The sequence below is a fragment of the Calonectris borealis genome, chromosome 32, assembly GCF_964195595.1.
Source record: "Calonectris borealis chromosome 32, bCalBor7.hap1.2, whole genome shotgun sequence".
In the NCBI taxonomy this organism is placed as follows: Eukaryota; Metazoa; Chordata; class Aves; order Procellariiformes; family Procellariidae; genus Calonectris; species Calonectris borealis.
Window position 1 is genome coordinate 185804 of NC_134343.1, and position 134305 is coordinate 320108.

A 134305-nucleotide genomic window follows, 5' to 3' on the forward strand; every position below is an offset into this window, starting at 1 on the left:
TGTCACCCTGTCCCCATGCCAGCGTGTCCCCATGGCGGTGTCCCCCCATACCCCCCTGTCCTCCATGTCCCCCCACATCCCCTTGTCCCCATGTCGGTGTCCCCCGTGTCCCCACACCCCCATGTCCCCCCGTCCCCATGTCGGTGTCCCCTCCTGTCCTCCCATGTCCCCGTGTCCCCCGTGTCCCTGTCCCCCTCTATGTCCCCATTTCCCAGCACCCCAACATCCCCATGTCCCCGTGTCCCCCTGCCCCCGTGTCGGTGTCCCCCTACGTCCCCCTGTCCCCACCTCCCCCTGTCCCCATGTCAGTGTCCCCCCCATGTCCCCACGTCCCCCTGTCCCAATGGCCCCCGTGTCGCCCCCTGTCCCCCCCCCGTGTCCCCCCTGTCCCCGTGCCCCCCCCATCCCCCTGTCCCCACGTCGGTGTCCCCCCTGTCCCCCCCCCGTGTCCCCGTGTCCCCATGTCCCCCTTTCCCCCTGTCCCCCTGTCCCCCTGTCCCCGTGTCCCCCTGTCCCCGTGTCCCCGTGTCCCCCATGTCCCCCTGTCCCCCTGTCCCCGTGTCCCCGTGTCCCCCATGTCCCCCTGTCCCCACGTCTGTGTCACCCCTGTCCCCATGTCCTCGTGTCCCCCTGTCCCCAGGTCGGTGTCCCCCCTCTCCCCCCCGTGTCCCCATGTCCCTGGGTCCCCCCCGTCCCCCTCTCCCCACGTCGGTGTCCCCCCTGTCCCCCCCCCGTGTCCCCGTGTCCCCATGTCCCCCTTTCCCCGTGTCCCCCTGTCCCCCTGTCCCCGTGTCCCCCTGTCCCCGTGTCCCCGTGTCCCCCATGTCCCCCTGTCCCCCTGTCCCCGTGTCCCCGTGTCCCCCATGTCCCCCTGTCCCCACGTCTGTGTCACCCCTGTCCCCATGTCCTCGTGTCCCCCTGTCCCCAGGTCGGTGTCCCCCCTCTCCCCCCCGTGTCCCCATGTCCCTGGGTCTACCCCGTCCCCCTCTCCCCACGTCGGTGTCCCCCCTGTCCCCTCCCCAGTGTCCCCCTGTCCCCCGTCCCCGTGTCCCCCCGTCCCGCTGTCGCTGTCCCCCTCCTCCCCGCGCTCCCCCCTCCCCTGAGGTGGGCGTGGCTCCCCGCATCCCCCCCCGCCCTGCCCCTCCCGCGGTGGGCGGGACTGGAGGCGCGGCGTGGGCGTGGCTCTCCCTCCGCCCCGCCCCCCGGCTGTCTCCATGGCAGCTGCGGCTCTGGCCGCGGCGGCGCGCGGCGATTGGCTGGGCCGGGCCGGGCGCGCGGCGCCGGGGGGCGGGGCCGGGGGATGGGGGGGGCTCGGCCCTGGGCCGGGACCTATACCGGGACCTATAGCGGGACCTATAGCCGGGCTCATAGCCGGGCCTATAGCGGGATGCACCTGCCGCCGCACCTAGGGATGGAGCTACAGCCGTGCCCGTAGAGGGACCTATAGCCAGACCTATAGCAGTACCTATAGCCAGACCTATAGCCATACCTATAGAGGCACCCAGAGCGGTACCTATGGAGTTACCCACAGCGGCACCCATAGCAGTACCTGTAGCGGTTTCTATGGACGCACCCATAGCGGTACCTATAGCAGTACCCATATTGGTACCCACAGTGGTACCTATAGCTGTACCCATAGTGGTACCGAAAGCGGTACCTATAGCCGTAGCTATAGCCGTACGTATAGAGGTACCCATGAATGTACCTGCAGTGGTACCTGAAGCGGTACCTATGGATGTACCCATAGCCGTTACCCATAGCTGTACGAATGTACCCTATCTATAGCCGTACTTATGGAAGTACCCATAGTGGTACCTATGGATATACCAATAGTGCTACCTATAGCCGTACCTACAGTGGTAACTATAGCTGTACCCATAGCAGTGCCTATAGCTGTACCCATGGGTGTACCTATAGTGGTACCTATGAAGGTACCTATAGCCAGTACCTATAGCCGCACCCATAGCAGAACCTATGTATACACCTACAGCGGTACCCATAGTCATTACCTATGGCCATACCCATAGCGGTACTCATAGCCAGTATCTATAGCCGGTACCTATAGCTGTTACCTATAGCAGTACCCATAGCCGGTACCTGTGGATGTACCCACAGCATTACCTATAGCAGTACCTATAGCTGGTACCTATAGCCATTACCTATAGATGCACCCATAGCCGGTACCCATAGCCGGTACCTATGGAGGTACCCATAGTGTTTACCTATAGCAGTACCCATAGCTGGTACCCATAGCCGGCACCTATAGCAGGTACCTATAGCAGTACCTATGGCCAGTATCCACAGCAATACCTATAGCAAGCACCCATAGCAGTACCTATGGCCGGCACCCATGGCTGGTACCTATAGCTGGTACCCATGGCTGGTACCCACAGCCAGTACCTATAGCGGTACCTATGGCTGGTACCTATAGTCGTTACCCATGGCTGGTACCCATAGCCGGTACCTATGGCCAGTAGCCATAGCCAGTACTTATAGCCAGCATCCATGGCTGGTACCTATAGCTGGTACCCATGGTCGGCACCCACGGCCGGTACCCAGGGCCAGTACCCACAGCCAGTACCTATGGCCGGTACCTATAGCCAGTACCTATAGCCGGTACCTATAGCGGTACCTATAGCCAGTACCTATACATGTACCTATAGCCAGTACCTATGGCTGGTATGCATAGCTGATATCTACAGTGGTACCCATGGCTGGTAGTTATAGCCAGTACCTATACATGTACCTATAGCTGGTACCTATGGCCGGCACCCTTGGCTGGTACCTATAGCTGGTACCTATAGCTGGTACCTCTGGCTGGTACCTACAGATGTACCTCTAGCCGGTACCCATAGATGTACGCATAGCCAGTTTCTATAGCCGGCACTCATAGCCGGTTCCTATAGCTGGTTCCTATAGCCGGCGCCCATAGTCGGCACCCATAGCCGGTTCCTATAGATGGTTCCTACAGCCACTTCCTACAGAGGTACCTATAGCCAGTTCCTGTAGCCGGTTCCTATAGATGTACCTATAGCCGGTTCCTATAGAGGTACCTATAGAGGTACCTATAGAGGTACCTATAGCCGGTTCCTACAGCCGGTTCCTGTAGAGGTACCTACAGCCGGTTCCTATAGATGTACCTATAGCCGGTTCCTATAGAGGTACCTATAGAGGTACCTATAGCCGGTTCCTACAGCCGGTTCCTGTAGAGGTACCTATAGCCGGTTCCTACAGCTGGCTCCTATAGATGTACCTATAGATGTACCTATAGCCGGTTCCTATAGATGTACCTATAGCCGGTTCCTACAGCCGGTTCCTGTAGAGGTACCTACAGCCGGTTCCTATAGATGTATCTATAGATGTACCTATAGCCGGTTCCTACAGCCGGTTCCTATAGATGTACCTATAGATGTACCTATAGCCGGTTCCTACAGCCGGTTCCTATAGATGTACCTATAGATGTACCTATAGCCGGTTCCTACAGCCGGTTCCTATAGATGTACCTATAGATGTACCTATAGCCGGTTCCTACAGCCGGTTCCTATAGATGTACCTATAGATGTACCTATAGCCGGTTCCTATACTCGCACCCTCGGCCCCGCCGGTTCCCGCACAGTCGCGCGCTCCGCTGGATACAGCGCCGCCGCGGGCTCTGATTGGCTGCGGCGGAGGCGGCTCCGTCCAATGGGAGCGCGCCGGCGGCGGCGGGCGGGCGGGCAGGGGAAGGGAGGGGGGGCGGCCGGAGGGCCCTGCCGGGGGGCGGGGCCAGGGGTGACCGGCGGGGCAGGGGGCGGGGGCAAAGGTCAGGGGTCAAGGGTCGGGGCGGGGGCCGGGGCTGTCACCGGGCAGAGGCACCGGGGGGGGGGGGAGGGGTGCGTGGGGGGGGTCCCCGGGGGCGGCGTGGATCCGCCGCGGCGCCTGGTTGGCCCCTTCCCGCTGTTACCGGGGCGGCGGCGGCGGCTGAATGGCTGCGGCCTCCCCGGGACCCGCCCCGGCCGTGGGAGGGGGGGACACGCGTGGGGGGACACCCACCCGCGGGGGTGCACACATACACACCCCCCCCGTGCCATGGGGAGCACCCCACGGAGCGTGACACGGGGGGGGTCGGGGTGACACCCCCCCCAGCCCCCACGATCCCGAGTGGGGGTCAGACCCCACGCACCCCCCCCCCCTGCACCCCCACACCCCCGGGGGGGGGGGGGGATCCCCAACCGCCACCGCACAAGCCCGAACTTGTCCGGGGCGGGGGGGAGGGGCGTGGCGGTGACGTCACGCGTGGGGGCGGGGCCCTGCCCAGAGCGCGCTGCCAGACCGAGCCGGTGCCGATCGCAACGCTTCGTCCCCGCACGGTTCATGCAGCTGCAGTGAGTGGGGGGGGGGGGGACATCCACGCGTGAAGGGGACACACGGCGTGGGGTCAGGCACTTGGGAGGAGGGTGGGTGCACGCGTGGGGGTCGTGGACCCCCAGGGGTGCGCGGGGTGGGGGGTACGGGGAGTGCGCGGCGTGGGATGGGGAGGGGGGGCAAAGCGGGGTGCCGTGGCGTGGGGGGTCACTCGTGGCGGGGGCGGGGGGGGGAGGCGCGGCGTGGGACGGCGGGGGGCAGCGGGTGGGTGGGGGAAGAGGAGCCCGTGGGGGTGTCCGCCGTGGGGTGCCCTCCGTGGGTTCTAGCAGAGGGCTGCGTGGGGCGGCGGGACCCCGTGGGGTGCCCGCCGTGGGTCCGAGCAGTGGTCTGCGTGGGGTGTCTGCCGTGGGAAACGGGGGGGGGGGGGGCAACGTGTGGTGGTCCGGGCAGAGCCCCCCCCCCCCCCCCAACACACACCGTGGGCAGGAGGAGGAGGAAAAAAGGGGCGCAACGCTGGGATATAGGTGAAGGGGGGGGGGGTCCCACGCGTGTCCGTGGGGCTGGGCGGCGTGTCGGGTCGCTGCCCGGTTTGTTTACAAACACCGCCCGCTCCCGAGAGCGCCCCCTGGCGGGCGCGGGAAAAGGGCGCAGCGGCGTGGGGAGGGTGTCCCACGAGGCGCGGGTGTCCTCCGCCTCCCCCACCCCCGACCCCACCCGTGTCCCGTCTCCCACGCAGAGCCCCCCGGGTGCGATGGCCAGACCGCTGCGGGAAGGGAGCCTCGCCGAGCCTCCAGCCCCCCCGCTGCCCGCGCACCCTGCCTGCGTGGGGGGGCGGGGGGGGGGGACCCTGCCCGCGCACCCTGCCTGCGTGGGGGGGGGGGGGGCGGCGCTGGTCCTGCGTGTCCCCCCCCCACGCCGCCACCCCCGCTTGAGCTGCGCCTGTCGTGGGGTTCCCCCCCCTCCCCACTCCCCCGCTTTCGTCCTCTATCGTTGCGGGACGCGGGGACCCCCCGCAGCCGGCGCCGCCCACGGTGAGTTTCATCCACGCACCCGGGGGGGGGGCCCACGCACCCGGGGGGGGGGTCCCCATACCCGTGGGGGGGTCCTCATACCCGTGGGGGGGTCCCTATACCCGTGGGGAGGGGGTCCGCACTCCCCAAGTCCCCACGGAGCCGGTTTGCTGCCTGGCAGGCAGCGAGTCAGGGCATGTGCCCCCCCCCCCAACTCCCACTCGTGTTTTGGGGGGGCCGCGTGGGGTGGGTGGCCCCCCCCACCCCCAAAGCGCTGGGGCTTGTTCTGGGTTTTCCTGTATCCCGCTGCTTTGCGGGGTGGGGGGGGGGGACACACACACACACACACGACGACACCCTGACCTTTCCCCACTCCCACTCCAGGTGAGTTTCACCCCACGGAGGACGGGGTCCACGAGGGACCCCCCCAAAGTGGGGGGAGTCGGGAGGGGGCTCTTCCCAACGGCCACCTCCCCGGGGAAGCCCCCGGCCCGGAGCAGGAGTTGGGCGCCCGTTTGCGCCGCTTGGGCGACGCCTTCCAGCGGACCTACGAGCAGCAGGTAAATGGGGGGGGGGCACCCCAAAATTTTGGGGGGTGGGGGCTCCCCTGGGGACACTTTGGGGGGGGACCCCAAAATCCCACACCTCCCCCCCCGCCCCAATCCCAGTGTTATTCCCTCCGTTCCCGGTGTTACTCCCTGTAGCTTTGGTTGTTATTTGGGGGGGGGGCACCTCCAAATTGGGAGGGGGCACTGCCTAATTGGGAGGGGGCACCCCTAAATTGGAGGCGGGGCACCCCCAAATTGGAGGGGGGTTCCCCTAGGGACACTTTTGGAAAGGGGGGGCACCCTAAAATCCCACATCTGCCCCCCCATTCCTGGTGGAGTTTTTTGCTCGCTGCAGGGAAAGGGGAGGGGGGCTGTTATTTGGGGGGGGCACCCCCAAATTGGGAGGAGGCACCCCTAAATTGGAGGGGGGGCACCCCAAATTGGAGAAAGGTTCCTCTAGGGACACTTTTGGAACGGGGGGGCACCCCAAAATCCCACATCTCCCCCCCCATTCCCAGTGTTATCCCCCCTGCTTTATGCTCGCTGCAGGGAAGGGGAGGAGAGGGGGCTGTTATTTGGGGGGGGCACCCCTAAATTGGGCGGGGGTACCCTAAATGGGAGGGGGGCACCCCTAAATTGGAGAGGGGGGCTCCTAGGGACACTTTTGAAAGGGAGGGGCACCCCAAAATCCCACATCTCCCCCCCATTCCTGGTGTTATCCCCCCTGCTTTTTGCTCGCTGCAGGGAAGGGGGGGGGGGGGCTGTTATTTTGGGGGGGGCACCCCCAAATTACACAGCCCCCCCCCCCAAAAAAAAGGCGCCGCCGGCTTGTTTGCACGCGCGCGTGCGAGCCAGCCGCTGACTCACAACCTATAAATAGCAGCGGGTCTATAAGGCAAGGAGCCAGCGGCGGCGCGAGGGCGGGGGGGGGACACCCCCTTAAAAACCACCCCCCCTCTCTAATTAACACCCCCCCCCAATTAACGCACTAATTAAGACCCCTCGCCAGCAGCGGGAGCAGCGGGGCGGCGTCGGCGGCGTTTTTTGGGGTCACCTCTACCGCCTGGTTTCGCAGTTGCTGGGAGCCGTCTACAACCTGCAGGCAGCCGCCTTGCCCGCGCGGGAAGACAACTAGCCCTGCCCGCACCCCCTGCCTGCACCCCCTGCCCGCACCCCTGCCCGCACCCCTGCCCGCACCCCCTGCCCGCACCCCCTGCCCGCACCCCAACCCGCGAGGACCAGAGCGGGGGTGCTGTGTGCGTCCCCCCCCCCTCCGCCATCGCTGCACACCTCCCCCCCCCCCCAATTTCTATTTATTTAATTTATTGGGGTGTTTTTTTCGGGGGGGGGGGAGGGGCGTGGGGAGCCCACGGGGGGAGGGGGGACACGCGGGGGGGGGGGCACCCCCAGCCCCCCCATACGGTGCTCCCGCGGTTGCAGCCCCCCCCCCCAAGCCGGGCTTTCCCACAGCACAGGCGGCCGCAGCGCTCTGTACATACTGTATGTTGGAGCTGTATATAGGGGAGGGGGGGGCTGTACATTATATATAGGGGAGGCAGTGTATATAGGGGGCGGGGGGGGGACTGTACATAGGGGAAGACAGCGGCTGTATATGATCAGTTACTTTTTTTGTACGTTTCTTTCCAATAAAATGAATTTAAGGAGAAGGGCGTGCAGCGGCGGTGCTGGGGGGGGGCGGGTTTGGGGGTCCATATAGTTTTAGGGGTGCAGGGTTTAGGGGTCCATGTGGTTTGGGGTGCAGGGTTTGGGGGGGTCTAGGGGGGTTGGGGGTCCATACGGCTTGGGGGTGCAGGGTTTGGGGGGGTCTAGGGGGTCCATACGGCTTGGGGGTGCAGGGTTTGGGGGGTCTAGGGGGTTTGGGGGTGCAGGGTTTGGGCGTTCATGGGGTTTGGGGGTGCAGGGTTTGGGGGGTCTATGGGGCTTGGGGGTCCATACAGTTTTAGGGGTGCAGGGTTTGGGGATCCATATGGCTTAGGGGTGCAGGGTTTGGGGAGGGTCTATGGGGTTTGGGGGTCCATATGGTTTGGGGGTGCAGGGTTTGGGGGGTCTATGGGGTTTGAGGGTCCATACAGTATTAGGGGTGCAGGGTTTGGGGGGGTCTAGGAGTCCATATGGTTTGGGGTGCAGGGTTTGGGGGGTCTATGGGGTTTGAGGGTCCATACAGTATTAGGGGTGCAGGGTTTGGGGGGGTCTAGGAGTCCATATGGTTTGGGGTGCAGGGTTTGGGGGGATCTAGGGGGTTCCATAGGGTTTGGGGGTGCAGGGTTTGGGGGGGTCTAGGGGATTTGGGAGTCCATAGGGTTTGGGGGTGCAGGGTTTGGGGGGTCTATGGGGTTTCAGGGTCCATACAGTATTAGGGGTGCAGGGTTTGGGGGGTCTAGGAGTCCATATGGTTTGGGGTGCAGGGTTTGGGGGGTCTAGGGGATTTGGGAGTCCATAGTGTTTGGGGGTGCAGGGTTTGGGGGGTCTAGGGGGTCCATATGGCTTGGGGGTGCAGGGTTTAGGGGTCCATGGGGTTTGGGGGTCCATACAGTTTGGGGGGGGTCTAGGGGGATTGGGGGTGCAGGGTTTGGGGGTCCATACAGTTTTGGGGTGCAGGGTTTAGTGGTCCATGGGGTTTGGGAGTTTGTGGGGTTTGGGGCTGCAGGGGTGGGGGTCCATGGGGTTTGGGGGGGCTGTCCATAGGATTTGAGGGGGGGGGTCTGCAGGGTTTGGGGCTGCAGCATTTGGGGGTCTGGGGGGCTGTGGAGTCCATGGGGCTGCAGGGTTTGGGGGGGAGGGGCCGTGGGGTTTGGGGGTGCAGGGTTTGGGGCTGCAGTGTTGGGGGTCCAGGGGGTTTGGGGGTGCAGGGTTTGGGGCTGCAGTGTTGGGGGTCCAGGGGGTTTGGGGGTGCAGGTCCAGCGTTAGCCCGGACCTCCCCCCCCCCCACGTTACAGCCAGCGCCAGCTCGGCCCCAGCCCCCAAATAAACCACTTTTTAGAAATCAGACTTTATTAACCCCAAAAAACCACCCCCCACAGACCCAGGGGGTGCCGGCCGCACCCCAAATTTAGCCCATTACCACTTTGGGGGGGGTTCACCATCCCAGCCAACCCCCCAAAACCCAAAGTGGGGGGGCTCGACGCCCCCTCGGCCCCCCCAGCTCAGCTGGGGCCCAGGCGCTCCACGATGCCGTTGCCTTTGATGCCGTCGAAGAAGAAGAAGTTGTTGTGGGGGGGGTCCCGCTGGGACAGGGCCTGGGGGCGAGGGGGGGGGACACACGAGAAAAAGTGGGTTACCGGTGAATTGGGGTTCACCCCATCACCAAAAAAAGAAAGCCGGGGGACGCGGATCTGCAGGATCCCCACCCCAAATATCACAACCCCCCCCGCCCTCCACCAGCTACAAAATGGCCGCTACCTTGACCACCTCCTGGCCCAGGACGCCTCCGACCACGGCGCAGACGGGAGCCATTTCGGAAAAGCAGTAGCTGGAAGGAAGGAAGAGAAATTTTAACGGCAAAGCCCAGGAACGCGGCGGTTTCCCCCCCAAAAAAATCACTTTTCTGTCTTGCTAAAACACCGAGGTTTCCCCCCAAAAAGGGTGATGACACCGGCGCATCCCCCCTCGCGCGCTTCGTGCCATCCGGCTAAAAATAAGCCCCTCAAAATGCCGGCCCTGTGTCCCGTCCCCCCCCCCCTCCCCGGCACATTCCCGCCATTCCCGGTGGGCAGCGTGTGGCAACATGCAGGCAGGGATGGGGAGTTCCCGGGAAAGGCGCCGGGGGCGAGCGGGACCCTCCCGGGGTTCGGCGTCACCGCGAGGGCGATGGGGACAAGGGGGGGGGGATTTCTCTACATCGCTGCGATCCCAAGGTTCCGGTTGGGATTGCTTGGGATTCCCGCCAGCGGAGCGAGCCGGAATCTGGCCCGGCACCAAGCCCAAGGCACCGAAGGCCTTGGGGAAGGCGGTGAACCTCCTCCACCGAGCCGTTAATCCCCGGTGAGGATGACCCAGACGCACGGCTCAGGTCACCGCCGTCGTCCTCCCGGTGAGATTCATGGATGTCGGGAGCTGCCGGAGCTTCTCCGGCACCCGGTGATCCAGCGGGAAAGGAGCAATGATGGCTAACGAGGCGCTCGGCTCCCCGCCGCACCTGACGAATTCATCCGGCAGCAGGTCGGTGCCGACCCCCAGCCCCTCCAGGACGTCGTGGCGGATCTGGAGCAGCAGCTTCGAGTCCTCGGCGTAATTTTGGGGTGAAGGATCCCGGCCGTTATCCGTGCGAAACTTCAACAGCACTGGGAGAGGGAGAGTCACCCCGTTGCCGGCACGCAGCCGAGGGGCTGCCGGGAGCTTTGCCACGCGGCTCTGCCGGCAATTCGGGAGAAGCCGAGGGGAGCAGCAGCTCCCCGTCTCTCTTTCGGTCGAGCTTTCAACCCGCCGGCGTCCCGAAGCGACTGCAAAGCGGGTTTGGGAAAGGTGGCGTGGCCGGCCAGCGCTCCCAGCTCTTCCCAAGGGAAAAGCCGGGCTCCAGGGTGGCTCGGCGTTCCCCGGATACCTTGGCAGGAGCCGCCACCGGAGCCGAAAGCTCACGGCAAGGGAGAGGGACGAGTAAAGAAAGGGGGCCCGAGCCGCGCGGCGGGGCTCTTCCGTACCAGGGAGAAGGCCGTTTCCAGTCGCCCAGGTATTTTTAGCTCCCCGCTGTTACAGTAAAACTCGCAAAAAAAAAGAAAAAACCCCTCAAAGCCAACAACAAAAATAATCAAAAGCTCGTTTTCACCACAGGAAGCGACTCACGCTCGCTCGGGAAGCGCATGCTCGGTTGGGTGACCAAACGAAGCCGAATTTCCCGATGCCGGCAGGGAAAAGCAGCGGGAATTACCTTGAAGGAGAAAATAATCCGGGGTGGTGCGTTTCAGCGCCGTTTTCGCCTTCTCCCCGCTCCAGTCGACGGCCAGGGCTTCCTTCAGCTGGCAGAAAACCACTCGCTGCGAGGGGAGAGAAGGCGTTGGGTGAGCTGGGGGTCCTTCGTTAGGAGCGCAGAGCGAAGCCCCCCTCCCCCCAAGCCGGGCGGTGTGTCCCCCCCCTCCCCTGGGCAAGGCAACCCACCACGTCGGGCGGGAGGGAAGAGCAGGATCGCCCCAATCTTCACGCCAAGGAACTTGGCGTCCAGGCGCGAAACCTTCGGGATGGCGTCTCCGCAAAGCTTAACCCAACGGGAGAACGTCCGAGCGACCCGCTCGCCTAATTAAAACGTTTTAAGGTAACGTTAATAGCCCTCAGGGTTTAGGACGGGTTTACTGAGCATAAACTCCGGAGTCTTTGGAAAAACCGGCTCTGAACCTCGGAGGTATCCAACAAGGGAGTTTGAAACTCTCCCCGACGTGAAGCCCGCCCGCTCCCGCGCGGATACGGGGAAAGGCTTGGCAGAGCCCCGGCCCTCTCTCGGCACGCGGGTTCTGGCATCTCAGAAACGGATCCGGAGGAATTTGCCGTATCCGAACCCGTCGCGCTCGGAATCGCCATCCCCTCCGCCCCACAAATCGCAGGAGGGCGACAGCTGGTTCGATCGGCATCCGGGGAATATTCCCAGACCTTCCGAGGGGAAGCTGCACCCTCAAAGCGATGGCGGGGAGGGGGGGCGGGCAGTGAAAGGGACACAAAAGGGCGTTAATCTGCTGGCTCAGCTCGCATTCTCCTCATAGCCAGATAAAGTCGAGGGGATTTCCACTCCTCCGTTAAATTTCCAGCTGGGAGAACAAAACAATGCCCAGGCCGGAGGTATTTAAATGTGAAAAGGTTTTGCTTTGGAGCAGATTTCACCCCCCTTTCTAAGAAATGGAAAACCTTCCCACCCCGGAGCCGGGAGTCCCACTTAAAGGGAGCTCCCCAGCAACAATGCAGCTTTTACAGCCTCGCTGACACACAAAAAACCGGAGCTCCCCCAATTAAGGCTGTTTCAACTCCCCTTCCCCCACCAAAACCAGTATAAAAGTGCTTTATACCAGTACAGCCATGGAGGAAAGAAAAAAGCAGCAGGCAGTTATGGGGGGGGGGTGTATCCCCCCCAAAAAAAAACCCTCTCTGGGATGATCCGGCTGAAAGGAAGCACCGCGAGCGTCTCGCTTCTGAGCGATGAGGGAAAAGCAGCGCTGGGTGGTGAAGATCCAGCCAAAAACTCACCCGGGAAGCCGGCAGAAACCCACCCCGCTGCGGCTAAAGCACAGCTGAGCTGCCCGGATAACCCCTCTGGCTTCTCCCTCGGCCAAACCGACACGGGCTTTGGGTCTCGGAGGTCTCTGCAGGGGTTTTTCCACCCACCTTTTTCACCATGGTGGTCTCCGAAGAGTCAAGTTTGGCTTTTTTGGTGTCCGGCCCATCTTCCACACCCGGGCTGACTTTGGCGACTTTGGTTTTCTCTCTACGGAGAGGAAAAAAAAAATTGAGCTCGCTTTGAGAAAACCGCAATCCTCGTTTGTGCTGCTCAGCGTCAAACGGTCTTTTATGACTCTTGAAAGATTTTAAATCTCCAGGGTTCCGAAAGTAGGCAGCCTCCCCGCGTGGGTGAAGGCAGCCGAAACGCTGATGCCCTTCTTGCATGGGGTTCTCCTCTCCCCACCCGCTCCCCGAGACCCCCGACTCACTCCACAAATTCGTGTTCCCCAAGGTCGGCAAACATATAACCGTGGTAGCCGAAAACATCGCCGGTGAAGAACTTGACGCTGTTCTTGTGGCAAATCTGGTCGATCTTCACCATAACGTCCCGGGAACAGCAGGTCAGGCAGACCTGCAGGCAGAGAGGGGTTGTTCTCAGCCAAAATTGAACGTTTACCCCCCTCCTTCCCTCCTCCTGGTATTATTAGGGGGTGCGAAATCCTCCTGGGGCAGCGGGGAAGGTTCCAGGTAGATTTGCCGTTTCATTCACAGCAGGGCGTTACGCTCGGGATAATTATTGATTTTCCCCTCCCGCCACACGGGCTAATTCCAACAGCCTTCGCTCCAGGGATAATTAGGAGGTTAGGGGGATACGGCATCCCGTTTCCGGATAATTTTGGTGGGAATTGGGGGACGAAGGGATATTTTTAAAGCTCAGGGCTTATCCTGGGAGCGGAGGAGGATACGTACCCTGGGGTAGCTCCCCGCAGGGCCACGTTATTATAATCCATGTTATTATAATCCACGCTTTACATTTCCCTCAACGGCTTCTGCCGCCCTGCAGTCGGGCAGGGAAGGGAGCGACAAGACCTGGATGCATTGTTGTTCCTCCTCCTCCCCTCGCTTTCAGAGCCGCTGCCGGATTTTTTCACCATCCGGCAAGGACGGTGAATTGGGAAGCCGCGTTGGCTGCGGTTTCTACAAACTATCAGCCCCATCACACCCAAAAAAAAAAGAAAAAAAAGCAGGCAGCCGCTGCCTGACGCGACCTAGGGAGGAGAGCAGAAGGGGAACAGATGCCGTTCGCCAACAGTCAGGCAGCTCAACCTATAACCGCGGCGCAAACACTCGCGCCGACAACCGGCAGGCAGCTGCCCGCGGCTCAAGGATAGAGGCTTTCAGCGCTAACGTAATCAGAATAAAAGAGCAATTAGCGAGGAGACTTAATAATGAGTCAGCAAGCCCCTTCTCCTCCGACCTTTCTCTCCCCCCGCCGCACGTACTGCGTCGAACTGGGTGAAGAACTCTTCGGGCTTGCTCTCCACGCTCTCGGGGTCAGCCTTCACGTCCACCATGGGATTGAGGTTCTGCGCCCGCTCCAGCGAGGCTTCGGCTCTGTTGCGGCCCAAGGAACCCACGGGGATGAGGAACTGAGCTCGCGTGTCCTCTTGGGAAACCTGAAACGGGAGAAAAGGGAGAGATGAGTCTTCCCGTGGAGTCGGGCAGGGTGGGAAAAGACCCCGGGGAGGATTATAGCGGGTGCTTCGCAAGCGGGAACTCACGCCTGGAAAGGAACAGCTAAGCGGTGCCATCCTGGCCGCAGGAAAACTCATCGCGAGATAACCGGAGGGGGAAAAAAAAAAAAATCTCTGGTTATTTTGCGCTATTCTTCAATCCCCCGCAGCTTTGTAGCTCACTTCTCCCCGCTCCCGAGCTCGCAGCTCCCTCTTGCGCCCGAGGAGACGCCGCGCCGTGACCTAGAGACCACGTTCGCATGAGAAACATGTTCAGCCGGCGCCGGCGACGTTTGCCGCAGGGCACAAAGCTCCGGATGGGGAATTAAAACCCACCGCAGAGTCTGTTTAGGGGTTCCGGGGTCCGGGAGACTCGTGGCAGGAGCTTTGAGCCCCACATCTGCTTTGCACGTGTCTGCCAGCCCCAGATAAACATGGGAAGGGGCCGTCCCGACAGAGATAGACGGGAGAGGACTGGGTGGAGAGCTGCTAACGCCAAAGCCACGCGTCCCCAGAAACAAGCTGGCTTCTCAGAGCGGGGCGCAGCACCCGAGGATGTCCCGAAAGCAAGAGGGGAGGCTGCGGTTCAGCCCCTCAGCTCGAGAGCGGGCGGAGGAATGCAGCCTGGCATTTAGCTGCCAGGCGAACGACAGGAAACGCAAACTCTATGTGCCCCAAAATGGAAAAATTCCACTCCCAAGAGGAATATTTATCCCAAAAAGCAGCGAGACCTCCAAGGCTGGCACCGTACTGCACCAGGGAGGGCTCTGGGAGCTTCGCTAACCCCCAGCGCCGCAGCCGAGAGAAGCTGCGAGCTCCTCACCTGCTGATGGTCCAGCATGGTCAAGCCTTTGACTCCTGCCAAGATGAGATTCTTCGCCACTTCTGCTCCGAGACCCTTCATCCCCACCAGCAGCACCCGGGAAGCTCGTAACCTGCGGCAGAAACACCCGGTCAGCCTTAACGGCTCGGCTGGAGCGTCCCCCGAGGGGTTGGGGCGAAGGGGAATCGGCGCTCGGAGGGAAAACACGGGGGATAAATACGGCTGGGCAGAAAAGCCACGCTCCTCGGCATCCCTGCCTGGGGAAAAGCAGGTTTAACACGATTTGGAAGCAAAGAGAGAAACACGCAGGCTGTCAGGGAAATTCACAGGAAAAAAGAGCGTTTGCAGCTTCGGAAGAGGGAATAACACCGAAGCCTTGCGCCGCTTTTCAGCAAACACAGTGGGGGGAGTTGTGGGTTCACTACAATGCGCACTTTGGGGTTCTTAATAGCCCCCCAAAAAAGGGGCTGGAGCTCCTCCTTAAGCTGCACTGGGATGCAGATAAACTATAATTAATGGGAAATGAATAAGTTTTTGCGTATTTATTCCAGCACAAAACTGCGCGTGCAAGTTTTACGTTTTCCGAATAACTGACCAATGTGTTTTCCTCGCCTTGTATCATTTAGGTATTTCCCCCCCGCCTTGGAAGTCTGTTATTGATAAGTCTGTATCGGTTTTCCGACAAAATCAAGTTTACTCAACACCGAGCAACAATCCGGGCTGTTAAACAGAGAGACTCCTGCTTTTTTGGCCTATTTTTACGCTCGTTTTTATCTGTGTCCAGCAACGTCAATATGTTCGTCTTCATATTTTGGGGTTATTCCACCTTCTCCTGAACGAACCCCATCGGCTGCTTCCCGGGGAACACCTAAGAAATTGGAAATGAGCAGAAATCTGGACAGGCTGCAGAAAAGGACCACAAAAAGTAACTTGGAAGCTGGGGGGGGGGGGGGAAAGCCCTTATAGAGAAAATAAGGGCTGAGCAAGAGAGTTTCTAGCAGGGAAAAAACCAGGAACTGGCAGGTGGGAGCAGATGCTTTGCAATTCCAGCTGGGAATGAATCAGAAGCCGTTTATTTTTATTTTTCCCCCCCAGCTTCAACTCCAGGAAGCACAAATTTCACCCAAATGTGGACTACAGCGAGTTTGGCTAAGCTCGAGTTTTGCAGGAGGTCAGGCAGAGACCCCACTGACCCCCATGAGCCCCTATAGATCCTATATGCTTATGTACCCACTGCCGACGCCTCTCTGAAGCCCCTACAAAGCTCCTGAGGACCCCCCGCAGCGGCTACAGTTGCCGCAGAAGCCCCTATAGGGCCCTCCCACATGCTGTAGGGTCCCCATAGGCCCCTGCAAGTTCCTATACAGCCTCCACAAGCTTCTATAGGGCCCCCCCCACATGGCAGGGCCACTCCAGGGCCCTCCTCAAGCCCCTCCAGGCTATATACCCGTCCCACAAGCCCTCTAGGCCTCTATAGGCCCCCCACAAGCTCCCTTCACATTGCAGGGCCCCCCCACAGGCCCCTATAGGGCCCGCCACAAGCTCCTATACACCCCCATAAGGCCCTCCCAGGCCCTCCTCACATTGCAGGACTCCTCCAGGCCCCCCCTGAAGTTCCTACAGGGTCCCTCACAGGCTGTAGGGCCCCCATAAGCCCCTCCAGGCCCCTACAGGACCCCCCACAAGCTCCTCCAAAGCCCCCCTCATATTGCAAGGCCCCTCCAGGCCCCTCACAAGCTCCTACAGGGTCCCCAGAAGCCCCTCCAGGCCTCTATAGGGCCTCCCAGAAGCCCCTCCTCATAGTCCAGGGCCTCTCCAAGCCCCTATAGGGCCCTCCACAAGCTTCTACAAGGTCCCCCTGCTATTGCAGGGCCCCTCCAGGCCCCTCACAAGTTCCTACAGGGTCCCTCACAGGCTGGGTGGCCCCCAGAAACCCCTCCAGGCCCCTATAGGGCCCCCCAGAAGCCCCTCCTCACAGTGCGGGGCCCCTCCTCACAGTGCAGGGCCCCTCCAAGCCCCTATAGGGCCCCCCACAAGATCCTACACGGCCCCCTTCATATTGCAGGGCCCCTCCAGACCCCTCACAAGCTCCTACAGGGTCCCTCACAGGCCGCAGCGCTCCCAGAAGCCCCCCCTCGGCCCCTCTAGGGCCCCCCTCCGGTTCCCCCCGCGGACCCCAGCCCCACTGACCGCTTCTGGGCCTCGAGGCCCCAGAGCCGGATCTGTCGGTCATACTGTGCCGCCTCCTCCTCGCTGATGCCGCCGGGGCCGCCCTCCTCCTTCTCCACCATCCCGCCGCCGCCGCCTCACGGGCGGGGCAGCGCCCCCTGGCGGCCCGCGCGAACGCCGCGCGGCACCCGGCACCGCTCCACGTCCACCGAGGGGGGAGGATCCACCCCACGGCCCGGAGCGCTCCCGCAGCCCCACGCCCGCTGCCCCACGGGAGAACCATCTCGAGTGGCTTCTTCCGCCGTTGCCTCCCCGCATGAGGGCGTGCGGCCGCGTGGCTCGGCTAGGGGCCTCCCCGTGCGCGCTCAGTTGCACAGCTCCCCCCTCCCGCTCAGATGGACTCGTCCTCGCCTCACCTCCTCGGCACTTTTCGGGCGTTCCCGCCAGCTCCCGTTCACTTTCGGCAACCTCCGGCGCCGTTCGCTGAGGAAGGCGGGGAGGGCGCTCGTATTTTTCCGTCACCGCTCGTTTTTTTCCGGCACCGCTCGTTTTTTTCCGGCCTCCGTGCGGGGCGCTGCCTCGGCGCGGCTGCGTGCCGGCGGGCGCCATTTTGTGTGCCTGCCCGTGGAGCGCGGGGCGGGCGGGCGGATAAGCCGGGCCGGGCCGGGCCGTGCCGAGCCGACCCCCGCGCTGTACAGTGACTGTGCCCCCCTGTTCGCCCCCCCGCCCCCCTTGCCCATGGCCGTGGAGAGCCCGAGTGTCCCCCCTGCCGCCGCCGCTTCCCCCCCCAGCCCGCACTCCACCCCCCCTTCTCCGTCCTGCCACCACCACGACAGCGGCAGCTGCAGCCTCCCCCGGCCGCCGCCGCCGCTCCAACACCACCACGGCCCGGACGAAAGGTCCAGTAACCGCCTCTCCCGAGAGCCTCTCTGTCTGTCTGTGTCTGTCTGTCCGGCTCGCCGGACCAGGTTTGGGGGGGGGGTGGGGGACGCGGGGCGACCGGTGGTGGGGGGCCGGGGGGTGGGGGGGGACAGGGCCTGAGGTGAGCGGGGGAGCCAGGGCGCAGGCCTGAGGCGGGCGGGGGGGGGTAGGCCCGGCTTTGGGGGGGGGGGGGGAAGCGGGGCCCGGAGGGGGGGGGCTGCGAGGAGGAGGAGGAGGAGGAAGCGGGGCTAGAGGCAGGGACAGCGGGGGATATTTGGGGGGGGGGGGTGTCCTGGGTAGAGCAGGAGGCCGAGGGAGGAGGAGGAGGGGGCCGCGGCCTGGGTAGGGCCGGGCCCTGAGGGCCAGCGCAGGGCCTGGGGTACCATGGCGGGGGGGGTGGGTGGGTGTTGTGGGGGGGATTAGACGTGGTTATGAGAGGAGCGAGGGTCTGGAGGAGGCCAGGGAGAGGGGTGGGGGGCTCCTAGCTGCTTGGGGGGGTTGCTAGCTGCTGGGGGGGGGCTCCTAGCTGCTTTTTTTTTTTTTTTTTTGTGAGAGGGGGGTCCTTAATGAGGTCTTTAATGACGTTATTTCTCCTGGGCAGCGCTGGCCTCATTAACGTCCCCTTTGTCTTCCTGCCGCTTCTTAAAAATATTCCTTGGCTCAAACAGGGAGTGCAGGCGGGGGCAGGAAGGTACCGAGGGTTGGGGGTACGGGGGGGGGGGAGTGTTGGGGTGCAATAGCCTCCATCATCCCCCCCTCCTTGATAGAGAAAGGCTCACCTCCAGTGCTCCCAGGTATTAAAAAGTTTAGAAGAATATATATATATATCTCCCCCAGGAACCCCCTCTTCCTCTGAGATGTATGTAAAGCACCTTCTTCCCCTTCCCCAACATAACTTTAGCCGTTTCCTTTATTAGCACTTCTTTATTTTTTTCTTAGTTAAAACCATATAGCCAGAAAGTATCAGCAAAAATAAACAGTTTAAGCATGTATGTCTGGAAAAAAGAGAAAAAAGAGGGAGGTTTGCTGCCTGCCCACTCCCCGGGAGGGCAGGTGTGCAGTGCAGGGAGCTGCTTTTATGCATTAGCATGCCTTTGTCTCTGAGGAGGTTTGTTTTCCATGTGATGCAGGGTTGGGTTGGTAAGTAAGCTCTTTTATTGAATAATTAAATTATACCTTTTCCTGCCTTTCCCCCCCCCACCCCTCCCCGCCACCAAATAAGTCCTGAGATCATCTGCAGGGTACGTTTCGTGTAAGCAGTGAGTTGATACCGTGTGTCTACAAACCAAGCAGAATTCTCCCCCTTTGTAATGACCGATAGAGTTGTGCACCCCGCCGATGTGAATGTTTAAAAGACAAAAAAAGTCACAAAAGCACACAATTTACTCCCAAATATGTCTGTTGTGACGTTTCCAGGTGAAGTAGCACTGAGATGCCTCGGTAAAACTCATACCACTGACCCTTGATGCCATCTAGACGTAGGATGTGGATCCATTGCTTTGTCTGCAAATTCCATCCTCATTCCATTACGTTGACTGTAAACCGGCTGCCCCTGGGTGCGGGTCTGCCCGTAAAGCAGAAAAAGATGTTAAAAAATTTTGTTAAACAACTCCAAAGTGTGTCAAAAAGAAAAAAAAAAAAAAGGTGGCAAAGAAAGCACCGTTCCCCAAATGTCATCACACATTTTTCCCCCATCCCCATGTACAGCCTCATGTCGGATAATTAGAGAAGTTGAAGTAGCGACGTACAGTGCAAGCACCCAGTTTGTAACAACTCTCGTTAGCGTCCTCGATTTTCCTTCTCCCTTTCTTTTCCTTTGTCGATCAGGTGCGTTAACGACAAGCTCAAGTTTGTTCCTCACGCTACTTCACACGATTCAAGTTCGAAGTAAGAACACCATGCACAGCGTTGGGTATTTCTCCCCCTCCCCGTCCAATTAATTTAATTTCTTGGGTTAGTTTTTCCTGGAGACCAAAACCACACACTTTTGCCCCTTTTCATCCAGCTTACATTGTTCTCAGGAAAAAAAACCCAGTGTTTCCTCTAAGCACACCGATACAGTTGTGTGAAATTGTGGTGGTTTGTTTCCCTCTTGTCTTTATTCCCTAAAAAAAAAAAAAAGAAAGAAAAAGGTGTATACATCTGCTTAAACTGTAAAATAATGCAAGCACTTGTTATAGCAAATTAGAGGGCTTTCCGTTACAGATTTAATTGCATTCCAGAAAGGGATTTTCACATAAAACAATATCCAGTGATGTCTTTTATGCCTTTTTGTCGCTGTTTTTAAATGTTTATGATGGGACCCTTATGGTCCTCGCACCTTCTGCGGCTTAACTTGCCCACGAAATCACAAAGCTGGGATATATTTTTTCCCCCTTCGATCAAAGGTCCACTATCAGAGCTTGAAAATGTTACTGGTCTGGCCAAAATGGTTTTGGTTCAGAGAGAGTGGGACCTCATAGCATCGATTTTCTCCCCCAATATATTCAATTAGTAAACTTTGTTCTGTTATTTTACTAAATGTACGTACATGTTAAGCTTTATACTTCCACTCTTGATCCCGGAAAAATCCACACTGGTTTTTGATTGTCCGCTGCTAACGGCATAAGCCATTTTTTATCCATACCAAGATGAGTCGGAAAGGACAGATGTGGTAGAAAAGAAAGAAAATAAGCTGCCGGGAAACTTTAGGTTAATTTTCTCCCTTTTGAGGGATGGAAGAACCAGGAATTGTTCGAATGTCAGGAGTTTTCAGGGATTGTACTGCCAAGTTTACAGGAGTTGTTGACTGGTTCCATAAATCCATAAAGCGAGTAGTATTTTTTTTTATATAGTTAAATATTGGCAGTAGGAGTCAAACTTCTTGTCTGGGGCTTTTCCTTGTGCCTTCCTTCCCCCGACCCATTTTTAATTGGGCTTAACCTCCTCCTAGTGCTCACGGTTTGCTAGACTTTACCTTTTTAATTGTGCAAACACGCAGGCAGGCATTTAACATCGGTACCGTGAGTAGCTCCCTGGAAAATCGGAGCAAATTCTGATAGCGAAGCAAAGCACCCGCCAGGAATTTTTTTTTGCAGGGACGGGGTTTTTTTTTTTCCTAAGAGCGTAATTGTTCGGCTGAGGCTCCTTGGGTCGAGCGAGGCTTTGTTGTACCGGGTTAAAGGAAGGGCTAAAGCAAATCCTAGACCCCAGCAGCTTTTTTTTTTTCAGGGCCTGGGACGTATCCCGTTGCTGTGGCATCAGCCGTGCTGTGGCAGCGAGGACGTCAGCGCTCAGCGTTAGGATTTCACTGAAGGATTCGGATAGGAGGAGCGGGAAGGAGCTAACCTGGGAGCAGAGAGGACGTTCAGAATTAGCAGCTGAGTCGAGCACGTTCCCCGAGAAACCTTGAGTTGTGACCAAATAGCGCCTGAAAGTTTCCATTAGTACAAACGTCGCTTAAAAACACAGGTTTTAGGGATGTCAGGAGGAGGATTTGCCCCGATTACAGCCAGGAGCGGGCTAAAGGGATCTCTCTCCAAGCCTCTTATACATTGGTACAACATATTTGTTACCATAATGAAAAAAACCCACCCCAAAACCCAACTATATCGAAGATAGAAAAAGCTGATAAATTTTAATGACTTCTGCCCCAGTCCACGCAGTTTGAATGAGGCAGCGTGGCCCCGCTGCCTTCAAAGCGGTGCTTCTTTTATTTCTTGATTGATGTATTTCCCCTGGTTTCCACTTGGAATAAAATGGAAGGCGGCCGCACTGGCGGGCCGGAGGAGAGCTTAGTTCCTTTGGGATTATTCTGGAATAATCAATGTTTTGGTGAAAGAATAGAGATCTCGCTGAATAATTTTCTCCGGTGCGGAACGTGCAGGTGTGATGCTGGGGTAGGATACGTTTCCTCCGAGCAAGTTGTTGGCGAGGCAGTAAACTTCTGCTGAAGCGTTAAATGTGTGATTAATAACCTTTAGCTGGATGTAGCTGTCACTCTGAAAAGCCCGGCTTTGTGTTTTCACTAGAAAACCTTAAAATGCAGAGAATGAGCAAAAACTGCGTGTCTGTCCTAAAAAGAGCTAAATTCCACTTAAAAGCAGCGTGGTATCCTTGCCCTGTTGTACACGCGGAGGGGTCTGGTTTTAAATCCTGCTCTGAAATAGCTTGTGGAGAGTTGCTTTCAGCCGGGGTGATCCGCTCTCGCCAAAAAAAACACTCCCCCTCGAGTTCAGCCAGTTGGTTTATGGTTAATTTTCAGTTTTTACTTGGTTTTATTGAGCTTACGATTTTAATTTGCCATCTGATCATTTCCCACCCCACCCCCCCCACGGAGTACGCTGTCAAATACATCAGATTGTTAAAAATCAACTTTAAACTCTCATGGGCGCTCAGCTTGAGGCAGGAGGTGTTTATCCTAAAGATACGCACGTATGTGCACAGCTTAAGTCCCCATCAAGCATTTTACTTAAAATCACATAAAATTAGAAGCGAACGTTTGCTTATCGTGAGATTAAATTGTGGGGATTTGCAAGCCGGTGACTTCCAGAGCATTATTTTCAAAGCCTTCTGGCTGCATCGCTCGGAAGGAAAAAAAAAAAGCATTTTCCCCCCCCTCCCCGTCCTTTGCATTCCTCGAAGTTAAACTGAGATCTACCTTTGTACACAAACCCCCTCCCTGCTCTCGGCACCCGTGGATCCGCTCCGGCAAAACCAGATCACGCACCGGCCGGCCGATTTCACGGTCAGCTGCACCTCTTGTGCAAAAAGCCGCCGCGTAAAGGAAGGTTTCTTCCAGCAGGTCGGCTGTTAAATCGGGTTTTTTTATAGGGGTATCGTATAGAAGTTACTCTGAGGTACGCGTCTGTCGCACCTATGTCTGTAGAGCAGGTGAGAGCACACAAAGCTCTTTCTTTTCTTAAAAACAGTAAAAAACACTTGTGTTTTCCCAAGGATGGGAGCCAAGAGGCTTATTTTCGACAGGGTTTCTTTCGGGTGTAACGAGCAAGGAGCAATAATATCTTTAATAGGGTTAGGAGGGTATATCAGCTATAACTGACAGTAAATCTGCCGTCTAGGCCACTCATTTGTCACTTCGTTACGCTCATTTCCAAATTTAACAAAGCCTCAGCTGTATAAAGTGACGTTATTTATTTTAAGATAATGATTTAATTCTTGCGCTGCTCTTCAGTGGCCGGAATTGCAAAAAACCACTGAATTTTCTCGTAACACGTTCATTCCTACTATTTTTCCTGTAGCAAAGCGCTCACGCTCTCGGTATGGCAGGATAACGATTGGAAAGGGCTTTTGTTTTTTTTCCAGGCGTCGTCACCGCTGTGTTACGTCATTGCCGTGGCGCTGAGGTCACATACGCCGCGCGGCAGCCGGCGTGGGTCCTTCCGTGAGGATGCGTGCTGCGCCGGCGACCGTCCCCTATAGATCAGGCGGGCAGGAGCGATAGGAAAGCCCGAGATGAGCGTGGATTCAGGGAAGAATTTTCCCCCAGTCAGTGTTTTCTGCAATACCAATAGTTGCTTAACAGACATGGCTTCTTCACCGCGTACCCGCAGCGACTCTCCACGGTGAGCCGTCCCCCGAAAATGCACAACGTTGCTTTAATTGCTTTAATTTTTTTTTTTTTTTTTTTTCCGTCCAGCCTTAGAAATCGTTGGGTTGCTTTCAAACACCCTTACTCACCGGTTGCCGTATTTCAAATGACTCCGTTTCGTTGTGTTTAAAACCAGTAGGCAAACTCAATGCTTCGATAACACTTGCCTAAAACTTTTCAGAGCGCTTTCCCAAGCACTAAACAGTCCCTCTGAGAGGTTGGTGTATCGTTTCTGGCCCAAACCTACTCAAATCCGGCAGAACTGGAGTTAAAAAAACGGCAGGAGATGATATTGCCCGTCTTAAGATGTGGTTTGGTATCTAAGCGTCTGTATAAACATGATTTCTCAGACTTTGCTTCTTCAGGAGAGGTGTGTTGATTAAATAATTAATATTCATCTGCTAAACAGCTCAGCGATCGTTCTGGTGGTTCGGCCTCGTCCCGTCTCTTGGCGCTTTTCAAATAATCCTTGCGGTGGCCGCAAAATTTTTACGCTTTGTTCTCAGGAGCCTTTTTGGTCTTCGTTTCTGTAACCACGGCGAATTTAATTATGCTGTTGTCAATTGGGACACGGCTCCAGGGGCGTAGTCTCCTCTAAACCTTGATATCGGAGCATAGCAACTCAAGGCAGGGTAAAAGCACCTGTACTATCCAAAACGAAGGGTAATTATCGCTCCTGAAAATTGCAATTAAGGTGTTAGCGACACGCGTTCGTTCCTCTCTGAAGGCAGCGAGGAAGGCAGGGAGCGATCGCGATCCCCAGCCGGCGAGGACTTCTGGGAGAGGGTAAATGATGCTGATTTCAACGGAGCGATGCTGAAGGGAATAGCCAGACGTATGGCCTGAGGGCATTTATCGGGCCGCAGCGGGCTTTGTAGCAGCTCCTTATTTCCTACGAGCCTGTCCCGTGCCCGGGCTGAGCTGCGTCGATGTTTCGCTTCGCTCTTCTCGCTAGTCCTCTGCTAGTAGGATCCGGAAACCTGGTGGCATTTCTAGTTTGAAATCCATTTATTGATGAACCTGTCCCTCTAAGGAAAGGAGAGAGGCTTTGGCAGGACTTTTATTTAAGAATTTAAATACACGGGTATTTAAATTCCTTTCCGTAAGCTGGTTTTGTTTCTGTTCTTACTTCTGCTCGGCTTTGCGCGGAGCCTGAGTTTCTCAGGTCTTGTTCCAAGACCGATCTCACTGAACACAAACACCTGAAGGATGCTGCGTTCCTGCGACGGAAGTAATTTCCACTGATACTTGCTTTTAAAACTAGGAATTACGTGTCAGATTTAAAAGCTTCATGAGTAATACTTAAGTGAGCTTGATTTTGCAGCCAGCCTGTTATTAAAATGCTGCAAGTGCAAACAAAAACAAGAGGGGAGCTTTGCTTCGGAGTCGGACCGGGCGGCTGGATCTGAGCGTTTGCTCTCCGCGATGCCGAAACCTCCCCAGGATGCTTCCTGGGGATTGTTAACGCTGTTTTTTGTAGTTTTTTAAATGTTTTTGGGGAAATAATTCCGTTTTTCTTGCGTTTTTTTAATGTAACTTGAGGTTATCAATAGGTCGGCTCGTTCGTGCAGCACAGCTTTTTCCGAATGCCGTTCATAAACCCCATTTCAGCATCCAGGCCTCCCTGAGAGCTACCGAGCGGCGGCAGCTCCTTCTTCCAGCCGAGCCGCCTTCACCGCAGCCGGCGGCACGGCACGGCACGCCGCCGCGGCTGCCGTTCCCATTGTAGTGCTAAAGAGCAGCCAAAGAAGCCGGTCTTTCCATAGCCCCCGCCAAAAAAAAACCCCAACCAGAGGGGTGCGTGTCAAAGATCCACCTCCTATACGCTCCTAAATTGTTGTTTGTGAACGACCGTGACATATATAAACAAGCCGGCATTTATGTTTTTAATTATAGCTTACCTTAAGTGAAAAGGGAGGAGGAGACCCCACTCTTGTTTTAAATCACGCAGCGACAAACTCGGGACCTGTCGGGAGAGAAGGAAGACACAAGGGAGCTGATTGAACTCGTGCCGTATTACACATTTAATCTGTTACGAGGTTGTAAAAAGTTTCTCGTAACCCGTATCTGAGTAATTTTTAATTGAATTTAATTGAGCGAGGCTTGGGGAATCCTCTCGAGGAAGTTTCAGATTTGCTTTCTCACCTCGGCTAACCACAGTTGTGGGTGAACGGTAGCACGAGGTAGAGAGAGTGGAAGTAACTGGGCACATGTCTCTAGAGTTGGCAAACCAACACGGTATTTACTTATTCTTGTCTTCTAGAGGGCCGATGATTTTATCAAAACGGCAATTTCCGCTCTTGGAGTGGACCGAATCTTTTATTAAAGCACCAATTTCCATTCTTGGAGTTCATTTGCAATAATTTCATATGAAAGTTGAGCGCCGTAACGTCGTGGCTTCCGTTTGTTGTTTGCGAGATGCTTCTTCGCCGTGTTTAACTCCAGGCTGAGCGAGAGCTCGAGCAGATTTCGGTGGCAGAGATGAACAGAATCGGTATTTGCGGTCAGATGTTTAAAACCACCGTAACTAGGAATTTGTGAGCACTTTGGGAGCCGAGCGCCTGGCTGGCTGGTGAGCGGAATAAGCAGGTTTTATTTTCTTGTTTTGAATAAGGGGAATTAAACGCGCCTGTCTGCTTTACAGGGAGGATGGAGAACTGGAAGAAGGGGAGCTGGAGGATGACGGAGGGGAGGAGGCGCAGGATCCCTCCGAATCTCAAGAGAGGGGTCGGAAGGAGAAAGGGGAGAAGCATCACAGCGATTCAGATGATGAGAAAGCCCATCGACGGATGAAGCGCAAGCGTCGGAAAGAGAGAGAGAAAGAGAAGAGGAGATCCAAGAAAAAAAGGAAATCCAAACACAAGGTGAGCCAGGCGCTGCTTTTGCCGCCCGGGTCCTCCGGGATCCCAGCTCCGGTCTGCCTTCCTCTGCCATCGGGCGTCTCCAGGGAATTCCTCCTCTAACGTTATTATGGGTAGTTTGAGGCTCTTCCCCTAACGATAATTGTGAGGTGGGAGCGCTCGCAAGGATTCTTGGGGTTCAGCTCCTTAACACCTTCCTCTGAGGAATAGCAAGTGCAGCAGCGGGGCACCGAGGTCTGCAGGTAGGAGAAAAATGCTACAGCAGTCTTTTGTCCATCTGAGGACGCAGAGCGGAAATAAAACAGTTTTTGAGTTAAGGAATTACTTTGGAGTTAGGTATTGACCTGAAAGAGGATTGCAGACTGTCATATTTGCAAAATCAAGGATGTTGTTACTTCAGTTCCAAGGATTTCTGGAGCGCAAGAAGGCATATCGTGTTTGTCTTCGTTATCGTTAGCAGATAACCTGCTGACAGGCTTCCAGTTTGTAATTCAGTGAACACTGTGAAGATTTTGTTAAACAAAAATTGAGTTCCCTGAAAAAAAAAAAAAGACAAAAGGGAGACTTAGTTGTGTTGTATCGCAAGGCCAGAGGCCCGGCAGCGGTGTCAGAGTCAGAGCTGGCCTGTAATAAAATTGCACCGCGTGTTTTCCTTGCCTTGCAGCGCCACGCTTCTTCCAGCGATGACTTCTCCGATTACAGCGAGGACTCGGACTTCAGTCCTGCTGAAAAGGGACACAGAAAATACAGGGAATACAGCCCGCCCTACTCTTCCGTAAGTACCTGCCAGCGGACGGGGAAGGGAAAGCTGCTCTCTGGTTCAGAGCCGCGGCAAGATTTGAGCGCAGGTGCCCGTCTAGCTCCATCTACGGGCCACACGCTTTGGCTCTGGTCCTTTAGCCTCTTTAGTTTTCACCTAGCTGTTATTTGGGTTGGTTTTTTTAATGATTTTTTATAATTAAGTCATGGTATTAGGCTTTCCTTTCCTTCACGACTAACCTCTCTGCCTTTCCCAAAGTCCCACCAGCAGTATCCGTCCTCTCACAGCGCTCCCATGCAAAAGAAGAGCTACTCTAAAATGGAGAGCAAGAATTACGGCATGTATGAGGACTACGAGAATGAGGAGTACGGTCAGTACGAGGGGGAAGAGGATGAAGATATAGGGAAGGAAGATTACGATGACTTTGCAAAAGAGCTGAATCAATACCGGAGAGCGAAGGAAGGCTCTCACCGGGGGCGAGGTACGTCTAAAGATTCCTTTTTTCACCGTATCTCTGACACACTCGTTACCTGCAACTCGTTTAGCTGATCTGCGGCCAAATGAGGCCCGACACATGCGGGAAGCTTCATGAAGGTGAACTGCCCTGCCTGCATGAAGCCCTGCCTGGGAAGAGCCGGCTGCAACGGCCTGAACCGCTCTTCGGTGTTAGTTTGTGACGGGGGAAAGTGTTTTTTCCTGTTTTACGCTCCGAGGGGAGAGTTCAAATCCCTGTGGATAATTTAACGTTTTAAATAAGCATTTTTCTTGCTAGCGCACATCGTTTTAAAAGCACGTAAGTGGTTGAAAATGGATAAAATTAAACAAAACCTTTATTTGAAAGGAAAATGAAGGTAATTGGTAGCGTAATGAGTCTGATATCATCACATCTGCAGTACACAGATTTACGTTACCAGTCTAACGTACCTGGGCAGCAGCTGACGTGATCACACAGCATTGTTTTTTTTTAAAAAAGGTTATCATTTGGCTTCTTCAAAATCCATTCTTTTAGCATATTAAAAACCGATTGACTTAGAAACGAGTTTTTAAGATGCCGGTAATCCCGTACTGAAAGGTTATTATTTATTTTTCCTTGTCTGGGATATTGTTGTGCTTTTTGAACCCACCTGAGGGGCGAAACGCAGCACAAAGCTGACCCCATCCCTTTGCTTCGCCAGGCGGCCGTGGCCGAGGCAGAGGGTACCGAGGGCGAGGTGGCAGAGGGGGAATGAGAGGAGGCCGAGGCATGGGCCGAGGGAACCGAGGGCGAGGCAGGGGCGACCACCCCGAGGAAGAGGAGGAAATGTATGACGAAGAGATGGAAGTAAGTGCCGAGTCTCTGACCTGCTCTCGGGGAAGCACGGAGGCGAGAGAATATTCTTTTTCACGATGGGGACGCCTGTGTTTGAGGGGGCTGCGCTTCATCCCAGCTCACTAAAGGCACCGATCTTTCTCGTTCGCAGTACTGCGATAATGAGGAGCCCATCGGCGATGACGAGTACGACGACTACTCGAAAGAGCTGAATCAGTACCGCAGGAGTAAGGAGAATCGTGGACGGGGTGAGTGGGGTAACGAGGTGTGCTGGGACGGTCCCTGCTTTCTGCTCTCTCTCCCTGCTTTCTGCTCTCTCCCACGTTTTACGGAAAGAGAGAAATTAGAAACGAGGGGGTGTATTTCAGGTTTAAATCGAGGACGTGGTCGTGGCCCCAGAGGAAGAGGAAATAAAGGAATGGGCAGAGGACGAGGCAGAGGTGGAAACAGAAGTGGAATGGGGAAAGGTGGTGGAATGAATGAAGACGACGATTACTACGATGAGGACATGGGAGTAAGTAGCTCTTTGTTTTCTAATGGCTTGCTGCAGTGCTGGCTGCCCCCCTCTCCCCCATCCCCCCCTCTAAATCCAGTCAGGCTTCCAAGAAAGCCTTCGCAGGAGCGAAAAAACCGAACGGATCTTCCCCAGAATCCACAAAAGTTATCCCGTCTCTGAAGGGGATGGATGTTTTGGATTCCGATCCTCCGATAGGTGACTCGAGCCGTGCTCAGGAGCCTGCTAGGCTCAGCGCACTCGTCTTCGCCTCCCTTTTTCATCCCAAATCTCAGCGTTTTTCCCTCTCAGAAGTGGCTGCGTAGGAAGTTTTAATTTCTCTTGTGTCATCTGTTGCTTCCTATTTCACATTCTCTGTCAACTGATACAATCTGCTTCCGATAGGACGGAGGAGGTGGTGGAAATTACCGGCGGAACGACCACGACAAACCCCACCAGCAGTCGGATAAGAAAGGGAAAGTGATCTGCAAATACTTTGTGGAAGGCAGATGTACCTGGGTAAGGGAATAATTCGAGGATATCGCTGTAGATCTCTTCATACACACACGGGACCCCCACTGAAGCGTCAAGTCCAGGTTTTAACCGATTTCCGGGAGGGATCCATGCCTACGAGGAGCGTTTTGTAAAAGTACACGTCTCCCTGCCTGTCCTAGGTGTGTTCTGGGCTGCTGACGAACGCGTTCGCGCTTCCACCTGCTAACACGCTGTCGTCTTGTTTCCCAACAGGGCGACCACTGCAATTTCAGTCATGACATTGAACTACCAAAGAAACGGGAACTGTGCAAGTTCTACATCACCGGCTACTGCGCCAGGGCTGAAAACTGCCCTTACATGCATGATATCCTTTTGGTTTTTAACTTGTTTCGTTAAGCCAGCCTTAAATCAGTCTCGTTAACTCTTTATAGCTGCATGTGGGGGATAAGGGGGGGGAAAAAAAGACCAATTCTGGGTAACACATCCTCCGCTGAGAGGCTGAACGAGGGGGGCTGCAGGGAGCCCTCCCGGTTCCTTCTTAGCCTCACCTTTCCTGTTGAAGAAATGAGGTTTGTGGCCGTTGCGCCTACAGGAAAACACGGCAGAAAGGAAAGCGGGGTGTTTCTGGTAGCGGTAGTTTAATATCAGTGTCGCGACCGCGAAAATCCTACGCGTCGAGAGCCACGTTTCAAAGTGAAAAGCACCTGTAGCCTCTCTGGCTGTAGGAGTAACTCCCTGTTGGGGTTTATCCTCCTTAATAAACGATACGGGACTTCCCTTGCAAGCTGTTCCACACCACGGGCAACTGCATCAACGGGGATGACTGCATGTTTTCTCACGATCCGCTCACAGAGGAGACGCGGGAGCTTCTGGACAAGGTACAGGGGAGTGTTAACGCGGTGTTCAGTGTCTTTTTTTCTTCCGTGGAAGTAGATCCTGCAGGTGGAAAGGGAGGGAGAGCTTTTTTGGAGCGGGTCGGTCGGCAGGACGGCTCCGCGGATCTGCTCTTACTCCTTTATCTTCGCAGATGCTGGCGGATGATGCAGAAGCAGGCGCAGAGGACGAGAAAGAAGTCGAAGAGCTAAAGAAACAGGGCATCAATCCTCTCCCCAAACCACCCCCTGGGGTCGGCTTGCTGCCTACGCCTCCTCGCCCTCCCGGACCACCGGCTCCGACGTCTCCGAACGGGAGACCGATCCCCGGAGGCCCTCCTCCCCCTCCGCCGCCACCGCTTCCCCCGCCGGGGCCGCAGATGCCGCCGCCGATGCACGAGCCTCTGTCGCCGCAGCAGCTGCAGCAACAACAGGACATGTACAAAAAAATCCCTTCGCTGTTTGAGATCGTCGTGCGGCCCACCGGGCAGCTGGCGGAGAAGCTGGGCGTGAGGTGGGTGTCACCATCTCCAGGTAACGGGGAGAGGGACGAGGGCGGCGGATTTTTGCGTCCAACGAGGAGCTCTGTCCTGACGCAGCCGCCGACGGTGGGCGCGAGCGCGTAGAAAAGAGGTTTCTCTCCGTTTTTGGGTCCGGCGCAGGTGCTGCTGCTGGCAGAGCCCTGGCTCCGTCCCTCCAGAAGCGGAGAAGCGCGTGTTAAAGCGGATTTTCTTCCGATTTCTCTTTCAGGCACCCAGGTCCGCCTCCCCCCAGGTTCCCCGGGCCAGGAGGACCCCCAGGACCGATGCCTGGACCCATGCACCCCGACATGCACCCCGATATGCACCCTGACATGCATCCCGACATGCACCCGGACATGCACCCCGACATGCACCCGGATATGCACCCGGACATGCACCCGGACATGCCGATGGGCCCGGGAATGAATCCCGGCCCTCCGATGGGCCCCGGACCCCCCATGATGCCCTACGGACCGGACGATTCCCCCCACTCCGGCATGATGCCGCCCGTCCCGCCGGCGCAAGGCTTCTATGATAATTTCTACCAGCAGCAAGAAGGTCTGGAGATGGATCGTGGCATGATGGGAGACCCAGGTACGTCCCGAGGATCCGCCGGGATCGGCTCTTAGGTGCTTTGCTGGAGATGCCGGCTCGGAGATGGGTTGTTCCCCGGATGCCCGGGCACAGCGGCAGGTCGAGAGAGGGAAAAATCGGGTTGTTTTTCACAGCTTTGAGGTTTTCTTTTAACACGGGATGATCTTTCCTCGGCAGAAGACTACGGTGGTTACGAGGACATGGAAGGGCCTCCCGGAGAGCACATGTTCCCTGATCCCTCCTTGGATCACGATGCCTTGTGCGAAGGAGGCCCGCCCGGCTTACCGAAACCGCCGGGCAGCATCCCCGATTTCATGCCGTCGGCGCAAAGAGCGCTTTACTTGAGAATCCAGCAGAAGCAGCAGGAGGAAGAGGAGAGAGCTCGGAGACTGGCCGAGAGCAATAAGCAAGAACGCGAAAATGAGGAAGGCAAGTAGCAAAATACAACGTTTTCCATTCAAAGCCACGCGCGGGGGGGGGGATAACGTGGATCTGCTTCCGTTTCTACCCACCCAGAGGTGCGATCTCCGAAAAAGAGGGGGCCATCGGAGAAATGGGGGTGTCAGGGAGGAATTCTTTAGGGAACAAGGGGTGCTGAGTCCTCAAAGAAAATCCCCAGCGTGGAAAGAGCGCGTTGCTGGTGAAGGAAGAGGAGCAGGTCTGCCGAAGAAGTGGGAACAGCGGGCCAGGAGGCGAAGGAGATAGGGTTGCTGGCTTAAATTGTGGTGAAACTGGAGCCTGCTGCAGACAGGAGGAAGAGGAAGAGAGGGATGCTTACGGCTCTCCGCTAATTTGGGGTGTGAAAACGAGACCAGGGAGGCCGAGGCTGTCACGCGTGGTCCCCCGTTGCGGCGAAACGCAAGGGACGGTTGGGAATTTGAGCAGCGTTGAGTTGAGAGGGGAGAGGGGACGCGTTTTGGGGACCCTCTCATCGGCGTTACGGCTTTTAATTGCCTTTTATCAGCTGCTTTCTCTTCTCCTTCCTCCCAGGAGATACCGGTAACTGGTATTCCAGTGACGAAGATGACGGTGGAAGTAGCGTCACCTCCATATTGAAAACCCTAAGGCAACAAAGCTCCGGCAGACCTCACGTCCCGCCCTCCCACGGAGAAATCGGGCCACCCTCCGGCGTGAGCGACCCTCGCCTGCAAAAAGCCCAAGCAGGAGGGAGCGGTCGGCCTGCCGATCCGCGTTTACGAGATCCCAGGCTTTCCCGAAACGCAGACCTTTCCGTCCCGTCTCTCCCCGGGGATTCGGGACCCACCGATCCCAGGCTCGCGCGACACATTCCCTCCTCCGTCCCCAAACCAGAAACTCCTCATTCCAGCGTCGTCGGAGGTCAGAAACCCCCCCTGCTCCCCGACGAGGAGGAAGGGGAAAGGGCTCTACGGGATAAACCGGTCAACATCCCCCTGGACGCTCTCCCGGGTCATTCCCTGCGGGATCCCCGCTCCCAGCTGCAGCAGTTCAGTCACATCAAGAAAGACGTCGTCCTCAACAAACCCAACTTTGCCCGGATGATCCTATGGAGCCCGGAGGATCTGATTCCGCTACCGATCCCAAAGCAAGAGTTTATTCCCGTCCCGGCTGCCCTTCAATCCATGCCTACCCTCGATCCGCGTCTTAACAGACCCCAAACGGGTCTTTCCGATCCCAGGCAGAGGGGGGGAAGCGCGCCGGGGGACGCCGCTTCCTCTTCGGGCACGGGTCTCCCCGATTTCGAGCTCCTGTCGAGGATATTAAAGACTGTGAACGCGGCCGGCAGCCCGTCTTCCAGCCAGAGCGACAAACCCAGCGACCCTCGGATGCGGAAAGCCCCCGCCGATCCCAGGTTACAAAAATCGGCAGAAACGGGGGTTTCTAGAGTCCCTAAAACCGCGGAGCCAACGTCCGCCGGCGACGCCGCCCCGGCCATCGCTCCCTACGACCCTCGGCTGCTGACGGCCGGCGGGCTGAGCAAAGGCAGCGGGCAAAGCAGCGTGCTGAGCGCCATCAGCTTGTACGATCCCAGGACTCCGAGCTCGGGCAGCAAAGCCTCCGAGTCTCCCAACGAAGGCAACTCATCCTCGAAATCCTCCGATTCCGTCAAAACCACCGGCAAAACCAAGGAACCCCTTTTTGTCCGACGATCGGCGTTAGATCAACCCGAAGCGGAGAAGGCGAACGCCGAATCCGCTACGGACAGGTACAACAGCTATAACCGGCCTCGTCCCAAATCCGCCGCCGCTCCCCCTTCCCAAGAAACGGCCCCCCAACCCGGGGTGCACAACCTCCCGGTCCCCTCGGTGTACGGGATGGTGAAACAAAGCGCCAAATCCGGATCGGGAAGCCCGTTTGCGGGGAACAGCCCGGCTCAGGACGGCGAGCAACAAGACGCCGCTTCCCTTAAAGACGTCTTTAAGGGTTTCGATCCCACGGCTTCCCCTTTTTGCCAGTAGTATTAAAAAACAAACAAACAAACAAACAAACAAAAAACACCCCCCCCCCCAGCCGAACCCTGACTCTGCTCCGTGCATCGAATTAAGCAGCGCAAAGTGTCGGTAATTTGATTGATTTTGGGGGGGTTTTTTGGGGGGGGTATTTTTTGGGGGGGGGTTTTAATTCCATTAGCGCTCACTTTAGCCATATAACGTGTATATAAATCCTGCTGTAACTAAAGAGAATTTCCCAAAGCCGCGTTTTAAAAGAAGAATCAAAGTCTCCCTCTGCGATAACGACCAGCGTTTTTCTTTATTTTAGCGCTTTTTTTCCCGCCCCCCCCCCCCAAAAAAATAAACAAACCCCGATCGAAATCATCAGGGGTGGGGGGGGGGGAAGAAATACTTCAAATCTCCGCGTTTCAAACCCGACTTCTCCGGCTCCGCTCGGGGGAGGCCAAATTACCCCCATTCTTCATTTCTTGCTTTAAAAAGAGGGGTCGCGGGGTTCGTTTTTACACCGGAATTAACTAAAAATCTTTGTATTATAGCCTTTTTCTAAAATTCTGCTGTGGCGAACGGGAGTAACCATGAAAAAAAAGACACACCCCCCCCCCAAAAAAAAAAAAACAAAGAAACAAAAACCAAACCATGTGAAATTGCTTTTGTAATTGCGGGGAGGGGGCGTTTCTGGTTTCTTTGGATTTTGGGTTTTTTTTTTTTAGTGGAAGTAAATATTTTTATGCCGTTTCTTGACGATTTTTCAAAATAACCGGGGGGGGGGTATGGTTTCGAATCCCCGAGAAGGCGACGAAATATTTACAGCCCTAAAAATTCCGCAGTCTACCAAAAAAAAAAAAAAACAAAAAAAAAAGAATTTAAAAAAAAAAAAAATTTGTATTCTTGAAATTAAATTATTAATCTCAACTTTCGCTCCTATTTTGCAACCCGAAAAGGGGATTTTTCCCCCTTCCCCCCCCAAAAAAAAGGGCAGGTCTGCGCCCGGAGCCTCTCGGTGCCTTTTTTTTTTTTCCCCATCACGGAAAATCGTCCTTCCCGGCGCGGGATGGGATCGGAAAAGGGAGATAAAACCCCATTCCCGGCTGAAAAAATGCACCGGAGGAGTTAAAAAAAAAAAACCCCACGCGTGAAAAACCCACCGCCACCTTTTTTTTGGGGGGAAAAAACCCACATCTGGGAGCAGCGTGCGAAAAACTCCCCAAATGCTGCTTTTTGAGGGCTAAGAGCGCGCGGTTTTTATCGCTCCTTGCAAATTTACGATGGGTTTGGGGGGGTTTTTGGGTTTTCTGGTTTTTTTTTCCCCTCGAAATATTTTCCCTCGGCGTTCCCGGCGGGGGGAAGGAACCTGAAACTTTTTGTAAAATGATTTCTTATTTTATTTTATTTTATAGGGATTTCCGAAAAACAAACAAACAAAAAAAAGGCGGGGGGCGGGGGGGTTGGTTTTTTTTCCCCCGCCTGCCGGAGGTTTCGAAGAGCGATTGTAATAAATGTGTAAATAATTGTTTCGGAGTCGAGGTCGTTGACAGAAATACCTGGATTTTGCCCCAAAATTTGGCTTTGGGGGTGGGCGGGGGTTCCCCCCCCCCCGCCCCCTTTTCTTCCCTTTTTTTTCGGGGGTGTCTTCGAAATTCTGTTGAGGAGCCGATGGTTGAGGTGCGGCATCCCGGGGTTTGGGGGGCGGCTGGGGGGGTTGGGGGTGCAAGGGGGGGTTTGGGGGGGTTTGGGGGTGCAGGTGGGGGTTTGGAGGGTGCAGGTGGGGGGGTTGGGGGGCGGCTGGGGGCTTTTAGGGAGTGCGGGGGGGGGTTGGGGGGTGGCTGGGGAAGTTTAGGGGGTGCAGGGGGGGGTTGGGGGTGCAGGGGGGGGTTTGGGGGTGCAGGGGGGGGGTTTGGAGGGTGCAGGTGGGGGGGTTGGGGGGCGGCTGGGGGCGTTTAGGGAGTGCAGGGCGGGGTTGGGGGGTGGCTGGGGGGGTTGGGGGTGCAGGTGGGGGTTTGGGGGTGCAGGTGGGGGTTTGGAGGGCGGCTGGGGAAGTTTAGGGGGTGCAGGGGGGGGTGGGGGGTGGCTGGGGGAGTTTGGGGGGTGCAGGTAGGGGGGGTTTGGGGGGGTTTGGGGGTGCAGGTGGGGGGGTTGGGGGGTGGCTGGGAGGTTTGGGGGTGCAGGTGGGGGGGTTGGGGGGATTTGGGGGTGCAGGTGGGGGTTTGGGGGCCGGCTGGGGGGGTTTAGGGGGTGCAGGGGGGGTTTGGGGATGCAGGTGGGGGTTTGGGGGGCGGCTGGGGGAGTTTGGGGGGTGCAGGGGGGGTTTGGGAGGCAGCTGGGGGGGTTTGGGGGTGCGGGAGGGGTTTGGAGGGCGGCTGGGGGGGGTTGGGGGTGCAGGTGGGGGTTTGGGGGGTGGCTGGGGGGGGTTGGGGGTGCAGGTGGGGGTTTGGGGGGCAGCTGGGAGGTTTGGGGGTTGCAGGTGGGAGGGTTGGGGGATTTGGGGGTGCAGGTGGGGGGTTGGGGGGCGGCTGGGGGGCTTGGGGGTGCAGGTGGGGGGGTTGGGGGGGTTTGGGGTGCAGGTGGGGGTTTGGGGGGCGGCTGGGGGGTTGGGGGGATTTGGGGGTGCAGGTGGGGGTTTGGGGGTGACTGAGGGAGTTGGGGGGTGCAGGTGTGGGGTTTGGGGGTGCTTCTGGGGGGGTTTAAGGGTGCAGGTGTGGGGGTTGGGATTTGGGGGTTTTGGGGGTGCATGTGTGGGGTTTGGGGGTGCTTCTGTGGGGCTTGGGGGTGCAGGTGGGGGGCTTGAGGGGGTGTCTGGGGGGTTTGGGGGTGTCTGGGGGGTTTCAGGGGTACAGGTGTGGGGTTTGGGGGTGCTTCTGTGGCGTTTGAGGGTGCAGGTGGGGGGCTTGGGGGTGTCTGTGGGTTTTGGGGGTGCAGGTGTGGGTTTTAGGGGTGCAGGTGTGGGGTTCGGGGGTGCAGGTGGGATTTGGGGGTGAATCTGTGGGGTTGCAGGGGTGCGTCTGGGGTTTTGGGGTGAATGTGTGGGGTTTTGGGGTGTCTGTGGGGTTTTGGGGTGAATGTGTGGGGTTTTGGGGTGTCTGTGGGGTTCGGGGGGGTGCGTATTATGGGGTTCCCAGGGGTGCATGTGGGGTTTTCGGGGTCCCCCTGCAACGGGGTGCAGGCAGGGGGGTTGCAGGGTTTCCCGTCCCACTGGGCACCCCAAAACCCTCCCGAGGGGAGCGGGGTGCGGGCAGGGGGACCCCCCAGATGTTGGGGGGTCTTTGGGGGGGGGAGGAGTCTTGTGTGCAGTGGGTTTGGGGTACAGGGGGTCTTACGAGATTGGGGGTACGGGGGGTGTCTCTCGGGCAGGGCGTTTGGGGTACCGGGGGTTTGGGGTACCCCCAGCGTCTTTTGGGGTACCGGTTGTGTCCCCCCAGTCCCCCCCAGTACTCCCAGTTCGTCCCCCCCAGTATTGCCCCCCCCCCCCCCAATTTTGGCCCATTCCCACTCAGTAAAAGTGGGGTTTGGGGGGGTCCAAGCGTGGGGGTTTGGGGGGGGGGGGCCGCACCCCACTTTTGGGGGGGGCGTCAGGATCCCTGCGGGGCCCCCCATGGGAACGGGGGGGGCGGGGCACTTCCTGCCCAGATGTTCCCAACATCTGGATTCTTCCATAAACAGCTGGGGGGGGGGGGGGGCTGAGAACGGGGCAGCTCATCACCGCAGTGACACAAAGAGGGGAGGGGGAGGGATGTCGTGTGTGTCCCCCCCACTCGTGTCCCCCCCACCCGTGTCCCCCTCCCCCCCCCCCGGGGGCGGAGCGATGCTCGGCTCGTGCCTAAATATGGAGCTGGTGGAGGGAAGGCAATGCTGGGGGGGGGGGGGGGGGGGGATGTGTTTTGGGGGGCCCTGCTACTTTGGGGGGGGTCCCCAAATTTTTGCGTGGGTCCCCACTACACGCCACCCCCACCCGTGTGGCGCAGCGAGGTTTTATTCCGGGGGGGTCGAAGGATTTACATGGGGGGGGGGGGTGTTTAAATACTGTACAGCTGGAGGGGGGATGGTGGGGGGACGGACCCCTTATGGGTGCTGGAAGTGGGTGACGCACCCCCCACCCCCCACCCCACGGTCACGAGTGGGTGTGGGGGGGGTGTCACGGGGGGGGTGGGTTGGGGTCCTCCGGGCTGGGTCGCTGGAGGACTTGTTGTTTCGGTAGCCCCTTGAGTTGGGCGAGGAGCTCCCGTATGAAGTCCTGCTTGGGGAGGGGGGGTATAAAAAGAAGGGGGGGGAAAAGGCTAATTAGGGACTAATTAGGGGGCTAATTAGGGACTAATTAGCGCTCCCCCCCCCCCCCAAAGCTGCTGCTGGAGATAAGCGGGGAGGAAAAGGCCCCCCCGGAGGAAGCCGGAGCCGAATACTTTTGCCTTTTAAAGCCCGGTTGGAGCAGCCGGAGCTGGGAGAATGCTGCGGGGGGGGGGGGGGTTGGCAGCGTGTCCCCCCCCCCACTCGTGTCACCACCCCACGCGTGCCCCCCCTCCCCACGGGGGACACCCCCCCCGCCCCGTGGGTGCGTACCTCCGTGTCGGCGGTGCACGACTGCAGGATGCCCTGGATGGATGGGGAGGGAGGTGAGTGGGGGGGTGTCACGCGTGTCCCCCCCACTCAAAACTCGCGTGGGGTGCCCCCCCCCAAAAAAAATAAACCCCACCTGCAGCTTCTGGGCTCGCTCCTCGTCCGTCTCCAGCTCCAGGAGGTCGTCGATGTTCACCTCGTCCGGCATCTCCCCCTCCTGCCACGGGGGGGGGACCCCTGGGTGTCCCCAGGGCCAGCGGGAGCCCCGCGTGTCCCCCCCCCCCCGCGCGTGGGGGGGTGTTCCCGAGCCCTCGCTGCACACTGAGTGTCCCCAACCCCTCCCCACGCGGGTCCTGGGTGTCCCCGAGTCTCTACACGCACCCCCCCTGCCGTGTGTCCCCAACCCCTCCCACGTGTCCTGCGTGTCCCCCCACGTGTCCCGCGTGTCCCCAACCCCCCCAAGTGTCCCGCGTGTCCCCAACCCCCTCCATACACCCGGCGTGCCCCCAACCCCCCCCGCGTGTCCCAGGTATCCCCAACCCTCCCGCGTGTCCCAGGTATCCCCGACCCCCCCCCGCGTGTCCCCGACCCCCCCCACGCGTGTTCCCCCCCCGTGTCCCCCCGCCGAGGCCAGCGGGACAACGGGACATCTGCCGCCTCCCATCTGTCCGCCATCCCCCACCCCCCCGGGGTCCCTCCGTGTCGCTCCCACGGGGGACCGGGTCCGGCACGGGGTGGGGGGACGACACCCGAGACCCCGGACCGGTGCCGGTGCGAACATCCCGGGTGGGATCTCCACTCGGGACCGGCGCCCTGCGATCCCGGTGCTGCTCCCGGTCCCGGTTCTCGGTGCCGAGCATCCCGGGTGGGATCTCCACTCGGGACCGGCGTCGTGCGGTGCCGGTCCCGTCCCCGGCGCCACCCCTGGGTGCTCTCCAGCCGGTCCCGGTCCCGGTCCGGGTTCCGTTCCCGTTCCCGGTGCCACCCCTGGGTCCTACCCAACCGGTCCCAGTCCCGGTCCCGGTCCCGAGCATCCCGGGCGCGCTCTCCAACCGGGACCCGCGCCCTGCGGTCCCGTTCCCGCTCCCGTTCCCGGTCCCGGTCCCGAGCATCCCTGTGCTCTTCAACCGGGACCAGCGCCCTGCGGTCCCGGTCCCGGTCCCGGACCCGAGCATCCCGGGCGCGCTCTCCAACCGGGACCAGCGCCTTGCAGTCCCGTTCCCGTTCCCTTTCCCGGTCCCGGTTCCGAGCATCCCGGGTGCTCTTCAACCGGGACCAGCGCCCTGCGGTCCCGTTCCCGTTCCCGTTCCCGGTGCCGTTCCTACCCGCCCCCGGTAGAGCTCCTCCAGCCGCCCGTCGATCCACTGCTCGGTGTCCAGCCGCCGCTGCAGCTCCCGCCGGTTGTACTTGACCGTCACCCTGGCCGGTCGCCGCTGGAGCCCGGGGCTGCGGGCGGGGGGCTGGGGGCGCCGGGCAGCGGGGGAGCGGCCCGGGGAACCCCCCCGCCCCTGCCGCCGCCCCACGCGGTTCGCCGCCATCGCTCGGGACGCGGCGCCGGGGGGAACCGGTGGCTATAGGGGGCGGGGGGGGGGAGGGGAGGAGGGAGGGGCCAAGGGATGGCGGGGGGAGGGGCTGTGCCGGGGGAGGGGGGGGGGCGAGGGGCGCGGTGTACCGGGGAGCTCCCCTCCGCCCCCCTCAGAGACCTATAGCGCCCTATAGCATCCAAGGCTCCCCTAGCCGTATAGCCTCCTATAGCGCCCTATAGCACCCCTGGCTTCCCTAGCCCTACAGCCCCCTATAGCGCCGACGGCTCCGCTAACCCTATAGACCCTATAGTGCCCTATAGCGCCCACAGCTCACATGAACCTTATAGACCCTATAGCGCCCTATAGCGCCCACAGCTCACATGAACCTTATAGACCCTATAGCGCCCTACAGCACCTACAGCTTCCCTAACCTTATAGCCCCCTATAGCGCCCTATAGCACGCACAGCTCCTGTGAACCCTATACATCCTATAGCGCCCTAGCGCACCCACAGCTCCCCTAACCCTATAGCCCCAATGGCACCTACAGCTGCCCTAGCCCTATAGTCCCCTGTAGCCCCCACCACTCTGCTAACCCCATAGCCGGCCACAGGGCCCACAGCTCCCCTAACCCTATAGACCCTATAGCGCCCACAGCTCCCCTAACCCTATAGCCCTCTATAGCCCCAACCACTCCATTAACCCTATAGCCCGCCATAGCGCCTACAGCTCCTCTAACCCTATAGCCCCTATAGAGCCCTATGGTACCCACAGCTCCCCTAACCCTATAGCCCCTATATCGCCCTCTAGCTCCGGCTCCGCAACGGGCGTGGTGCAGCGCTTTTTCCCGCGCCGCATGCAAACGAAGGGGCGGAGCTTGGCGGCAGGGCCCGGGCGGGCGGGGCCTGCGCCCGAGGGGCGGAGCTTGGCGGCGGGGCGGAGCTTGGCGGCGGGGCGGAGCTTGGTAGCGGGGCGGGGCTTGCCGGCGGGGCGGGGCTTGGCGACGGGGCGGGGCTTGGCGACGGGGCGGGGCTTGGCGACGGGGCAAGGCGCACCTGTGTACCGGGGACGGGAGGGGCGGAGCTTAGCGGCGTGGCGTGGCGCACCTGTGTGACGTAGGCGGGCGGGGCGCACCTCTGTGACGCAGCGGCGGCGGCGGCGGCCATGGCGCCTGGGCGGTTCCTCCCGCTCCTGCTGCTCCTCCTGGCCCCGGCCGCCGCCATCGACGCCCGGCCCGGTCCCAACGGGCTCCCCCTGCTCGGTAACGGCCGCCTCCAGGCCCCGGGGGGGGCGGCGGCCTTCGGGGGCCTCTTGGGGGGAGGCCGCGGCCTCCGGAGGGCCTTTGAGGGGGGGGGCCCCAGCTCGGGCGGTGGATCCTGAGGGGGGGCTCGAGGCCTTTGAGGGCCCTGAGGGGGTCCTGACCTTCGGGGGGACCCTGGCAGGGTTTGAGGGGGGTCCCTGCCTTGAGGAGGGGGCTCTGAAGGTTACTGGGGGGCGGGTTGTGGTTTTGGGGAGGCTCTGGGGCCCTCTCCAAGGGCCCTGAGGGGGTCCTGACCTTCGAGGGGGTCCCTGGGAGGGTTTGAGGGGGGTCCCCACCTTGAGGGGGGGTTCTGAAGGCTCCTGGGGGGGGTCTGTGGCTTTATGGGGGCCTCTGGGGGCCTCTATAAGGGCCCTGAGGGGGTCCTGACCTTCGAGGGGGTCCCTGGGAGGGTTTGAGGGGGGTCCCCACCTTGAGGGGGGGGTTCTGAAGCCCTTTGAGGGTTCCTGTGGGGCGGGTTGTGGTTTTGGGGGGGCTCAGGGGGCCTCTGTAACGGTCTTGGAGGGGTCCCCGCCTTGAGGAGGGGGCTCTGAAGGTTCCTGGGAGGCGGGTTGTGGTTTTGGGGGGGCTTTGGGGCCCTCTCTAAGGGCCCTGAGGGGGTCCTGACCTTCGGGGGGACCCTGGGAGGGTTTCAGGGGGGTCCCCATCTTGAGGGGGGAAGCTCTAAAGGCTCCTGGGGGGCAGGTTGTGGTTTTGGGGGGGGCTCTGGGGCCCTCTCTAAGGGCCCTGAGGGGGTCCTGACCTTCGGGGGTGTCTCTGGGAGGGTTTGAGGGGGGTCCTCGCCTGGAGGGGGTCTCTGAAGTCCTTTGAGGGTTCCTGGGGGGTGGGTCGTGGCTTTGGGGGGGCTCTGGGGGTCTTTATAAGGGCCCTGAGGGGGTCCTGACCTTCGGGGGGGTCCCCCCCTTGAGGGGAGGGAGGCTCTGAAGGCTCCTGGGGGGCAGGTTGTGGTTTTGGGGGGACTCTGGGGGCCTCTGTAAGGGCTTTGGGGGGATCCCTGGGAGGATTTGAGGGGGGTCCTTGCTTTGAGGGGGGGCTCTGAAGGCTCCTGGGGGGTGAGTTGTGGCTTTGGGGGGGCTCTGGGGGCCTCTGTAAAGGCCCTGAGGGGGTCCCGACCTTTGGGGGGACCCGGGGAGGGTTTGAGGAGGGTCCCCACCTTAAGCTGGGGGGCTCCGAAGGCTCCTGGGGGGCAGATTGTGGTTTGGGGGGGGCTCTGGGGGCCTCTGTAAGGGCCCTGAGGGGGTCCTGACCTTCGGGGGGGTTCCTGGGAGGGTTTCAGGGGGCTCCACACCTTGAGGGGGGGGCTCTGAAGGCTCCTGGCAGGGGGGGGCTGTGGCTTTAAGGGGGGCTCTGGGGGCCTCCATAAGGACCCTGAGGGGGTCCTGACCTTCAGGGGGGTCCCTGTGAGGGCTTGAGGGGGGTCCTCACCTGGAGGGGGGGGCTCTGAAGCCCTTTGAGGGTTCCTGGGGGGTGGGTCGTGGCATTGGGGGGGCTCTGGGGGCCTCTGTAAGGGCCCTGAGGGGGTCCTGACCTTTGAGGGGGGGTCCCCGCCTTGAGGGGGGGGGCTCTGAAGGCTCCAGTGGGGCGAGTTGTGGCTTTGGGGGGGCTCTGGGGGCCTCTATAAGGGCCCTGACCCTTTGAACCACCCCAAAACCAACCCCAGGAGCCTTCAGAGCCCCCCCCCTCCCCAAGGTGGGGACCCCCCAGGGGGGTCCTGACCTTCGGGGGGCCCCTGGGAGCGTTTGTTCCTTTTTTTGTTGTTGCTGTCATTTTTAAACCCAAAAATAGCTCCCGGGGTTGGTTTTGGGGGGGTTTTCTGGGGGTTCAGAGCACCCCCAGCCCTTGGGGGAGGGCAGATTCAGCCCCCCCCCATCCCCCTCGGGATGAAGCAGTGGCTTTTCGCCCCCCCCCCGGCAAAAATCCAGCTCCCGATTATCCCGACGGATCCGTTCGCCCGGTCGCTGCCCTCAAATCTCCGTAAACAGGAAACTTGCACTTTTAAACCCAGCTCGTTACCTCGGCGGCTTAACGAGGAAAAAATTTGGCTCCCCCCCCCCCCGGCTGCTGGAGTCCGATCCCGCTGGGATTTTCTCTTCCTGAGCCAAAAATGTGGTTTTTTGGGTTTGTTTTTTTTTTAACATATTTCCTCACTTTCAGCTGGAAATGGGCTGGATAATTTTCGCGGCACCTGGAGTATCCGTGGCCACTGGCCCGGCAAATCGGGGTGCCGCCCGCTCCGCCACCCCCCAGACCTCACCGGCACCCCAGGAGGGCTATTGATTTGGGGGGGGAGGGGGCAGCACACAGAGCCCCCCCAAAACCTCCCCATGGCCTTCAGGGCTGTACCCCCCCCCGGTTTGGGGTCCCCCCCCCTATTTCCTGACCCAGAAGTCGGTTTTGTGATGGAGAATTTTGGTAAAGCCCGAATTTAGGGATTTAGGCTCGGTTTTGTCTAAAACTGGAAGTTTCTGGCTCTTTGGATTATTATCATTATTATTATTATTATTATTCAGTTTATTATTTGGGTTATTATTGTCAGCTTATTATTATTATTTAGCTTATTCTTATTATTTGGTTTATTATTGTCAGTTTATTATTCAGTTTATCCTTATTATTTGGTTATTATTGTCGGTTTATTATTATTAGTCAGTTTATTCTTATTATTTGGGTTATTATTGTCAGTTTATTATTCAGTTTATTCTTATTATTGGCTTTATTATTGTCGGTTTATCCTTATTATTCAGTTTATCCTTATTATTTGGTTTATTATTGTCAGTTTATTACTAATATTCAGTTAATTATTTATTATCCTGGCGGATTCACCTCCGCTCTGGCCCCGGAGCACGACGGGGGGGCTGCTGGCTATTTTTGGGGGGACAATTTGCCTCCCAGGCTCTGCCTCGTGCCGGGAATCGGCACAGAGCCGGGTCACCGAGCCGGTAAATCCCTTCCCAGCCGGTAAATCCCAAAATTTAGGGAAAACGGGGGTTGGGTCGTGGGGATTAATGTCTTTTTTTTAATTTTTTTTATTTTTATTATTATTTTTAATTTGTTTCCTGCCGGCAGAGCTCTGCTCGCTGCCCAAGGCGGTGGGACGGTGCCGGGCCTCGATGCCGCGCTGGTGGTTCAACGTCACCGGCGGCGCGTGCCAAAGCTTCGTCTTCGGCGGCTGCGACGGGAACGCCAACAACTTCCCGACGGAGCGGGAATGTCGGGAGAGCTGCGTCCTCGGAGGGGGTGAGGTCACCGCGGGGATGGGGCGGGGGGGGGTGGGGGAATCCGGGGATCGTCCTGGCGTTTGCCGCGGCTGAGGGGGGGAATCCCCCGGGAACCATCTCAGGAGGCTTTAACGCGGAATTTGGGGTCAAACAGCCCAAAATAAATAATTTGGTGGGGTGTTTTGGGGTGTTGTATTGTCTCGGTGTCAAACACCCCCAAATAACCCACCAAAATGGGTCATTTTGGGGTTTCTTTTACTGTTTTGGCATGAAACACCCCAAAAGAACCCACCAAATCGAGTTATTTTATTGTTTTGGTGCCCAAACCCCCAAAATAACCCACCAAATTGGGTTATTTGGGGTTTTTTTTACTGTTTTGGTGTGAAACGCCCCAAAATAACCCATCAAATTGGGTTATTTTATTATTTTGGTGCCAAAAACGGCAAAATAACTCACCAAATTGGATTATTTGAGGGTTTTTTTCATTGTTTTGGTGTCAAACAACTGGAAATAACCCACCGAATTGGGTCATTTTGGGGTTTCTTTTACTGTTTTGGCGTGAAACACCCCAAAATAACCAATCAAATTGGGTTATTTTTGGTTTTTTTATTGTTTTGGCATCAAACACCTGGAAATAACCCACCAAATTGGCTTATTTTGGGGGTTTTTTTTAATTGTTTGGGTGCCAAAACCCCCAAATAACCCACCAAATTGGGTTATTTGGTTTTTTTTTATTGTTTTGGTGTCAAACACCTGTAAATAACCCGCTGAATTGGGTTATTTTATTGTTTTGGTGCCCCAAACCCCCAAAATAACCCACCAAATCGGGTTATTTTGGGGTTTCTTTTACTGTTTTGGCATCAAACACCCCCAAATAACCCACCAAATTGGGTTATTTTGGGGTTTCTTTTACTGTTTTGGCATCAAACACCCCCAAATAACCCACCAAATTGGGTTATTTTGGGGTTTCTTTTACTGTTTTGGCATCAAACACCCCCAAATAACCGACCAAATCGGGTTATGTTGAGGTTTTTTTTATTGTTTGGGTGCCCAAACCCCCAAAATAACTCACCAAATTGGGTTATTTTGGAGTTTTACCGTTTTGGCATCAAACACCCCAAAAGAACCCACCAAAGCGGGTTATTTTATTGTTTGGGTGCCCAAACCCCCAAAATAATTCACCAAATCGGGGCCTTTTGCTTTCTTTTTTTGAAAATCATTTCCCCCAGCTTCGAAGAAACCCGAGCATCGCGCCGAACAGACCGACGCCGACACCACCTACGACGGTAAAACCTCACCGCGCCGCCGCCCAATCCCTTTCCACCCCGGAGAATTTAGGGGGGGTGGTTTTGCACCCAACGTACCCCCCCCCCTTGCTTTTAATCCCCCCCGCAGAGTTCTGCGCCGTCCCCCGGGTGACCGGCCCGTGCCGCGCCTCCTTCCTCCGCTGGTACTACAGCCCGGCAAACCGAACCTGCCGGCAATTCATCTACGGCGGCTGCCGGGGAAATAAAAACAACTACCAGAACGAAGAGGAATGTTTGAGCCGCTGCGGCCCCAAACCGGGTGAGGGACATGGGGGGGGCGACCTTGGGGACACCCCCGCGCGTCCCCCTCCCCGCCATCTCACTCCAGTTTCCCTCCCCGCAGAAGATACCGGTGCCGATTTCGGCGGCGATTTCCTCTCTACCAAAGGTAAGCGCCGGGGAGGGGGGGGGGGGGGTTCCCCTCCCCCCGTCACCCTGGGGGACATCGGTGACCTCATTTTGGGGTGTTTTGTTTTGGGGGTGTCCCCCTTTACACACGCAGCGCTGGCGCTGGGGGTGCTCCTGGCCGTCCTGGCAGCTATTTTGTTGGGTTACGTGACGGACGTCACCCTCAAGACGTGCCGGAGAAAACCGGAGCTGCCGGGAATGGGATGGAGCCCCGGAGACGACAAGGAATATCTGATGAGCAACGCCTACACCCTCTGAGGGGGGGTGGGGGGGGGCACCCCCTCTTTGTGGACCACCCCCCAAAATGACTTCTTTGGTGCATTTTGGGCACCTCGCTTGGTCTTTATAATAATTCGCCTTTTTTTCGGGGTTTTTTTTTTTTTTTTTTTTTAAATTCTTTTGTAGAAAAAGAGGGTGGAGGTGGGGGGGAAGGCATCCCCGTTCCCCCCACCCCCGAGCACCCACCCTGCTCGTGGAGGGGGGGGGGTTATTCCCCCCCCCCGACACCTTCCCTGGCTTTTCCCACACAGATTCAGTGGCCGGCTGGACGCAAGTGGGCCAGGACCTTCTCCCAGTGATTTTTTGGGGGGGGTCCCAGTGATTTTTTGGGGGGGGTCCCAGTGATTTTTTGGGGGGGGACCCCAGTGATTTTTTGGGGGGGGACCCCAGTGATTTTTGGGGGGGGATTCCAGTGATTTTGGGGGGTCCTAGTGATTTTTTTGGGGGGGATTCCAGTGATTTTTGGAGGGGATTCCAGTGATTTTGGGGGGTCCTAGTGATTTTTTTTGGGGGGGGGGGGTGTTTGTTGTGTCGAATCAACCAGATTTAGTGTTTAATTATTAATTTTGGGGGTGGGGTTGGTGTTTGTTGGGGTTTTTTTTATACATTTGAGGGATTTTTTTTTTTTTTTTTGGAATAAAGGGAAATGTGAACCACCCTCAGGGGGGGCTCGGGATTCTTGGGGTGGGTGGGGGGCACCCCAAAAGCACCTGGGAGGGTGGGGGAAGTGCTGAGGAGCTCAAACTTAGGGGAGGGCCCTTTTGGGGGGGGGTGGGGTGGACAAAATGGGGTGCCCAGGCCCCTGTAGGTGTTGGGGGGGGGCACTAGCACCCCCTCCTCTGTGTCATGTCCCCCCCCCCAGCACCCCAAATCTGCCAGCTCAGCGAGGACAAACCCTGCGGCCCCACCCTGGCGCCGGATCCGGGACACGCCCTGGGGCTGGGGGGGGGGAGCTCGGGATCCACCCCCCCCAACCTGCTGGGGAAAATTGGGGTCAGACCCCCCAATTTTGGGGGGGGGATAAGGGCTAGAACTGTCCCTATTTTAGGTGTGTGTGGGGGGGTCCTGAACCTTATTGTCCCCCTGCAACATGCGAACATCCCCCCCCCCCCCAAAAAACCTCTGGGACCCCGCCCCTGTGGGGAGGCACCGCCCAGGGCAAGGTCCCCCCTGCCCCGCCCTGCCCCGCCCCGCGCACCCATAAAAGCCGGGGGGGGCCGGGGCTGCGCCGCAGCCGCTGGCAGCTCCCCCCGCCATGGACAAGCAGCAGCACAAGGAGCCGGGCAAGAAGCACAAGGTGAGGGGCTGCGGGGACCCCCCCCCACCCGGGCACCCCCCATGGCACTGGGACCCTGCACCCCACAGTCCTGGGAACCCCAGGACCCCCCACACCCCTGGGACCCCAAACTCTGGCACCCCATAGCCCTGGGACCCCCTTCCACCAGCCTGGGGACCCCCATAGCTCTGGGACCCCCCCAAACTGCCCCCACCTATGCCCCAGGACCCCCACATCCCTGGGACCCCAAACTCTGGCACACACACCCCCCCCCGCCCCAACCCTGGGGACCTCCACACGCCTGGGACCCCAAACCCTGGTACCCCATAGCCCCAGGACCCCCCTGCACTGGCCTGGGGACCCCCAAACTCTGGGACCCCCCACACCCCAGGACCCCCTGAACCTGGGGACCCCAAATTCTGGGATCCCCACACCCTGGCACCCCACAGCTTGGGGGCACCCCAAACTCCCAGGACACCCCCCCCATCCAAAGACATCCCCAAGCTGGGGACCCCCTCTCCCCGTGGCATTGGGACCAGCACCCCCACGGCCCTGGGGACCCCCACACCCTGGCACCCCAGGGCCCGGGGTCCCCAAGGGACACCCCTTGGCTGGGTGGGGGGCACCCCAGGGCCCCCCCCAACTTCTCCCCCCCCCCCCCCCCAGGACGACGGCCACTCCTCCGACTCCTCCAGTTCCAGCTCCAGCTCCGACAATGAGGGGAAGGTAAGGACAGAGCCCCCCCACCCCCCCTGCACCCCAAAACCCCCCCAGGCTGTCCCCTGCACCCCACGGGGGGGGGACACCCCATTAAACCCCCCGTGCCCCCCCCACAGCACCACGAGCACAAGAAAAAGGACAAATTGCACAAGAAACCCAAGGAGAAGAAGAAGGAGAAGAAAAGTCACTGAGGGGGGGGGACAGGAGGTGACAGGGGGGTGACAAAGGGGTGACAACACCCCCCCCCCAACAATGGGGTGTCACCTGCCCCCCCTCCCCGCTAATAAAGTGTTTTGAAGGCGTCACCAGAGCAAAGTCCTCGGGCGTCACACCCTGGTGTCGCTGGGTGGGTGGGGACACAGGGGGCAAAGCCCCCCCAAAATCCTCGGCGGGGGCGGGGGGGGATGACACAGCAGCTCCCCAAGGAGGGGGGGCTGGAAGGAGGAGACCCCAAAACCTGGTGGCATTAGCTGGGGGGTGGGGGGGGTGACACCCCACAGCCGCTTGTTCCCACACCCCTAAAAGCAAGACCTGTGACATTGAGGGGGGGGCTCCCCAATATCCAAAGCGCCCTTTAAAAGCAGGGTAGCACCCCCAAAAGCAGGGTAACACCCCCAAAAGCAGGGTAACACCCCCAAAAGCAGGGTAACCCCCTCCAAAAGCAGGGTAACCCCCTCCAAAAGCAGGGTAACCCCCTCCAAAAGCAGGGTGCACCCCCAAAAAACCCCCAGGGTACCGACACCACAGACCGCCCTGCCCGGGCAGCGTTTATTGAAGCAGCCGAGGGCAAAGCGGGGGTCGGGGGGGGGGTAAAGCGGGGTTCGGGGGGGTAAAGCGGGGTTCGGGGGGGCCCCCCTCACCTGAGGAGGTGGTAGGTGAGCCAGTACATGAAGAGGGGCTGGGCGGCGGCGATGGCCATGGTCAGGTACATCCGCAGCTGGTTCTTGGCCCCCCGCACCAGCACCCCCTCGGCCGCCGCCTCCGACAGCAGCTTCAGCCGCAGCGTCCTGATCTGGGGGGGGGGTTTAAAAAAAAAAGGAGGGGTGAAGCCCCCCCCTAAAACCCCCCCCGCACCCCCTCTTTACCATGAAGACGAAGATGCTGAGGCAGCACCAGCTCAGCACCACGTAGTAACCGGTGCGGCCGAAGAGGAGCCCGGAGATGAGGCCGATGATCATCCTGCCGCAAAGGGGGTTATCGGGGTGTACAGACCCCCCCCCCAAAACCCTTCCCCAACCCCCCCGCCCAAAAAAACCCCTCTCACCCCACGTATTTGTAGCCGGCGAAGGCGAGGAGGTCGATGGTGGTGAGGTCGGTGTTGACGGTGACGAGGTAGAGGCTGAGGAGGACGGCCAGGACCTCCACGATCAGCCAGGCCAGCGCCGAGCTCGCCTGCAAGCCCAGGCTGTCGGGGAGAATCTGGGGGGGGGGGTGGGGGCCACAGCTTTGCCTGCACCCTCTTTTTTCAGGGTACCCCCCCTTTTTCAGGGGGGGGCTGGGATCCTCCCCATCCCAACCCTGCGTGGGGACGGCGTCCTCACCTGTTTTGGGTGCCCAGGGCCAAGCCGGCGACGAGGATGTAGGTGATGAAGGCCATCACTGGGGGGGGGGGGGGGACATGTCAATGGGGGGGGGCCCAGGAGTCAGAGGGAGGGGCCTGGGGGACAGCGGGGGCCCAGGGGGGCCCTTGGGGACAGAGGGAGGGGCCCGGGGGACCAGGGGGGGTCTGGGGGACACCAGGGGCCCGGGGGGGGTCCCCAGGGGACCGAGGGAGGGGCCTGGGGGACACCAGGGATCTGTGGAGGTCCCCAGGGGACCGAGGGAGGGGTCTGGGGGACACCAGGGATCTGTGGAGGTCCCCAGGGGACCGAGGGAGGGGTCTGGGGGACACCAGGGCCCCGGGGGGGGTCCCCAGGGGACCGAGGGAGGGGCCTGGGGACACCAGGGGCCTGTGGGGGCCCTTGGGGACACAGGGAGGGGCCTGGGCGACGCTGGGGGGGGCCAGGGGACCGAGGAAGGGGCCTGGGGGCCACCAGGGCCCGGGGGGGCCCTGGGGGACAGAGGGAGGGGCCTGGGGGACACCAGGGCCTGGGGGGGCCCTGGGGGACAGAGGGAGGGGCCTGGGGGACACCAGGGGGGCCCAGGGGACCGAGGAAGGGGCCTGGGGGACACCAGGGGCCTGGGGGGGCCCTGGGGGACAGAGGGAGGGGCCTGGGGGACACCAGGGGCCTGGGGGGGCCCTGGGGGACAGAGGGAGGGGCCTGGGGGACACCAGGGGTCTGTGGGGGCCCTGGGAGACACTGGGGGGGGGCAGGGGCCCAAGGGAGGGGCCTGGGGACACTGGGGGCCTGAGGGGGTCCCCGGGGGACAGAGGGAGAGGCCTGGGGGACACTGTGGGGGGCCAGGGGACCAAGGGAGGGGTCTGGGGGACACCGGGGGTCTGTGGGGGCCCTGGGGGACAGAGGGAGGGGCCTGGGGGACACTGGGGGGGGGGGGGGGAAGGGGACCGAGGAAGGGGCCTGGGGGCACCAGGGGCCTGTGGGGGCCCTGGGGGACAGAGGGAGGGGGCCTGGGGGACACCGGGGGCCCGGGTGGGGGGTCCCCCAGGGGACAGAAGGAGGGGCCTGGGGGACACCAGGGGTCTGTGGGGGGGTCCCCCAGGGGACAGAAGGAGGGGCCTGGGGGACACCGGGGGGGGGCCCGGGGGACAGAGGGAGGGGCCCCCCAGGGGATGGAGGGGGGGCCCTGGGGGACCCCGGGGGGGGGGTCCCCAGGGGATGGAGGGGGGGGGCCCGGGGAGCATCCCGGGGCCGGGGGGCCCCCGTACCCGGTATGTAGAGATCAGGGGCGTTGACGTCCGAAGCGGGGGGCGACCGGGGCGTCCTGCTGGTACCTCACCTGCCAGTCCTGGGGTGGGGGGGACACACGACACCGTTAGGACCCCCCCGGGGCTCCGGTAATGTCCCCCCCGCCCCCGGTACCAGCCCCCTCACCTGATGCACGAAGGGGAAGACGAGGAGCCCCAGTTTCCTGCCCACGTAGACGGTATCCACGGCGAAGTAATACTTCAGCCGCCCCACCGGGATGAACCGGTCGAGCTGCGGGGGGGTTAAAAAGCCGTGAGGGGTCCCGGTAACCGCCCACGCAGCTCCCACCCCCCGGTGTCACTCACGTTGCGGTCCACGATGTCGCGGCCCTGGCTGGCCAGGCTGCTGCCGTAGGCCACGGCCAGGCTGGACACCGGCTCGCCCAGGAAGGAAGCGGGAGGTGGGTACGGGGAAGAGGAGGCGGAGGCGGGCGGCGGGGCCCCGTAGCCCCGGCCCGGGTGGGCCCCGCCGCCTCCCGCCGCGCTGGTATCATCGAAGAGGAGGGTGAGGATCCGCCATACGCGGAGCCGCCGCCGGTACCCGGCGTTTGGGGGCTGCGGGGAGAGGAGGGGTGAGGCCGGGGGGGTTCGGAACCGGGGCCGGGCCCAACCGCCCCCCCCCCGCCGCGCTCACGGTGCCGCGTCGCCCCGTCCAGCTCCATCCCGCTGCCGCCTCTCCTTCTTCCGCTTCCGCCAGCCGACGCGTCACGTGGCTCCCCCTCCGCCCCGCGGCGATTGGCCGCCCCACCGGAAGTCGTTGGCGAACGGTGCCACCGCCCCGCCTGGCTGCCCGCCCGAGAGCTGGCAGGTGACCGGAAACGAGGGAGGAGGGGGAGAGCCGGGACGCCGTGCCCGGTCTCAAGATGGCGGCGTCTGCCCGGCTTGCTGTCGCCATGGTGATGGAGTAGGTCCGGGCGGGGCCTGGTGGCCCCAGGGCCTGGTGGCCCCCACGCTGTCCCCAGGGCCACGGTGTCGTGGCCACGGGGCTGGCCGTGGTAGCCACGCTGTCCCAGGGCCACGGTGTCGTGGCCACGGGGCTGGCCGTGGTAGCCACGCTGTCCCCAGGGCTACGGTGTCGTGGCCACGGGGCTGGCCGTGGTAGCCGTGGTGTCCCCAGGGCCACGGTGTCGTGGCCACGGGGCTGGCCCTGGTAGCCATGGTGTCCCCAGGGCTACGGTGTCGTGGCCACGGGGCTGGCTGTGGTAGCCATGGTGTCCCCAGGGCCACAGTGTTGTGGCCATGGGGCTGGCCGTGGTAGCCATGGTGTCCCCAGGGCCATGGTGTCCCCATGGTGTCCCCAGGGCCACAGTGTCACGGTCATGGAGCTGGTCGTGGTGGCCATGGTGTCCCCAGGGCTGCTGTGTGATGGCCACAGGGCTGGCCATGGTGGCCATGGTGTCCCCATGGCCATGGTGTCCCCATGGCCGTGGTGTCCCCAGGACCATGGTGTCGTGGCCACAGGGCTGGCTGTGGTGGCCACAGTATCCCCAGGGCCATGGTGTCCCCAGGGATGTCCCTAGGCTGCTGTGTGGTGGCCACAGGGCTGGCTGTGGTGGCCATGGTGTCCCCAGCACCATGGTGTCCCATGGCCATGGTGTCCCCATGGCCGTGGTGTCCCCAGGACCATGGTGTCCCCATGGCCGTGGTGTCCCCAGGACCATGGTGTCGTGGCCACAGGGCTGGTTGTGGTGGCCACAGTATCCCAGGGCCATGGTGTCCCCAGGGATGTTCCTAGGCTGCTGTGTGGTGGCCACAGGGCTGGCTGTGGTGGCCATGGTGTCCCCAGGGCCATGGTGTCCCCAGGGATGTCCCCAAGGCCATGGTGTCATGGCCACAGGGCTGGCCATGGTGACCACGATGTCCCAGGACCATGATGTCCCCAGAGCCATGGGCTGGCTGTGGTGGCCATGGTGTCCCCAGCACCATGGTGTCCCCATGGCCATGGTGTCCCCATGGCTGTGGTGTCCCGGGACCATGGTGTCATGGCCACAGGGCTGGTTTTGGTGGCCATGGTGTCCCCAGGGCCATGGTGTCCCCAGGGATGTCCCTAGGCTGCTGTGTGGTGGCCACAGGGCTCGCTATAGTGGCCATGGTGTCCCCATGACCGTGGTGTCCCCATGACCGCGGTGTCCCCAGAGCCATCCCCAGGGCCATGTGGTGGCCACGGTGTCCCCAGGGCTGCTGTGTGATTGCCACAGGGCTGGCCATGGTGGCCATGGTGTCCCCAGGGCCATGGTGTCCCCAGGGCTGCTGTGTGGTGGCCACAGGGCTCGCTATAGTGGCCATGGTGTCCCCATGACCGTGGTGTCCCCATGACCGTGGTGTCCCCAGAGCCATCCCCAGGGCCATGTGGTGGCCACGGTGTCCCCAGGGCTGTCCCCAGGACCACGGTGGCTCGGCCGCGGCGCTGGCCGTAGGGGTCCCTGGTGTCCCCCGGGCCCACGGTGTCCCTTGGGTGTCACCGTCCCTGTCCCTGCAGCCCACGGAGCTCCGCGTCCTCGTCCCCACCCGTCCAGGACCCCCCGCGTGGGGGATGGGTGGGGGTGGGGGTCCCCCCCCCTGTCCCCCGACGTCACCGGGGGCGGCCGCGGGAGGAAACCGCCGGTCCCGTGGGAGCGCGTGACGGCCCCGTGACCGATCCGGGTGCTGATGGCGGGGGGGGGGTAACTGGGAGGGGGGGCGGTTCGTGCCCCCCCCCCCAGTCATCCCAGTGCAACTGGGCACCCCAGTTACTCCTCGTTACTGGTCAACTCAGTTACCCCGAGTACTGGTCACCCCAGTTGCAAGCCATTACTGGTCACCTCAATTCCCCAGTTCTCCCCGTTACTGGTCACCCCAACACCCCAGTTATCCCCTTTTACTGGTCACCCCAATTCCCCAGTTACCCTCTATTATTGGTCACCCCAGTTACCCCCCATTACTGGTCACCCCAGTTGCACCCCATTACTGGTCACCCCAGTTGCACCCCAGTTCCCAGTTACCCCCCATTACTGGTCACCCCAATTCCCAGTTACCCCCTGTTACTGGTCACCCCAGCTACCCCCTGTTACTGGTCACCCCAGTTGCACCCCAGTTCCCCAGCTACCCCCTGTTACTGGTCACCCCAGTTGCACCCCAGTTCCCCAGTTACCCCGTTACTGGTCACCCCAGTTGCACCCCAGTTCCCCCCTGTTACTGGTCACCCCAGTTGCACCCCAGTTCCCCAGTTACCCCCATTACTGGTCACCCCAGTTACCTCCTGTTACTGGTCACCCCAGTTGCACCCCAGTTCCCAGTTACCCGTTACTGGTCACCCCAGTTGCACCCCAGTTCCCCCCTGTTACTGGTCACCCAGTTGCACCCCAGTTCCCAGTTACCCCCATTACTGGTCACCCAGTTACCCCCTGTTACTGGTCACCCCAGTTGCACCCCAGTCCCCAGTTACCCCGTTACTGGTCACCCCAGTTGCACCCCAGTTCCCCCCTGTTACTGGTCACCCCAGTTGCACCCCAGTTCCCCAGTTACCCCCATTACTGGTCACCCCAGTTCCCCCCTGTTACTGGTCACCCCAGTTGCACCCCAGTTCCCCAGTTACCCCGTTACTGGTCACCCCAGTTGCACCCCAGTTCCCCCCCATTACTGGTCACCCCAGTTGCACCCCAGTTCCCCAGTTCCCCCCCATTACTGGTCACCCCAGTTGCACTCCAGTTCCCCAGTTCCCCCCATTACTGGTCACCCCAGTTATGCCCTGTTACTGGTCACCCCAGTTGCACCCCATTACTGGTCACCCCAGTTGCACCCCAGTTCCCCCCCATTACTGGTCACCACAGTTGCACCCCAGTTCCCCAGTTCCCCCCCATTACTGGTCACCCCAGTTGCACTCCAGTTCCCAGTTCCCCCCATTACTGGTCACCCCAGTTACGCCCTGTTACTGGTCACCCCAGTTGCACCCCATTACTGGTCACCCCAGTTGCACCCCAGTTCCCCCCTGTTACTGGTCCCCCCCCCCGTTGCCCCCCGTTCCCGGGCGTGTAGGGGGGGGCCCTGCCCCGCCCGGTGCCGCCCCCCGGGGCGGGTCCCGCTGTGGCCAAAGGCTGCGGTGATGGGCGCGGGGCCCCGGGGGCGGCCGGAGGCTGCGGTGATGGGCGCGGTGCGGGGCCGGGGCCGGGGCGGCCTGAGGCTGCGGTGAGGGACGCGGGGCGGCGGTGAGGGACGCGGGGGGGGAGGGGCCGGAGGCCACGGTGAGGGCGCGGGGCCGGGACCGGAGGCCACGGTGAGGGGCGCGGGGCCATGGGGCGCGGCGCGGCGCTGGTGGCTGCCGCCTACGTGGGGCTGCTGCTGCTGGGAGCCCTGGGGTTATGGGTGCTGGAGGGGGACCCCCCGAACCCCGGGACCCCCAACGAGTGGGACCTCGCCACCGCCCTCCTCTTCGTCACCACCCTCCTCACCACCGTGGGTAAGGCCGGCACCCCCGGGACCCCCGGGACCCCCACGAGATATGGGACCCCCATGAGCACCGGGACCCCTGGGACCCCCGTGAGGTCAGGGACACCCCTAAGATCTGGGACCCCCTGGGAACACCGGGACCCCCGAGAGATCCGGGACCCCCGTGAGCACCAGGACCCCTGGGACCCCTGGGAGATCAGGGACCCCCGTGAGCACCAGGACCCCTGGGACCCCCATGAGATCTGGGACCCCCGTAGGTCCCGTAAGATCTGGGACCCCCTGAGAACACTGGGACCCCCTGGGAACACTGGGACCCCGGAGAGATCCAGGACCCCCGTGAGCACCAGGACCCTCTGCACCCCAGGACCCCCCTGTACCCCATGATCCCCCAGACCCCCGTGCGCCCCAGGACCCTCCATGCACCTCATGAAGCCCGTGACCCCCCCTGCACCCCAGGACCCTCCATGCACCCCAGGACCCCCCTGCACCCCAGGCCCCCAGTGCACCCCAAGACCCTCCATGCACCTCATGACGCCCATGACCCCCCCTGCACCCCAGGACCCTCCATGCACCCCAGGACCCCCCTGCACCCCAGGCCCCCAGTGCACCCCAAGACCCTCCATGCACCCCCCATGACCCCCATGACCCCCCCTGCACCCCAGGACCCTCCATGCACCCCAGGACCCCCCTGCACCCCAGGCCCCCAGTGCACCCCAAGACCCTCCATGCACCCCATGACCCCCATGACCCCCCTGCACCCCAGGCCCCCAGTGTACCCCAAGACCCTCCATGCACCCCATGACCCCCATGACCCCCCCCCCGCACCCCAAGACCCTCCATGCACCCCAGGACCCCCATGACCCCCCTGCACCCAGGACCCTCCATGCACCCCATGACCCCCCCCTGCACCCCAGGACCCCCCTGCACCCCAGGCCCCCAGTGCACCCCAAGACCCTCCATGCACCCCATGACCCCCATGACCCCCCCTGCACCCCATGACCCCCCTGCACCCCAGGATGCTCCACACACCCCAGGAATCCTCAGGCCCCCCTGCACCCCAGGCCCCCCTTGCACCCCAGGCCCCCCTGCACCCCAAGACCCCATGACCCCCCCTGCACCCCATGACCCCCCCTGCACCCCAGGATGCTCCACACACCCCAGAATCCTCAGGCCCCCCCTGCACCCTAGGCCCCCCCTGCACCCCAAGACCCCCCCGCGCATCCCACGACCCCCCCGCGCACCCCCTACACCCCCCCCCTCGCACCCCAAGAACCCCCCCCTCCACACCACCCCCACCCCCACATGCCCCTCACCCACAAGATGGGGTGGGGGGCACCCCACTAACCCCCCCCATTTCCCCCCTCCCCGTCCCCCCCCCCCCAAAACCAGGCTACGGCTCGGTGGCCCCCCTCTCGCCAGCCGGCAAAGCCTTCTGCACCGCCTACGCCGTGGTGGGCGTCCCCGTCACCATGTTGACCTTGACGGCCACCGTCCGCCGCCTGACGGGTCCCTTGGCCGACCGCCCGCGGTTGTACCTCCGGAGGCGGTGGGGTTACAGCCGGCGGGGTGCCGCCCGCACCCATTTCATCATCTCGGTGGGGGTCACCACCGGGGTCTTGGTGCTTCTCCCCGCCGCCGGGTTCTACGTCCTTGAAGGTACCTGGACCTACTTGGACGCCGTCTACTTCTGCGTCATCTCTCTTTGTACCATCGGCTTGGGGGACCTCGTGCCGGCCGAACAACCGGGTCAACCGTTGAGGCAACTCTACCAAATCACCGTAGCCGGTAAGCGGAATTTTGGGGGGGGTACCCCAAAATTGGCAAGGGGGGGGGGGGTGGATCTTGGATGGGTTGAGGTTGGGTTCTTGACGTCTTCTCCCACCCCCAGCGTATCTGCTGTTGGGCTTGGTGGGCGTCTTCTTCTTGGCTCAAAGCTTCCACCACTTGGTTGAGGTTCACGGCGGCGCCGGTGACGCCGGCGCCTTCTCGGCGGTTGAAGAAAGCGCCGGGTTGTTGGAGGGGCCGAGGGATGGGGAGAAAGCGGCGATGGGTGGGGGGCGGGGGGCGGGGGGGGTCATCAATGGGTAGCAGCGGTGGCACCCATGGGTGGGGATGGGGGGCACCAGGGGGGGGCAATAAAAGGGTGGTCACAGCAGGGTGGGCTTCACCGTGTTCATCCTGGGGGTTGGGGGGGGTGAGGACCCCCGGCAAGCACCCATTTTTGGGGTGGTGATGGGTGGTATTTGGGGGGGGGGCTCAAGCCCATGGGGGGGGGTTCCCAGTCTTATGGGTGGGGGGATCCCAGTGCCAGGGGGTCCCAAGCTCATGGGGGGTCCCAATCCCATGGGGGGGGGGTCCCAGTCTTATGGGTGCGGGGATCCCAGTGCCAGGGGGTCCCAAGCTCATGGGGGGCTCCCAATCCCATGGGGGGGGTCCCAGTGCCAGGGGGGACCCAAGCTCATGGGGGGGCTCCCAATTCCAGGGGGGGGTCCCAGTCTTATGGGTGGGGGGATCCCAGTGCCAGGGGGTCCCAAGCTCATGGGGGGGTTCCCAATTCCATGGGGGGGTCCTACTCCCATTGGGGGGGTCCCAATCATATAGGGGGGTCCCAGTGCCGGGGGGGGTCTCAAGCCCATGGGGGGGGTCTTAGACCCATTGAGGGGGGGTCCCCAATCCTATGAGAGGGTGTCCAAATTCGGGGGGGGGGGTCCCAATCCCATGGGGGGGGTCCTGATCCTGGGGGGACTCAGCCCCACAGGGTCCCAGCACCCCTGGGGGTGGGTGGGGGGTCGTGAGGGGACCCAAATACCCCCCAGCCCTCCCCAAAAATGGGGGGGGGGGGATGAAAGCACCCCCCAGGCACCCTCATTTTATAGAAAACCTTTATTCTATAAAAGTGGGTGAGGGGGGGGTCCCCAAACCACCCCCCCCCCGAGGATGCTCCTCGGCACCGGGAGGGGGGGGGGCCCACACACAGCCAGGTGCCAGCAGGGCCACCCATGGGTGCCCCCCCTAAGTGGTCCGGGGGGGGGGGCAGGATGGGCCCCGCCCCCCCGGATCCTATATATATATATATATATATATACAGACAATAAATATAGGGCCCCCGGCGGGGAATAAATATAGGGCCCCCGGCGGGGGGGGTCCTCAGGCGCGGGGGCGCGCGGGCAGGCAGCGGGGGGGGCCAGCGCCGGGGCGTGGCCGGGGGGGCAGAGGCAGCGGAAGGAGCCGGGGGTGTTCAGGCAGCGGCCGGGCAGGCAGGGTGCTGCCTGCGAGCACTTCGTCGATGTCTGGGGGGGGGATGAGGGGGGGTTATGGGTGGGGGTCTGGGTGCTGGGGAGGGGGGTTTGGGTGCTGGGGGGGGGGTGGGTGCTGGGGAGGGGGGTTTGGGTGCTGGGGGGGGTCTGGGTGCTGGGGAGGGGGGTTTGGGTGCTGGGGGGGGGTGGGTGCTGGGGAGGGGGGTTTGGGTGCTGGGGGGGGTCTGGGTGCTGGGGAGGGGGGTTTGGGTGCTGGGGGGGGTCTGGGTGCTGGGGAGGGGGGTTTGGGTGCTGGGGGGGGTCTGGGTGCTGGGGAGGGGGGTTTGGGTGCTGGGGGGGTGGGTGCTGGGGAGGGGGGTTTGGGTGCTGGGGGGGGTCTGGGTGCTGGGGAGGGGGGTTTGGGTGCTGGGGGGGTCTGGGTGCTGGGGGGCGATCAGGGGGATGAGGGGGGTTTGGGTGCTGGGGGGGATTAGGGTGATGGGAGGGTCAGGGTGCTGGGGGGGGGTGGGTGCTGGGGAGGGGGGTTTGGGTGCTGGGGGGGTCTGGGTGCTGGGGAGGGGATCAGGGGGATGGGGGCGTCTGGGTGCTGGGGAGGGGGGTGTTGGGTCTGGGGAGGGGATCAGGGGGATGAGGGGGGGTTTGGGTGCTGGGGGGGGGATCAGGGTGCTGGGGGGTGTCAGGGCGCCGGGCGGGGGTCAGGGTTCCCGGGGGGGGGTCAGGCTGCTGTGGGGGGGTCAGGGTGCCGGGGTGGTCAGGGCGCTGGGGGGGGTCAGGGTGCCCGGCGGGGGTCAGGGTGCCGGGGGGGTCAGGGTGCCGGGGGGTCAGGGCGCTGGGGGGGGTCAGGGTGCCCGGGGGGGGGGTCAGGGTGCCGGGGGGTCAGGGTGCGGGGGTCTCACCGACGCAGTCCAGCCGGGCGGGGTCCAGCCGGTACCCCGGGTCGCAGTCGCAGGTGAAGCCGTCGGGCACCCGCACGCAGCGCCCGTGCCGGCACCCGCTCAGCACCCCGCACTCCTCCTCCCCCCCTGCAGCGGGTGGGGGGACATCAGGGGGGGCGTGGGGGGGGGTCACCCCCTCCCCCCCCATCACCCGCACCCCAAAAACTCACCGGCATCATCTTCCTCTTCCTCCTCCTCCTCCTCCATGAACCCCCGGTCCCGTGGGTTGGTAGGACCAGGGGGGGCCAGGGTGGGGGTCAGGGTGGGGGTCGGGGGGCTCGTAGCGGGGTCCCCGAGGCCGATGGGCGAACGGGTGCCGGGGGTCCTCGAAATCTTCCCCCCCATAGCGGGGGGGGGCGACGTAAAGAGGATCCCCCCGAGGGTCGTAACCCCCCGTCGCCCCCCCAAATCCATAGGGGTCGTAGTCGGAACGGAGAGCGGGGGCGGGGCCGAGGCGGGGCCCCCCGAAAATATCGGGGCCGTAAGGGAGGCCGTAAGGGGGGGCGAAGTCGGGGGCGTATTCGTAGGGGGGGGGGGCGCGGGGGGGGGCCGTAGCTGGGGGGGCGCAGAACGTTGCAGAGGAACTCGAAGTCATCTGGGGGGGGGCAGAAGAAGGTGGTTTTGGGGGACCCCCCCCCCCCCATGCAGCCTGGGGGGGGGGCATGGGGGTCCCCATCATTGGGGGGGGGCTGGAAGGGATCCCCCCCCCCCCCCATCACTGGGGGTTGTGGGGATGGAAAGGGGTCCCCATCGTTGGGCTACAAGGGGTCCCCCCATAAATGGGGGGGCTACAAGGGACCCCCCCCCCCCAAAACTGGGGGGGCTACAAGGGGTCATCATTGGGGGGCTGTAAGGGGCCCCTCATCCTTGGGGGGCTATGGGGATGCAAAGGGGTCCCCATTATTGGGGGGGCTATGAGGGGTCCCCCCATAACTGGGGGGGTTACAAGGGACCCCCCATCATTGGGGGGCTGTAAGGGACCCTCATCACTGGGGGGGGGCACAGGGATGCAGGGGGTCCCCCCATTGCTTGGGTTAAGTGGGGGTGCAGGGGGTCCCCATTATGGGGGTGCAGGGGGCCCTGCATTGCTGGGGGGGGGTTAATGGGGGTGCAAGGGGGTCCTATCATAGGGACGCTGGGGGGGTCCCCACATTGCTGGGTGGGGGGTCAATGGGGGTGCAGGGGGGGTCCCCATTATGGGGGTGCAGGGAGTCCCCATTATAGGGGTGCAGGGGATCCCTGCATTGCCGGGGGGGTCAATGAGGGTGCAAGGGGGGGTCCCTATTATGGAGATGCAGGGGATCCCCATTATGGGGGTGCAGGGGGTCCCTGCATTTGCCAGGGGGTGTCAACGGGGGTGCAAGGGGGTCCCTACTACTGGGGTGCAGGGGGGGGTCCCCATTATGGGGGTGGCAGGGGGGGGCTCCCCATCACAGGCATGGGGGGGGGTCCCACACTGTAAGGAGGGGGATGCCAACCCAGCACCCACGTTGGGGGGGGGTGTTAGGATTTGGGGGTGCAGGGGGGGTCCCCATTATGGGGGTGCAGGGGGGGGGGGTCCCCATCACAGGCATGCGGGGGGGTCCCACACTGCAGGGAGGGGGATGCCAACCCAGCACCCATGGTGGGAGGGGGGGTGTTAGGATTTGGGGGTGCAGGGGTGGGGTCCCTACTATAGGGGTGCACGGGGTCCCCATTATGGGGGTGCCGGGCGTTCCCCACATTCCCATGGACTCAACAGCTCCCCATCACAGGCATGGGGGGGGGTCCCACACTGCAGGGAGGGGGATGCCAACCCAGCACCCATGTTGGGGGGGGGCGTTAGGATTTGGGGGTGCAGGGGTGGGGTCTCTACTATGGGGTGCAGGGGGGGTCCCCATTATGGGGGTGCGGGGAGGGGGTCCCCATCACAGGCATGCCGGGGGGGGTCCCACACTGCAGGGATGGGGATGCCAACCCAGCACCCATGTTGGGGGGGGGGTGTTAGGATTTGGGGGTGCAGGGTGGGGTCCCTACTACTGGGGTGCAGGGGGGTCCCCATTATGGGGGTGCGGGGGGGGGGCTCCCCATCACAGGCATGGGGGGGGGTCCCACACTGCAGGGAGGGGGATGCCAACCCAGCACCCATGGTGGGAGGGGGGCTGTTAGGATTTGGGGGTGCAGGGGTGGGGTCCCTACTATAGGGGTGCACGGGGTCCCCATTATGGGGGTGCCGGGCGTTCCCCACATTCCCATGGACTCAACAGCTCCCCATCACAGGCATGGGGGGGGTCCACACTGCAGGGAGGGGGATGCCAACCCATCACCCATGTTGGGGGGGGGTGTTAGGATTTGGGGGTGCAGGGGTGGGGTCTCTACTATTGGGGTGCAGGGGGGGGTCCCCATTATGGGGGTGCGGGGGGGGCTCCCCATCACAGGCATGCGGGGGGGTCCCACACTGCAGGGAGTGGGATGCCAACCCAGCACCCATATTGGGGGGGGGTGTTAGGATTTGGGGGTGCAGGGGTGGGGTCCCTACTATTGGGGTGCAGGGGGTCCCCATTATGGGGGTGCCGGGCGTTCCCCACATTCCCATGGACTCAACAGCTCCCCATCACAGGCATGCGGGGGGGTCCCACACTGCAGGGAGGGGGATGCCAACCCAGCACCCATGTTGGGGGGGGGTGTTAGGATTTGGGGGTGCAGGGGTGGGGTCTCTACTATTGGGGTGCAGGGGGGGTCCCCATTATGGGGGTGCAGGGGGGGGCACCCCATCACAGGCATGGGGGGGGTCCCACACTGCAGGGAGGGGGATGCCAACCCAGCACCCATGGTGGGAGGGGGGCTGTTAGGATTTGGGGGTGCAGGGGTGGGGTCCCTACTATAGGGGTGCACGGGGTCCCCATTATGGGGGTGCGGGGCGTTCCCCACGTTCCCATGGGCTCAACAGCTCCCCATCACAGGCATGGGGGGGGTCCCACACTGCAGGGAGGGGGATGCCAACCCATCACCCATGTCAGGGGGGGGTGTTAGGATTTGGGGGTGCAGGGGGGGGTCACCTGAGTGGCGGGCGGGGCAGAGGGCGCAGTCCATGCCCCAGGCCTGCCCGTAGAGGCAGCAGCACTCGGTGTAGGTGACCTGCCTGTCCAGCCGGGGTCTGCCGCACACCAGGTCCACCCCCACCTCCTGCCAGCACACGGCCTGGGCAGCGTCTGGGGGTGCGGGGGGGGGGCACCATCAGGCAGGGCCCCTTTTGGTTTTTTTTTGGGGGGGGGGGGGGGAGGCAATGGGTGGGACCCTCACCCAGGTGGGTGTCGTTGGCGACGCAGCGGCGCTGGGAGCCGTCCAGGATCAGCGGGGGGGGGCAGGAGCAGTAGTAGGAGCCCACCGTGTTGACGCAGCGACCCCCCAGGCAGGGCTCGGCCTCCTCCGCCCCGCACTCGTCGTTATCTGGGGGGGGGGAGAGGGCGGGGGGGGTTAGGCAGGGGGCTGGGGGGCAGGCAGGGGGTCGGGGGGCAGGCAGGGGTGCAGGCAGGGGGCTGGGGGGCAGGCAGGGGATCGGGGGGCAGGCAGGGGTGCAGGCAGAGGGCCGGGGGGCAGGCAGGGGGTCGGGGGGCAGGCAGGGGTGCAGGCAGGGGGCTGGGGGGGCAGGCAGGGGTGCAGGCAGGGGGCTGGGGGGCAGGCAGGGGGTCAGGGGGCAGGCAGGGGTGCAGGCAGGGGGCTGGGGGGCAGGCAGGGGGTCGGGGGGCAGGCAGGAGTGCAGGCAGGAGTGCAGGCAGGGGGTCAGGCAGGGGGCTGGGGTGCAGGCAGGGGGTCAGGGTACAGGCAGGGGTGCAGGCAGGGGGCTGGGGGGCAGGCAGGGGGTCGGGGGGCAGGCAGGAGTGCAGGCAGGAGTGCAGGCAGGGGGTCAGGCAGGGGGCTGGGGTGCAGGCAGGGGGTCAGGGTACAGGCAGGGGTGCAGGCAGGGGGCTGGGGTGCAGGCAGGGGTGCAGGCAGGGGGTCGGGGTGCAGGCAGGGGTGGAGGCAGGGGTGCAGGCAGGGCGTCAGGGTGCAGGCAGGGGGCTGGGATGCAGGCAGGGGGTCGGGGTGCGGGCAGAGGGGTAGGGGTGCGGGCAGAGGGTAGGGGTGCAGGCAGAGGTCAGGGTGTGGGCAGAGGTCAGGGTGCAGGCAGGGGTGTGGGCAGGGGTGCAGGCAGAGGGGCAGGGTGCAGGCAGGGGGCTGGGGTTCAGGCAGAGGTCAGGGTGTAGGCAGGGGGCTGGGGTGCAGGCAGGGGTGCAGGCAGGGGGTCAGGGTGCAGGCAGGGGTCGGGGTGCGGGCAGGGGTGCAGGGTGCAGGTAGGGCGTTGGGCTCAGGGTGCGGGCAGGGTTCAGGGTGCAGGCAGGGGTGCGGGCAGGGGGCTGGGTTGCAGGCAAAGGTCAGGGTGAAGGCAGGGGGTGGGTGCGGGCAGGGATTGGCGTGCAGGCAGGTGCTTAGGGTGCAGGCAGGGGTGCAGGCAGGGGTGCAGGGTGCAGGCAGGTGGTCAGGGTGCAGGCAGGGGTGCGGGCAGGGGTTCAGGAGTGCAGGCAAAGGTCAGGGTGAAGACAGGGGGTGGGTGCGGGCAGGGATTGGCGTGCAGGCAGGTGCTTAGGGTGCAGGCAGGGGTGCAGGCAGGGGTGCAGGCAGGTGGTCAGGGTGCAGGCAGGGGTGCGGGCAGGGGTTCAGGGGTGCAGGCAAAGGTCAGGGTGAAGGCAGGGGGTGGGCGCGGGCAGGGATTGGGGTGCACAGGCGGGGGTGCAGGCAGGGGTGCGGGCAGGGGTGCAGGCAGGGGGGGCTCACCCACGCACTGCAGATGCTCCTGCTCGTAGTAGTAGCCGCTGGGGCAGTAGCAGCTGAAGCCGGGGGCGGCGTTGAGGCAAACCCCCCCCCGGCAGAGCTGGGGGGCGAAGAGCCGGCACTCGTCCACGTCTGGGGGTACGGGCAGCGTCAGGGGGTCCCCCCCCGAGAATCGGGGGACCCCAGCGGGCGCCGGGCCCGGCGGCGGGCAGCACTCACCTGCCGGGGAGCCCTGGGGGTCGGCGGCGGCTCGGCCCTGCCCGTGCGGGCAGACGGCGAGGTGGTCCTCTGGGGGGGGGAAGGGGGTCACCGCGAGGGGTCCTGCCCGCGCACCCCAATTCCTGCCGGTGCACCCCAGCCCCTGCCGGTGCACCCCAATTCCTGCCCGTGCACCCCAGCCCCTGCCCGCGCACCCCAATTCCTGCCCATGCACCCCGTCCCCTGCCCGTGCACCCCAACCCCTGCCCGTGCACCCCAATCCCTGCCTGTGCACCCCAACCCCTGCCCGCGCACCCCAATTCCTGCCCATGCACCCCAGCCCCTGCCCGTGCACCCCAGCCCCTGCCGGTGCACCCCAATTCCTGCCCGTGCACCCCAAACCCTGCCCGTGCACCCCAACCCCTGCCCGTGCACCCCGTCCCCTGCCCGCGCACCCCAATTCCCGCCGGTGCACCCCAGCCCCTGCCCGTGCACCCCAATCTCTGCCCGTACACCCCAAACCCTGCCCGTGCACCCCAATCCCTGCCCTTGCACCCCAATTCCTGCCCGTGCACCCCGTCCCCTGCCCGTGCACCCCAATTCCTGCCCGTACACCCCATCCCGTGCCTGTGCACCCCAATCCCGTGCCTGTGCACCCCAAACCCTGCCTGTGCACCCCAACCCCTGCCCGTGCACCCCAATCCTGTGCCTGTGCACCCCAATCCCCACCCATGCACCCCATCCCCTGCCCATGCACCCCAACCCCTGCCCGTACACCCCATCCCATGCCTGTGCACCCCATCCCCTGCCCGTGCACCCCAACCCCTGCCCGTGCACCCCAATCCCTGCCCATGCACCCCCTCCTGCCCCCCCCAAACAGGCCCAGCGTGCCCATGCCGAGGGCTGAACCCCCCCAACCGAGGGCGCCGGACCCCTGGAGGTGGGGGCGGGGGGGGGTTCGGGGGAATGGGGGGTGGGGGGGTTTGGGGGGGTCCTACCAGTGCCGGGGGCCGGGCAGGGCCGGGCGGGGCACTGGGTGCCCCAAGCCCAGCCCAGGCTGCAGCAGCACTGCTGTTGGGTGACGTTGGGTGCCAGCACCCCACAAGCTTTGCTGAAGCAGGCGGCCGTGCCGGGGGGGGGTCGGGGGGGGATTTGGGGAGGCGGCGGGGGGCCGCAACGCCCCGTCACGGGATCGAATTCATCCCGGCCGTCGGGGCAGAGGCAGAGGAAGGAGCCTTCGACGTTCTCGCAGCGTTCGGCCCCGCAGACCCCCCGTAACGTCTCGCATTCGTCCACGTCTGCAGGGGACCAAGATTTGGGGGGGGTTGGGTGGATTTAAGGGGGGGGAGGGGATCGGCGTTGTCCCCCCCCCACCCCCCCCAGCCCGGGGTCCCTGGCCGTACCCACGCAGTGGTGGCCGTGGCGGGCGGTTTCGTAGCCCGGGTCGCAGGCGCATTGGAAGGAGCCGGGGAGGTTGTGGCAGGCGGCGTGGGCTCCGCACAGGGTCCCGTTGGAGCACTCGTCCACGTCTGCGCAAGGGGGTGTGGAGCAGCTTTGGGGTGGGTGGGGGGGGGGGTGTCCGTGGGGGGTGACCCCCCCCCCCCCACCACCACCACCCCAGTGCGGTGGTGAGCCCACCCCGGTGTGGGGCTTCTGCTTCTCTGCGAAGTGCAGGGTGGTCCCTCAGCGGCCCTGTGCCCCATGGCGGGGGGCCTGATGTCCCCCATGGTGGGGGGCCTGATGTTCCTCATGGTGTGGGGCCTGATGTTCCTCATGGTGTGGGGCTTGATGTCCCCCATGGTGGGGGGCCTGATGTTCCTCATGGTGTGGGGCCTGATGTCCCCCATGGTGGGGGGCTTGATGTCCCCCATGGTGGGGGGCCTGATGTTCCTCATGGTGTGGGGCTTGATGTCCCCCATGGTGGGGGGCCTCTGGAACCCATGACATGGTCTTTGCTGTCCCCCATGGTCCTTCTGCAACCCTGTGCCCCATGGCATGGTCCCTCTGCCCCTCTGCACCCCGTGGCATGGATCTTGATGTCCTCCATGACATGGTCCCTCCAGAACCCATGACATGGTCTTTGCTGTCCCCTATGGTCCTTCTCCAACCCTGTGCCCCATGGCATGGTCCTTGCTGTGCCCTATGGTCCCTCTGCACCCATGGCATGGATCTTGATGTCCCCCATGGCATGGTCCCTCCAGCACCCATGACATGGTCTTTGCTGTCCCCCATGGTCCTTCTCCAACCCTGTGCCCCATGGCACAGTCCCTCTGGTCCTCTGCACCCCATGGCATGGTCCTTCCTGTGCCCTATGATCCCTCTGCACCCATGACATGGTCTTTGCTGTCCCCCATGGCCCTTCTGCAACCCTGTGCCCCATGGTGGGGTCCCTATGGTCCTCTGCACCCCATGGCATGGTCCTTGCTGTGCCCTATGGTCCCTCTGCACCCATGGCATGGATCTTGATGTCCCCCATGGCATGGTGCCTCCAGAACCCATGGCAAGGTTCTTCTGCCCCTCTGCTCCCCATGGCATGGTCCTTGCTGTGTCCTGTGGTCCCTCTGCACCCATGGCATGGATCTTGGTGTCCCCCCATGGCATGGTGCCTCCAGAACCCATGGCAAGGTTCTTCTGCCCCTCTGCTCCCCATGGCATGGTCCTTGCTGTGTCCTGTGGTCCCTCTGCACCCATGGCATGGATCTTGGTGTCCCCCCATGGCATGGTGCCTCTGGAACCCATGGCATGGTCCTTCTGCCCCCCTCTGCACCCCATGGCATGGTCCTTGCTGTGCCCTATGGTTCCTTTGCACCCCATGGCATGGATCTTGATGTCCCCCATGGCATGGTGCCTCTGGAACCCATGGCATGGTCTTTGCTGTCCCCCTTGGTCCTTCTGCAACCCTGTGACCCATGGCATGGTGCCTCTGCTCTCCATGGCATGGTCCTTCTGCCCCCCTCTGCACCCCATGGCATGGATCTTGGTGTCCCCCCATGGCATGGGCCCTCTGGAACCCATGGCATGGTCTTTGCTGTGCCCTATGGTCCCTCTGCACCCCATGGCATGGATCTTGATGTCCCCCTTGGTCCTTCTGCAACCCTGTGCCCCATGGCGGGGTCCCTATGGTCCTCTGCACCCCATGGCATGGTCCTTGCTGTGCCCTATGGTCCCTCTGCACCCCATGGCATGGATCTTGATGTCCCCCTTGGTCCTTCTGCAACCCTGTGCCCCATGGCATGGTGCCTCTGCTCTCCATGGCAAGGTCCTTCTGCCCCTCTGCACCCATGGCATGGATCTTGCCCCCCCCGCACTCCCCCCCCGCACTCACCGACGCAGTCCCCGCCGTCACCGGCCCGGTAGCCGGGCTGGCAGTCGGTGACGCAGCGGTAGGAGCCGGGGACGTTATCGCAGCGCTGGGCGCCGCAGAGGCTGGCGCCGTACTCCTGGCACTCGTCCACGTCTGCGGGGACAGCGGGGGGCACCCCGTGGGCACGGCAGGCTGGGGACACCGGGGACCCCCCAGCCCTGTGTCCACCCCGGTCCCCATGCCCGTCCCAGTCCCCGTGCCCGTCCCAGTCCCTGTGCCCACCCCGGTCCCCGTGCCCACCCCGGTCCCCGTGCCCATCCCGGTCCCCATGCCCACCCCGGTTCCCATGCCCACCCCGGTCCCCGTGCCCACCCCGGTCCCCGTGCCCATCCCGGTCCCCGTGCCCACCCCGGTTCCCATGCCCATCCCAGTTCCCATGCCCACCCCGGTCCCCGTGCCCATCCTGGTCCCCGTGCCCACCCCGGTTCCCATGCCCATCCCAGTCCCCGTGCCCACCCCGGTCCCCGTGCCCATCCCGGTCCCCATGCCCACCCCGGTCCCCGTGCCCGTCCCACTCCCCGTGCCCGTCCCGGGACCACCCGGCACTCACCGACGCAGTCCCCGCCGTCACCGGCCCGGTAGCCGGGCTGGCAGTCGGTGACGCAGCGGTAGGAGCCGGGGACGTTGTCGCAGCGCTGGGCGCCGCAGAGGCTGGCGCCGTACTCCTGGCACTCGTCCACGTCTGCGGGGGGACAGACCACCCTCGATGCCATCCCCCCCCCCCCCCCGGCGCTGGCAGCGCCCGTCCCCTCCCCGGCCCGGCCGCCAGCCCCTCACCCTGGCACAGGGCCTTGTCGGCGTCGGTGCGGAAACCCGCCGGGCAGTGGCACTCGAAGGAGCCGTCGGTGTTGGAGCAGCGGCCGCCCTCGCAGACGCCCCCGCGCTGGCACTCGTCCACGTCTGCCAGGGGGCACGGGGTGACGGGGGGCACCAGTGGGACCGGGATGGGTATGGGGACATGGGGACTGGGATGGGCACGGGGACATGGGCACTGGGATGGGTATGAGGACATGGGGACTGGGATGGGTATGGGGAAATGGGGACTGGGATGGGCACGGGGACATGGGCACTGGGATAGGCATGGGGACTGGGATGGGTATGGGGAAATGGGGACTGGGATGGGCACGGGGACATGGGCACTGGGATAGGCATGGGGACTGGGATGGGTATGGGGACATGGGGGCTGGGATAGGCATGGGGACTGGGATGGGTATGGGGAAATGGGGACTGGGATGGGCACAGGGACATGGGCACTGGGATAGGCATGGGGACTGGGATGGGTATGGGGAAATGGGGACTGGGATGGGCGCGGGGACATGGGCACTGGGATGGGTATGGGGACCGGGATGGGTATGGGGACATGGGGACCGGGATGGGTATGGGGACATGGGGGCTGGGATGGGCACAGGGACATGGGCACTGGGATGGGCATGGGGACTGGGATGGGTATGGGGACATGGGAACTGGGATGGGCACGGGGACATGGGCACTGGGATGGGTATGGGGACATGGGGACTGGGATGGGCACGGGGACATGGGCACTGGGATGGGTATGGGGACCGGGATGGGTATGGGGAAATGGGGACTGGGATGGGCACGGGGACATGGGCACTGGGATGGGTATGGGGACCGGGATGGGTATGGGGACATGGGGACTGGGATGGGCACAGGGACATGGGCACTGGGATGGGCACGGGGACCGGGATGGGTATGGGGACATGGGGACTGGGATGGGCACAGGGACATGGGCACTGGGATGGGCACGGGGACCGGGATGGGTATGGGGAAATGGGGACTGGGATGGGCACAGGGACATGGGCACTGGGATGGGTATGAGGACTGGGATGGGTATGGGGACATGGGCACTGGGATGGGCACGGGGACTGGGATGGGTATGGGGACATGGGGACTGGGATGGGCACAGGGACAGGGAGACCGGGATGGGTATGGGGACTGGGATGGGTATGGGGACATGGGGACTGGGATGGGCACGGGGACTGGGATGGGTATGGGGACATGGGGACTGGGATGGGCACAGGGACATGGGGACTGGGATGGGTATAGGGACCGGGATGGGTATGGGGACATGGGGACTGGGATGGGCATGGGGACATGGGGACTGGGATGGGTATGGGGACATGGGAACTGGGATGGGCACGGGGACATGGGGACTGGGATGGGCACGGGGACAGGGAGACCGGGATGGGTATGGGGACTGGGATGGGTATGGGGACATGGGGACTGGGATGGGCACAGGGATATGGGGACTGGGATGGGTATGGGGACAGGGGGACTGGGATGGGCACGGGGACATAGGGACTGGGATGGGTATGGGGACTGGGATGGGTATGGGGACATGGGGACTGGGATGGGCACGGGGACTGGGATGGGTATGGGGAAATGGGGACTGGGATGGGCACAGGGATATGGGGATTGGGATGGGTATGGGGACATGGGGACTGGGATGGGTATGGGGATGCGGGGACTGGGATGGGCACAGGGACATGGGGACTGGGATGGGCGTGGGGACTGGGATGGGCGTGGGGACACGGGAACCAGGATGGGCGTGGGGACACGGGGACAGGGACGGACACGAGGACGGGGATGGGGACCGTGACGGGCGCGGTGGGCAGGGGCGCGGGGTGTCGCCCACCGGCGCAGGCGGTGCCCTGGGGGGTGCTGGCGTAGCCCTGGGCGCAGAGGCAGGCGTAGGAGCCCTCGGTGTTGAGGCACTCGCCGTGGGGGAAGCAGAAGTCGCCCTCCAGGCACTCGTTGACGTCTGCGGGCGCGCGACGCCGTCAGGGGCGGCCGATGGGGGCCACGGGGCCACCACCGAGGTCCCCACTCACCCGCGCACGGGGCGCCGCCGGCACCCGCCCGGTAACCGCGCCGGCACTCGCAGCCGAAGGAGCCCTCGGCGTTGACGCAGCGGCCGTGGGGGCCGCAGGGGGAGCCCGTGGCGCACTCGTCCACGTCTGGGGGACGGGAGGGTTATGGGGGGGTCCCCGGTAGGATTTGGGGGTGCCCCCTGGGGGGAGGGAGGGGGCGGGGTACCTGCGCAGCGCCCGCGGTGGAGCTGGAAGCCCTCGCGGCAGGGCTGGCACTGGAAGGAGCCGGGGGTGTTGACGCACTCCTGGCCGGGGCAGGCCAGGTGGTTCTCGCACTCGTCGATGTCTGGGTGGGAGGGAGGGGGCAGGGGTCAGGCACCGGCACGGCGGGCGCGTGGCGCGGTGACCCCGTGGCGCGGTGACACCGTGGTGCGGTGACCCCAGAGCGTGGTGACCCTGTGGTGTGGTGACCCCGTGGTGTGGTGACCCCAGGGCGTGGTGATCCTGTGGTGTGGTGACCCCAGAGCGTGGTGACCCTGTGGTGTGGTGACCCCAGAGCGTGGTGACCCCATGGTGTGGTGACCCCGTGGTGTGGTGACCCCAGAGCGTGGTGACCCCAGGGCATGGTGACCCCAGGGCGTGGGGACCTCAGGGCATGGTGACCCTGTGGTGTGGTGACCCCGTGGTGTGGTGACCCCGTGGCGTGGTGACCCCGTGGTGTGGTGACCCCAGGGCGTGGTGACCCCGTGGTGTGGTGACCCCAGAGCGTGGTGACCCCAGGGCGTGGGGACCTCAGGGCATGGTGACCCTGTGGTGTGGTGACCCCGTGGCGTGGTGACCCCGTGGTGTGGTGACCCCAGGGCGTGGTGACCCCAGGGCGTGGTGACCTCATGGTGTGGTGACCCCATGGTGTGGTGACCCCGTGGCGTGGTGACCCCGTGGTGTGGTGACCCTGTGGTGTGGTGACCCCAGGGCATGGTGACCTCATGGTGTGGTGACCCCGTGGCGTGGTGACCCCAGGGCATGGTGACTCCAGGGCCTGGTGACCCCGTGGCGTGGTGACCCTGTGGTGTGGTGACCCCAGGGCATGGTGACCCCAGGGCATGGTGACCTCATGGCGTGGTGACCCCGTGGTGTGGTGACCCCGTGGTGTGGTGACCCCAGAGCGTGGTGACCCCGTGGCGTGGTGACCCCGTGGTGTGGTGACCCTGTGGTGTGGTGACCCCAGGGCGTGGTGACCCCAGACTGTGGTGACCCTGTGGTGTGGTGACCCCAGGGCGTGGTGACCCCGTGGTGTGGTAACCCCAGGACATGGTGACCCCAGGGCATGGTGACCTCATGGCGTGGTGACCCCGTGGTGTGGTGACCCCGTGGCGTGGTGACCCCAGAGCATGGTGACCCCGTGATGTGGTGACCCCAGAGCGTGGTGACCCCATGGCGTGGTGACCCCAGAGCGTGGTGACCCCGTGGCGTGGTGACCTCATGGTGTGGTGACCCCATGGTGTGGTGACCCCGTGGCGTGGTGACCCCAGGGCATGGTGACCTCATGGCGTGGTGACCCCGTGGCGTGGTGACCCCAGGGCGTGGTGACCCCAGAGCGTGGTGACCCCGTGGTGTGGTGACCCTGTGGTGTGGTGACCCCGTGGTGTGGTGACCCCAGAGCGTGGTGACCCCATGGCGTGGTGACCCTGTGGTGTGGTGACCCCAGGGCGTGGTGACCCCAGGGCGTGGTGACCTCATGGTGTGGTGACCCCATGGTGTGGTGACCCCGTGGCGTGGTGACCCCGTGGCGTGGTGACCCTGTGGTGTGGTGACACCATGGTGTGGTGACCCTGTGGTGTGGTGACCCCGTGGCGTGGTGACCCCAGAGCGTGGTGACCCCAGAGCGTGGTGACCCCATGGTGTGGTGACCCCGTGGTGTGGTGACCCCAGGGCGTGGTGACCCCGTGGCGTGGTGACCCCAGGGCATGGTGACCTCATGGTGTGGTGACCCTGTGGTGTGGTGACCCCGTGGCATGGTGGCCCTGGTGACCCCGTGGTGTGGTGACCCCGTGGCGTGGTGACCCCAGGGCGTGGTGACCCCATGGTGTGATGACCCCGTGGTGTGGTGACCCCAGGGCGTGGTGACCTCATGGTGTGGTGACCCCATGGTGTGGTGACCCCGTGGTGAGCCCATGGCACGGTGGCCCCCCATGCCGGTGCCCCGCCCCCGCCCCGCCCCCCCCGCCCCCACTCACCCTGGCAGGGCTCCTCCGGCGCCGTTCCCCGGTAGCCGGCGGGACAGACGCAGCGGTAGCCGCCGGGCAGGTTCTCGCAGCGCCCATGGGTGCAGGGCGGGGGGCTCTGGGCGCACTCATCCACGTCTGCGGGGGGACACGGACCGGGCTGAGGCCACCCGAGGAGCGGGGCGGGCGGGTGGGCAGCACCCAGAGGGTCCCCGCTGACCTTGGCAGTCGGTGCTGGCGGCGCCGGGCCGGTAGCCGGGGGAGCAGAGGCAGCGGTAACTCCCCACCGTGTTCTCGCAGCGCCCGTGGGGGCAGGGCCGGGGGCTGCGCCGGCACTCGTCCACGTCTGGGGAGAGCGTGGGTGGGGGGGGGGGGCCCAGAGGGGTGGGTGCAGGGAGAAATGGGTGCCCGGAGGGGTGGGTGGGCAGAGGGTGGGTGGGTGCAGGGAGAAATGGGTGCACGGAGGGGTGGGTGGGTGTACAGAGGGGTGGGGGGCATGGAAAAATGGGTGCACAGAGGGGTGGGTGGGTGCATGGAGGGGTGGGTGGGTGCATGGAAAAATGGGTGCCCGGAGGGGTGGGTGGGTGCATGGAGGGGTGGGTGGGTGCATGGAAAAATGGGTGCACGGAGGGGTGGGTGGGTGCACGGAGAAATGGGTGCACGGAGGGGTGGGTGGGTGCACAGAGGCGTGGGTGGGTGCATGGAAAAACGGGTGCACAGAGGGGTGGGTGGGTGCACAGAGGGGTGGGGGGCATGGAAAAATGGGTGCACGGAGGGGTGGGTGGGTGCAGGGAGGGGTGGGGGGCATGGAAAAATGGGTGCACGGAGGGGTGGGTGGGTGCAGGGAGATATAGGTGGGTGCGTGGAGAATGTGTGCCCGGAGGGGTGGGTGGGTGCACGGAGGGGTGGGTGGGTGCAGGGAGAAATGGGTGCACGGAGGGGTGGGTGGGTACAGGGAGATATAGGTGGGTGCATGAAGAATGGGTGCCCGGAGAGGTGGGTGGGTGCACGGAGGGGTGGGTGCAGGGAGAAATGGGTGCACGGAGGGGTGGGTAGGTGCATGGAAAAACGGGTGCACGGAGGGGTGGGTGCGTGCACGGAGGGGTGGGTGGGCGCATGGAGAAACGGGTGCACAGAGGGGTGGGTGGGTGCAGGGAGGGGTGGGTGGGTGCATGGAAAAACGGGTGCACAGAGGGGTGGGTGGGTACAGGGAGATATAGGTGGGTGCATGAAGAATGGGTGCCCGGAGGGGTGGGTGGGTGCATGGAAAAATGGGTGCACGGAGGGGTGGGTGGGTGCAGGGAGAAATGGGTGCACGGAGGGGTGGGTGGGTGCAGGGAGAAATGGGTGCACGGAGGGGTGGGTGGGTGCAGGGAGAAATGGGTGCACGGAGGGGTGAGTGGGTGCAGGGAGAAATGGGTGCATGGAGGGGTGGGTGGGTGCATGGAGGGATGGGTGTTCAGGGGGATGGGTGGGTGCATGGAGATATAGGTGGGTGCATGGAGAAATGGGTGAGTTCATGGAGAAATGGGTGCGTGGAGGGGTGGGTGGGTGCACAGAGATGTGGGTGCACAGAGGAACGGGTGGGTGCATGGAGACGTGGGTGCTCGGAGGGGTGGGTGGGTGCGGGGAGAGGTGGGTGCATGGAGAAATGGGTGCCCAGAGGGACGGGTGGGTGCAGGGAGAGGCGGGTGGGTGCCCGGCCAGACGGATGGACAGGACCCCCAGTCCCCCGTGTACCCGCCCCCGCCGCCCCCCTCACCGATGCAGTGGGTGCCCTGGGTGCTGAGCCAGAAGCCGGGGTGGCAGAGGCAGGTGTAGCCGCCCTGGCGGGGGACGCAGCGCCCGGGGCCGCAGATCTGGGGGTTCCTCTCGCAGACGCTGCCGACGGCTGCTGCAAAAGCGGGGGAGGGGGAGGGCGTTGGGCACGTGCAACCGTGCACACTCGTGCAACCACCTGCATGCATCAGCGTGGGCACGCGGGCAACGGTGCATGCTTGCAACCACGCACACGGGCAACCCCGGGTGCGCGCAATGGTGCAGGCGTGCAAGCACGCAGATGCGTGCAACTGTGCCTGCTTGCAACCCCGCCTGCGTGCGATCACGCACATGCGCAACCCGGCATGCGCGCAACAGCGCGTGCGTGCAAACACGCAGACAGGCGCAACCGTGCAGGTGGGAGCATGCACGTGTGCAACCGGGCGTGTGTGCAACCGTGCACACGTGAAGCCACACACACGTGCGCAACGGTGCATGTGCGCAACCACGCACGCAACGGCGCGCGCGCGCAAGCACGCACACGTGCGCAGCGGTGCCCGGGCAATGTGTGCGCACCCGCGCACGCATCCGCTTGGCGCATGCCTGCAACTGCGCATGTGTGCGCACCTGAGCACGCAACCCCTTGGCGCATGCATGCACCTGTGCATGTGCGCGCACCTGTGCACGCAACCCCTTGGCGCATGCATGCAACTGCGCATGTGTGCGCACCTGAGCATGCAACCGCTTGGCGCATGCCTGCACCTGCGCATGTGTGCGCACCTGAGCATGCAACCGCTTGGCGCATGCCTGCAACTGCGCATGTGTGCGCACCTGAGCATGCAACCCCTAGGCACATGCCTGCAACTGCGCATGTGTGCGCACCTGTGCATGCAACCGCTTGGCGCATGCCTGCACCTGCGCATGTGCACGCACCTGTGCATGCAACCCCTTGGCGCATGCCTGCAACTGCGCATGTGTGCGCACCTGAGCATGCAACCGCTTGGCGCATGCCTGCACCTGCGCACGTGCGCGCACCTGTGCACGCAACCCCTTGGCGCATGCATGCAACTGCGCATGTGCGCGCACCTGTGCACGCAACCCCTTGGCGCACGCATGCAACTGCGCGCGTGGGACACCACGCGCACGCGCGCGGCCGAGCACGCGTGCAACTGCAGGCGCCCGTGCGACCACGCACGCAGGAGCAACCAGGCGTTCCTGCGACGGCGCTTACACGCAACCGCGCGCGCAAGGGCTCGTGCACGCGCGAAACCATCACGCGCACCCGCGCACGCAGCTGCACCCGCGCACGCAGCCGCAACCACGCATGCGTGCAACCCCAACCCCCCCCACCCCCGTGCACCCGCGGGCAACCCCCACGCGTGCACCCGCGGGCAACCCCCGCGCAACCGCGCATGCGTGCAAACCTGCAACCCCACCCCTCCCCCCCCAAAGCCCCCCTACCTGGGCCGGGCCCCTCCCGGGTGGGGAAGGGTCCCACCAGCCCCTGGGTGGGGCGTGGCACCACGATGACCTCGGGGGCAGGGGGTGGCCTCTCGGGGACCAGCGGTGGCCGCGTGGGGCCGGGTGGCCCGCGGGTGACGGGTGGGGGACCCGGTCGCCGCTCCTCCTGCCAGCGGGCTGCAGGGCGAGGGGGGGGTGAGGGTGACCCCAGCGGGTGCTGGGGGGGGGGGGGAGGGGGGGGATATGGGTGCTCACGGGTGGCGGGGGGGGCGGCGGTGACGGCGCGGGGACGTCCGAGGGGGACGCGGGCCAGATCCTGCCCCAGGTACCGGGTGTTGTAGCGAAGGTCGGAAGCGGAGTAATGGTAACCGGGGCCGGCCGGGCAGATCTCCTTGAACCCCTCTGCGATGGGGGGGGGGGAGAAATTTGGGGGGGGGGGTGAAAATTGGGGGGGGCACCCCTAAATCTGCACCCTCATCTTCCCCCACGGAGCAGCATCAGGGCATCCCTATGGATGCAGGGTGCTGGGGGGGGATCCAGGGATCTGGGGGGGGGGGGGGCACCCAGGTGTCGGGGGGGGGATTCGGGGGGGGGGATGGTCTGGGGGGCACCCCCAAATCTGCAGATGCACCCCCACTTTGCTCCCCCCCAATATCCTCATGGAGCATCCCTACGGATGCAGGGTGCTGGGGGGGGACCCAGGGATCCGAGGGGGGACCCGGGTGTCCGGGGGCGACACCCAGGTGTTGGGTGGGGTTCTGGGGGGGTTGGTCCAGGGGGGGCACCCCCAAATCTGCAGATGCACCCCCACTTTGCTCCCCCCAATATCCCCATGGAGCATCCCTACGGATGCAGGGTGCTGGGGGGGTCCCAGGGATCCGGGGAGGGGACCTGGGGGGGGGACGACCCGGGGGGGTCACCTGGAGGAGGGGGGACATGGGGGGGGGTCACCCCCAAATCTGCACCCCAACTTCTTCCACGGAGCAGCATCCGAGCAGCCTCGGAGCATCCCTATGGATGCAGGGTGCTGGGGGGGGGGGGACCCCCTAGGGGGGCACCCGGGGGGGTGGGGGGGGCTCACCGGAGCCGAAGGGGGGGCAGCGGAGGCAGGCCCCCCCCCAGGCTTTGCCCACCCGGCTGCAGCAGCAGATCTGGCGGGTGATGTTGCGGAGGGTGGGGAGGGCGCAGCGCCCGTCCCGCAGGACGCGGTAGCAGGGCCCCCGCGCCTCCGAGATCACCTGGTGGGCTGGGGGGGACGGGGGGGTGGGCGCCCGGGAGCGCCGGCCACCCCATCCCCCTCCCATCCCCCTCCCATCCCATCCCCACCCCATCCCCCTCCCCTCCCACCCCATCCCATCCCCCTCCCCATCCAATCCTCATCCCCATCCCCATCCCTATCCCAATCCCAATCTCCACTCCAATCCTCATTCCCATCTCATCTCCATCCCAGCCCCATCCCCATCCCAATCCCAGTCCTCATCCCCAATCCCACCCTATTCCCATCCCAATCCCATCCCAGTCCCATCCCCGTTCCAATCCCGTTCCCGTCCTCATCCCCATCCCAATCCCAATCCGAATCACATCCGAATCCCATCCCAATCCCAATCCTCATCCTCATCCCATTCCCATCCTCATCCCCATCTCCATCCCCATCCCAATCCCATCCCAATCCCGTCCCCATCCCCATCCCAATCCCAATCCTCATCCCCAGCCCAATCCCATCCCAATCCTCATCCCCAGCCCAATCCCATCCCAATCCCATCCCCATCCCAATCCCATCCCCTTCCCAATCCCAATCCTCATCCCCATCGCAATCCTCATCCTCATCCCACCCCACCCCAATCCCAATTCCAATCTCGATCCCACCCCAATCCCACCCCAATCCCAACCCCACCCCAATCCCAATCCCAATCCCACCCCAATCCCACCCCAATCCCAACCCCACCCCAATCCCAATCCCACCCCAATCCCACCCCAATCCCAATCCCAATCCCACCCCAATCCCACCCCACCCCAATCCCAATCCCACCCCAATCCCACCCCAATCCCAATCCCAATCCCACCCCACCCCAATCCCACCCCAATCCCACCCCACCCCAATCCCAATCCCAATCCCACCCCAATGCCACCCCAATCCCACCCCACCCCAATCCCAATCCCAATCCCAGTCCCAATCCCACCCCAATCCCACCCCACCCCAATCCCAATCCCAATCCCAATCCCAGTCCCAATCCCAATCCCAATCCCAACCCCACCCCAATCCCACCCCACCCCAATCCCAATCCCACCCCAATCCCAATCCCAATCCCAACCCCACCCCAATCCCACCCCAATCCCACCCCACCCCAATCCCAATCCCAATCCCAATCCCAGTCCCGCCGCTCACAGATGCAGCTGGAGCGGGAGGAATCCAGCAGGAATCCCGGCTGGCACAGGCAGGCGAAGCTGCCCCGCGTGTTGGTGCAGAGCCCGTTCTGGCAGAACCCCCCCTCCTGGCACTCATCCACGTCTGGGGGGGCGGGGGGAGGGTCACACCTCCCCTCCCCCACCCCGAGCCCCTCCCCCGCCCCCGCCGCCCCTCCCCCACCCCCTTTTTACCCTCCCCCCCCCCCAACTCACCCAGGCAGGAGCCATTGATGCGCTGGAAGCCTTGGGGACACGGAGCATCGCGCTGGGGCAGGTCTGGGGGGGGCAGAGATGAGACCCCCCCCACTCGTGTCCCCCCCACTCGTGTCCCACACCCCCCCACTCGTGTCCCCCCACTCGTGTCCCCAGCCCCCCATTCGTGTCCCCATCCCTCGTGTCCCCACCCCCCCACTCGTGTCCCCCCTCGTGTCCCCACTCCCCACTCGTGTCCCCACTCCCCACTCGTGTCCCCACCCACTCGTGCCCCCCACCCCCCCACTCGTGTCCCCCCTCGTGTCCCCACTCCCCACTTGTGTCCCCACCCCCCACTCGTGTCCCCACCCACTCGTGTCCCCACCCACCACTCGTGTCCACCTCCCCACTCGTGTCCCCCCACTCATGTCCCCATCCCTCGTGTCCCCACCCCCCCACTCATGCCCCACTCGTGTCCCCACCCCCCCACTCATGTCCACCTCCCCACTCATGTCCCCACCCCCCCACTCATGTCCCCACCCCCCCACTCATGTCCACCTCCCCACTCGTGTCCCCACCCCCCCACTTGTGTCCCCAACCCCCACTCGTGCCCCCCTCGTGTCCCCACTCCCCACTCGTGTCCCCACTCCCCCCACTCATGTCCACCCCCCCACTCATGTCCCCACCCCCCCACTCGTGTCCCCACCCCCCCACTCACGCTCCCACCCCCCCACGTGTCCCCACCCCCCACTCGTGTCCGCCCCCACCCGTGTCCCCCCCCACCCGTGTCCTCACGGGGGTGGCCGTCGCAGGGCTGGCACTCGTGGACCCCCCAGGCCACGCCCGCCCCCCGGCAGCAAATGTCCTGGGTGCGGAGGCCGGGGAGGGGGGAGCTGCACTGGAGGGGGGAGGGGGGCTGGGTGGGGGGGGAGGGGCCGGGACGCACCCCACCCCCACACACACCCGGGACACCCACCCGTGGGGGGGTGCGGGGGGGGGGTGCCTCCCGGTGACTGCGGCCCTGCACGGCGCCTGTGGAGCCGCCGGCACCCAGCACCCCCCAGCACCCCCCCAGCACCCCCCAGCACCCAGCACCCCCCAGCACCCAGCACCCCCCCAGCACCCCCGTCCCAGCACCCAGCACCCCCCAGCACCCCCCAGCACCCAGCACCCCCCCAGCACCCCCGTCCCAGCACCCAGCACCCCCCAGCACCCCCCAGCACCCCCCCAGCACCCAGCACCCCCCAGCACCCTCCCAGCACCCCCGTCCCAGCACCCAGCACCCCCCAGCACCCCCCCAGCACCCCCTCCCAGCACCCACGTCCCAGCACCCACGCCCCCCCCAGCACCCACGTCCCCTCCTGCCCCCTCCCAGCACCCACGCCCCCCCCAGCACCCACGCCCCAGCACCCACGCCCCAGCACCCACGCCCCCCCCAGCATCCCCCAGCACCCACATCCCAGCACCCACGCCCCCCCCCAGCACCCCCCCAGCACCCACGCCCCAGCACCCACGCCCCCCCCAGCACCCCCCCAGCACCCACGCCCCAGCACCCACGCCCCCCCCAGCACCCCCCCAGCACCCCCGCCCCAGCACCCACGCCCCCCCCAGCACCCACGCCCCAGCACCCACGCCCCAGCACCCACGCCCCCCCCAGCACCCTCCCAGCACCCACGCCCCAGCACCCACGCCCCCCCAGCACCCCCCCAGCACCCACATCCCAGCACCCACGCCCCCCCCAGCACCCACGTCCCCTCCTGCCCCCCCCCAGCACCCACGCCCCAGCACCCACGCCCCCCCAGCACCCTCCCAGCACCCACGCCCCAGCACCCACGCCCCCCCCAGCACCCTCCCAGCACCCACATCCCAGCACCCACGCCCCCCCAGCACCCACGTCCCAGCACCCACGCCCCAGCACCCACGCCCCCCCAGCACCCACGCCCCCCCAGCACCCACATCCCAGCACCCACGCCCCCCCAGCACCCCTCTCACCTCTCCCCCGCGCAGCTGCCGGAAGCAGTACCCGTACCCAGCACCCTCCTCGCCGGGGGGCACCCGGGGGCCGCTCTGCGCCAGGACGCGGTAGAGGGGCGCCGGCCGGGGGGCTCTGGGTGCTGGGGGGGCTGCGGGTGCTGGGGGGGTCTCCTCCTCCTCCTCCTCCCCCCCCCGCACCCGCTCCACTTGGTGGATGGTGACGGGGGCTTCGGGTGGGTGCTGCACGTGGATGCTCACCATGGACTGGGCACCTGGGGGGTGGGGGGTGCTATGGGTGCTGGGGGGTCCTATGGGTGCTGGGGGGTCCTATGGGTGCTCGGGGGGTGCTATGGGTGCTGGGGGGTCCTATGGGTGCTGGGGGGGTGCTATGGGTGCTGGGGGGTCCTATGGGTGCTGGGGGGGTGCTATGGGTGCTGAGGGGGTGCTATGGGTGCTGGGGGGGTGCTATGGGTGCTGAGGGGGTGCTATGGGTGCTGGGGGGTCCTATGGGTGCTGGGGGGGTCCTATGGGTGCTCGGGGGGTGCTATGGGTGCTGGGGGGTCCTATGGGTGCTGGGGGGGTGCTATGGGTGGTGAGGGGGTCCTATGGGTGCTGGGGGGGTGCTATGGGTGCTGAGGGGGTGCTATGGGTGCTGGGGGGTCCTATGGGTGCTGGGGGGGTGCTATGGGTGCTGGGGGGGTCCTATGGGTGCTCGGGGGGTGCTATGGGTGCTGGGGGGTCCTATGGGTGCTGGGGGGGTGCTATGGGTGCTGGGGGGTCCTATGGGTGCTGGGGGGGTGCTATGGGTGCTGGGGGGTGCTATGGGTGGTGAGGGAGTGCTATGGGTGCTCGGGGGGTGCTATGGGTGCTGGGGGGGTGCTATGGGTGCTGGGGGGTCCTATGGGTGCTGGGGGGGTGCTATGGGTGCTGAGGGGGTGCTATGGGTGCTCGGGGGGTGCTATGGGTGCTGAGGGGGAGTGCAATGGGTGCTGGGGGGGTGCTATGGGTGCTGGGGCGGTCCTATGGGTGCTCGGGGGGTGCTATGGGTGCTGGGGGGGTCCTATGGGTGCTCGGGGGGTGCTATGGGTGCTGAGGGGGTGCTATGGGTGCTCAGGGGGTGCTATGGGTGCTGAGGGGGAGTGCAATGGGTGCTGGGGGTTCCTATGGGTGCTGGGGGGGTGCTATGGGTGCTGGGGGGGTCCTATGGGTGCTGGGGGGTGCTATGGGTGCTGAGGGGGTGCTATGGGTGCTCGGGGGGTGCTATGGGTGCTGGGGGGGTGCTATGGGTGCTGGGGGGTGCTATGGGTGCTGAGGGGGTGCTATGGGTGCTGAGGGGGTCCTATGGGTGCTGGGGGGGTGCTATGGGTGCTCGGGGGGTGCTATGGGTGCTGAGGGGGTCCTATGGGTGCTGGGGGGGTGCTATGGGTGCTGAGGGGGTCCTATGGGTGCTGAGGGGGTGCTATGGGTGCTGGGGGGTCCTATGGGTGCTAGGGGGTGCTATGGGTGCTGAGGGGGTGCTATGGGTGCTGAGGGGGAGTGCAATGGGTGCTGGGGGTTCCTATGGGTGCTGGGGGGGTGCTATGGGTGCTGGGGGGTCCTATGGGTGCTGGGGGGGTGCTATGGGTGGTGAGGGGGTGCTATGGGTGCTCGGGGGGTGCTATGGGTGCTGAGGGGGAGTGCAATGGGTGCTGGGGGGGTGCTATGGGTGCTGGGGCGGTCCTATGGGTGCTCGGGGGGTGCTATGGGTGCTGAGGGGGTGCTATGGGTGCTGAGGGGGAGTGCAATGGGTGCTGGGGGTTCCTATGGGTGCTGGGGGGGTGCTATGGGTGCTGAGGGGGTCCTATGGGTGCTCGGGGGGTGCTATGGGTGCTGAGGGGGAGTGCAATGGGTGCTGGGGGTTCCTATGGGTGCTGGGGGGGAGTGCAATGGGTGCTGGGGGGGGTGCTATACGTGCTATGGGTGCTGGGGGTGCTATGGGTGCTGGGGGGAGTGCTGGGGGTGCTATGGGTGCTATGGGTGCTGGGGGGGTGCTATGGGTTCTGGGGGGAGTGCAATGGGTGCTGGGGCGGTCCTATGGGTGCTGGGGGGCTGCTATGGGTTCTGGGGGGAGTGCTATGGGTGCTGGGGGGAGTGCTATGGGTGCTGAGGGGGTGCTCTTGGGTGGTATGGAGTGCTGTGGGTGCTGTGGGTGCTATGGGTGCTGGGGAGGTGCTATAGGTGCTGGGGGGTGCTATGGGTGCTATAGGTGCTGGGGGCTGCTCTGGGTGCTGGGGGGAGTGCTATGGGTGCTGAGGGGGTGCTATGGGTGCTGAGGGGGTGCTCTTGGGTGCTATGGAGTGCTGTGGGTGCTGTGGGTGCTGAGGAGGTGCTATAGGTGCTGGGGGCTGCTACGGGTGCTGGGGAGGCGCTATAGGTGCTGGGGGGGGTGCTGTGGATGCTGGGAGGGTGCTATGGGGTGCTATAGGTGCTGGGGGGGGTGCTACGGGTGCTGGGGGGAGCACCCATTTAACACCCCCCCCCCAATTTAGCAGGGACATTGGGGGGGGTCCTCACCATCCTCTTCCTCCCGGTGGTTGGCCAAGGGCAGGGTGTAGACGGATTGGGTGAGGGCTTGGGGCCCCCCCAGATTTTGGGGGACCCCCCCCTCGCCCCCCCGGGTGCCGTTAGCGGGGAGGTGACAGAACTTGCCGGTAAATTCGGGGGGGCACAAACAGGTATCGGGGCGCGCGCAGACCCCCCCGTTCCGACACAGCAGCGGGCAGACGACTGCAAGGCAAAATGGGGGGGGGGGGGACACCCCAAAATCAGGGAGGACCCCAAAAATCCGGGAGGCCCCCCCCAAAATCGGGGGGGACACCCCAAAAAAATCCAGGGGACCATGCCGGTGCAGCGGGGGGGGGTGTCTAAAAAGTGGGGGGGGGGCAGCACCCAAATGCCTGGGTGCTCTTCCAGCACCCCCCCCCGATAGAGGGGGGGTATTGGGGGGAGGGGGGGGTCCCCCAAATCCGGGAGCACCCAAATATCCGGAGGCGGGGGAGGGGAGGGCTGTGGGTTCCAATTTTTTTCTTCTCGGGGGCCCCAATGTTTATTTTGCCGAATTCCCGGCGTTTTCCAACGCGATGAGGTCATCGCGCCGCGTGGGTGGGATGGGGCCCCACCTTCCCCCCCCCCCAGCACCCAGCACCCACCCCCCCACCCACCCAAAGTGGGAGGGAGCGGGTGCTCAGCAGGGAAAAGGGGGGGGGGTGTTTTGGGGGGCACCCTGAGCACCCACCCTCAAATCTTGGGGGACCCCTGAGTTGGCTCGGGGGGGGGGCTGGGGACCCCCCCCCACCCTGCTAGAGCCACCCATGGGGGGTGCAGCACCCCAAAATCCCCTGTGCACCCCCAGGGTGCTGGAGCCCCCCCTGCACCCCAAAGTCTCCCGTGCACCCCAAGTGTGCCCCCCACGCACCCATGGGGTGCCAGAGTCCCCCCTGCACCCCAAAGCCCCCCCCCTGCACCCCAACCTCTCCCAGTCCACCGGACCCTCCCTGCTCCACTGCGCCCCCCTCCCCGGGCACCGACCCCCCCCCCCCCCCCGGGGCACCGAATCCCCCCCGGGGCACCGGACCCTCCCCACCCCCGGGGTACCAGACCCCCCCCCGGTTTCCCAGACCCCCCCCGGGGCACCGGACCCCTTCCCTCCCGGTTTACCGGACCCCCCCCGAGGCACCGGACCCCCCCGACTCCCGGGGCACCGGACCCCCTCCGGTTCACCGGATGCCCCCGGGGCACCGGACCCCCCCCGAGGCACCGGACCCCCCCGGGGCACCGGACCCCCCCCGAGGCACCGGACCCCACCGACTCCCGGGGCACCGGACCCCCTCCGGTTCACCGGATGCCCCCGGGGCACCGGACCCCCCCACCCCCGGGGTACCAGACCCCCCGGGGTACCGGACCCCCTCACCCCCGGTTTACCAGACCCCCCACCCTCCGGTTTACCGGACCCCCCCGGTTTACCGGACCCCCCACCCTCCGGTTTACCGGACCCCCCGGGTTTACCGGACCCCCACCCCCTGGTTTACCGGACCCCTCCAGTTTACCGGACCCCCCCCCGGCACTGACCGAGTCGGAAACCGCTGTCCCCGGGGGGGCGACCGCTCTCCAGGGCGGTGACGTTCCCCCCCCGCTGACAGAGATGGAGGCAGCGACCCCCGGAGCACCGGAACCGGCAGCGGGGGGGGGTGAAGAGCAGGCGGAGCCGGGCGGGCCCGGGCCCGGCCCCGGTTACCGGCAGCGCCAGGGAGGCGGCGGCGGCGGCGGCCAGGAGCAGCGCGGGGCCCATCACCGTCGCCTCGAGCCCCCGGGGCGGAGGAGGCGGGGCAACGCGGGAGGGGGCGGGGCAACGCGGGAGGGGGCGGGGCAACGCGGGAGGGGCGGTTGGCCCCGCCCCGGGGTGGGGCTGAGAGTCAGACACGCCCCTCCCATAGCGGCGGCTCGCGGCGGGGGCAGGAGGGGAGGGGGGAGCGGGGAGGGGGGAGCGGGGAGGGGGGGGGGGACGTGGGGCACAGAGTGGGGGGGCTCGGGACACGGCGTGGGGGGGACACGGGGGGGGACGTGGGGCACAGAGTGGGGGGGCTCGGGACACGGCGTGGGGGGGACACGGGGGGGACGTGGGGCACAGAGTGGGGGGGCTCGGGACACGGCGTGGGGGGGACACGGGGGGGGACGTGGGGCACAGAGTGGGGGGGCTCGGGACACGGCGTGGGGGGGACACGGGGGGGGACGTGGGGCACAGAGTGGGGGGGCTCGGGACACGGCGTGGGGGGGACACGGGGGGGGGACGTGGGGCACAGAGTGGGGGGGCTCGGGACACGGCGTGGGGGGGACACGGGGAGGGACGTGGGGCACAGAGTGGGGGGGCTCGGGACACGGCGTGGGGGGGACACGGGGGGGGACGTGGGGCACAGAGTGGGGGGGCTCGGGACACGGCGTGGGGGGGACACGGGACACGGGGGGGGACGTGGGGCACAGAGTGGGGACACGGGACACAACACGGGTGGGGACGGGACACGGGGGGGCTCGGGACACTGCGTGGGGGGGGACACAGGACACAGAGCAGGTGGGGACAGGGAGGGGGGCACGGGACACAGCACGAGTGGGGACATGGGACACGGGGGGGACAAGGGACAGAGCGGGGGGGGCACGGGAGGCAGAGTGGGAGGGACACGGGACACAGAGTGGGGGGGGTCGGGACACGGAGCAGGTGGGGACGGGGGAGACACGGGACACAGCACGAGTGGGGACACGGGAGACAGCGGGGAGGGACAGGGGGCACAGAGTGGGGGGGACACGGGAGACAGCACGGGGGGGACAGGGGGCACAGAGTGGGGGGGGGACACGGGAGACAGAGCAGGTGGGGAGAGGGAGGGGGACATGGGACACAACACGAGTGGGGACACGGGGGGGGACACGGGACACCGCGTGGGGGGGACACACGGGACACAGAGCAGGTGGGGACGGGGGAAGGGGACATGGAACACAACACGAGTGGGGACAAGGGACACAGAGTGGGGGAGACACGGGACACTGCGGGGGGGGGGGCACGAGACACAACACGAGTGGGGACCTCACTGGTGACAGGGGACATCCCCGGAGGGCTCTCACGGGGGGGGGGGACGACGACACACACAAGACGTGCCGCCCCCCCCCCCCCCCGCCACCCCCACCCAGGACCCCACCACGGGAGGGGAGGGGACACGGGGATAGCCGGGCCCCATCGCCCCCCCCCCCTCCGCCCACGCCGCTGACGTCACCCGGCCGCCTGGGTCCCCTCGGGGGGGGTGGGGGTGGGGGATGGGACACCCCCCCCCCCAATCTGCGCCCTGACGCCCATTTTGGGGCAGCAGCCACGACACCACGGTGATGGGCACCGAGCCACTCCCCCGCGTGGGGGGGGGCCCCCCTTCCCCCCCCAGGACAGAAAGGGGCCCCCCCCTCCCCCAGGGGGCCCCCCGCTGTGTTGTCGTGTCCCCCCCACCCCCCGCCCGCCACGCGGGGGGGTGACGTCACCCGGAAAAATCGTCATCATCCTCCAGCTGGAGGCACCGGCTGCGCCCCCCCCCCCCCTTTTTTTTGGGGGGTCCCCCCCACATTACAGACCCCTTCTTGGGGGGGGGTCCACAGGCTGAGCCCCCCCCAAATATAGGGGTGCAATGGGGGGGGGGGGTGTCCTTCCTTACGGGGTGATCCCCTGCTCCCTGGGGGTTTTGGGGTGCTGGGTCTTGGGGGGGGCTGGTGGCGGGGGGGGGGGCACCCGGCGCTCTGACAGCCTATGGGGGGGAATGATGGGGGGGCCTCTCCAAATTGCCCCCTGCTACTGCCCCCCCTTTTTTTTGGGGGGCTCCCCAAGTGTACCCCACTTATGTCAGTGGGTGCCAGCGCAGCGAGGGGGGGGCCCGGCGGGGGGGGGACACCCCATATACACTGTCACGTGGGGGGGGCAGCCCCCCCCCATCTTATATCCCCCCCCCCCCCATACCCTAGGAAAGACCCCCCACCCCATAGGGGACCCCATAGCCCCCTATAGGGGACCCCATATCCCCCTATAGGGGAACCCCATCGAGAATGCCCACACTCCATAGGGGACCCCGTATCCCATAGGGGAACCCCTATGCCCCATAGGGGAACCCCTACACCCTATAGGGTACCCCATAGAGAAGCCCTATATCCCATAGGGAACCCCATATCCCATAGGATAACTCCCATGCCCCATAGGGTACTCCATAGAGAAATCTCATGCCCCATAGGAGACCCTATATCCCATAGGGGAACCCCAAACCCCATAGGGGAACCCCATAGACAACCCCCATATCCCATAGGGGATCCCATATCCTGCAGCCCTACATCCCACAGGGGAGCTCGTATCTCATAGGGGAACGCCTATACCAACAGGGAACCCCATAGAAAACCCCTATACCCTATAGAGGACCCCATATCCCAGCTATAGGGGGCTTGGCTATGGGGGGGGGGAACGGGGAGCTGAGCTATAGGGGGGCTGAGCTATAGGGCGGCACAGGGGGCTGAGCTATGGGGGGCTGAGCTATAGGGGAGCTGAGCTATAGGGGGCACAGGGGGCTGAGCTATAGAGGGGCTGAGCTATAGGGGGGCTGAGCTATAGGGGGGCACAGGGGGCTAAGCTATAGGGGGGCTGAGCTATAGGGGGGCACAGGGGGCTGAGCTATGGGGGGCTGAGCTATAGGGGAGCTGAGCTATAGGGGGCACAGGGGGCTGAGCTATGGGGGGCTGAGCTATAGGGGAGCTGAGCTATAGGGGGCACAGGGGGCTGAGCTATAGAGGGGCTGAGCTATAGGGGGGCTGAGCTATAGGGGGGCACAGGGGGCTAAGCTATAGGGGGGATGAGCTATAGGGGGGCACAGGGGGCTGAGCTATAGGGGGGCTGAGCTATAGAGGGGCACAGGGGGCTAAGCTATAGGGGGGATGAGCTATAGGGGGGCACAGGGGGCTGAGCTATGGGGGGCTGAGCTATAGGGGGCACAGGGGGCTGAGCTATGGGGGGCTGAGCTATAGGGGGGCTGAGCTATAGGGGGCACAGGGGGCTGAGCTATAGGGGGGCTGAGCTATAGGGGGGCTGAGCTATAGGGGGCACAGGGGGCTGAGCTATAGGGGGGCTGAGCTATAAGGGGGCACAAAGGGGCTTGAGCAATAGGGGACCAGCTATAGGGGCTCTGGGGGGCAGGGGGGGGGTCAGCTATAGGGAGTCTGTGCTATAGGGGGCACAGGGGAGCAACCCCGCCCTTCCACGGGACGCCGCTGGGGGTGGGAGGGACCCCCAAAAAACCACAGGGCACGAAACAGAGGGGAAAGGGGGTGTATGGGGGGGAACCCCAAAACCCACAGCGCTTTGGGGGGGGGGCAGGCCCTTCCTCTGCATCCCCCCCCCCCCAAAAAAAAACCCTCACCCAGTCTGGGGGGGGGCACAGAGGGTGGGGGGGCAGCGGTGCCCCCCCAAAAATGAAGGCACAGTGGGGGGGGGGGTCCTGCCCCCCCCTCAAAACGACGTCTCGTTGAGCCGGGATTTGGGGGTCACCAGCGGGACGATGGGGAGAGCATTGGCGGTTGGGGGGGGCCCGGGGGGGGGCAGAGTCCTGGGGGGGGCCGTAGGGGGGGGTGCGGAATTGGGGGGTCGACGGGGGGGGGTGGGTCGGAAGGTTTTGCTTTTCCCCCCAAAACGAGGGGTTTCGGGGTGGTCGGGGGGGCCGAGGCGCTGGGCCAGCTCCTGGCAGCGCTCCACGAAGCTGCCCCCGCCTCGGGGACCCCCAGAAAAGGGGGGATCCCCCTCTGCCCCCCGATAACGGGGTTGGGGGGGGCCGCCAAGGGGTTCCCCGCAAAGTTTCGGCGTGGGGGGGGAAGGGCTCGGCGTATCCCCCCGGTTGGGCCCCTGCGACCGGAGGCTGCGGAGAAAAACAAGGTGGGGAGAAGGTGGGGGTACGGTGGGGAACCCCCCAAAAACCTGGGAAGGGTAAAAAAAGGGGGGGGGGCTGTGGCGCTGCCCTACCTGGTATTGGGGGGCCGGGGGGGGCCGGGGGGGCCGGTTAACGCCAAATCGCACTGATCCAGTTGCCGTAACAGCTCGTCTTCGGTCAAACCGCCGGTTTCTGTGGGGTGAAAAGTGAGGATTCGGCTTTTTTTTTTTTGGGGGGGGGGGGGGGGGAACCCCCAAAATCCAAGCCGGTTACCTGGGGGCTTCCCCAACATCTCCATGGCGGTGGTGAGGTCCCACATCTGGACGCTGCCGTTGGCGTGGCCGGTGAAAAGGTACCGGCGCGGCCGGGAACCGATGCGGCTGGAACCCTCGCACTCGTGGACGGTGAAGGCGGTGATGGGCGCGGCGTCGACCGAACGCACCTCGCAAATCCTGAGGGGGGGGGGGGAGGATGTTTTGTGACCACCCCCCCCCCAAACTCCCAGCACCCCAATTTTATTTTGCCTTTAATCCGGTCGCGCTCACCTTTTGCCGGTGGAGGAAAGCCGGACAAAGACCTGGCACGCATCCGGCACCACTTTTTGGATGAAGACCTGTTGCTCATCCCGCTCGCCGAAGGGTCCTGCCGGTAAAAAAAACCCCCGCCCCTCAAGCGCCCGTTTTACGCCGTCGTCCCGCCTCACCCCCAAAATCCGGCACCCTCTTACCGATATCGGTGCCGGCGCCGCAGCCGGCGGGACCGTCGAGATCATCCAACGAAAGGATTTTGAAGGAAGCCAACGGCGTCGAGCCGGGTTGGGTGGAAATCATCCCGCGGAAACGAGTCACCGTCCAGGTCCGGACGTGGTTGTTATCGGCACAAACTGGGAAAAAGGAGGGCGGCTGAGCGGCGAACGCCGGCGATTTCGTCGCCCGTCGGTTGTTTTCCTCGCTCGGCGCTCACCGGAGATGAGGTGTTTCTCCGAAAGCATGATTTTGGTGACGGGGCTGCGGTGTACGGTGAAGGTTTGGAAAAGTTGAGGACCGGAACCCACGGTTTCGGGGTGCTGCACGATAACCCGTACCACGCCGGAGCTGGTGCCGTAGGCGATCTCGATCCAATTCCCGCTATCGCCTACGGACACAAATCCCACCAAAATGATCCTAAAGCTTTTCCAGTTCAAACTGGTTGGGGTGAAAAGCCTTCCCAAAGGTGGGCGGCGGGAGGTCTTACTGGTTTTGGGGGTGAGGTAGACGCTGAGGGCGGTGACGGCGTCTTCGGTGGGGTCGCGGTAGAGCTCCGTCACCAGCAGATCGTTGTCCTTCATGCGTAGGGGGAACTTCTGAACGTCTGATGGGGAGGGACAGAAGGACGGTGACGGCGTTGCCGCCGGCCGGGGCGGTTAGAGCCGCGTCACCGGCGCTCACCCACGTAGTAGATGGAGCCGTTGTTGCAACCGAGGAGGAGGAAGGTGCCGGCGGCGTCGTAGCTGTTGATGGGGACGACGTCCTGGATCTGCGGGAGGGATAGAAAAGAGTTTTGGGGACAGTTTGGGGACAATCGGGTGGCGGCGGCACCCGCGCTCACCTGCCAGTGCTTGGTGACGGCGTTCCAGACGCCGATTTTGCCGGTGTGGCTGGTGGCGATGAGTTGGTTCCCCACGAAGAAGAGGGCTTCCACCGGCACTCCCAGGTGGAAGACGCCTGGGCGAGGAGAAGACATCCAGGAGGATGCCGAGAAAACCGGATCTTACCAAGATCCTTGAGGGATCCCGGAGGATCGAGTCGATGGGGAGGGATCTCACCGATCTCGCTGCCGTTGCCGTCGGCTTGCAGGGCCCAGAGGATGATCTCGTTGCAGGACGCCACGGCCACCATCTTGTCGTGGTCACCCAAAGCTCCGCCGAGCACCTTGGCGTTGAGGGCCACCCGTTCGATCACCCAGTCCAACCGCGGGCTGGAGAAGACCTGCTGCCACCCCGATGTCTCCTTCATCCTGGGGAGGAGGAGGACACGGTGGCCCGGGGGGATTTGGGGACACCGCCCGGCACAAGATGGGGATCCCCAGTTCCTCCCAGTTTACCTATAACAGACGAGGAACTGGGCGTAAGCCACCGCGATCCAGTTGTGATGCCCGCAGACGATCCGCACCGCTCCCGGTTCGCTCGCTATAGGGATAAAACCCGGATGGAAAAAACTCACGGCGCGACGGTAGAACCGGGAAAAAACTTCCCGGTCGGAGCGTTCCTTACCGGCGGCGAGGCTTCGGTCTTCCAACAAGCGCCCCAATAAACCGGCGTTACCCAAATTGGGGGGCATGGTGTTACTGCGGCGCACCGGGGCTCTGTCGGTCGACGCCGGCAAACGGGCGACGATCTGCGGCCCCGCCACGCTGTGCCGGTTACGGCGTTTGGCCGGTAAAACTGTGGAGTTGGGGGGGGGTTCATAATGAGAAATTTGGGGGGGGGTGATTTGTCTTCATTCCATGTATTTGGGGGGGTTGGATTTACCTGGGGGGGGCAGGTACCCGTTGAAGAGGACGCTGCCGCAAGACGAACGGTCCAGTTCCTCCCGTAGCTGCAAGCGGCGAACTTGGGGCAAAAACAGAGCCGTGAACCCCCAAATCGGGAATATTTGGGGGGACACCCCCACCCCCCCCCCCCCCCAAAAAAAAAAAAAGACGTCACCTAGAGGGGTGATGCCGTAAAATTGGGCTTCGTGGAGGAGGAGGGAGATGCTGACGCCGCGGGGGTCGAGTTCTTTCGTCCGGAGGAAATTGAGGATGGGGGCGAAGACGGTGGGATCCCGGTCGATGAAAATCTTTTGGGGGGGGGGGGGGATGATGAGATATTTGGGGGGGCCCCCTCACCTCCTCGCAAAGAGGGGAACCCCCCCCCCACCTCTCCCTGGGGCTCGGGAAGGACTCACCGCTCCCGTCTCATCCTTCAAGGTGGAAATGCGGCCGCTCAGGAGGCTGGGGGGGGCGGGGAACACATGGGGGGATTTAGGGGCTGGGGGGGGGGACCTGGGATCCCCCCTGGGGGGGTGTCCGTGTGTCTGTCCCCCCCCCACTCCGTGTCACCTGGAGAAGAAGGAATCCGAGATCCAGGTCAGCGTCTGGCGGGAGGTGCTGAATCTGTGGGGAGAGGGCGAGGGTCAGAGCCGGGCTGGGGGGGCTGAAAGACCCCTGGGGGGGCCAGAAAAACCCGGGGGGGGGGCAGAAAGACCTGGGGGTGGGGGGGAGAAATACTCTGGAGGGGCCAAAACCCCCCCGGGGGGGCAGAAAGAGCCTGGGAGGCCCCCAAAAAACCTCGGGGGGGGGGGGGGCAGGAAGACCCTGGGGGGCTCTCAAAAAACCTCGGTGGGGCAGAAAGACCCTGGGGGGGGAGGAGGAAGACCCTGGGGGCCCCCAAAAAACCTCAGGGGGGACAGAAAGACCCCGGGGGGCCCCAAAAAAACCTCAGGGAGGGCAGGAAGACCCTGGGGGGGGCAGAAAGACCCTGGCGGGGGAGGAGGAAGACCCTGGGGGGCCCCCAAAAAACCTCAGAGAGGGCAGGAAGACCCTGGGGGGGGCAGAAAGACCCTGGGGGGGGAGGAGGAAGACCCTGGGGGGCCCCCAAAAAACCTCAGGGGGGACAGAAAGACCCTGGGGGGCCCCAAAAAAACCTCAGGGGGGGCAGAAAGACCCTGGGGGGCCCCCAAAAAACCTCAGGGAGGGCAGAAAGACCCTGGGGGGGGGCAGAAAGATCTTGGGGGGGGGAGGAGGAAGACCCTGGGGGGCCCCAAAAAAACCTCAGGGAGGGCAGGAAGACCCTGGGGGGGGGGCAGAAAGACCCTGGGGGGCCCCAAAAAAAACTCGGGGGGGGGCAGAAAGACCCTGGGGAGCCCCCAAAAAACCTCGGCGGGGGCAGAAAGACCCTGAGGGGGGAGCAGGAAGACCCTGGGGGGCCCCCAAAAACCTCGGGGGGGGGAGCAGAAAAACCTTGGAGGGCCCCAGAAACCCCCGGGGGGGTCCTGGGGAGACCCAAGGGAGCTGGGGGGGGTGGGGAGATCAGGCTGGGGGGGGCCGAGCTGGTCTGGGGGGGTCCGGGGGGGCACAAGGGGTGGCCTGAGGGGGGTCCTGAGGGCTTGGGGGGGATCCGGGGGGACCGGGGGGGTCCGGGAGAGCCCGGAGGGGGCGAAACCGGGGCGGGGGGGGGACACACAGAACCGGGGGGGACCCCAAAGTGCCGGGGGGGACCCGGAAGGCTGAGGGGAGGACACCGGGGGAACCCGGAAGGCTGAGGGGGACACACCGGGGGAACCCGGAAGGCTGAAGGCAGGGGACCGGAGGGAGGCTGGGGGGAACCGGAGGGAACCGAGGGGCACCGGAGGGGAGTGGGGGGGTCCCGGGGGTCCCGTAGGGCCGGGCTCACGCGCCTCTTGCCGCCCACGTTGAGCTGCACGACCTCCGCCCCGGGCCGCGCCGCCCCGCCCGGCACCGCCATGGCCGCCCGGCACTGCCGCTTCCGCCCGGCGCCACCGCCCCCGAGCTTTCTCATTGGACGAGCCGCACCCTCCGCTGCTCGCTATTGGTCCGTCCGTAGAGGCCCAAGCGGCCCCGCCCTCCAGCCCGTCGCCGCGGTTGTTTTCGCCCGGCCCGCGCCGAGACTGCACGTCCATTGGTCGAGCGCGATGTCAGTCAGGCAGAGAGGGTGGGCTTTTGCGCCCCGAGCCCGCCCTTTCTTAAAGGGCCAACGGCATCACTTGGGGGGGGGGGTGGGGGACACGGAGCGCATCGCCCCCTCACCCCCAGCCTCCCCCTCATTAAACCCCCCCAACCCCTCTCAGCACCCCCATGGCCCCCCCAGCCCCCCCCAAGGAACCCCCGAGCCCCACCCGAGCCCCTCAACTCCTCCCAATGCCCCCCCCCAGCCCCAGGGACCCCCTTAACCCCCCCCCAGACGCCCCCAAAGGGCTCCCCCCCCCCCGGGGACCCCCTTAACCCCCCCATAGACCCCCCCAAAAGGCTCCCCCACCATCTACCCCCCCCGGGACCCCCTTAACCCCCTCACAGACCCCCCCCCAAAGGGCTCCCCCACCCCCCAGCCCCCCCCCAGGGACCCCCTTAAACCTCCCCAGCCCCCCCAAAACCCCTCCAATACCCCCCCCAGGCCACAGACCCCCCCCAGCCCCCCCGAACCACCCCCCCCAGAGGTGCGCCCCCCCCCCCAGCCCCTCACACGCCACGGGGGGGGACCCCAGGCTCCTTCCAGCTCCTTTATTTTGGGGGTGCTGGGGGGGTGCAGCGCGGGGGGGGGGGGTTTATTACATTTATACAGTCACAGCGCGGCGCTCGGGCCCGAGGGGGGGGCCCGGGGGGGGTCCCCAGGGTGGGGGGGGGGGTCCCTGGGGTGGGGGGGCAAGTGCTTGGGGGGGGGTGTTAATTTTTTGGGGTTATTTTCCTAGATTTTGTTAAAAGCTTTATATATACAAAGTCTGCCCTTCCCCCCCCCCCCCGACTTTGGGGGGGGCCCCCCATGGCTCTGTCACCCCCCCCACTGTCAAATTTGGGGTACCCCAGGGTGATGGGGTACCCGAGGGTGATGGGGACCCTCCCTGGGTGTTGGGGACCCCCCGAGGTGGTGGGGTACCCCTGGGTGATGGGGACCCCCCTCGGGGTAATGGGGACCCCCCCCGGGGTAATGGGGTACCCCTGGGTGATGGGGACCCCCCCTGGGTATTGGGGCCCCCCTGGGTATTGGGGCACCCCTGGGTGATGGGGGGACCCCCCCCTAGGTGTTGGGGACCCCCCCGGGGTAATGGGGTACCCCTGGGTGATGGGACCCCCCCTGGGTGTTGGGGACCCCCGCGAGATGATGGGGGACCCCTGGGTGATGGGGACCCCCCTGGATGTTGGGGATCCCCTCCGGGGTGATGGGGACCCCCCCCTGGCTCTATGGCTTGTGCATGGGAAAAGGGGGGGCCGAGGGGGGACCCCAAGGAGAGGGAGGGGGGATTTGGGGGGGCAAAGGGGGGGCTGGCCCCTCCCACCCAGCAGCTCCCCTGACACCGCCCCCCCCCCCAATCCAGGATTGGGGGGGGGGCAGTCAGGATTTGGGGGTACCAAGGATTTGGGGGGGCACCCAGGATGGGGGGGGAACCCCAGGATTGAGGGGGCACCCAGGATTTGGAGGGGGGCACCCAGGATTGGGGGGGGGACACCCAGGACTGGGGGGGCACCCAGGATTTGGAGGCACCTGGAATTGGGGGGGCATCCTGGTTTTTGGGGGGCACACCCAAGATTTGGGGGTACCCAGGATTTGGGGGGGACCCCAGGATTGGGGGGCACCCAGGATTGGGGGGGGACGACCCAGGATTGGGGAGCACCCAGGATTTGGGGTACCCAGTATTAGGGGGCACCCAGGATTTGGGGGGGGGGGCACCCAGGATTTGGTGGGGGGGGCACCCCATCATCTGCCCCCCCATCCCCACACATAGCCCCCCCGCCCCCCAACTTATGGGGCGCAAAGGTGTGGGGGGGGTGTCCCCCAAAACCACCCCCCCTTTCTCCATCCCCCATCCCCTGGGTGGGTCCACATCCAAGCTGGGTCCCACCACCCCAATGGGTGGGAGGGTCCCCAAAAATGGGGGCGGGTCCCCAAAAATGGGTGGGGGATCCCCAAAAATGAGTGGGGGGGTCCCCAAAAATGAGTGTGTGGGGGGGTCACTTCCGTCTCCCCGAGGTGCTGGGGCGCCGATCGCCCTCCCGCCGGGGGAGACCCTCGTCGGTGGAGGAGGTGGTGAGAAGACCTTGGCTCCACCGGGCCACCTCGACGTGTTCCTGGGCGCAGGCGGCCAGCGCCCTCAACCACCCCCGCATGTCCTCCTGTTTTGGGGACACCCCAAAACCATCATCAGATCCCCCCAAAACAGGCCCCCCCCCCCCAAAAAACCTCCACGCCCAACCCTGGAGAACATCTACCTCATCCTTGGCTTGCAGGAGGAACTCGCTTCCATCGCTGGTCCTACAAGAGAAGAACCTACTCAACGCCCACCCCCACCCAACACCAAGAATTTTGGGGGACCCACCACCACCATGAGCACCCCAACGTACTTGAGCTTGAAGACGTTCTTCTTCTTCTTGTAGTCGTTGGCCACCTCGCTGGTGGAGTGGTGGAGGTTGAGGAGGGGTTCACCACCGTGGGTGCTGCCCGTGGCTTGGCCCTTGGCGTCCTTGTAGAAGCCCAGGTCACCCTTGCTCAGGACGCAGTAGAGGTTCACCCAGGACCTGGTCAAAGGTGGGGGGGGACATGGGGGGGGGGTAGACCTGGTGAACCCTCTCCATTGATGGACCTCCAAGCCCTGGTGAACCCTCTCCATTGATGGACCCCCAAACCCTGGTGAGCCTTGACCATTGATGGACCTCCAAGCCCTGGTGAACCCTCTCCATTGGTGGACCCCCAAACCCTGGTGAGCCTTGACCATTGATGGACCCCCCAAACCCTGGTGCATGATTGACCCTCCAAGTCATGGGGAACCCTCTCCACTGATGGACCTCCAAACCCTGATGGACCCTCTCCACTGATGGACCTCCAAACCCTGATGGACCCTCTCCACTGATGGACCTCCAGCCCCTGGTGCACCCTCTCCATTGATGGACCTCCAAACCCTGGTGAGCCTTGACCATTGATGGACCCCCAAACCCTGGTGAGCCTTGACCATTGATGGACCTCCAAGCCCTGGTGAACCCTCTCCATTGATGGACCTCCAAACCCTGGTGAGCCTTGACCATTGATGGACACCCAAACCCTGGTGAGCCTTGACCATTGATGAACCCCCCAAACCCTGGTGCATGATTGACCCTCCAAGTCATGGGGAACCCTCTCCACTGATGGACACCTCAAACCCTGATGAACCCTCTACCATTGATGGACCCCCAAACCCTAGTGGACCCTCTTTAATGATGGATCTCCAACCCCTGGTGCACCCTCTCCACTGATGGACCCCCAAACCCTGTTGAACCCTCTCCATTGGTGGACCCCCAAACCCTGGTGAGCCTTGACCATTGATGGACCCCCAAACCCTGGTGAACCTTGACCATTGATGGACCTCCAAACCCTGGTGAGCCTTGACCATTGATGGACCCCCAAACCCTGGTGAACCTTGACCATTGATGGACCTCCAAACCCTGGTGAACCTTGACCACTGATGGACCCCCAAACCCTGGTGAACCTTGACCATTGATGGACCCCCAAACCCTGGTGAACCCTCTCCATTGGTGGACCCCCAAACCCTGGTGAACCTTGACCATTGATGGACCCCCAAACCCTGGTGAACCCTCTCCATTGGTGGACCCCCAAACCCTGGTGAACCTTGACCATTGATGGACCTCCAAACCCTGGTGAACCTTGACCACTGATGGACCCCCAAACCCTGGTGAGCCTTGACCATTGATGAACCCCCCAAACCCTGGTGAACCTTGACCATTGATGGACCCCCAAACCCTGGTGAACCTTGACCATTGACGGACCCCCAAACCCTGGTGCATGATTGACCCTCCAAGTCATGGGGAACCCTCTCCACTGATGGCCCCCACCCCCCGTTGCACCCCCTTCCGTCGCAGACCCCGCCCCGCCCCCCCGTTGTCCCCCACCGACCTATTGGAGGCCTTCTTGTTGGGTCCATCCAGCTCGTGCTTGCGGAAGAGGAAGCCCTCGTGCTGCACCGTGTGGGTGGGGGGGGGCGGGGGCGGGGGGGCGCTGCCCTGCGCCGGGGCCGACCGCGACCTCCGCGTCTCCCCCGGACCCTGGGCGGGGTCTTTGGGGCGTGGCCGTCGGCGGGGTTTGGGGCGGTCCCGGGCGCGGGGCCGGTCGGGTCGCGGTGTCCTCTCCGGTAGCCCCTCCGGGCCGGTGGGCAAGCGGGCGGGGGACTCGCGCTCCCGGGGCTGGGGGGGGACGATGGGTGTCGGGATGGGGATCCCGGTGGCCCCCTAAGGTGTCCCCCAAGGGGACACTGAGGGGACACCAAGGGGACGTCAAGGGGACGTCAAGGGGGCTCCAAGGGGACACCAGGGGGACACCAGGGGGACACCAGGGGGGCTCCATGGGGACGTCAAGGGGGCTCCGAGGGGACACCGAGGGGACATCATGGGGACACCAAGGGGACGCCAAGGGGACGCCAAGGGGACACAAAGAAGACACCAAGGGGACGCCAAGGGGACGCCAAGGGGACGCCAAGGGGACACAAAGAAGACACCAAGGGGACGCCAAGGGGACGCCAAGGGGACGCCAAGGGGACACAAAGAAGACACCAAGGGGACGCCAAGGGGACGCCAAGGGGACGCCAAGGGGACGCCAAGGGGACGCCAAGGGGACACAAAGAAGACACCAAGGGGACGCCAAGGGGACGCCAAGGGGACGCCAAGGGGACACAAAGAAGACGCCAAGGGGACACCAAGGGGACACAAAGAAGATGCCAAGGGGACACCAAGGGGACACCAAGGGGACACAAAGGGGACACCAAGGGGACGCCAAGAGGTTGCCAAGGGGATGCCAAGGGGACACAAAGAAGACGCCAAGGGGACGCCAAGGGGACGCCAAGGGGACGCCAAGGGGACGCCAAGGGGACACAAAGAAGATGCCAAGGGGACACAAAGGGGACACCAAGGGGACACCAAGGGGATGCCAAGAGGTTACCAAGGGGACACCAAGGGGACACAAAGAAGACACCAAGGGGACACCAAGGGGACACCAAGGGGACACAAAGGAGATGCCAAGAGGTTGCCAAGGGGACACCAAGGGGACACCAAGAAGACACCAAGGGGACACAAAGGAGTCACCAAGGGGACACCAAGGGGACACCAAGGGGACGCCGATGACTTACCGAAGCCGGCAAGGGGCCACCCGCCTCCTTCTCCTGCAGCTGCTCCACGATGTCGGCCAGCGTGGCTTTGCTGTCGGGGGGGGGAGGGGGTGTTTGTCACGTGGGTCCCGGCCGCCTGCCGGTGACACCGGCGTCCCCGTCCCCGCGCTCACCCGCCGCCCTTGCCGTCGTGCCGCGGCGGCTCCGGCTCGCTGGATTCCTGCCGTTCCAACCGACGCTCTCGCCGCTCCCGGCGCCGTTCCAGCAGCCCCGTCCTCCCCTCCCCGGGCTCGTCGGTTTTGGGGGGCACCGGGGTCTCACCGGCGGTGGAAGGGGGGGGCGGCTCCCCCCCGGGCCCCCCATCCTCGGGAGGTCCTTGGACGCGGTCAAGCTTGGGTTGTAGGCGCTCGGGACGGAGCTCGTGGCGTACGTAGGCGACGCGGGGCTCCAGCCGGCGGCTTTCGGGGCGCTCAGACCCCCCCGGTGACGGCGTTGACCCCCCCGGGGGTTCCCCCAAAAATTTGCGGCTCAGGAGGGGCGTCGGCGGCTGCTTGTTCTGCTCCGCTTTCAGCTTCTCGATCTGCGGGGATGGGGTGGGATGGGGGTGGAGGTGGAGATGGAGGTGGAGGTGGAGATGGAGGTGGAGGTGGAGATGGAGGTGGAGACGGAGGTAGGGGTGGACGTGGAGGTGGACGTGGAGGTGGAGACGGAGACGGAGACAGAGGTGGAGGTGGAGGTAGGGATGGAGGTGGAGGTGGACGTGGAGGTGGAGGTGGAGGTGGAGATGGAGACGGAGGTGGAGACGGAAGTGGAGGTAGGGGTGGAGATGGGCATGGACGTGGGGATGGGGGTGAGGATGGAGGTGGAGATGGAGATGGAAGTGGAGGTGGAGTTGGAAGTGGAGTTGGAAGTGGAGGTGGACATGGAGGTGGACGTGGAGGTGGAGATGGAGACGGAGACGGAGATAGGGGTGGATGTGGAGGTGGACGTGGAGGTGGAGATGGAGACGGAGACGGAGATAGGGGTGGATGTGGAGGTGGACGTGGAGGTGGAGGTGGAGATGGAGACGGAGGTGGAGGTGGACGTGGAGGTGGACGTGGAGACGGAGGTGGAGACGGAGACGGAGACGGAGGTGGAGGTAGGGGTGGAGATGGGCGTGGAGGTGGGGATGGGGATGGGGGTGAGGATGGAGGTGGAGATGGAGATGGAAGTGGAGGTGGAGGTGGAGATGGTGGTGGAGGTGGACGTGGAGGTGGAGGTGGAGGTGGATGTGGACGTGGAGGTGGACGTGGACGTGGAGGTGGACGTGGAGGTGGGATGGGGCCGGGTACAGGGATGGGGATGCTGAGCCGGTGGCTGCAGTGGCCCCGGGGGGAGGACGTCAGAACGGGGGGTGACATCAACCCCCCCCAGGCGCCCGTACCGTGGTGAGCCGTCTGAGGGAGCTGAACCTCTCCTCCCACGCGGCGGCCGCCTTACGGAACGCCTCGTGCCGCCGGATCAGCTGCTCCACCTCGTCCACGCTGCTGCCCAGCTCCTGGCTCTTCAGCAGGGGCTCCTGGGCCGTCAGCCAAGCGTCGGCCACCACCGCCTCCTGGGCGAACTGGTGCACCTCCAGCACTGCCGGACAGACGGACGGGGACGGGCGGACGGAAGGACGCGCTCATGGCGGTAACCCCCTCCCAAGAGCATCTCATCCCCGCGGCGGTGGAGGATCCGACTCCCCCTCCCCAAATTAAGCCCCCCCCCCCACCCCCCAGGGCGGGACTCACTCTGCTGCAGCCATTCCCAGTGCTTGTCCCACTTCTCCATCATCTCCTTCTTCTTCGCTAGCAGCTTCTCCACGTTGGCTTTGATCTACAAGGATGGAGGAGATGGGTTGGGACCCCCCAACCCAAACCCACTCCTCCCCCACCCGGTTGTCCACCCTGCCCCCACCCCGGGCACCTCGTCGGCTGCCGGGCTCTTGCCGAGGATGAGGGTCTTGCCCAGCTCCAGGCAGGCGGCGACGCTCTTGGCGCGGGCTTCGATCTCGTTCTTCAGACCTTGGTGGTCGTTCATCAGCAGCTCCACCGAGGAGACGTCCCTAGGAGGGGGGATGGGGGCTGGGAGGGCGGGAGGGGATGGGGACACCCCTCCCCCCCGCACTGGGATGGGCCAGGACACGGGTCCTTGGTGCCATGGATGGGCCAGGACATGGGTCCTCCAGATGGGCCAGGACACGGGTCCTTGGTGCCATGGATGGGCCAGGACACGGGTCCTCCAGATGGGCCAGGACACGGATCCTTGGTGCCATGGATGGGCCAGGACATGGGTCCTCCAGATGGGCCAGGACACGGGTCCTCCAGATGGGCCAGGACACGGGTCCTTGGTGCCATGGATGGGCCAGGACATGGGTCCTCCAGATGGGCCAGGACACGGGTCCTTGGCTCCATGGATGGGCCAGGACATGGGTCCTCCAGATGGGCCAGGACATGGGTCCTTGGTTCCATGGATGACGCAGGACATGGATCCTTGGGATGGGCCAGGACACAGGTCCTTGGTGCCATGGATGGGCCAGGACACGGGTCCTTGGTGCCATGGATGGGCCAGGACATGGGTCCTTGGCTCCATGGATGGGCCAGGACATGGGTCCTCCAGATGGGCCAGGACACAGATCCTTGGTGCCATGGATGGGCCAGGACATGGGTCCTCCAGATGGGCCAGGACACGGGTCCTTGGTGCCATGGATGGGCCAGGACATGGGTCCTCCAGATGGGCCAGGACACGGGTCCTTGGCTCCATGGATGGGACAGGACATGGGTCCTTGGGATGGGACAGGACATGGGTCCTCCAGGACACAATTCCTTGGCTCCATGGATGGGACAGGACATGGGTCTTCAGGATGGGCCAGGACACGGGTCCTTGGTGCCATGGATGGGCCAGGACATGGGTCCTCCAGATGGGACAGGACACGGGTCCTTGGTGCCAGGGATGGGCCAGGACATGGGTCCTCCAGATGGGCCAGGACATGGGTCCTTGGCACCAGGGATGGGCCAGGACACGGTTCTGGGGGCCACCACAGGACGCAGGCCCTCGACGCAACCCACAGCTCCTGCTACCTGGGCTTTTCTCCGGCGCCGATCTGGCAGAGGATGCCGTCCATCCAGGCGAGAAGATCTCTGACGGTACCGACGAAGCGGATCTTATCGGCGATGCTGGCGACGTGGAGGCGGCACTCCTCGCACGCCGCCAAGAGCTCCTTCCACGCCCGTAGAACCTCCTGCTCTCTCCCGGCGATGGCCTCGGCGTTGTCCCCGGCGTAGAGGGTCCTCAACTGGGCCGCACCTTCTTGTAACTGCCGGACTTGGGTCACCAACACCTCCACGTCATGTTCGAAGGCACCCAACGCCCGTTGCAAGGCGCCGGCCGACGTCCTGCCCTCCCGGGCTGCCAGTTCGGGCAGGCGTTGTCTTTTTTCTTCGATTTGTCCCAAAATTTCTTTGCAATCGTTGAAGAACTTGTGTAATTCGTGAGAAGCCGCCAACATCTGAGCCCGGGTCTCCATCAGCTCCAGAAGGTCCGCCCAAGCTTCGTTCACCCCGTCCTTCCATTCGGCGATGGTGGCGGCGTCGGCGTGCCCGTAGTCGATCAGTTCGTCCACCATTTGGTTGACGGCGGCGATCCGTTCCTGCCCCACGCTGCCCGTCTCGCTGGCGAACTCCAGGAATTTCTCTTGGAGTAACTGGGATGGGTAGGGATGGGCGGGGGTGAGGGGTGGGCAGCACCGGGCAGGGATGGGGGCAGGATCCCCGGCATGGGGCAGGGACGATGCCAAGACCCCTGGCACGGGGCAGGGATGGTGCCAAGACCCCCAGCACGGGGCAGGGATGGTGCCCAGGACCCCCGGCACGCGGCAGGGATGGTACCAAGACCCCCGGCACGGGGCAGGGATGGTGCCAAGACCCCCAGCACGGGGCAGGGATGGTGCCCAGGACCCCCGGCACGGGGCAGGGATGGTGCCCAGGACCCCCGGCATGGGGCGGGGATGGTACCAAGACCCCCGGCATGGGGCAGGGACGATGCCAAGACCCCCGGCACGGGGCAGGGACAATGCCAAGACCCCTGGCATGGGGCAGGGATGGTGCCCAGGACCCCCAACATGGGGCAGGGATGGTGCCAAGACCCCTGGCATGGGGCAGGGACGATGCCAAGACCCCCGGCACGGGGCAGGGATGGTGCCAAGACCCCCCGCACGGGGCAGGGACAGTGCCAAGACCCCCGGCACGGGGCAGGGACGATGCCAAGACCCCTGGCATGGGGCAGGGATGGTGCCAAGACCCCCAGCACAGGGCAGGGATGGTGCCCAGGACCCCCGGCACGGGGTGGGGATGGTGCCAAGACCCCTGGCATGGGGCAGGGACGATGCCCAGGACCCCCGGCATGGGGCAGGGACAATGCCAAGAGCCCTGGCATGGGGCAGGGATGGTGCCAGGACCCCTGCTATGGGGCAGAGACCGCACCAGGACCCTGGCACAGGCTGGGGACAACTCCAGGACCCCTGGCACAAGACAGGGATGATGCCAGGACCCCCGGCATGTGGTAGAGACCGCACCAAGACCCCTGGCATAGGACAGGGACAATGCCAAGACCCCCTAGCACGGGGCAGGGACAGCACCAAAACCCCTCACCCAGGACAGGGACTTCACCAGAACCCCCAGCAGAAGATGGGGAGAACTCCAAGACCTCCAGACCACGGTTGATACCAAGACCCTCCCCTCCCCCCAACTTGGCGTATCCCCCAACTGACCGTAACGTGTTCAAAGTCCTGTCCCAACTCCGGCGAGCCGGCCACCACCTCCTTCTCGGCGATCCAATGCTCCAGCTCGTCCACCTCGCGGTTGAGCTGGTAGAGCCAATATTGCTGTTCCAACTTGACCTTGCGTTCTTCCACCAGGTCCTTCAGAGACACGTACAGCCGGTCAACCTGCGACTGCCGCCTGCTGACCTGTTCGCTGGGCAAGGGACACAGCGCCCGGTGAACGCCAAAGACCCCGGCGTTTTAGGGTTGGGGGGGGGGCGTGGGGAGGGTGGGGGAAGTTCAGTTGCACCCACCTTTGAGGATGGCCGAGCTCTAGAAGAGCACGGCATTGCCGGGAGAGTTGGGCGATGGTCTCTTCGTAGTTCTCCACCGTTTGTTCCGTCAAGAGGTGCTTCTTGAGGAGTTGTAGGGTGCTCTGCTCATCCTTGGAGAGGGACACGGCGGGTGGGATGAGATGTTGGGGGGGGAGGTCCTGAACTGCTTCCCCGCCCTCCTCGAACCACCCCATCAGCACCTTCCCCTTCTCCTCGCTCATCAACAGCAACTCTTGCTCGCCCAACCACGACTCCACCTCGGCCACGTCGAAATAATATTGCTCCAGTTGATAGGTGGCATCCAGGGTCTGCTGCCTGCGCTCTGCCTGCTCCTGCAGCTCCCCCCACATCGTCCCCAAACGTTCCAGAAGACGTCGGACCCCTTCAGCTTCGGGGCTTTTAATGGAGGCAACGGCTCCGGCGCGTTCCAGCACCTCGTCCACGCGAGGACGGTGAACTTGGATCTCCCGGCGGAGGTTCTGGGAGAGGGTGGAGAGGAGGTGGGGGTGGGGGGGGGCAGCGGTGTGGTGTCCCCCCCCCCCCAGCCTTTCGCCGGCGCTGGGGCTGACCTGGTTCTTCTTGATGAACTGCTGGACCGTCTGCAGGTTGGTGCCGTGGTCCTTCAGGGTGGCCAAGGGCAGGCGGTCCTGCACCCACAGCTGGGGGGGGTGGACCTCAGCGTCATCCCTGTGCCTGATCCTGTCCCCATCCCATCCCGTCCCCATCCCTATCCCCTCCCCATCCCAATCCCATCCCATCCCCATCCCATCCCATCCCCATCCCCAATCCCACCCCCATCCCCATCCCCAATCCCATCCCATCCCCATCCCAGTCCCATCCCATCCCAGTCCCATCCCCATCCCAGTCCCATCCCCATCCCCATCCCATCCCCATCCCATCCCCATCCCAATCCCATCCCATCCCCATCCCATCCCCATCCCCAATCCCACCCCCATCCCCATCCCCAATCCCATCCCATCCCCATCCCAGTCCCATCCCATCCCAGTCTCATCCCCATCCCAGTCCCATCCCATCCCCATCCCATCCCCATCCCATCCCCATCCCATCCCCATCCCATCCCATCCCCATCTCCAATCCCATCCCAGTCCCATCCCCGTCCCAGTCCCATCCCCGTCCCATCCCCATCCCAGTCCCATCCCATCCCCATCCCATCCCCATCCCATCCCCATCCCATCCCCTCCCCAATCCCATCCCGTCCCCATCCCCATCCCAGTCCCATCCTCATCCCCATCCCATCCCCATCCCATCCCCATCCCATCCCCTCCCCAATCCCATCCCGTCCCCATCCCCATCCCAGTCCCATCCCAGTCCCAGTCCCATCCCAGTCCCATCCCCGTCCCAGTCCCATCCCCATCCCATCCCCTCCCCAATCCCATCCCGTCCCCATCCCATCCCGTCCCCATCCCCATCCCAGTCCCATCCCCATCCCCGTCCCATCCCCTCCCCATCCCAATCCCATCCCCTTCCCATTCCCATCCCCATCCCATCTCCAATCCCATCTCCAATCCCATCCCCACCCCATCCCCATCCCAATCCCATCCCATCCCCATCTCCAATCCCATCCCATCCCCATTCCATCCCAGTCCCCATCCCATCCCCATCTCCAATCCCATCCCCACCCCAATCCCATCCCAATCCCATCCCATCCCCATCTCCAATCCCATCCCATCCCCATCCCAGTCCCACCCCCGTCCCCATCCCCATCCCATCCCATCCCAGTCCCCATCCCATCCCAGTCCCCATCCCAGTCCCATCCCACCCCATCCCCTCCCCAATCCCATCCCGTCCCCATCCCCATCCCAGTCCCATCCCCATCCCCGTCCCATCCCCTCCCCATCCCAATCCCATCCCCTTCCCAATCCCATCCCCATCCCATCTCCAATCCCATCCCCACCCCATCCCCATCCCCATCCCATCCCATCCCATCCCAGTCCCCTCCCAGTCCCATCCCCACGTACTCACCACCTCGTCCTCCAGCTCGTGGCTGACCTGATGAACCTCCTTGGAAGCCAAGAGGATTCGCCGCCGTTCCTTGAGGGGCTCGATCAGGCGGACGATGCGGGTCCCCACCGCGCTCTGCCGCTCCCCCACCGCCTGCCTGCCCGCTGCCTGCGCCGGCAGCGCCGCTGCCTGCACCTGCAGCTCCCCCACCTCCTTGTACCACTCCTCCACCTGCGACTCCATCGTCTGCGGCGGGGGGGGACACTGGGATGAGATGCTGGGGGAACTGGGGCCAAGCACTGGGGACACTGGGGCTGAGCGCTGGGGGAACTGGGGCCGAGCGCTGGGGGAACTGGGGCCGAGCCCGCATTGCAACTGGTCCTCAGCCCGGGGGACAACCAGCGCCCAGCACTGGGGTCAACTGGTGTCCCCCCAACACCCCATGTCCCCCCAAGACCTGGTGCCCCCCCCAAGACCCGATGTTCACCCATAACTTGGTGTCCCCCCAACACCCGACGTCCCCCCAACACCCAGTGCCCCCTTAAGACCTGGTGCCCCCCCAACACCCCATGTTCCCCCAAGACCCAGTGTCCCCCCATAACCTGGTGTCCCCCCAACACCCGACGTCCCCCCAACAGCTGGTGCCCCCTTAAGACCTGGTGCCCCCCCAACATTTGATGTCCCCCCAACACCCGACATCCCCCCAAGACCTGCTGTCCCCCCAAGACCCCATGTTCCCCCAAGACCCAGTGTCCCCCCATAACCTGGTGTCCCCCCAACACCCAACGTCCCCCCAACACCCAGTGCCCCCTTAAGACCTGGTGCCCCCCCAACACCCCATGTTCCCCCAAGACCCGGTGCCCCCCCAACACCCCATGTTCCCCCAAGACCCAGTGTCCCCCCATAACCTGGTGTCCCCCCAACACCCAACGTCCCCCCAACACCCAGTGCCCCCTTAAGACCTGGTGCCCCCCCAACACCCCATGTTCCCCCAAGACCCAGTGTCCCCCCATAACCTGGTGTCCCCCCAACACCCGACGTCCCCCCAACAGCTGGTGCCCCCTTAAGACCTGGTGCCCCCCCAACATTTGATGTCCCCCCAACACCCGACATCCCCCCAAGACCTGCTGTCCCCCCAAGACCCCATGTTCCCCCAAGACCCAGTGTCCCCCCATAACCTGGTGTCCCCCCAACACCCAACGTCCCCCCAACACCCAGTGCCCCCTTAAGACCTGGTGCCCCCCCAACACCCCATGTTCCCCCAAGACCCGGTGCCCCCCCAACACCCCATGTTCCCCCAAGACCCAGTGTCCCCCCAACACCCGATGTCCCCCCAACAGCTGGTGCCCCCTTAAGACCCAGTGTCCCCCCAACATTTGATGTCCCCCCAACACCCGACGTCCCCCCAAGACCTGATGTCCCCCCAAGACCCCATGTTCCCCCAAGACCCAGTGTCCCCCCATAACCTGGTGTCCCCCCAACACCCAGTGCCCCCTTAAGACCTGGTGCCCCCCCAACACCCCATGTTCCCCCAAGACCTGGTGTCCCCCCAAGACCCAATATCCCCCCAACACCCAATGTCCCCCCAACACCCGACATCCCCCCAACACCCGACGTCCCCCCCCCAAAACCCACCTGCAGCCTCTTGAGCTGCCTGCTGACGCTGAGCAGGTCGGCTCCCGCCCCCACCGTCTCCAGCTGCTCCTCCAACCTCCCCAACCGCGCCTCCATCTCGGCGTAGCTCCGCGCCAACCGCTCGGCGGCGGCGGCTTCCGCCAACCGCCGGCTCCTGGCTTGGCTGGTGCTCTCCAACTCTACCCAACATTGCCGTAACTCTTCCAGTTGCCGCCGAACGGCGCCGGTTAATTCGGGTTTGGTGAGGAGAAGTTCTTCACCTTCCTGGGGTGAAGGGGGCAAAGGGTCAAGGGGGGGGTCAAGGGGGGTCAAGAGGGGGTCAAGGGGGGTCAAGGGGGGTCAAGGGGGGTCAAGGGGGGGGTTGTGTGTGCCCCCCCCCCCCAGGAGTTGGGGTGTTGGGGCCGTTGGCCATGGGGGGGGTGGATCTCCAGGTGTCCTGGAGGGCGCCCCCTAGGGGAGGGAGGGGGCGCAGGGTTGGGGGGGGCTGAAAAAAGGGGGTGCGGCGGGGGGGGGGGGGTGTAGGGAAAGGGGGTGGGGGGAAAGGGGGGTGTAGGGAAAGGGGGGGTGCAGCTGGGGAGGGATGCAGTGGGGGGGTGCAGCAAAAGGTGGGCGCAGAGAAAGTGGGGGGCAGGGAAAGGGGGGGCAGGGAAGGGGGGTGCAGCACAAAAGGGGGTGCAGCAAAAAAGGGGGCGCAGCAAGAGCAGGGTGCAGAGAAAGGGGGGTGCGGGGGGGGTGCAGCTGGGGAGGGATGAAGTGGGGGATGCAGCAAAAGGTGGACGCAGAGAAAGTGGGGTGCAGGGAAGGGGGGGCAGGGAAAGGGGGGCAGGGAAGGGGGTGCAGCAAAAAAGGGGGTGCAACAAGAGCGGGGTGCAGGGGAAGGGGGGGTGCGGGGAAAGGGGGGGTGCAGGGAAAGGGGGGGTGCAGCAAAAAAGGGGAGTGCAGCGAGAAAGGGGGTGCAGAGAAAGGGGGGTGCAGCTGGGAAGGGATGCAGTGGGGGGTGCAGCAAAAGGTGGGTACAGAGAAAGTGGGGTGCAGGGAAGGGGGGGCGCAGCAAAAGCGGGGTGTAGCTGGGGAGGGATGCAGTGAGGGGATGCAGTAGGGGGGTGCCGGGAAAGTGGGGTGCAGCTGGGGGGGGGATGCAGAAAAAGGGGGTGCAGCAAAAGGGGGATGGAGCTGGGGGGGTGCAGCAAAAGGGGGTGCAACAAAACGGGGGTGCAGCAAAAGGGGGGTGCAGCTGGGGAAGATGCAGATGGGGGGGGATCAAACGGGGAGGGGATGCAACAAAATGGGGGTGCAGCCAGGGGAGGGTGCAGTGGGGGGGCAACGAAATGGGGGTGCAGCCAGGAAAGAGTGGAATGAAATGGGGGTGCAACAAAATGGGGGTGCAACGAAATGGGGGTGCAGCTAGGGAAGGAAGCAACGGGGGGGTGCAAAGAAATGGGGGTGCAAAGAAATTGGGGCACAGCCAGGGGTGGGTGCAACGGGGGGGCAACAAAATGGGGGTGCAGCCAGGAAAGGGTGCAATGAAATGGGGGGGCAACGAAATGGGGGTGCAGCCAGGGAAGGATGCAATGGGGGGGGTGCAAAGAAATGGGGGGGCAACGAAATGGGGGTGCAGCCAGGGAAGGATGCAACGGGGGGGGTGCAAAGAAATTGGGGTGCAGCCAGGAACAGGTGCAAGGAAATGGGGGTGCAGCCAGGCAAGGGTGCAACTGGGGGGGGGTTGTGCAACGAAATGGGGGTGCAACGAAATGGGGGTGCAGCCAGGGAAGAGTGCAACTGGGGGGGGGGGGCAATGAAATGGGGGTGCAGCCAGGAGAGGGTGCAACGAAATGGGGGTGCAACGAAATGGGGGTGCCACGAAATGGGGGTGCAGCCAGGGAAGGATGCAACGGCGGGGGGGATGCGGGGGGGGGGGATGCAACGACGCGGGGGGGGGGGGATGCCAACACCACGTCACCCCCAAACCCCCTCCCCTCCCCCTGCGAGGAAGCAGTTAAGGCTCATCCCCCCCCCCCCCCGCGACCCCCCTCCATCCCCCCCCTCCCCCCCCTCCCCTCCCCCCCCCCCCCCCAAATACCTTCTCGATCTTCTCCAGCCACTCTTTATTCTGCGCCAGCTCGGCCATGAACGCCTGGTGCTTCAGCCATGGTTTGGGGGGGCGGGGGGGGGGGTCCCGGGAGGGGTCCCCCGCCATCAGCACCTTCTCCCGGATCCAACCATCCAGCTATGGCGGGGGGGGGGGGGGAGGATGAGGTTATAACCCCCCCCCCCAAGGGGATCCCCTTTGGGGGGGGTTGGGGGGGGGCGCTTGGGGCCTGTGGTCCCCTCTAGGGCGCTGAGGAGGAGGAGGAGGAGGAGGATGATGGTGGCATTGGCGCGATGCCGCAGAGCCGTTGCAGCAGATGCCGGGCGGAGCGCGGAGGCCTGATCCGGCCTCTCCCGGTAGCTGCGCCAGAAAAATCACCGGATCTGGCCAAACCTCCCCCGGACGCCGTAACGACGCCGGTGACGGACCCCGGCGGCTCCCGGCCCGGCCGGCGGCGAAGCCACCTGAGATGCTGAGGAGCATCTATAGGGGGGTGGGGGACCCCCTGGTCCGGCTTCAAGGTGGGGGGTGGGGGGCTTGGGGACCACCCAAAGCCATGGGTGACACGATCCGGACCCCACCGAGGACACCAGCGTGGGGTGACACCAGCAGCGCCCATCCCAGAGGTCCCGCTCCCACCAAGCGCCCGCACCCATCCCAGCACCACCCAAACCATGGGTGACACGATCTGGACCCCACCGAGGACACCGGCGTGGGGTGACACCAGCAGCACCCATTCCAGGGGTCCCGCTCCCACCAAGCACCCGCACCCATCCCAGCACCACCCAAAGCCATGGGTGACACGATCCGGACCCCACCGAGGACACCGGCGTGGGGTGACACCAGCAGCGCCCATCCCAGGGGTCCTGCTCCCACCAAGCGCCCGCACCCATCCCAGCACCACCCAAACCATGGGTGACACGATCCGGACCCCACCGAGGACACCGGCGTGGGGTGACACCAGCAGCACCCATCCCAGGGGTCCCGCTCCCACCAAGCGCCCGCACCCATCCCAGCACCACTCAAAGCCGTGGGTAATTTGGGGTGGGGGGGGGACAGGGGTTGGGGACAGGGGACGGGGACGTGGGGTGGGGGGCCGGGGTCCTACCTCGTGGCAGTCCTGGAGGAACCGCTGCAGCTCCAGGTGGTCCTTGAGCCGCTGCATCCACTCCTGCGCCAGCTGGTAGTTGCGATGGCTCCTGCGGTTTTGGGGGGGGGGGGGGGGGGCCCAGCTCAGCGCTGCCCACCCGGTGACACCCCCACCCCCCCCTCCCAGCACCCCAATGAAGCACCTAATTAACCCACCCCCACCCCCCTGCAAAGCAAATTAACCCAAGGGGGAAACTGAGGCACGGGGTTTGCCGTGGTGAGGATGCACCAGCAGATCCAGCTCCATCATCGTCCCCGGGGGGGGCGGGTCCTGGGTGCCGGTGGGGTGCGGGGGGGGGGTCAAGGCGTTGCCTTCCCGGCACCTACTTGGTGCGGAGACCCTCCATCGCCTCGGCCACGCGGTCGCTGTAGAGGTTGCCTTGACGTTGGAGGCTCTCGCCGGCTTGTAGGGCCAGTTGGATCTTCTGCAGGTTGAGGTCCATGGTGGTGGTGAAGTCCTTGTGTTTCTTGATGGCGTTGTTCACCCCTTCCACCGTATCGGGGAGCTCGGCGTGGACCAAGGTGGACTCCTGGAGAAGGACGGGAGGAGATGCTGGTGTCGGGCTCTCCAACCTTGGTTCTCTCTTCTCCATCCTCCTCCAACTCAACCATCAGGTCAACGGAGATCTTCTCCCACCCGTCTCTACCTGGTTGTAGAGGCTGGTTTCGCATTGTTGGACATCCCGAAGGAAAAGATGGAAGACGTGAGATTGCACCAGCATTTCTCGTCGCGTCTCCCAGCTCTGCAACAATTTGCCCCAACCGGCGTCCAGCTTCTGCAACCACTGCTGCAACGAGAGGTAGGGGACCTCCGTCTCCTCCAAGGCCAACAGGTCGCTGGCCGCCTGGATCTTGGCGTAGTCCTCCTCGTAGCCGTTGATCTCCTCCTTGAGGGTCGCGTGTTGGTTCAACAACCTTTCGGCTTCGGTCAAGTTATCCGGCATCTCCTCGGAAGCAACGGCCGCTTGAGTCTTCACCAACCAACCCAAGAAGTTGTCCAAGTCTTGGATGAATTGTTGCAAGCGACCAGCGACGGTCAAGGAATCTTCGCAACCTTGCAGCGCCCGTTTCAGGGCTTCCCACTCTTCGCTGATCTGCTCGAAGGGCAGCAAGATCTCCAGGGCTCTTCCAGGGTGGGAGGCAGCCAAGGCTTCACCTTCTCTTTGAAGCTCCACCAACCGAGGTTCCAAGACCACCAAAGCCGCCTCCATGGTGGAGAGGCGACGTTGTAAGGCCAACACGCCGCCCAGGTCGCCGCCACCGGACTGGGTGGCTTCGATGGCTTTTCTCTTCTCCCGCACCTGCGCCTTCATCTCGCCGCACTCCAGCAGGTAGTTTTGGATCTTCAGGACGGAACTGAGTTGACCCTTCTTGCGCTCCACCAGTTCCACCACCCGATTCCACCTGGGGATGGGGATGGAGGTGGAACAAGACCAAGATGGAACCCTGCACCGGCACTGTCACCGGGATGGGGTCCAGCTTGGCCATCGCCGACCCTTTGGGATGGGCTTGTCCCATCGCACTGGAGAGCTGGATCCCATAGGGATGTCCCACCAGCCTGGGAGAACCACAGGTGGTGCCTGCAGCCCCACAGATGGTTCCCCCCATCCAGGAGCCCCCCAAGCAGGATGAGGTCCAGCTTGGACACCACCAACCCTTGGGATGGGCTTGTCCCATCGCACTGGAGAGCTGGATCCCATAGGGACGTCCCACCAGGCTGGCAGCACTGCAGGGTTGGGTGTTGCCAGTAGCCCCACAGATGGTTCCCCCCATCCAGGAGCCCCCCAAGCAGGATGAGGTCCACCATGGGCATCAACCGACCCTTGGGATGGGCTTGGCCCCACAGCTTGGCCCCCTCCCCGTGCCAATACCTGCTGTTGAGGTGGTCCTGGCAGGAGCGGACCTCCTCCGAGCTGGGGTGGCCCCCGTCCACCAACTGTTGCACCACCTGGTTGACATCCAAGATCCGTCCCATGACGCTGTTCATCTCCTGGTCCAAGCTTTCAAACCTGGGGAAGAAATGTGAGCTGCTGGGATCCACGATGGGGCAAAGGACCCAGGTGTCCCATTCCCAACCCCACCACACACCTATGCTGGACCACCTCAACCTCATCCAGCTCCTCCGGCACCACCATCCTCTCCAACCACTGTTCCTTCTCGTCCACCCAGACCTCGCAGGCGTGCACCTCGCTGAACATACGGTAGACGGCCAAGGCGTCCTGCAACCACTGCTGCCGCAGCACGGCCACCTCGGCCACCTCCCCGTAGAGCTGCTCCACCTCCACCACCCGGATTTGCACGTCCACCCCTTGACGATGTTCGGGTGCCAGAAGAGCCAACTGCTTCCGAAGGGCCAACACGGCAGCCCGGTGCTTCTCCACCTCTTCCACCACCGCCCGGTGCTTCCGTAGAAGAGCTTGGGTGGAATAGTCATCGTGACCAAAGTCATCGCTGGAGACGATGCGGTAGGTGTCCTGCAACCAGGCCACCAAATCATCCGTCTCGGCGCTGAACTGGAAGAAGTTGAGGGCCTCCTGCAACCGCTGTTGGTGCAACCCCGTCACCTCCTCCAGTTTCTTCCAGCGGAGGCGAACCTCCCGCATCTTCTCCTGGATCCCACCGGGGCTGAAGCGTTTCTTGGCCAAGATCTGCTCGCCTTTCTTCATAGTCTGGTGCAACAGCGCCCGTCGACTCCCCAGCTCACCCAACATGCTCTTGTGCTTGTTGGTCAACGTCAAGACGCTGCTCAGGTCCCGGCCGCACGTCTTGGCGGCCAGGATCTGCTCCTTCTCACGGATCCACGCTTCGGCCTCCTCCACCTCCTGGAAGAAGGCCCAGAGCTGGCGGGAGTCCTCCAGCTCCTTGCGTCTCTTGCCCGCCAGCTCCCCCAGTTCCTCCAGGCACGTCTGGACGTGGTTGACCCGGTTGCAGATGATCTGGGGGTCGCAGGGTTGGTAGCCTGGAGTAAGAGAACCAGATCTTAGCAGAGATGGTCTACAGCACCCTGAAGATCTTGGTTGACTCCTCCCAAGACCAAGCATCTCCCGGTCTTCGGGGTACCCGTCCCGGTGCTCCACGTTACCTTCCAGCTCTGAGAACTTGAGCGCGGCGGCGTTGAGCGCCTGCACCCGTTCGGTCTGGGCGGAGATGTCAGCCTCCAGCAGCCCATGCTTCTGCAGGAGATCCTCAACCTCCAGAAGATGTTTCCCCAAATCCTTGGAGACCAGTAGCACCTGGGGAAGGGGAAGAAGACCACAAGGTCCAGAGCTGGCCACCCCATCCTTCGTGGGGATAGCCGGTACCTGCCGTGTCCCCAGCTCTACCTGCATCTCCTCCATCCAGTCGATCATGTAGACCATCTCCTGGAAGATCTTCTGCAGGGCCAGGTTCTGCTCGAGGCGGGCACGGCGGGCGCGGACCAGCTCGGTCAAGAGCCCCCACTGCCGAAGGATATTGTCCTTCTGGGCGCTGATGCGCTTGGTGTCGTAGTAGCCCTCGGACTCCATCTCCAGGGCCAGCTCCACCACCACTTGGATGCGCTCTTGGTAGGAGGAGATGTCGGCCTCGATGGCCTCGTGCTTCTTCATGGCGGCCTCCACCGCCGGCAGGTCGTAGCCAAAGTTGTCCTGGGGTAGGGGCGAGATGCCATCAGGCAGGGTGGACCCTTCCCCGATCAACGAGGGAGCCAGGAGATCCCACCACCCAAGCGTTGGGGTCCTCAAACCCTCTACCCCAGGCAGGGAGAGGACCCAGGTGTCCTGCCCCAGGGTGGGGGTCCCCACCCCATCCCCACCTGCGAGACCAGGCGTTGGTTCTCGTTCAGCCACGTCTCCCTCATGACGGCCTTGTGGTCAAAACGTTGGGCCAGAAGCTCCAGCTTCTCCTGCCGGATCAACTCGTTGCGCAGCGACACCTCCCGCTCGTGTTCTGCCTTCTCCAGACAGGTCCAGGCCTGAGGGGTGGGACGCCGGGCTCACCGAGGGGGTCCCCGGTCCCTCTCGGGGTTCCCCAGGTGAGGTCACCTCCATCCCACCGGCACCTTATTGATGTCAGAGATGGTCTTGCCCTCGCTGGGGACGTAGAGTTTGCGGTTGTTGGCCCGTAGCTTGCTCTGGATGGTGAAGAGCAAGACCTCCAGGTTCCCCTTCTCCTGGAACCTGCGGGGTGGCAGCACCAGGTGAGGATACGGCCACGGTTCCCCCCGTGGTTGTCCCCACCACCACCCCCCACCCCAGGAGGTGGCTCACTTGACGGGTTTCTCCAGGGTGCAGAAGGCGGTGAAGGCTTGGAGCTGCTGTTGCACCCCGGTCAGGGAGTTGGCGAACTTCTGGTTGCTGATGATGGTGATGGTGTGCTGGATCCAGGCCAGCAGCTCGGCCGCCAGCGCCTCGTACCGCTCGATGATGGCCTCAATCTCCATGGCTTGATCCAGAACCTGGTGGGAGAGGGGTGGGTCACCTGCACGGCTCAGGGTTGCGTCCCACAGAACCCCCGTTGAGCAACCATACGTGGCTTGAGGTGCAACCTGCTTGTCCCAGCCCCTCTAGAGACCAGTATGGCTCTGCCCTTGCTGGTGCCCAGGGATGGGAGGGATGGGACATCCCATGGAGCCGGGGATGGGACATCCCCGTGGAGCAAAGGATTGGACATCCCATGGAGCTGGGGATGGGGTGCCCCGTGGAGCTGGGGATGGGGCGCCCCGTGGAGCTGGGGATGGGGCGCCCCGTGGAGCCGGGGATGGGGCGCCCCGTGGAGCCGGGGATGGGACATCCCCATGGAGCAAAGGATGGGACAACCCAGAGACCAAAGGATGGGACATCCCATGGAGCCAGGGATGGGGCACCCCATGGAGCTGGGGATGGGGCACCCTGTGGAGCTGGGGGTGGGACATCCCCATGGAGCAAAGGATGGGACAACCCATAGACCAAAGGATGGGACATCCCATGGAGCCGGGGATGGGGCGCCCCATGGAGCAAAGGGTGGGGCACCCTGTGGAGCCAGGGATGGGACATCCCCATGGAGCCAAGGATGGGACAACCCATACATCAAAGCATGGGACACCCCATGGGGCCAGGGATGGGACGTCCCATGGAGCAAAGGGTGGGAGGTCCCATGGAGCAAAGGGTGGGAGGTCCCATGGAGCCACAGGGCGTGGACCAAAACCCACCTTCCCGATGCGCTTCCCCTCCACAGCCAACGCCTTCATCTTGGAGAAGTAGTGGTAGAAGGACACCACGTAGGTGATGATGGACTTCTCATCGGGGTCCTCCATGTTGACGTCTGACGGGCGGTGAAGTGTCGGTCCCCCAGCCCCCCCGGCTCCCCCAAAGTCCCCCCTGACCACCAACCCTGGTCCAACAAAGCCCATCACCAACCCTGGGCTGCTCCCCTCAACCTTCAGCCCCCCCCCCAAAAAAAATCCTTTGAGGTGGAAAACGAAGCCGGGAGCAATTAGGTGAAGATGGGTGGAGACACCCCACTCCGCATGGACGGACGGATGGATGGACAGACCCCCCCCCCCATCCTGTCCCATCCCTACCCTCGGGGTCCAGCAGCTTGCTGAGCCCCAGCTGCTGCTCGGCCGTGTTGAAGGCTTGTTGAAGGTTGTAGGTCGCGTTGGACTTGGTCAGCTTGTGGAAGTCGATGAGGTCCGGCCTGCAAGCGGGACACGGCCGCTTCGAGCCTCCCCACCCCACAGAGGGAACCCAGGAATCTGGGTGGTCCCCCCACCTCTCCCCCATGGTGGACCTGTGCTTATGGATGAGAGCGTTGAAGGCCAACCCATCCCTCCAACTGGTGGTGAAGTTCTGGATGTTCACCTCGGGGTAGCTATGGAGAAAGGGTGGGGGGGGTCACACGGTGCTGGATCCATCCCCCGTTCATGGGGGGGTCCATGCCAGCACTGGGACGGCACGAGGAGGGGGTGACCACTCACCCCGCCGTCTTCATCTGGCACCAGAGCAGCAGAGCATCCTTGGCCGAGCGCGTCTCCCGGTTGTCTTCGGTCTTGATTTTGATCACCTGGATCTGGGGAAAGCCAAGGGGCACTGACGCACCCCAGGGTCCCGGGGTGGGGACACCATCCCCGGGGTGGGGACACCATCCCTGGGGTGGGGACGGCCCCGCCCCGCTACCTGGAAGCGGAGGATGATGGTCCAGATGAGGCCAAGGGTGAGGCGGTGGTTGCCATCCACGATGTCGTGGGAGCCCACGTTCTCCAGGTGCACCCGTTGCTCCTTGAGGAACTGCAACGCCTTGTCCACGTTCTCCAACGAGTGGATCCGCATCCGGCCCCGCGTCGGTTTGGGCTGCCGGAGACACTGGCACCCATCACCCCCACCTCGCCCCCACCTTGGAGAGGGTCCTCCCACCCAGCTCATCACAACCTGGAGGTGGATGGGACCTGGGTGGTGGTGAGGGAGCTCCCAGCTCAACCCAACCGAGTGGTAAATGGGACCTGGGTGGTGGTGGTGGTAACAGGGAGCTCCCAGCTCATCCCAACCGGGTCGTGGATGGGACCTGGGTGGTGGTGGTGGTGACGGGGAGGTCCTAGCTCATCCCAGTTGGTGGTAGATGGGACCTGGGTGGTGGTGGTGGTGATGGGGAGGTCCCAGCTCATCCCAGCTGGGTGGTAGATGGGACCTGGGTGGTGGTGGTGATGATGGGGAGCTCCCAGCTCATCCCAGTTGGTGGTAGATGGGACCTGGGTGGTGGTGGTGGTGACGGGGAGGTCCCAGCTCATCCCAGTTGGTGGTAGATGGGACCTGGGTGGTGGTGGTGGTGATGGGGAGCTCCCAGCTCATCCCAGCTGGGTGGTGGATGGGACCTGGGTGGTGGTGGTGGTGACGGGGAGGTCCCAGCTCATCCCAGTTGGTGGTAGATGGGACCTGGGTGGTGGTGGTGGTGACGGGGAGGTCCTAGCTCATCCCAGTTGGTGTTAGATGGGACCTGGGTGGTGGTGGTGGTGATGGGGAGGTCCCAGCTCATCCCAGCTGGGGGGTGGATGGGACCTGGGTGGTGGTGGTGGTGACGGGGAGGTCCCGGCTCTCACCAGCTGCTCCCCGGAGAGCACCTCCAGCAGCCGGGTGAGGACGTAGCCATCGCGGAGGTCGGCGTAGAGATCCCCGATGCGACAGGAGACGCGGGCGAGGTGGGAATTCACCCACTTGGTGAAAGTCTTCTTCTGCACCGCGTCCCTCTCATCTAACCGGGTGAAGGAACGGCTTCAACCGCGGTGCCCGGGGTGGGGGGGACCACCCAGGTGTCGGGGTGGTGGGGCTGGACCTACCGGCCAAGGCTTTGATGCGGGAACACTCGAAGAGTTTGGCGGTGGCCGTGGTGTCGTCCCACCCGCGGGGGTCGGGGCCCTCCCAGGGGCTGTTGTTGTTCTGCTGCTCCATGTTGTCCAGCTCGGCCGCCACCGCCGCCATCGGGCTGGGGGGGGGGACACGGGGACACGCGTGTGGGTGCTTGCACACGCGTGTGCTGGGGGGGGGGTCAACCTTCTCCTTGGAGCATCCCTGGAAGTCTCCTGGGTGTTGTCTGCAGGCCAGGATGGTCCAGACCCCCCAGCACCCCCACAAGCCCCCCAAGCACCCCATGTGGCCCCCCCAGCACCCCTTGAGAACCCCCCAGCACCCCTACAGCCCCCCCAGCACCCCTGAGACCCACCCAAGCACCCCTACAGCCCCCCCAGCACCCCTGCAACCCGTCAGCACCCCTACAGTCCCCCCAGCACCCCCTGAGACCCCCCAAGCACCTCTATAGTCCCCCCAGCACCCCCTGAGACCCACCCAGCACCCCTACAGCCCCCCAGCACCCCTTGCAACCCCCCCAGCACCCCTACAGTCTCCCAGCACCCCCTACAGCCCCCCCAGCTTCCCTTCAGCCCCCCGGCGACCCCCCAGCACCATCTCGGAACCCCCCAGCTCCCCCAGGACCCCTCAGACCCCCCCCAGCACCCCTGTGACACCCCCAGCACCCCTACAGCCCCTCCGCACCCCCCTCACACCCTCCAGCACCCCTACGACCCCCAGCACCCCTACAGCCCCCCTCGCACCCCCTCACACACCCCAGCACCCCTACAGCCCCCCCAGCACCCCTGTGACACCCCCAGCACCCCTACAGCCCCCCAAGCATCCCCTGAGACCCCTCCAGCACCCCCTGAGACTCCCCCAAGCACCCCGAGGCCCCCCCCAAGCACCCCCTGAGACCCCCCCAGCACCCTTACAGCCCTCCCAGCACCCCCAGCACCCCCCCTAGCACCCCTATAGCCCCCTCCCAGCCCCCCCCAAGCCTCCCCCGCCCCCTCCGGCAGGAGCAGGATCGGGCCCCTCCCGGCGGTCACCTTGAAGGACCCCACCGGTGACCGGGGAACCGCACCGGGGGACCCCCTCCCCCACCCCGGGGGGGGGTTCTCCCAGCCGCGGCCCGCCCCGGTACCGATGGAGAAGCCCCTCCCGCTCCCGGTGCACCGGTGGGCACGTCCGCACCGGAGCCGCCGCCCCGCGGTACACCGGGACCGGGGAGCGGGGGGGATGATGATGCTGGAGGCGGGGGGGGGGAACTCACCGTGCGGGGGGGGGCGGCTGCCGGTGCTGCCGGTGCTGCCGGTGCTGCCGGTACCGCCCGGGCCCGCACCGGAGCGCGCCGCCGCTCGTCCCCGCCGCCGCCCCGGCAGCCAATGGCGGGGCCGCGCCCCCCCTCCCCGCCCCCCCCCGCCGTGCACGACGTCGGGCTCGGCCCCGCCGCCGCACCGGGAACCTCCCCCCACCCCACCCGCCAGTACCGGGGGAGCCGTGTCATCACCCCCCCCCCCGCAAACCGGGCGGGGGGGCACGGACCGGGATGCACGGACCGGGATGCACGGATCAGTATCGCATAGGACCGGGACCATATAGACCGGGGGGGGCACGGACCGGGATGCACGGACCGGTACCGTATAGACCGGGGGGGTACGGACCAGGATGCATGGACCGGCATGCACGGATCGGGACCGTATAGACCGGGACCCTATAGACCGGGGGGGGGCACGGACCGGGGGGACATGGACCGGTGGGGCACGGGTCGGGACCGTATGGACCGGTACCGTATAGACCGGGCGTGCACGGACCGGGATGCACGGATCGGGACCCTACACACCGGGGTTGCATGGATCGGGACCGTGCAAACGGCGGGTGCACGGATCGGGACCGTATGGACCGGTACCATATAGATCGGGGGTGCATAGACCGGGACCGTATGGACCGGGGGGGACATGCACCGGGGGTGCCCGAGCCGGTACCATGCAAACAGGGACCGTATGGACCGGTACCGTATAGACCGGGGGTGCACGGACCAGGACCATATGGACCGGGATTGTGTAGATCGGGGGTGCACGGCCCGAGGTGCACGGACCAGGACCATATGGACCGGTACCGCATAGACCGGGCGTGCACGGACCAGGACCATATGGACCGGTACCGCATAGACCGGGGGTGCACGGACCGGGACCATATGGACCGGTACCGTATAGACCGGGGGTGCACGGACCAGGACCATATGGACCGGTACTGCATAGACCGGGGGTGCACGGACCAGGACCATATGGACCGGTACCGTATAGACCGGGGGTGCACGGACCGGGACCATATGGACCGGTACCGTATAGACCGGGGGTGCACGGACCGGGACCATATGGACCGGTACCGTATAGACCGGGGGTGCACGGACCGGGACCATATGGACCGGTACCGTATAGACCGGGGGTGCACGGACCGGGACCATATGGACAGGTACCGCATAGACCGGGGGTGCACGGACCGGGACCATATGGACCGGTACCGTATAGACCGGGGGTGCACCGACCAGGACCGTATGGACCGGGACCGTATAAACTGGGGGTGCCTGGCCGGGGGGTGCCCCCCCACCCCCGGTACCGGCCGGTTTCGGCAGCTCCGCTGATTGGCCCGGCCCCGAGGGGGAGGGCGGGGCGGGGAGGGGGCGTAACCCACCCCGGGGGGCGGGGCCAAGCCCCGGTAGCGGGTGGTGGCACCGAGCGGCTCCCGGTGTGTGTGTCCCCCCCCCCGCCATGGCCACCGGCAAGAACATCGTCATCTTCGGGGCCACCGGCAGGACCGGGCTGACCACGCTGTCCCAGGCCCTGGAGGAGGGTAAGGGGGGGGGGGGAAACCGGGGGGACCCCCCCACTGCACCCCAAAAGGCTGCGGTGGTGAAGGGACCCCCCGGGGGGGGATGAGGCGGGGGATGGGAGGGGGGTTTGGGGCGGTCCCTGGGGGTTTGGGGGGTCCCCTGGGGTTTGGGAGGTCCCTGGGAGTTTGGGGGTTTGGGGGTCCCCTGGGGTTTGGGGGTCCCCTGGGGTTTGGGGGGTCCCTGGGGGTTTGAGGGTTTGGGGGTCCCCTGGGGTTTGGGGGTCCACTGGGGTTTGGGGGGTCCTGGGGGTTTGGGGGGTCCCCTGGGCTTTTGGGGGGGTTCTGGGGGTTTGGGGGTTCCCTGGGGTTTGGGGGGTCCCCTGGGGTTTGGGGGGTCATGGGGGTTTGGGGGGTCCTGGGGGTTTAGGGGTCCCCTAGGGTTTGGGGGGTTCCCTGGGGTTTGGGGGTCCCCTGGGGTTTGGGGGGTCCTGGGTGTTTGGGGGGTTCCTTGGAGTTTGGGGGTGTCACCTGGGGTTTGGGGGTTCCCTGGGGGTTTGGGGGGTCCTGGAGTTTTGGGGGTCTCTGGGGTTATGGGGGGGGGTTGTGGGGGTCACTGGGGTTCTGGGGGTCCCTGAGGTTTTGGGGGAGCCTCTGGGGTTCTGGGGGTCCCTTGGGGATTGGGGGGTCACTGGGGTTTGGGGGGATCCCCTGGAGTTATGGGGGAACCCTGGGGTTTGGGGGGGGTCCCTGAGCTTATGGGGGGGGCAGGGGGAGTTCGGGGGGGCCCTGGGTGGTGCGGGGGGCACAGCCAGGGCAGATAGAGCCTATAGTGGGATATAGGGCCTATATGGGGCAGATGGAGCCTATAGTGGGATATAGGGCCTATATGGGGCAGATGGAGCCTGTCCGGGGCACATACAGTCCAGCCAGGGCATATAGAGCCTATTGGAACATATAGAACCTATTTGGGGGGCAGATACAACCCATGCAGGCCATATAGAGCCTATATGTGGGGCAGACCCAGCCCGTTGGGGCCATATAGAGCCTACGTGGGGCCGACCCAGCGTGTTCGGGGTAGATAGAGCTTATCTGGGGCGGACGCAGCCTGTGCGGGGCTGATAGAGCCCATATGGGCCTGATAGAGCCCATATGGAGCAGGCAGAGCCCATATGGGGCACACGTAGCCCGTTCAGGGCAGACAGAGCCTATGTGGGGCAGGCAGAGCCTGTATGGGCCATATAGAGCCTATATGGGGCAAATGTGGGGGCAAGCAGAGTCTATATGGGCCATATAGAGCCTATATAGGGCATATAGAGCTTATGTGGGGCAGACAGAACCCCTATGGGGCAGGCAGATCCTGTATGGGCCATATAGAGCTTATGTGGGGCAGACAGAGCCTCTGTGGGGAAGGCAGAGCCCCTATGGGCCATATAGAGCCCCTTTGGGGCAGGTAGGGCCCATATGAGCCATATAGAGCCTATATGGGGCAGGCAGAGGCCCTATGGGGCAGGCAGAGGCCCTATGGGCCATATAGAGCCCCTCTGGGGCAGGCAGAGCCTCTATGGAGCATATAGAGCCCCTATGGGACAGGCAGGGCCCCTATGGGCCATATAGAGCCCCTATGGGCCATACAGAGCTAATATGGGGCAGGCAGAGGCCCTATGGGCCATATAGAGCCTATATGGGGTAGGCAGAGCCCCTATGGGGCAGGCAGAGCCCCTATGCAGCATATAGAGTCCCTATGGGCCATATAGAGCCCCTATGGGGCAGGCAGAGTCCATATGGGCCATATAGAGCCCCTATGGGGCAGGCAGAGCCTGTATGGGCCATATAGAGCCTATATAGGGCAGGCAGAGCCCCTATGGCCATATAGAGCCTATATAGGGCAGGCAGAGGCCCTATGGGCCATATAGAGCCCCTATGGGGCAGGCAGGGCCCGTATGGGCCATATAGAGCCCCTATGGGCCGTATAGAGCCCCTATGGGCAGGCAGGGGGATGCCGAGCCATCCCTTGCCGGGCGAGGCGACGCGGCCCCGGGGCCCGATCCGGCGTGACGGGGTGCGGGGCGCTGCCCCCCGCAGGGTACGCGGTGACGGTGCTGGTGCGGGATCGGGCCCGGCTGCCGGCGCGGCCCCGCCCGGCGCGCGTGGTGCTGGGGGACGCGCGGGACCCCGCGGCCGTGGGGGAGGCCGTCAGGGGCCAGGACGCCGTCGTCATCCTGCTGGGGACGCGGGACGAGCTGGGTACGGGCCGGGCACCCCCGCACCCCAACACCCCAACACCCCCCGCACCCCCACACCTGCGCCCCCGCACCCCCACACCTGCACCCCCACACCCCGACACCCCCTGCACCCCCGCACCCCGACACCCCCTGCACCCCCACACCCCGACACCTGCACCCCCAATCCTGCGCCCCCGCACCCCCACACCCCCTGCACCCCCACACCTGTGCTCCCGCACCCCAACACCCCCTGCACCCCCACACCCCGACACCCTCTGCACCCCCGCACCCCGACACCCCCTGCACCCCCACACCCCCTGCACCCCCACACCCCGACACCCTCTGCACCCCCGCACCCCGACACCCCCTGCACCCCAACACCCCCTGCACCCCCACACCCCGACACCCTCTGCACCCCCGCACCCCGACACCCCCTGCACCCCCACACCCCCCGCACCCCCACACCTGCACCCCCACACCCCGACACCCCCTGCACCCCCACACCCCAACACCCCCTGCACCCCCACACCTGCGCCCCCGCACCCCCACGCCCCCACACCCCCTGCACCCCCACACCTCGACACCTGCACCCCCACACCTGCGCCCCTGCACCCCCACACTCCGACACCCCCACACCTGCGCCCCTGCACCCCCTGCTCCCCTACACCCCCACATCCCAACACCCCCTGCACCCCAACACCTGCGCCCCTGCACCCCAACACTCCCACACCCCGACACCCCAACACCCCCGCACCCCAACACCCCCACACCCTGACACCCCAACACCCCCACACTCCGACACCCCCCCGCACCCCAACACCCTCCGCACCCCAACACCCCTGCACCCCCACACCCTGACACCCCAACACCTCCCCACCCCCTGCACCCCAACACCCCAACACCCCCTGCACCCCAACGCCCCCACACCCCAATGCCCCCACACCCTGACATCCCCTGCACCCCCACACTCCAACACCCCAACACTCCCTGCACCCCAACATCTGGGGGGCTGCACCCTGATACCCCCTGCACCCCAACACCCTGACACCCAGGGGACCTGCACCCCAACAGCCCCTGCACCCCAAGACCCCAGCACCCTGGGGACCTGCACCCTGACACCCCGATACCCAGGGGGCTCCCCTATATCCCCCCCCAAAACATGGAGAGCTGCCCTATACCCCCACTAACACCCCCAAAACTTGGGGGGGGGTCCCCGATATCCCCCCCAAAACTTGGGGGGGCTGCCCCATACCCCCCCAACACCCCCAAAACTTGGGGGGGCTCCCCCATATCCCCCCAAAAAACTTGGGGGGGCTACCCCATACCCCCCCCAACACCCCCAAAACTTGGGGGGGCTCCCCCATACCCCCCCCAACACCCCCAAAACTTGGGGGGGCTCCCCCCCAACACCCCCAAAACTTGGCAGGGCTCCTCCATACTTCCCCCCAAAACATGCAGGGCTGCCCCATACTCCCCCCCAACACCCCTAAAACTTGGGGGGCCCCCCCTAACCCCCCCTTTTCCCGCCCCCAGGCCCCACCACGGTGATGTCCGAGGGCACCAAGAACATCGTGACGGCCATGAAAGCCCACGGCGTCCGCAAGGTGGTCGCCTGCCTCTCGGGTGGGTACCCCAAAATCCCCCCCTCCCCCCCAAAAAAATATGGGGGTCCCCTACTCTGACACACCCCCCCCCCCAGCTTTCCTGCTGTGGGACCTGCAGAAGGTGCCCCCCCGCCTGGTGCCGGTGACGGAGGATCACATCCGTATGTACCAGATCCTACGGGATTCGGGGCTCGATTGCGTTTACGTCATGCCCCCCCACATTGCCGGTACGTTGGGGGGGGGGACCCCAAAACTACGCCCCCAAAAAATACACCCCCCAAAAATCAACCCCCTCACCCCCCAAAATGGGGGGGATTTTATCCCATTTTAATCCCCCATCCCGTTCTACCCCAGTATCCCATTCTATCCCAGTATCCCATTTTATCCCAGTATCCCATTCTACCCCAGTATCCCGTTTTATCCCAATATTCCATTCTATCCCAGTATCCCATTCTATCCCAATATCCCATTCTATCCCAATATCCTATTCTATCCCAGTATCCCATTCTACCCCCGTATCCCACCTTATCCCCGGATCCCATTACATCCCCCGGATCCCACCTTATTGCTGTATCCCATTTTTACCCCGTATCCCATTTTGTTCCCATATCCGACCTTACCCCCATATCCCACCCTATCCCTCATCCCATTTTATCCCCGAATCCCATTCTACCCCCGGATCCCACTTTATCCCTCATCCCATTTCATTCCTGTATTCCATGTTATCCCTGTATCCCATTCTATCCCCGTATCCCATTTTACCCCCCATCCCATTACATCCCCAAATCCCATTTTATCCCCTTATCCCACTTCATCCTGGTCTCCCCCATTATCCCGGTCTCCCCATTATCCCGCTATCCTTCATTATCCCAGTTTCCCCATTATCCCAGTCTCCCCGTTATCCGGATATCTCCCATTGTCCGGGTATCCCCCCCTTATCCCAGTCTCCCCATTATCCCGCTATCCCTGTTATCCCAGTTGCTCCCATTATCCAGGTCTTCCTGTTATCCCAGTCTCCCCTGTCATCCCCCATGATCCCAGCCTCCGCATTATCCCGGCCTCCCCATTATCCCAGTCTCCCCATTATCCCAGCCTCCCCCATTATCCTGGCCTCCCCCATTATCCTGGTATCCCGCTCTCCCCTGTTATCCTGTTATCCAGGTATCCCCCATTATCCCAGTATCCCTGTATCCCCCGTTATCCTGGTATCCCCTGGTATCCCGGTATCCCAGTATCCCCCGTTATCCCCCGATATCCCAGAATCCCCGTATCCCCTGATATCCTGGTATCCCCCGATATCCTGTTATCCCCGTATCCCCCGGTATCCCCGTATCCCCCGATGTCCCCGTATCCCCTGTTATCCCGGTATCCCAGTATCCCCCGTTATCCCCCGATATCCCAGAATCCCCATATCCCCTGATATCCCGGTATCCCCCGATATCCCGTTATCCCCGTATCCCCTGGTATCCCCGTATCCCCCGATGTCCCCGTATCCCCTGTTATCCCGGTATCCCCCGATATCCCAGTATCCCCCATTATCCCAGTATCCCCCGATATCCCGTTATCCCCCAGCATCCTGTTATCCCCCGATATCCCCGTATCCCCCGGTATCCCCGATATCCCTGTATCGCCCGGTATCCCTGTATCCCCCGATATCCCGGTATCCCCGTATCCCCCGATGTCCCCGTATCCCCCGATATCCCGGTATCCCCCGGTATCCCCGTATCCCCTGTTATCCCGGTATCCCCCGGTATCCCGGTATCCCCCGGTATCCCGGTATCCCGGTATCCCGCAGACGACCAGCCGCTGACCGGGGACTACGCGGTGACGGTGGGAGCCTGCGGAGCTTCCCGGGTCATCTCCAAGCACGACCTCGGCCACTTCCTCCTCCGCTGCCTCCGCACCTCCCGCTACGACGGGAAAAGCGTCTACGTCTCCCGGGATTATCCCAAGGAGTAGGGGGATCCCTCGGGATCGGGATCTCTCGGGATCGGGATCCCTCAGGATCGGGGTCCCCCCCCAATCCCCCCCAATCACCCCCAACCCCCCCCCCGGGAGATTAAAATCCAGCTTTTTCCCACCTTGGATCCGGCTTTTTTCCGTAGCTGAGCTGCGGTTAATTAGGGTTAATTAATGCCCCTCCCCCCCCCCGGCTTAATTAAGGGGGGGGCCAGAGTTGGGGGGCGCATCCTGGCCCGGTGTGATTTGGGGCGGGGGGGGGGGGGGATGATCCGGGGAGGGGGATCCCGGGATCCTGGTTGGATTGGGTGGGGGTCGCTGGGGACATGGGGGGGGGGGGACTTTTGGGGGGCTGGGGGGGTCCTATGGGGCTGGGGGGGCTCCTATAGGGCTGGGGGAGGTCCTATAAGGCTGAGGGAGGTCCTATAGGGCTGGGGGGGCTCCTATAGGGCTGGGCGGGGTCCTATGGAGCTGGGAAGGGGGTGTGGGGCCGTGGGGGGGGGACCCATGGGGCCGGCCCGGCTGAGCCCCCGCGCACTCATCGCACCCGCCGCCCGCCCCTTCCCGCGGGAAAGCGCCCTGTATGCAAATGAGCCGTCCGCGCCCTGTATGCAAATGAGCCGTCCGCGTCGCGACCAATCAGACGCGAGCGCGGGCGGGGCCTCCCCCACCCCCGGCCGTGGCCATACCCCTCCCATCCCGTATGTAAATAACCTTCCCCACCCGCCCCGCCGATTGGCCGAGCGGCTGCCGGCCCCGCCCTGACGAACCGCCGGGGCGTGGCTTAGGGCGGGCGACGGGGGGGCGGGATGCCGCTTCCTGATTGGCTGCGCGCCGCGCTCCAAACCCCGCTGATTGGTGGCGGTATGTAAATGAGGGGTCCCCGTGCGGGGGGGTCCCCACTTTGGGGGTGCCCCCGGGCCTCCCCCCGCCTCTCACTGCAAAAGGGGCACCTGCCCCTTTAAGACTCCCCCCCCCCCCGCCTAGCCGGGCAACAGCGCCCCCTGGCGGCGGGGAGGACGGCCCCGCCCCGCCCTCAAGGCTCCGCCCCCGCGGCGTGCGCTCCCCTCCCTCCCTCCCTCAGTCGCCGCGCGCGCCGGCTGCAGGCTGCCCTCGCGCCGCTCGCCGCCCCCCGATTGGCCCGTGCCCTCGCGCCGCCGGGTGAGAGACCCCCCCCCTTCCTCCACGCGCCGCCTCAGTCTCCCCCGGAGTCTCGGGGGAGACGGACGGGGGACGGGGCGCTGCCGCCGCCGCGCTCCTGTCAGGGCGGGCCCGGGCCTGGGCCTCGGCCTGGGCCTGGCTTTGGGCCTGGAGGGCAGGCGGGAGGGTCCCCGGCAGCCTCCGGCTCCCCGCTTCCTTCTCCCCGCGGGCGGTGGCAGACGCTGCCGGGAGTTGTAGTCCTCGGGTACCGCCTGGGGCCTGGTGGGGGGGGGTGGGGGGGGCGAGGAACTACAACTCCCAGCGGCCCCCGCGCAGGGTGGGGGCCCTGGGGCTTCGGGGGGGGCGGGCTGGGAGAGGCCTGGGGCTTCGGGGCGGGGGGCTTCGTAAGGGGGGGGGCTGGGAGAGGCCTGGGGCTTCGAGGAGGGTGAGAGAGGGCTGGGCCTCCGGGCGGGGGGGGTGGGGTGTCTTGGGGCTTCGTGAGGTGGGGTGGGAGAGGTCTGGGCCTTCGGGGGGAGGGGGGACTTTGGGGGGGCCCTGGGGCTTCGTGGGGGGCGGGTGGGAGAGGCCTGGGCCTTCGTGGAGGTTGGGAAGCGTGTTTGGGGGGGGTGGGGGCTGGTGCACTTCGGGGACCTATCGAGGCCTCTCGCCCCTTGCGGGGAGGGGGGCAAAGATGGGGACTTAGAGGGGGCCCTGAGGGATGAGCTGGGGAAGGGGCTGCCTTCCCCTCTGCCAGCAGCCCCTTTTGGGGGGGGGAGGGACAGTTTCTGTGCCCTGTGGTGGGGGGCAATGGGGGGGGGGGTCACCCCCCCTCCAGCAGTCAAATCCCTGACTCTTTTGGGGAGCAGATAATGGGGGGGGGCACCCCGTTATGGCCTCCCACCCCGCCCCTACACCACAACCTGACCTAATTCAGGCTGGGGGACACACACACACACAATCCCCTGGGGAACGTGCGGGTTCGTGTTGAGATTTTCCTTTTTTTTTTTTTGACTAATTTTCAATAAAACACACAACCCCCCCAGTGCTGATATCAGCTGGGGAGGGGGGGGGGGGAACCCCGTGGTGCAAAGGCTTTAACGACCCCCCCGCCCCCTCGTTAAGCTGTTCCCCAACTTCCCTCCCGTTTACTGATATTATTTTTTTTCCTCCTTCAGCGCTCGACGGGGAGCTCGTAATAAAAAGGGCTGCGGCATCGTCGCTCTCGGCAGGTAGCTCCTTTAAAAACAGATCGCGGAAGGGGGGGGGGCAAACCAGAGGTTTTTGGGGCGCAACAGGGCTCGAGAAACTGAGGGGGGGGCTCAAAGACACACACCCCCTCCCCACGGGGAGCAAATCAGCGTGGGGAGCTTGGAGCCCGCCTCTTTTTGAGGTGAAACCGTGAGGTTTTGGGTACGCCGCAGGTTTGGTTTGGCTGTGAAATGCTGGCAGCAGCAAAGGGGGGACTGCGGTGGTTGTAATTTTTGGGGGGGGGGGCCCACTGTGTTTCCTACCGGGACTTGGTGGCTGTTAACAGATAATTAAATTCCTAAATTCCCCCTTTAAAGAAATGTTCCGCTTTCAGAGCGGTGGAAATATTTTTTTTAAAGGGAATTGCTGGGAGGGGAAACAACCAGAAAAACCCTCAAAAACCCAGAGCCCCCCACCGCAAAAAAAAAAACAGCCGGGGTTTGTCTGAGCCGCCGCGGAATTATTCCCTTTGTCCCCAGTATAAACAGGATTTGTTTGGGCTGGAGTGGGGGGGGACGACACACACATGCAGATCCCGAAAGGTGGGCTTGATTTTTCCTCATTTAGCATAAAAATGGGTTTATTTTGCAAGATTTTTGGCCTGGGGAGGGCGGGGGGGGAACCTGTGCAGGTGCCACGTCGGCAGGAGCTTCGTCTTTGCCCGGCTCCGTCGGGGAAATAATAATAATAAAAAAAAAATAAAACCCCTCCCCGAGCGTTGCGAAGCCTCCTCCCGCTGAGCAATTAAACGCAGGGAAACGATGGGGATATTATGTAAATGAGCCTGGGGCAGCATTTTGAAGGGGAAGGGGGGGGCACCCCAAATTTCCAGGCCATGCTTTCGGCGCTGCAGCCCCCGTACCCGTTCCCAATTTTCGATCCCCTCAAAAAAAAAAAGAAAAAATTAAAAAAGAAAAAAAAAAGCTGCTGCGAAACCTTCCCGCGGGTTATCGAAGGCGTATTTTTATTTTCTTTTTAATTAAATCCCCGTCGTCAAACTTGCCTCGTCCTGACCTATTTGCGAGTCGGGGCTGTCGGCTAACGAGGCGCTGCTAATGAGGCTATGCTGACGGGCTTCCCTCGAGACCCGCGTCCTCACGAGGGGCCTTTTCGGTGTATTTAGGAATCGGGGGGGGGGGGCGGTCCCCGCCTTTGCCTGCTCCCTCTTCATCGATTTTGCCAATTTGCCTTCATTTTGGGCCGCTAACGAGGCCACCGTTACTCTCCGCTCGCCAGCTCCGGTGCTTCTTGGCTTTTTTTGGGGAAAAAGATGGACTTTTAGTTGTTGTTTTTTTTTTTTTTGAAAGGGGGGGCGGCCACAAGCCCGGCGTGGATTTGGCTGCGCTTCCCCGCCTGGCTTCGGCAGGTCGGTGCTTGCCGCTCCACTCGCTTTGCCTGCTGCTTTATCTGGTCGGCTTTGTTTTTGGAGGTGGTTTTGGGGGTTTATTTATGGGGTTTTGGGCATTTTTTAGCAGTTTAGATTCTCATTTCGAACCTCTCGCAGCAGCGCAATCGCCGTTCCTGTCTCCTTACCCCTTCCAAATCACCTCTTCGTTCCTTTTCCTTCTGGTTTTTAAGCTCCTCGGAGCTTTTTTTGGGGAGCAGAAATCCCGAATCCCTCGGGAATCCCAATATCGGGGCGACAGTTGAGGCCCTCGAGGTGTTGACCCCGTTTTTTTTTTTTTTAACGGCGTTCCGTGATTCGGGAAGTCACACAGGTCGATCGCGCCCACGTGAGCCCACCCCTTCCCTAGGCGAAACTTTAAACAGTTTCTTTCTTGATTTTTTTTTTGCCTTTTAATCCAGAATTCCTCCTCAAATTTGGATCCAGGGAACGTCGGGAGCGCTGTAGGAGCCCCCTCTTCCCACCCCGGTAAGGAGCTTCGCGCCCCTCCTCTTCATCACGGGCTGTTCCAACAGTCGGACGCCGAGCCGGCCAGAAACCGTCGTCCCCTCCGGGCGAGGATTACAGCTCGCCCGACGTGTTTTTACAGCGAGCTGTAGCATTAAAAAAAAAAAAAAAATAGATTTAACCCAGCGAAGGGGCCAAATCCGGGGGGATTTCATGGGGCGGGGCTGCGTCTAACGAGCTCCTTCGCTCCGGACAATAATTTTTTTGAAATATCCTGATGTTTTAGCCAACTCCATCCTTGGGCGCTGCCATCCCGGAGCGAGATATCCGAGATCTCCGTGTTGGCACGTCCCCGGAGCCCAGGCAAGTAGAAATTTGTCCGTCTTTATGGCTGTGCTGAAAGAGCCTTTCATTTGATTAGCGTTAATTAAGCTGTCTCCATCAGATAAAGCGTGGGGAGATGGATCGACGAGGTCCCGACTCGGGTTTTATCCCCTTTTCCCTTTTCCTTTTTGCGCTGAGAAAATTAATGACGTACTCATTGCCCGGTAATGGGGATTATTTGGCTTTAATCACCCCCTAATTAAGCATAAAGTTGCCAACCTCTTCGCTTAATTGCTTTACTAATTTCTTCTCCGCCTTGGCCATCGGTTGGTTTTAGTTTTGGCTCATACCTGGAGCTGGGTTTGGCTCGGGACGGGCGTTGGGAAAGCCCCCTCCAATCCTGGGGGGGCTCCCGGGGCGTCTTTTGGGGGCTGTTTCATCCCAAAAAAGTCCCGGGAGTTTTTTTTCCCCTGGGAAGCGTTGCGAGATGTACACCTCGGCAGCAAACCTGTGCCAAGGAGCGGAGAAGGAGCCGGCGGCGAATTTTGGGGTGATTTTGATCTCGTTTGGGGTCAACCAAGAGGTAGAAAGGACCACGCGGGTCATGAAACCTTTATTTTTCTTTAATCAGAAATAGGCAGGGTCGGACTTTCTCCTCGGGCTCATGAAGGCGTCTCGGCTAAGAAAGAGTTAAAAACCGTCGCTTAATTTATCAAAAGCCTGTGGTTAATAATTAAAACCTCTCTCCCTTCCCCCCCTTCTCGTTAGCTGGGAAGGGCTGGGTCTTGTGCAAATTCCAGCTGCGGCTCTGGAGCAGCAGGATTGGGCTCAAAAATCCCAATTTTGGGTTCCGCTGGGAGCGGGATTGATCCGGGGGGGCTGTTTAAGCCTTTTCCCCCCATTTATTACCCCAAATTATGTCTGTGGGGCACAACAAAGCTCCCGGGCCTTCCCTTATCCCTGCGCTGGGGTCCCTGAAAGGGATTCGGGGACCCGGCTCTGCCCGGTGCCGGCAAACCCGGCACGGTGCCGCCGGCGTTGGTGCCGCCAGATTTCCCCCAGCGCAGCTAAAATAAAAAATTAACGCCCTGCAATTAATCTTTCAGGTTCGTTCCGCTTTCCCTCGGGGTGTTGAGGTTTCGTGGGGGGAGAAGGGTGCCGGTGCGGGGGGCTCTTTCCATATTTTATGCTAAAAAATAGGGCGGGATTCCCTCATGGATTGATTCCTGCCGGAGCACGAGCCCGGCTTGGCGGATAACGACGTCATTAATACGGAAATTTGATAGCGGATGCTGGAAATGCCGATCTGGGGGAGGTCCTGGGGAGAAGCCAGGGGGGATCTCCCCAAAATACGGGGCTGCCGCAGGAATAAACGGGGAATATACGCCGCGAAAAACCTCCTGAGATGCTAAACCGCTCTTTTTTTCCCCTAAAAAGTAGCTCCGAAGCCGTAAAGAACCGGGACGTGAGGTATTTTTTTCGGAGCGGGTTCGGCGGGCTCATGCAGCGCCCGAGGAAAGGAAAAGCCCCCCCAAATCTCCTGACTTGGGGCCACAGGATGGCGGGAAGGGGGGACCTCTCGTCCCCGGCAGCGGCTTTACGCTCCTGCATCCCTTTTTTGGGAAGAGCATCCCGGGATTCCTGTATCCTCGTGGGTACAGGAGCCCCCGGCGCTTCATCTTCATCTTCCCTCTTCATCTCCATGGCTGTTGGCAAGAGATTAAGCGAGATTATTTCAAGAGGGGGATTAAAACGGGGGGAGTTTGGGGTTTTTTTTTTCTAGGAATAAAAGAGCTGCCGCCCAATTTGGGGTGTCGCGGCATCTCGGGGTGTCCTGGAACCGCGTTAGGCTCCGTTTTGGTTTAAATCCCTAAATCTGGTCATTCCTCACCTTTCTGCTGTATTTTAATCCAAACTCGGATGATTTGGAGGCTCGCAGAAGGAAGGAGAGGGTCTCTCTCCTAGCAGGCGCGATGCTCCGTAGCTCGGAGCGGGATGCAGATGGATTTAATTAATCACCCGTTGATTCGCAGCCTGGGTGAGGGGTTCATCGCCGGAGGAACGTCGGGTGCCGATTTTGGGGCAGAAAGACGGGATTTATTACTAGCTGATATCTGTTTTCAGCCCGGAGGGGTGATGATGGTGGGTGATGCTGCGGTTTGAGGGGGAAACGCCGACGGTTTGCAAGATTAATTCAAAATCTGCAAATTTCCAGATAACTCAGGGATTTAGAAATCAGTTCCAAAGATTTGTTTTGCTTGACCGGCTCCGGATCTGGGATGGGTTGAGGAGGAATTGGAAAAGCATCATCCTCCTCTTCCTCTTCCCGCCCCACTCCTGCCTGGCAAGGGATAGAGTTTCCCTCGATTTTTTAGGGTGAGAATTTTAGCTTATTTTGAGTTGTTCCTCCCCGGATTCAGTGAATAAAAGGGGGTTTTGGGGGCACCGCTGTGGGAAGAGGAGTTTTCTTTGGCAAAAGAGTTTTTTCGGGGTTTTTTTTTCCGAACAGAGGGAAGCGTGTGTGTTTTGCAAATGTATATTTAACCTCGGAGGAGCCGGGGCAGGGGAGGTTGATGCCGGGGCCCCAAAACTGGGCGTTATACCCCAAAAAGCCATCAAACCCCAACTGGGGGGCCCCCATCTCACGACCCCACTTT

The 134305-nt window shown here is 63.5% G+C and overlaps 11 protein-coding genes across 19 annotated transcripts in view; 5 read left to right on the forward strand and 6 right to left on the reverse strand.

Moving 5' to 3' along the window:
• Nucleotides 1-8896: 8896 nt before the first annotated feature.
• SAE1 (SUMO1 activating enzyme subunit 1) lies at nucleotides 8897-16915 on the reverse strand. Of its 3 annotated transcripts, XM_075134407.1 has the most exons (9): nucleotides 16808-16915; nucleotides 14618-14729; nucleotides 13564-13737; nucleotides 12550-12692; nucleotides 12227-12326; nucleotides 10788-10893; nucleotides 10059-10203; nucleotides 9323-9392; nucleotides 8897-9159 (listed from the first exon to the last, which is right to left on the reverse strand). In XM_075134407.1, the coding sequence occupies exons 1-9, from the start codon at nucleotides 16906-16908 to the stop codon at nucleotides 9067-9069; spliced, it is 1044 nt and encodes a 347-aa protein (XP_074990508.1). In that variant the 5' UTR covers nucleotides 16909-16915; the 3' UTR covers nucleotides 8897-9066. The 3 variants fall into 3 exon arrangements, with proteins under 3 accessions (XP_074990508.1, XP_074990509.1, XP_074990510.1); XM_075134408.1 differs by lacking the exon at nucleotides 10059-10203; XM_075134409.1 differs by lacking the exons at nucleotides 14618-14729; nucleotides 16808-16915 and adding an exon at nucleotides 13843-14179.
• On the forward strand, nucleotides 16874-34391 carry ZC3H4 (zinc finger CCCH-type containing 4). Its single transcript, XM_075134406.1, has 14 exons — nucleotides 16874-17685; nucleotides 25942-26161; nucleotides 26823-26933; nucleotides 27177-27399; nucleotides 28094-28239; nucleotides 28379-28475; nucleotides 28596-28741; nucleotides 29126-29239; nucleotides 29468-29584; nucleotides 29989-30093; nucleotides 30243-30601; nucleotides 30838-31202; nucleotides 31380-31631; nucleotides 32193-34391. The coding sequence occupies exons 1-14, from the start codon at nucleotides 16874-16876 to the stop codon at nucleotides 33638-33640; spliced, it is 4515 nt and encodes a 1504-aa protein (XP_074990507.1). The 3' UTR covers nucleotides 33641-34391.
• A 532-nt stretch (nucleotides 34392-34923) lies between these two features.
• On the reverse strand, nucleotides 34924-39749 carry PPP1R14A (protein phosphatase 1 regulatory inhibitor subunit 14A). Of its 2 annotated transcripts, XR_012670514.1 has the most exons (5): nucleotides 39508-39749; nucleotides 38319-38399; nucleotides 38186-38218; nucleotides 37688-37862; nucleotides 34924-35273 (listed from the first exon to the last, which is right to left on the reverse strand). XR_012670514.1 is itself a non-coding variant. In XM_075134410.1 (4 exons), exons 1-4 carry the CDS (start codon nucleotides 39718-39720, stop codon nucleotides 37764-37766), a joined length of 426 nt encoding a protein of 141 aa, XP_074990511.1. In that variant the 5' UTR covers nucleotides 39721-39749; the 3' UTR covers nucleotides 37567-37763. The 2 variants fall into 2 exon arrangements, 1 of the variants encoding a protein (XP_074990511.1); XM_075134410.1 differs by lacking the exon at nucleotides 34924-35273 and having other exon boundaries at nucleotides 37567-37862.
• Nucleotides 39750-40726: 977 nt separating this feature from the next.
• On the forward strand, nucleotides 40727-48534 carry SPINT2 (serine peptidase inhibitor, Kunitz type 2). Its single transcript, XM_075134414.1, has 8 exons — nucleotides 40727-40967; nucleotides 44088-44258; nucleotides 45469-45525; nucleotides 45635-45805; nucleotides 45890-45934; nucleotides 46049-47530; nucleotides 48176-48235; nucleotides 48346-48534. Exons 1-6 carry the CDS (start codon nucleotides 40871-40873, stop codon nucleotides 46210-46212), a joined length of 705 nt encoding a protein of 234 aa, XP_074990515.1. The 5' UTR covers nucleotides 40727-40870; the 3' UTR covers nucleotides 46213-47530; nucleotides 48176-48235; nucleotides 48346-48534.
• A 428-nt stretch (nucleotides 48535-48962) lies between these two features.
• Nucleotides 48963-51990, reverse strand: YIF1B (Yip1 interacting factor homolog B, membrane trafficking protein). The gene is given in 9 exon segments (XM_075134337.1): nucleotides 48963-49241; nucleotides 49315-49408; nucleotides 49494-49634; nucleotides 49771-49828; nucleotides 51057-51087; nucleotides 51089-51136; nucleotides 51223-51327; nucleotides 51402-51650; nucleotides 51730-51990. Coding segments are annotated over 9 exon segments (1143 nt in total). The 3' UTR covers nucleotides 48963-49085.
• Nucleotides 51991-55364: 3374 nt separating this feature from the next.
• Nucleotides 55365-57608, forward strand: KCNK6 (potassium two pore domain channel subfamily K member 6). Its single transcript, XM_075134338.1, has 3 exons — nucleotides 55365-55530; nucleotides 56910-57305; nucleotides 57409-57608. Exons 1-3 carry the CDS (start codon nucleotides 55365-55367, stop codon nucleotides 57606-57608), a joined length of 762 nt encoding a protein of 253 aa, XP_074990439.1.
• A 2065-nt stretch (nucleotides 57609-59673) lies between these two features.
• Nucleotides 59674-85255, reverse strand: LTBP4 (latent transforming growth factor beta binding protein 4). Its single transcript, XM_075134413.1, is given in 27 exon segments — nucleotides 59674-59799; nucleotides 59883-60259; nucleotides 60261-60307; nucleotides 62751-62903; nucleotides 62995-63141; nucleotides 64507-64635; nucleotides 64723-64791; nucleotides 65700-65999; nucleotides 66105-66230; nucleotides 68027-68158; nucleotides 68616-68747; nucleotides 68843-68965; nucleotides 70719-70844; nucleotides 70915-71040; nucleotides 71120-71239; nucleotides 73131-73256; nucleotides 73339-73464; nucleotides 74881-75012; nucleotides 76338-76514; nucleotides 76593-76739; nucleotides 77419-77583; nucleotides 78724-78846; nucleotides 78957-79019; nucleotides 79731-79833; nucleotides 80928-81181; nucleotides 83463-83675; nucleotides 85017-85255. Coding segments are annotated over 26 exon segments (3951 nt in total). The 5' UTR covers nucleotides 85237-85255; the 3' UTR covers nucleotides 59674-59799; nucleotides 59883-59887.
• A 3513-nt stretch (nucleotides 85256-88768) lies between these two features.
• SHKBP1 (SH3KBP1 binding protein 1) lies at nucleotides 88769-93892 on the reverse strand. The gene is made up of 17 exons (XM_075134331.1): nucleotides 93796-93892; nucleotides 92459-92512; nucleotides 92305-92350; nucleotides 92064-92196; nucleotides 91887-91967; nucleotides 91629-91799; nucleotides 91460-91544; nucleotides 91182-91372; nucleotides 90965-91080; nucleotides 90805-90892; nucleotides 90611-90727; nucleotides 90341-90511; nucleotides 90105-90260; nucleotides 89923-90019; nucleotides 89651-89829; nucleotides 89470-89569; nucleotides 88769-89365 (listed from the first exon to the last, which is right to left on the reverse strand). Exons 1-17 carry the CDS (start codon nucleotides 93861-93863, stop codon nucleotides 88963-88965), a joined length of 2256 nt encoding a protein of 751 aa, XP_074990432.1. The 5' UTR covers nucleotides 93864-93892; the 3' UTR covers nucleotides 88769-88962.
• Nucleotides 93893-96082: 2190 nt separating this feature from the next.
• On the reverse strand, nucleotides 96083-118599 carry SPTBN4 (spectrin beta, non-erythrocytic 4). The gene is made up of 34 exons (XM_075134333.1): nucleotides 118458-118599; nucleotides 118221-118372; nucleotides 117304-117477; nucleotides 117105-117196; nucleotides 116918-116998; nucleotides 116709-116824; nucleotides 116337-116449; nucleotides 115417-115604; nucleotides 115209-115326; nucleotides 114963-115121; nucleotides 114493-114795; nucleotides 114252-114402; nucleotides 113258-114128; nucleotides 113041-113178; nucleotides 111817-112573; nucleotides 111497-111699; nucleotides 111129-111219; nucleotides 110012-110158; nucleotides 107932-108195; nucleotides 106318-106542; nucleotides 104904-104993; nucleotides 104535-104813; nucleotides 104314-104444; nucleotides 104009-104213; nucleotides 102321-102943; nucleotides 101167-101305; nucleotides 100992-101076; nucleotides 100643-100839; nucleotides 99393-99799; nucleotides 99241-99310; nucleotides 98016-98302; nucleotides 96473-96646; nucleotides 96341-96383; nucleotides 96083-96244 (listed from the first exon to the last, which is right to left on the reverse strand). The coding sequence occupies exons 1-34, from the start codon at nucleotides 118597-118599 to the stop codon at nucleotides 96083-96085; spliced, it is 7377 nt and encodes a 2458-aa protein (XP_074990434.1).
• A 2577-nt stretch (nucleotides 118600-121176) lies between these two features.
• BLVRB (biliverdin reductase B) lies at nucleotides 121177-127212 on the forward strand. 2 transcript variants are annotated; one of them, XM_075134381.1, is made up of 5 exons: nucleotides 121177-121320; nucleotides 123382-123543; nucleotides 125055-125144; nucleotides 125221-125352; nucleotides 126921-127212. In XM_075134381.1, the coding sequence occupies exons 1-5, from the start codon at nucleotides 121239-121241 to the stop codon at nucleotides 127082-127084; spliced, it is 630 nt and encodes a 209-aa protein (XP_074990482.1). In that variant the 5' UTR covers nucleotides 121177-121238; the 3' UTR covers nucleotides 127085-127212. The 2 variants fall into 2 exon arrangements, with proteins under 2 accessions (XP_074990482.1, XP_074990483.1); XM_075134382.1 differs by lacking the exon at nucleotides 125221-125352.
• A 925-nt stretch (nucleotides 127213-128137) lies between these two features.
• SIPA1L3 (signal induced proliferation associated 1 like 3) overlaps nucleotides 128138-134305 on the forward strand; it is a 19141-nt gene continuing 12973 nt past the window's right edge. For 4 of the 5 annotated variants that reach the window (XR_012670504.1, XM_075134357.1, XM_075134358.1 and 1 more), the window contains exons 1-4: nucleotides 128138-128245; nucleotides 129400-129453; nucleotides 131279-131345; nucleotides 131611-131687. The gene's annotated coding sequence lies outside the window, so the exon portion shown is untranslated. Of the gene's footprint in view, nucleotides 128246-129399; nucleotides 129454-129784; nucleotides 130015-131278; nucleotides 131346-131610; nucleotides 131688-134305 lie in introns of those variants that run through there. The other variant, XM_075134361.1, reaches the window with a different exon arrangement.

Bases quoted from the DNA above. Each gene is read 5' to 3' on its own strand.
- ZC3H4 (XM_075134406.1), top strand. From the start codon at position 16,874: ATGCCGCCGGGGCCGCCCTCCTCCTTCTCCACCATCCCGCCGCCGCCG. The intron at 28,742-29,125 runs GTAAGTAGCTCT...TGCTTCCGATAG, and splicing joins ACTACGATGAGGACATGGGA to GACGGAGGAGGTGGTGGAAA. The intron at 31,203-31,379 runs GTACGTCCCGAG...TTTCCTCGGCAG, and splicing joins TGGCATGATGGGAGACCCAG to AAGACTACGGTGGTTACGAG.
- SAE1 (XM_075134407.1), bottom strand. From the start codon at position 16,908: ATGGTGGAGAAGGAGGAGGGCGGCCCCGGCGGCATCAGCGAGGAGGAG. The intron at 14,730-16,807 runs GTCAGTGGGGCT...TTTCTGCCGCAG, and splicing joins GGCCTCGAGGCCCAGAAGCG to GTTACGAGCTTCCCGGGTGC. The intron at 9,160-9,322 runs GTAGCGGCCATT...CCTCGCCCCCAG, and splicing joins TGGGCCAGGAGGTGGTCAAG to GCCCTGTCCCAGCGGGACCC.
- PPP1R14A (XM_075134410.1), bottom strand. From the start codon at position 39,720: ATGGCGGCGAACCGCGTGGGGCGGCGGCAGGGGCGGGGGGGTTCCCCG. The intron at 38,400-39,507 runs GTAGGAACGGCA...CCCCCGTGGCAG, and splicing joins AGGAGCTCTACCGGGGGCGG to GAGGGGGAGATGCCGGACGA. The intron at 38,219-38,318 runs GTGGGGTTTATT...CCATCCATCCAG, and splicing joins AGCGAGCCCAGAAGCTGCAG to GGCATCCTGCAGTCGTGCAC.
- SPINT2 (XM_075134414.1), top strand. From the start codon at position 40,871: ATGGCGCCTGGGCGGTTCCTCCCGCTCCTGCTGCTCCTCCTGGCCCCG. The intron at 44,259-45,468 runs GTGAGGTCACCG...CATTTCCCCCAG, and splicing joins GAGCTGCGTCCTCGGAGGGG to CTTCGAAGAAACCCGAGCAT. The intron at 45,526-45,634 runs GTAAAACCTCAC...TCCCCCCCGCAG, and splicing joins CGCCGACACCACCTACGACG to AGTTCTGCGCCGTCCCCCGG.
- KCNK6 (XM_075134338.1), top strand. From the start codon at position 55,365: ATGGGGCGCGGCGCGGCGCTGGTGGCTGCCGCCTACGTGGGGCTGCTG. The intron at 55,531-56,909 runs GTAAGGCCGGCA...CCCCAAAACCAG, and splicing joins CACCCTCCTCACCACCGTGG to GCTACGGCTCGGTGGCCCCC. The intron at 57,306-57,408 runs GTAAGCGGAATT...TCCCACCCCCAG, and splicing joins CTACCAAATCACCGTAGCCG to CGTATCTGCTGTTGGGCTTG.
- SHKBP1 (XM_075134331.1), bottom strand. From the start codon at position 93,863: ATGGCGGTGCCGGGCGGGGCGGCGCGGCCCGGGGCGGAGGTCGTGCAG. The intron at 91,968-92,063 runs GTGACGTCTTTT...TTTTGCCCCAAG, and splicing joins TTACGGCATCACCCCTCTAG to TTCGCCGCTTGCAGCTACGG. The intron at 91,545-91,628 runs GTAAGGAACGCT...TTATCCCTATAG, and splicing joins AGACCGAAGCCTCGCCGCCG to CGAGCGAACCGGGAGCGGTG.
- SPTBN4 (XM_075134333.1), bottom strand. From the start codon at position 118,599: ATGGCGGCGGTGGCGGCCGAGCTGGACAACATGGAGCAGCAGAACAAC. The intron at 116,825-116,917 runs GTCCACCATGGG...TCCCGCTTGCAG, and splicing joins GCTCTCATCCATAAGCACAG to GCCGGACCTCATCGACTTCC. The intron at 114,129-114,251 runs GTAACGTGGAGC...CTCTTACTCCAG, and splicing joins CAAGTTCTCAGAGCTGGAAG to GCTACCAACCCTGCGACCCC.
- BLVRB (XM_075134381.1), top strand. From the start codon at position 121,239: ATGGCCACCGGCAAGAACATCGTCATCTTCGGGGCCACCGGCAGGACC. The intron at 125,145-125,220 runs GTGGGTACCCCA...CCCCCCCCCCAG, and splicing joins GGTGGTCGCCTGCCTCTCGG to CTTTCCTGCTGTGGGACCTG. The intron at 125,353-126,920 runs GTACGTTGGGGG...GGTATCCCGCAG, and splicing joins CATGCCCCCCCACATTGCCG to ACGACCAGCCGCTGACCGGG.